The 143390-nt window shown below is 46.3% G+C and overlaps 2 protein-coding genes and 1 long non-coding RNA gene across 9 annotated transcripts; 2 read left to right on the forward strand and 1 right to left on the reverse strand.

Moving 5' to 3' along the window:
* Positions 1-4348: 4348 nt before the first annotated feature.
* On the forward strand, positions 4349-43349 carry CD3H18orf63 (chromosome D3 C18orf63 homolog). Of its 7 annotated transcripts, XR_006210043.1 has the most exons (15): positions 4464-4554; positions 6298-6466; positions 8495-8573; positions 10647-10703; positions 12805-12916; positions 13495-13536; positions 15101-15177; positions 20370-20479; positions 21302-21398; positions 21511-21596; positions 22772-22955; positions 32054-33079; positions 33268-33357; positions 41368-41541; positions 42789-43349. XR_006210043.1 is itself a non-coding variant. In XM_042962603.1 (14 exons), exons 2-13 carry the CDS (start codon positions 6333-6335, stop codon positions 33322-33324), a joined length of 2061 nt encoding a protein of 686 aa, XP_042818537.1. In that variant the 5' UTR covers positions 4349-4429; positions 6298-6332; the 3' UTR covers positions 33325-33357; positions 34680-35090. The 7 variants fall into 7 exon arrangements, 6 of the variants coding, with proteins under 6 accessions (XP_042818537.1, XP_042818534.1, XP_042818536.1 ...); XM_042962603.1 differs by lacking the exons at positions 4464-4554; positions 41368-41541; positions 42789-43349 and adding exons at positions 4349-4429; positions 34680-35090; XM_042962600.1 differs by lacking the exon at positions 42789-43349 and having other exon boundaries at positions 41368-42036.
* A 7317-nt stretch (positions 43350-50666) lies between these two features.
* On the forward strand, positions 50667-53514 carry LOC122232682. Its single transcript, XR_006210071.1, has 4 exons — positions 50667-50767; positions 52058-52298; positions 52987-53308; positions 53427-53514. It is a non-coding gene; the product is annotated as an uncharacterized LOC122232682 (long non-coding RNA).
* A 48179-nt stretch (positions 53515-101693) lies between these two features.
* Positions 101694-119540, reverse strand: DIPK1C (divergent protein kinase domain 1C). Its single transcript, XM_042961578.1, has 4 exons — positions 119358-119540; positions 109732-110415; positions 105295-105459; positions 101694-102526 (listed from the first exon to the last, which is right to left on the reverse strand). Exons 1-4 carry the CDS (start codon positions 119538-119540, stop codon positions 102308-102310), a joined length of 1251 nt encoding a protein of 416 aa, XP_042817512.1. The 3' UTR covers positions 101694-102307.
* Positions 119541-143390: the final 23850 nt, after the last annotated feature.

Raw genomic sequence — 143390 nt, forward strand, 5'->3', positions numbered from 1 at the left:
TCTGGGGTGCCTGGGTGGCTGAGTTGGTTGGGCGTCTAACTTTGGCTCAGGTCATGATCTCACAGTTTGTGAGTTTGAGCCCTGCATTGGGCTCTGTGCTGACAGTTCAGAGCCTGGTGCCTTCTTTGGATTCTGTGTCTCCCTCTCTCTCTGCTCCTCCTCTGCTCACATACTCTCTCTCTCAAAAATAAACATTAAAAAATTGTTTTTTAAAAAATAAATGGCTTTGTTTTCATGTGGTACTAGCTTACCCAAAAAAATGGCCTAATTTTTGTATGTCCAGACAATTTAAACATGATTTAATACAATGCAACAACCTTAATCGTCATAAAAGAGATACATGCAGTCAAGCTGGAGGTGGAATCTTTAAGAGGATTCTTTCCCATCTGGAATGCCTGTGAGTGATAAACAGAAACATAAGTAACTCGTATACCTGGTAAATTAGCCTGTCCACAAGCTTGTCATCAAAATGTATTCTGTCAGCAAAGTTTTTCCCAGGATAAAAATTCTGGTTGGTCCTATGACATTATGTGCCTTATTAATTAAAAATTATGATTTAATGTTTAGTATAAGTGGAGGTACATATATGTTTTGAAATTTAATAATATAAATGAGCACCAGTGAACCCTTCACTTGACTTGGGGACTACAGTTCCTCCCATATCCCATCCTTCTGCCATCCAAAAATCATTATTATCCTGAATTGTGTTTAACATTTCCTTGCTTGTAGAAAAAATAGTTATGCACATATACCAATAATTCATTGTTCAGCTTTAAGTTTATTTTGAGAGAGACAGAGATAGCATGAGTGGGGGAGGGGCAGAGAAAGAAGGAGAAAGAGAATCCCAACCTGGCTCCTCTGTGCTGCCAACACAGAGCCCAACATGGGGTTTGAACTCATGAAACCATGAGATCATGACCTAAGCCAAAACCTGGAGTCAGACACTTAACCGACTGAGTCATCCAGGAGCCCCCATTGTTTAGCTTTGCTTGGAGAACTACTGAGCTTTACAAAAATGGGATTACAATGTATGTAGCCTTCTAGGACTTTTTTCTTTTTTTCTTTTTTTTTAATGTTTTATTTTGGGGAGAGAGAGAGAGACAGGCAGAACGTGAGCAGGGGAGGGGCAGAGAGAGAGGGAGACACAGAATCCAAAGCAGGCTCCAGGTTCTGAGCTGTCAGCACACAGCCTGACGTGGGGCTCGAACCCACAGACCATGAGATCATGACCTGAGCCGAAGTCAGACGCCTGACTGGGCCACCCAGGCGCCCCAGACTTTTTTTCTTAATAAGAATTCTCTTCACAACATTCTTCATAATAATCCCAAACTGGCAGCAATCTAATTGCCCATTTAACCTCAGAAAGGATAAAATGAAGCATATATACACACAATGGAACACTATCCATTATGTAATGGAAATGAAATGTAAGTAATGAAAATAAGACACTGCTACTCTCAACAATATGGATCTCATGGACATGTTTATGAGCGAAGCTAGACATAAAAGAATTCATGTTGTATGCTTCCATTAATAGAAATGTTCAAAGTTAACAAGATTAACTTAACGATTTTCGCAGTTGGGACAGTGATTACTTCTGGAGGAAGTGGGTAAATGCCTGGGAGAAGGTATGAAGGGGAATGTTGGAGATGCATGAAGGTAATGTTCTATTTTTAGATATGACTGGTGGGTAAACAAGGATGGGCATTTTCAAAAAAAACATAAAACTGTCTACTTATGACTTATTCACATTTTGAAAGATTTGTCCATGTTTTCACAAAAAGCAGTATTTCATCTTCATGGAACAGAACTGGATATTTAGTACTTGGGTGTTACGTGATTTCAAATATTTTTAATTCTGCCGTGTTAAAATTGTTGAAGTCAGAGGCCGTAAGTTCAATAGCAGAGATATTAAGAACAGGAAGGGTTGACAGGTGTGCTTTTCAGAATGAGGAACACTAGGTTTATCTTTATTTACATATATAAGACAGACCAGGGAGAAATATGCATTTATTGTTAGATGTAAGCTGAATCTATATTTATTTTTGACATTGTCTTCATGCAGTTGTTTTTTTCCCTATGTGTATATCCCAGGTAGGATAAAGAGCTTTTCTGTAATCTTCAGCGGTTTAATAATTCCAATGATTGCTGACATAAAACCAGAGTATAAAAGTTTAGGACAAAAAGTTTATTTGTTGGAATGTTTGTTTCAGAAGATTTTATTTTGTTCACTTAATCTTGCAAACTACATTTGTCATAGGGCGCTGATTTTGCTCATCAATCTCGTGATAATTAATTACTTACTATGATCTCCCAGCTGGTTATAAGTAACCAAACAATTAAGTATTGAGCACTTTCTGAGTTAGGAATATACCTAAAAGGACTCCTCTTTGCCAAAGTTTATTTTACAAATACAAAATAAGTAATGATTCCAATAGATCAAACATCAATCACGAAACGAAATCTCATCCTTTCACGATAGAACTTCCGGAAGCTGGTAAGATGTGAGGTTGAAAAATGGCTCTTTGCTTAATACAAAATATCCTGGCATTCCACACAGGAGGTTCCTCCTCTTCTCCAGGAACTTATATTGGAGTCTGCCAGGATTCAGTGTAAGGGCTTCTTTTCTTCCTACACTCTCTCGGTGATCTGGTCTTGTGGCTCTATTTTCTTTTATTCTTTTAAGATTAGCTTTTTTTTAATGCTGATTTTTGAGAAAGAGACAGAGCGTGAGCAGGGGAGGGGCAGAGAGAGACACAGACACAGAATCGGAAGCAGGCTCCAGGCTCTGAGCTGTCAGCACAGAGCCCGACGCGGGGCTTGAACTCAGGGAGCTGTGAGATCATGACCTGAGCCGAATCTGGAGGCTTAACCGACCGAGCCTCCCAGGCGGCCCTCGGGGTTTTAAATACCATCTATTACACACACATCTTTCCCCAGACCTCCTCCTCTTCACTTCTCAAGGTCAACATGTCTAGAACGGAACTCCTCTTGATCTTCATCCCCAAACTTGCTCCTCCCACGGTCATCCCCCTCTCAGATGATGGCAACCCTATCCTCCCAAGTCATTAGTACGAAAACCTTGGAGTTAAGCTTGACTCCTCTCTCTCAGACCCCACATCATACCATGTCCAAAATGTATTAAACTTCAAGTATCTTGGGGCGCCTGGATGGCTCAGTCGGTTACGTGTTGGACCCTTGATTCCCACCCAGGTCATGATCTCAGCGTTCGTTGGGCTCAAGCCCCGCATCAGGCCCTGCGCACTGACAGTTTGGATCCTGCCAGGATTCTTTCCCTCTCTGTCCCTGCCCCTCCCCCCGCCGATTCTGTCTCTGTCTCTCCAGATCAACCTAAAAAACCCCCAAAAAGAATTAGGTACAACCTCAAGTAGCTTCACAGCCCAATCCAACCTCGTCGGCCCTCTCCTGAACCTAGCACATCGCCTCTCTCTCCCGGATTCCTGCCATTGCCTCCTGACCACTCTCCTCCCTGTCCCTGTGTCCCCAGCAGCCCCCCTCTGAGCACAGCAGCCCGGTGCGCCTATTGCAACATGCACAGCTTGGGCCTGATGCCCTCTGTCCGGCTTCGGCTTCAACCTCTCCGGACCCACTGCGCCCCTGGTCACCTCCTGCCTCAGGCCCTTGCCCTCGCTCTCCTCTCCCCCGCACCCTTGTCCCCTAACATCCGAGTGGCCACCCACTCCGACCGCCTTCATGTCTTACTCCCGTGCCGCTTGCTCCACGAGGCCTGCTGGCCTCTGTCACCGCCTCTCCCCACACTCCGTCTTCCCGGCCCGCGTTATGTTCCTCCCATGCGCCTGGCACCATCTCCCATGTTGCTCCTTTATCCCATTTCCTGTCCCTCGAGGAACCGGAACTTGTGAGACGCAAGCAACGTGTGAGGTCCACGACGCCACAGAACGCTGTTTGCTTAACGCCCCGTCGCTAACTCCTGGAAAAGCTCCGGGCACACGGCAGGCGCTTAATAAATACCTGTCAAACGGACGGGAGGCTCGCCTAAGGCGCCTGCGCCCTGCCGCCCCTCCGCGGCACGCGGCAGAACGTTCTGGCCGGGGCCGACGCGTCCACCGCGGGCCTTGCGGGCGACGCAAAAGGCTCGCTTGCCTCTGTGAGGGCCGGGAAAGCGGCCCGCGCGGCGTCGGCGCCTGCGGCTCCCCCGCGGCCGCACTCCGCCCACACGGCCGTGCGCTTCCTCCGGGGCCGCCGGGCCTCGCGCCTGAGCCCCACGGAGGTCAACCCCGGCCCTTCCCTCCCGGACCCGCCGGGACGCCGGGCGGGCGCCGGCGTCAGCAACGTAGGCGGGAAACGCTGGGCGCCCGGGGCACGCCGGGAGCACCCGATACGTGCGGCGGGCTGCGCACGTGACACGCCGCAGGCCGGGACGCTCGGGGCACGCCGGGAGCGTGTGGTGCGCGGGGCACGCTGGGAGGGCGGAGAGGGGAGCGCGGGAGAGGCGGCCGAGGAGCGCGGGCCCTGAGGCCGGGAGGCGAACGGCCCTCGAAGGCGAACCCGGGCCGACCGGGAGACATCGGGGTGAGGGAGCCGGGCAGGGAGCGGGGAGGCCGCTGCAGGCCCTGCCGTCTCCCCTCCCGCGAGAAGGGAGAAGGCTCGTGCTTCTCCCTCGGGAGGCCGTGGCTTCCACGGGTTTTACAAACGTGCTCCCGGACGTGGTTCCCCGCCAGGAAGCGATCCGCGGCGGCGGGGGGGGGGAGGGGGGACCCCGTGCCAGCGCCCGGAGCAGCGCGAGCCGACCTTGTGGGCCAGTGGTGATGGCGGAGGTGGCGGGGGGAGGACGGGCCCCAGGTTCCAATCTTCAGGGCACCTGTTTTGACGCGTTAGTCACAGGGTCGGCGCTTACACCCTGGATTTCAGCCGAATGAAGGCCTTGGCCATGTTTCCACCGCGGTCCTCTAGCCTCCGGGCCGCAGTTTGGCCCGCGGGCCCCACAGGCCGAGGGCTGCTCGGACCCCGGCCCCGGCGCCAGGCTTGCTTGCCAGTGGGCTCTGCGAGCCGTCGAGGGCGGGCCCCTGCGGGCCCCTGCTGCTGGGTGATCGCCCCGAGCAGCAGGAGGGCAGTGTGGTACCGCGGTTCCCGTACAACACGTGAGCGCCGGCGGCAGGGTATCCGGGGGGGGGGGGGGGGGGGGGGAAAGAGAAGACGCTCTCTATCTGCGACTTGTCCTGGTCGCGAACTCGAAAACCAGATTTCTGCGCGCTCCTGAACAGAGCAGTGCGGTCTGCGTGCTTTTTTCTGGCTAGTCTTGGAAGACAGGCGGAAGAGGAGGGGGACTGCTCGAGGGGCGGAGAGATGGGGACAGAGGATCTGAAGCCCACGGGCTGACAGCAAAGAGCCCCGTGCGAGGCTGGAACTCAGAAACCCGGAGATCGTGACCTGAGTGGAACCCAAGAGTCAGAGGCTTAACTGACTGAGCCACCCAGGCGCCCCATCTGCCAGAAGATGTTTAAAGGAAGAACGACAAAGTCATTTTCGTGGGAAATGTGTTTTAGAATTAAAAGTAGCGAATCACAAACTTTCGCCTGTGTCTTTGACTGGACTTCTTTAAAATATGCACAACACAGGGGCGCCTGGGTGGCTCAGTCGGTTCAGCATCTGACTTCGGCTCAGGTCATGGTCTCACGGCTCGTGAGTTCGAGCCCCGCATCAGGCTCTGTGCTGACAGCTCGGAGCCTGGAGCCTGCCTTGGATTCTGTGCCTCCCTCTCTCCCTGCCCCTCACCTGTCATATTCTCTCTCTCTCTCTCTCTCTCTCTCTCTCTCTCTCTCTCTCTCAAATAAATGTTAAAAAAAATAGGAACATTAGAGAAGTTTATTAAATAAAGACAATGTGATAGAAATACATCTAGTACCTAGATTAGAGGAGGCATTTAAATAGCTGGTTTTCGTATTATTATATTCAAATTGTTTAGGATATAAAACTTCGGGCTTAAAATTCTAGACTATCTTTTTGAAATGATGAAAATTTTCTAATGTGTACTGTGATGGTTGCATAACGGCAAACATAGTAAAAACCATTGAATTGTATAATATAAATAGGTGTGTTGGAGGTTATTTGCACTATATCTTAATAAAACTTGTACCAAAAAGTTCTAGCAGGTAAAAAATTCTTAAGATGTTAGTAATATATAAATGCTGAAGTCTGTTCATTTGTTTTTGCTGACTTACTCCGACACAATATCAAATATTCTGTGGTGGGTTGGTATTAAATCTGTATTGGTAAGAGAATTTATAACCGCTTTATTGTTGTTTATCTTTAAAGGCCTGGTAGCTGAGACATTCAGTCAACAGGAAAATATGAATGATTCGAGGCAGCAGTCATTGTTCTTCATCACATCTCCAGATTTACACAAACTCTGTGCTGTCAGGATAATACTGAGTAATGGGGTGGCGGATACTGAGATTAGGAGTACGCAAATGAAGATGTGCAGGTAAAAAGTACACTTTATGACTGAGGCTTTCTAAATTTTTTGAGATGTATACGCAGTGTTTTAGAAGTATCTCCTTTAAAGCAAACTACTCTTCTGCTCAATCTGTGTATATAGTTTTAAATAAAGGAATTCAGTTTTCTTCTGACCAGGTATATCGGATTACATTTGGGGAAGGACTTAAAATACTTGAGATGGAATATCACACTATTGAGTTTTTGTATTTGTGACTTCTTGTGTGATGTTTTTAATTTAAATTTTTTACGGACATTGATGAATTAGATCAGACTCCCCAAAACTTAGAGATAGAAATTAATAAATATTTATTGAGTACCTACTGTTTATGGACACTTTAGGAGATACTGTAAACAGTTCAGATGACAGTGTCTCTTTTTTTTTTTTTAATTTTTTTTTCAACGTTTTTAATTTATTTTTGGGACAGAGAGAGACAGAGCATGAACAGGGGAGGGGCAGAGAGAGAGGGAGACACAGAATCGGAAACAGGCTCCAGGCTCCGAGCCATCAGCCCAGAGCCCGACGCGGGGCTCGAACTCACGGACCGCGAGATCGTGACCTGGCTGAAGTCGGACGCTTAACCGACTGCGCCACCCAGGCGCCCCAGATGACAGTTTCTCTTAATTTTCGGGTCAGCATAAGATCACTTCTGAAGACTGTTTCTCCAAGAACTATCTTGAAATATCTGACCCAAGGTAGTCTGAAAAACAGCTTGGTTGAAGCCTAAAGTATAACTCCATGATTGTTGAGGACCCAGCGTGTATTAGTCCCCTAACTCGTTTGAGGCACTCAAAGAAGGACTCTTAGAAAGCATGACAAGATTACATCTGTAGCTGCCTTTCTTGGGGAGGAGCAAACAGAATATTGCTAGGAGCCAGAAATAAAGACACTCACGAGTTGTCCTCCCATTTTGTTCTTAATTACAAAACTTTCCTTCTTCCCTTTGTATATTCTCCCACTCAAGTGCATCCAGGAGCCTGTACCCTTCCTGCTAAGGTGTAGTTTGAAACCTATTGAACATTTACCTGTGACTCCTTTTGGAAACAAATAGTGGGAAACCTGAGATTTTCTGCTGTTTACTCTCAAACCATGCCCACAGAGTGGGATGTCTTGACTCAGTCCCAGTAGCTGACAAAGAGGCTGGAACAGATTGAGAGGAGACTTCACCATGTCAGACAAAGGCAGGCACTGCAAATTCAAGTGCTTGGCGCACTTGGTTCTGCACCCGCGTTCTGAGGACAAACAGGTTGGCCCATCTTACTTTTTGAGGAAACCCCTCCCCACTCCCCCCACACACACTCATGTCTTTTAAAGTTTGTTTTCCTGATGATGAATTTTGAAATTTTTCATTCTTCCGTTTCTAGTCCCTTTTGTGTTTTCTCCACCTTTTCCTTGATCTTTGAAACAAAATTGATGGTAATTTGAATTGTGATGATTTTTGTTATGAGTTCATTTGGCTGTTGAATGCTAAACTGAAACAACCACCCTCTTCATTTTGGCTTGGAAAACGTTTTCTTTTTAAAGGAAAAGCATCCAGTCGATAGTTGTAATGGTGAAGTATTTGGTAACTTCACTGATAGATGAATCCTTATAGTCTTGTCTCTAATGCCTCCTGATCACCACTTAAAAAAAGGAAAACAGAAGAAACAGAAGTTAAAAGAGCTGGATTCTTAACAATGTTTAGACATCTTCAAATCTATACTTGGACAGAAACGGAGTTTTAAATGAGGAATCTAAGTTCACAGATGAAAGAGATTGGGAAACTCAGATGCAGGGACATGTTTTCATATTAATATCGATATTTGGAACCTAACATTCTTAAATCTTGGATGAATACCTAAATATTCAAGTTACCATGTTAAGTGTGAGGAGAGATGCAGAAGTCTATAGCACAGTCCTTCCCTAGAAGAAATGTAAACTTTTGAATAGAACTAAGCAATTTTCTAAATGTTCTGATAAAGTGAAACCAGACAGTGGGCAAATCCACTTTACAATTAATACATTTCATCTCCACAGGCAATTGCTGTTTTTGCACCAAGATATTCTTGCATCACCTGTGCCTGGAATATTAAACCAAATTTGGGTAGTGATGGCGGTTAGTATTTTAAAATTTTATGAAGTGTTATTACTAATTATTGGGAGCAATATTGATAAGAGAATTAATTATAGCTCAAATTGAATGTGGTTTATGAAGCCAAATTACCTGTATTATAGTTTGAGTGAATCAATTATAGACTTTAACTTTGATATACCTGATATTTAAAATTCATTTTCATGGTTCTAATTTAATATTTTTTTTTCTGTCATAAATACTAAGATAAAGACTATTAATGAGTAAAATAATATAGCATAATTTTTTGAAAATAGCATGGGCTTAATATTTTTCTTATATTTTTTTCCTTAGAATTCCATTAAAGTAAAGGAAGAAGTTTCCCATTCCAACATATGTCCAATTGTTTTTAAAGGACTTAGATCGACAGTGTTTTTTTTTTTAATTTTTTTTTTTTTTCAACGTTTTTTATTTATTTTTGGGACAGAGAGAGACAGAGCATGAACGGGGGAGGGGCAGAGAGAGAGGGAGACAGAGAATCGGAAATAGGCTCCAGGCTCCGAGCCATCAGCCCAGAGCCTGACGCGGGGCTCGAACTCACGGACCGCGAGATCGTGACCTGGCTGAAGTCGGCCGCTTAACCGACTGCGCCACCCAGGCGCCCCGATCGACAGTGTTTTTAATTTGGAAACTGTATTTAAAATTTTTTTTTACACTTAATAAAATTAGAATGAATTTTCCCAGTGCTGTATGTTACTGGGAATGATAATGAAATGCCAAAAATCTTTATAAAAATTATGTTATTCTGTGATTTTTGTCAAAAATCTTTGAGAAAAGATCCTCTTACTCTCAGATTTCAATTCCTCAGAATCCAGTGAAATGAACATTTATTAATATTAATAAGCTATCAATAAAGTAACATAGAAGAAACTTACTTAAGCTAAAGTAAGTTCTTAAGAGAATAATAATTTCCTTTATTTTTTCTTCTATGTTATATGGTTATATATTCATCTTATCTTTTCATTCTTGATATCATTTTTAAGAAGGATAAGCTGTTTGTAGACAAGTAAACACTAATAACTCTTATTTGTGTTCTTTTCTACCTGAAAATCTTTATGGAACAAGGAGGACATTGTTTCAGAGTTCTCATAAATTCAAATATCCTAATCTTGGCAAGAATACTAAGAGGAAAGCAGGCATATAAAAATATGTTTTGCTTTCTTACAAAGATATTACATAATTTTTTTTATACTTAAAGTAGAAAATGGAATTATTACACATACTATTTTAAACTTGCCATCCATTTCCCCTTGAACAGCCTCTCCTGGATGTTATTCTGGTTCATGGTTGAGGCTGTGAAATATTTTATTGTATTGGTGTATAATAATTTAGTTAATATTTTCTAATGCACATCTGAATTTCTAGTTGTACTACTATAGCGCTTCAGAAAGCATCATTGAAATTATATCATTTTTATTGGTCTGGAAGTTTCTATGGGTCAAATTCCTAGAAGAGGGATTGCAGTGCATTTTATACTATATACATTTATACATTTTATACTATAATCTAGATAATGCTAAATTACTCTCTGAAAAGCTTGTGCTGGATGGCATTTTCATAAAGAGTATATTGAGAGAACCTATATTTCCATATCCTCATAAACACTAGATATTAGCAGCCTTTACATATCTGCCAATCTGTTAGGTTAAAAATAGTATCTTCTTTGAATTTCTGTCTCTTTCATGGTTAGTAAAGCACTTTGGCCTTTTGAACTTTCTCTTGCTCTTACAGTTGTGTCCATTTTCTTTATTCATGCCTAGAAATTTACTGTGTATTAAGAGAGATGTTAAATATTATAGAAATGTATTAGCCTTTTCCTTTTCTAGGTTTGTATCACTCCCAAAAAGGCTTTCTTAACTTTGAGAATGTACCTACAGATTCTGTTTTAGGGAGAGAATGATTATCACTTGCTTCTCCAACACATAGGAACTGTTAGGATGATGGCCTGATGATGTGTCCTCTGCTGTATAATGTTTAAATTCTTTTTGTATTTCTTTAATTAATAGTATATTTAAGTAATTTTTATAAATGTGGATTTTTGTTGTTTTGTTGTTGTAGATAACATTTTATAAAGCTGGAAAACTTAATGCCTATATTGAAAAACACGGAGCTAAAGTAAGTTCTTAAGAGAATAATAATTCCAAATACTATTTATAATGATTTTGTATTCAACTTCTTTTTGTCATCAAACAAAACTTAAAGTATCTTTCTCATAAGTTATTGCCATGCATGTGAAAGAACCTGCCTTTTTGGTTTTTGAAGTTTGTGTCGAATTTTTATTCTTTCTTCCATACATTCTTGATAAAATTCATCAATCAAATTATCAGGGTCAGGCATTTTCCTTGTGGGAAGGTTTTTAACTATAATTTCAATATCATTAATAGATAATAGAACTATTCAAGTTATCTAATTCAAGGAATGTGTTCATTTCATCTAACTTGTCACTTGTACTGACATAAAGTTGCTTCTAATACTCCCTTAATTTCCTTTGCTGTAGAATCTGTAGTGATGTTAGCTCTCTCATCCTGATACTGGTAACGTGTGTCTTTTTCCCCCCTCCCTAATCAGTCTTCCTAGAGGCTTAGCAAGCCTGTTGATTACAAAAAACAAGCTTTTGGTTTTGTAGATTTTCTCAGCTGTTTTATTGTTTTGTATGTCATTGATAATTCATTTTGGTCTTCATTGTTTGTTTTCTTATGCTTATTTTGGATTTAGTTTACTCTTCATGTTTTAGTTGCTTCAGGTGGAAGCTGAGGTCATTGATTTGAGAACATTCTTTTCTAATATAGAGACATTTAGTGCTACAGATTTTCTGTAAAATATATGTTTTGTTTTTATTTTTTCTCTAATTCTCCTTTGATTTCTTCTTTGAACTATGGGTTAGAAATGTGTTATGTAGTTTCCATATATTTGGGGATTTTCCAAGGATACTTCTATTATTGTTTTCTAATTTAATTGTAGTTAGAGAACATGTTTTGTATAACTTGAACCTTTTTTTAATTTATTGAGGCTTATTTTATGGCCCCAAATATGGTCTTTCTCTGAGTTCATGTTTGAGTTTAATGTTGCAAGTTGGCCTCATCCTGCTGCTTGAAGTCCTATTGATAGTATCCTTAATTAAAATATCTGTGAAACAAATTGAACAGATTTGGTCTTCTTCCTTGCCAGCAAATTAGTTACTTATATCTTGGGAAAATTCACCAGACCAAAAGGTCACAAAAATGAGGGGTGAATAATCTTTGGGAGACAATTCTCTTTGGCATGTCTTGCTAAGAGAGGCAGTGGCAGCATCTTCTTCTAGGCTATATTTGCAAGGATATTTGTATAGAAAACAACCTTGGTTCTTTCCTCAGCCCTGGGTATTTTCCTTACATGCACGTGCTAATCCGTACTTAGCTGATGAGTCAAGACGGACTCTGCTGATCTCAGAGTTTGCTCTCTGTTCAGTTCTCTCCCTCTAATGCTTTGCCCTCAACACCAGCTCACTTGGCTTCTTGGACTCTCAGCTGGCTCCTCAATGGAAGGAACCCATGGCTCTTCCAGGGTTCTCCTTCCCTGCACCACAGCCTAGAAACCCTCCTTAATCAATACACAGCGGGTAATTGTAGGTTTCCCATCTCTTAAGGATTGCTCGTCTTTATTGCTAGATGCCCAGTGTCTTGTGAACCATTGTTTTATATAACTTGCCCAGTTTTTTAGTTATTCTAGGGGGAGGATAAATCTGAGCCTATTACTTCTTACTACTCAGAAGTAAAAGTCGTGATTTTTCAAAATTCTCTACAAGTAGAGACAGGGTGCTGGTTTCATGTGTGCCTATGTAAGTATTTAATTGTTTTCTGATGTTGAATTAAAGTGAACAACAAGGAAAATTATTATAGTATAGTTCTGGGCTGGTTTCCTCTGTGCAAAGCAAAATACAAAGTAAAGTGTAAGGTCCTACCTAGCACAGGAGTTCAAAACTTTAGGTTTATTGGGCCAGGATAAGGAGGGAGAATTTGGGCATTGTAGCATGATAGTCTTCCTGGTTTCAAAGCAAATATGTTTTAACACTTCTTTAGCTTTAGAACAAGATAGGATTACCTATAGTGATGACTATAACTCATATCCAAAATAACCCAGTTTGTTTGGTGGTGATCTAAACAAACATTTTCTTTGAGTTTACAGGGGCATGCCAATTGCTGTGAATTTGCCCATGTTTTTTCTTTAATATGTTTAGGTGGAGGCTCCACAGAGAGTAATCCCTGTAATTCTTCAAAACTGCCTTTCATACTCACTCATGGCTAGGCTTGCTCCAGCCTGGAATAAAACTGGCCATCTCTTGGTGCAAGGTAACTTTATCTCTTTCAGTCATCAGGGGTTTCTGAACTAGATTATTTCTATTATGGGCATCTGTTTTAAATTTCAAGATATATCATTTTTAGGGAATAGTTTTTAAAGTTTCACCCCAACTAAGCCTTCTTAGGCAAGTCCACAACAATATAAATGTCCTCTCCTTGCCTAGGATGGTATCCAGAGGCCACTGATGTTTTTTCAAATAATTTTTAAAAATTATATAATACTTGATGTTTGGAAAGGAATAACTATAAGTTATGGAGAATTATGATAAAATGAACACAAATTATCAACATTGTTGGAATCAAAAGGCTCTTCTGGATTTTGTGTTGAGGTCTGTCCATTTTCTAAGTATTTTATGCCCGGAAATAAATATTAAAAAGAAGAATTTCTGAACTTGGATACTTTTTGAGTGATTGTATTTTTTTCCGAACTGTCTTCAGATATTCCTTTGTGTAAAACTGCATTTTAAAATATTTTGCTTAGCTTTGATAATTACACAGAAAAAGATTTTATTTATCAAGCATGATTTATAAGTTATAATAATAAAGCATGTCCTATGAATTTTTTTAAGGACGAGAATTTCTTTCTCAGATGGGAAAGCAAAGTGCTGTTGGTAAGTAAAAATGTATAAGCCAATAGATAAAACATTAATATGGTCAACAGTTGTTAAATAAAACAATGTTACAGATCGTTGGGTTGTTACAATCAATGATTAGGTTATGTCATAATTGAATCGGTTGTTAATATAATCACAATTTACCCAGGACATCACCTCTGGGTCAAAATATATGTTCTTACCTATAAGAGAAAAAGTTAACTTCTCTTAATTGGAATAAAATCTACATTTTTAATTTCTCTACTTAGTTAAAATTATGACCCTGAAGGAATTTAATTCTACAGGCATTTGTAATGTATAGTTTCCAGAATCATATAATTAAAAATTGTTAGTATCGTTGTAAGGAAAAGATTTATTTCTTATGAGAACGCAATTCTTCTCCTTAAAAGAGTAAAGAAAGATTGTCTAAAGAGACAAAGATGATCTAAAATACACAGTTTACAGTACAGTCTAATTTGTTATTGATAAGCATGGCTGTTGGGCAGGTAGACCTGTTCCTAAACAGTAGTCTAGAGAGAGCAGAGAGGTGGAAATCCTAAATCCAAGGAGACATTGATCAATCATGGTAGCTTTCACCACAATTTGTTCATCGCCTTAAATCCTGAGCTAGCACCTCTAATCCAGAACTATTTGCTTTGAGTTAACTTTCAGGCTGAAGCCTATTTGCCTTCCTTACACTGGTTTCATTTTTAAGTTGCACAGTGGCAGTCACTGTGCTCTAGCTCTGGACAAATGGGTTCATTACAGAAATTCAGTTTCATCCCCACTGTCAAGAGACTATAGCTGCCAGAGATTAAAGATAAAAGTTTAGGAGAGCAAAATCCCTCACTCTTGTATTACAGTTTTTCTTTTAGTTTTACCAAATGTAATATTCTACAGCAAAACTGACAAATTGTTAATTGTATATAGCTCATTGGATTTTCACAGACTACACATATCCTCATAACCAGTTCTCAGATCAAGAAACAGAACATAACCAGTTCCCTGGAAATCCCCTCATGCTTTCATCCAGGTACTACCCCTTCCCAAGATAACCACTCTCTGACTTACATAAGTAATTTTGATTATGAGAAAGCAAGGTAGAAGCTTTGGGTCTCTATGAAATCTGTATTTTATCTGCTGGTATATTGATAAGCATTTGTTAGGAAAAGACTATGAAGTCAGGAGCTCTGCGTGGTACCTCTCCTGATTTAAGAAGACAGTGTCCATTTTTCACATATAATATATAATAATAGACACGAGGCTTGTAAAAGGTATTTATTGAATTTTTCACTCAATTGTAGGATGACTCGCTGTTTTATTGTAACCCTGCCCTATGACCCCTCAACACATACATGGCCATATATCAGTGTTGTTTCAGGCCTCTGTCTCATCTGCAGACTCTCAATTATATGGTGATTTTTAAAAATTTTACCACGTGAGGAAAAAATACATATTCTTAACTGGGTTTCTAACGTGGATAAATTAAGTTAAAGTCCTTTCTTTCATTACTAAAATAGTTAACTTGATAAGATGGGGGTAATAGTTCTATAAAATTCACAGTTAAATATTTTATTTTCAGTATTAGACATCAATGTAACTGAAACTCAAGTTTGTCTAAGTATAGAAGCTTACACAATCAGACTGCCACCACCTGAGGTACCACATATTTTGATTTCTATAATTTACTAGATTTATTATATACTTAATGTACTATTATTATTACCAACATGCTAGTAGATTTTGGTTTTTAATAAGAAGAGTGATAAGAGCTTTTTATTATCAATATCCATAGTATTAAATGCTTAATATGTTGATATTGTTCTAAATCTTTTACTCAAAGAAAACAACATACTGTCAGCTTAACACAGATTTAATCATATTTTCTTGTTCAAAAAATCTCTTTAGATGACTTTCAAGACTCTCCACAACCCTCCCTTGCCTCAGCATTCACTACTTGCCTCTGTTTTCACCTCCAAATATTAAAAGCACTGTTTTGGTTCATACTAAATATCATATCCCCTCATTAGCATTCTAGTAGCATTTTTTTTGCATCTATTTTCTTATAATGGTTTTTGCCTTCCTAGTAGAAGGATATGTCTTTTCTTTTACTAATTCTCATAACACCCAGCATAGACACAGATTAATAGTAACTCAATAAATATTATTTTCTTTCTTCTGTTTCAGTGGTTCTCAGTAGAGGGGGGGTGGAGAAGGAAATGAATGATTTTGCTCCCCAGGAGATATTTGGTAATGTCTGGAGAAAAATTTGATTATGACAAAGGGGGAGGGTTGTGTTGCTACTGGCGTTTAGTGGTTTGAGGTCAGGGATGCTGCTAAAAAATCCTATAGTGCGTGGGATATCACTATAACTCCACCCTAACAAAGAGTTATCCAGCCCAAAGTGTCAGTAGTGTCCAAGTTGAGACGGATGACTCCTCCTTTGCTTAGAGTGACCCTCTGATTAGTTATAGATCATACTCATATTTTAAGAGCCAGCTCCAATGCTACTCCATTCATATTTCTCTTTAATTTTTTGATTACCTGTTATATTGAGGCACTAGGCAAGTCAAAAGTAAATAAGATCTAGTTTCTGGCCCTTAAGAATTGTGTAAGCAAATAGGGAAACTGACCTGCATAAAAATAAATGGAATGGACAGCATGACATGAATATCTTGTACTGAGAGGAAACGTCCCAAAGCCTGGAGCCATGGTGACCTCCCAGCCTCTTTTAAACCTTCATGCTATTATGAAGCATACTCACATACTTATTTGTGTGTTTATTATAATTATACTCATTTTTCATATTGCCAATTTACTTTATAATAAGCTTCTTAAGGACTAATATCATGCTTTACTGCCCTTTGAATTTTCTATAGATTATACTTGTGTTTTATATACCCGAGTTTCGAATCAATTAGAGATTGACAAAGAAGAATAAGACATATAGAAATCAGAATACCACCTTTATTATTAGGATGAGAATATAATTTATGGTCCAAAATGGATACTTTTGAGAGTGAAAGGGGCACTAACCTAATAGAATACTGGCCCAACCTGTATGAACTGGAGTCTGTTAAAAGTAAAATCAGATCAGTTAAAGTTGTATTTATTGTATTTATTGCATTTATTGCACATAAAAGAATAATTTGTGAACCAGGAGTCTTCAAGCCAACAGTGGAATAAAGCTCAGAAGGGTGTTGTGACAGGACAGCTTATATAATGAAAATGTGGAAACTATTTTATCTTTATAATAATTGGTTATAGTAATGGAGTTTTCAAAATGACAGGTAACTGGTTAAAAGTTATTATCTTACTCTGTTTTGGAAAACAATTTAAGTTTTATGATTTTTAGAGTATTTACAAGAAATAATTGAAATTAAATTTCACTTGTTATACAATGAGCTAAATTAGGTTTTACTTGCATGGCTTAACTGGTTTTTTCAATTTTGGTCTCCATTTTATTTAATTCATATATGGTCACACTGTTTATTATTGAAAAAAAAACAGTTGTTAAAGAATGTAGCCTATCTGAACCCTAGAATTAAGTAGATTCCCCACCTATGTATGAGAGTAGTGGAAACCCAGAGCTCCCTTGGGAGATCAGGCACCAACCCCAATATGACAGAATGCAGTACACTACTCTTTGCCAGCAGGCCAGCTCCCAAGAGGAGGAAGAAGGAATTGTCCCAATTTTATCAACCAGGTAAGTCACCCCATCTGCCCTAGGGAGGAATGAATGAAAGGGTAGGGAGCTATCAGGAATATGTGTTAGAGCTTTCTCAACATGGAAGCAAACACCAGAAATGGAGAAGATGTACTTCTGTCTTCTACTCAACATTATGTATTCAACGCACACTTGTTCTATTGATTCCCTAAATTATAATTGATCATTAGCTCCTCTAAATCTCACTGTACCTAAATTTTTGATATGGCATTTTTCACATTCCTTTATAAAAATTGGTTTCATACATGTCTGTGTTCCTACTAAGTTGTAATCCCTTTGAGAGTGTTGGTTTTGCCTTATTTGTCTTTGTTCCCCATGTAGACTAAAAGATAATTACATTGAATTTTCCTTTTGTCAAAATCTAGTATTGGTTATAGGTCAGGTGAGGGGAATAAAAGTGAGGAGGAGGATGTTTATCATCTCACCCCTTTCTAGTTTATTTTCTATACTTTCATTCCCCTTACGGAAGCAAATTGGGACAGAGGTTAAGTAACTTGCTCTGGGTCATGAAGGGTAGTAAGAAAGAGATTCAGGATTTACAGTTTTTCCTTTGACTCTGTTCATTCTTCTACACTGCATCATACTTCCTTCACCTAGCCTTAGGTTTCTTGACTCAGATTTGTACGTCCAATAGAGCCTGACAGGAGTGGATACTTAAAATGTATTGAAAAAAAAAATACAACAATTAAACAACCATGTTTGACAATCTAGTATCAAACTAAGTGTCGTAGGAACTACATGACTTTAGAGTTCAGAGAAAAAGGAGATGTTTGAGGGAATTCATATTTGAAACCTTTGGAACTTAGACAGTGTTTTCTATCCTTTCCTTCTTGAAATCATCTGAAATTTGATTTCCCTGAAATTGCTTTATCCAGAATTTCGTACCATTCATTCGTGGTTCTTCTTTCTCTTATCACACTTTAAGTGTTACTATTCCCTAGGGTTCCATTTTCAGCATGCCTGTCTTTTCCTTAGCAGGTTCAACTAGTTCAGTGGTGAGCTGGTGCACTGGTACCTCCCTAATACTCTCATATAGTTGCAGCTTGCCCTCTCAGAAACTGTCACAGGAGTGTATTCATGATGTGCAGTCTTGGTTATGTGTAACACTGAATTATTTATTTGTCACCCTCCCTCACCTCAACTGTGTTCTTCCTTTGTACTTATTCTTGGTTACTGGCATCAACAGCCAATAAGTTACCCAGCTACAGACTTCAGAGTTATCCTTGGCTCTTGCTTCCTGTATCCAATCAGCCATTAAAGCCTCCCTTGATCTCTGAAATCTCTTCCTCTCTCTCCATTTCCATTGCTCTAATTTAGGCCCTCTTGTTTGCCCAAACTATTAAAATTGGTCTCCATATTGGCCTTTTTTCTAGCCTTTCCTCTTATTTACTCTCTAATTCTTCACAGTGTCAGCAGAGTTCTCTTCCTAAAACAGACAGCCCCAACCTAAATATCTCTAGTATCTCAACATTGCTTAGAGAAAATAAAGTCCAAATTCTTTAGATTGGTGTTATAAGGAAGAAGTGATATTTACCGAGTACTTTCTTGTTAGTGAAGGTCTGTTCACATAAGGACATGTTATAAATATTTGTTAAGTAAATACATATAAGAGGTTAAATGTCTTTGGGGGGGTGTGTATGGTGAACACTTGGGTAGTTTTCCAGTCTTCAGAAAAATCTGTGTTGAGAAAATCCAATATAGACCTTAAGTGCTGGTACCGTGGAGGTCTCTGCAGCAATTTTCTTGGGTCTCTGAATAGTGTTGAGATAGGCAGAAGAATATAAACTCAAGCTAATGTAAGTGGGTGTATATGAGAACCCATAAACTGTGAACATTTGGACATATCTATCCTCTCTGGATTCAGTTTTGGGTTCTGTTTTCTCTCAAATAATCTACTTATTCACCTGTAGTCAGTCTTTCCTGATGTTCATAGCCATCCCAGTACTGACCATCCTTTCTTCTGTCACAGATTAGACAACTCATCTCTTACGCACAGCATGTCACAGTGCAAGATTTATCTCCAGTGCACAGAACAATATTCATTCTTAGTGTCTTTGCTCTCTTACCTCACAACATAACCAGCACATCTTATCTTCCTGTTTCTACATTCATGTTTTCCTGCTCTGCCCTGTTCCCTCATTTCCAGTAGTCTTAATAAACGCTGTCAGAATTCAGAGAAGGATCAATCACTGAACATAGAGGAGATGGGTCTAGCTCTAGGCCTATAAGGCTTTTACTGGTAGAACTCAGATAAATCAGAGTAAGGGCAATGCTTTCAGTAAGTGTATTGTTATGACCTATCTAGGCAACAACACAAAAATTGGTCTGTTTAGTTGAAGTTTAGTGAAAAGCAGTAGAGAATGAAGTTAGGCCATTATTTCGCAAAAGCTGTATGATGATATGTTAAAAAGGGGATGAGGGATTATGAAATTATGAACCATTCTCTCTGACCCTAATACAGTGTCCTCTTAGGAGGACATTAATACTTTATTCTTCACTTCAACGAAGTCCCTCCTTATCTTTGACTCACTGTATTAAAATGTCCCAGAGGGTGAGGAAATGTAAATGAAGAATTCTTGGCAAACTATAAGCTTAAATACCCTGCAGATAGGGCACCTGAGGACCAGAGGAAAAGCATTCCAGGAGATAGAGAAAGGATACAGAAGGAGAGTTGAGTATTGGCTCTCCCTCCCAAAGACCAAATAGAGGAACAACTCTCTGACTCATTCTCCAGTTAAAAAAATTTTTAAAAGTAAAGAAAAAATTAGTAAAGATGCTATTCTGACAAAATGTAAATACCTTCCTTTAGAAAGAATTCAACTTCCTATAAACTAACATCACCAAAACATTGAAAACCATTTGAAATAAGTACAAGATAGGCATTGAGGTTGGAAAGTGAGAGAAAGCATAAAATACGTGATGTGTTGTATAGAGAGAAGCAGGGTGAACTGAAACACTGATTGCATTATGTGAGGTGTCATGCACCTCCAATGTAACCAAGCCTTTAACACGACTTTGTAATTGACTGTGTGCACATGTGTGTGAGATACGTGTTTTTTAATGTTCCTTTTGTTTCACAAAATCTTTTGAGGACTAATGCATTAAATCTTATTTCTATTAAAAGCTAAGAGAATTTGATATTTCTCAGAGTGTTATCAAGGATTTTGATACTAACAAGAATGCCATCATTGAAGGACATTCAATTTTAAGCAACTGGTGCTACGTTTTGCCAAGGTGAGATTTCAATTTGTAGCATCTGGGGTGGGTCCAAGGTGTAGTGGTTCTCTCTCATTTTGCTTCGACATCAATGTGTACGAAAGTATAAAGGAATTTTTGAAACTGACTTGTAACTTGAAAAGTGTTGTCATACTTACAGAAGTCATCAATTTCCTTTATCAAATTAGTAAAATAATTTTATTATACACTTAAATTTTTGTTAAATATAATTTTTACAAAAGTAAAATTTCTAGATAGCTCATTATGAAATTACAACTATTATAATATCAATAAAACCTTATAAACTTTACGTATAATTAATGATTCATTATCATTTGACATGAGCTGTTTTTTAAGATTGTACCATCTGTAGGGGAAAAATGGCTTATTATTTATATAAATAGGACTATTGGGATGAAATTTTAACCTGCTTAGGAAAAAAGAACTTTAATTAACTAAGAGAATATGCATGATAATTTAATCATCAAAGCAGGGAAGAGGTAGATAGGGAACACGGGTTTGACTCTGATTCATTCAACTCTTAATAGACTTTTCCCTAATGTCTAACAGTTATAGGCACGCTTCTGTGTGGCAACATTTTATTAGTCATTATTTTGTGTTTATAACTGGCATGTTGTTTTTATCAATTCAATTTCACTTTTTCCTAACAATTCTGGTTGTTGAGATTTACTACAGTGTGTGTTAGGAACTAGGAGCAAATGATTAGTTTTTACTTATGTAAAGAGAGTTGCTAAATCTTTTTGAATACTTCCTAAATTAAGTTACATAGTTAAATAAAATGATATCCAAGAATATTTTATCAACTCTTATTTTTCATAGTATGAAAAGGGGACAAATAATAAGTATTCTTCACACCATACCCCCTGACTGTCCTTTTCATTCATATGAAGATTTCCAGATGCACTGGGATGACCTGGTAAGGAATAGAAACGTGTATTATGTTAGAAGCTATTTGATTTTGCTTCTTATGATTTAACCCAAGTTTAGCTTTCTCTTGAGAGAATTTCAGCTTGGTTCTTAATTTTCAGTATGGCTATAAACTTCCAGAAGATTGTGGAAATATTAAAATATACTGCAGCATCTACTTCAAAATGATAGGAGAAAGGATCTTCACATATCCTTTACACATCATGTATAACAGAAGCCCCCTGCCAGCCTCATGATCCAGTCTTGCTTCTGGCCCTGATGTGCATCATCCTTTTCAATCTTCTCTGCATCTAAATGAAACTGCTTTCCCCTCTAACTTCTTTTTCTTCTGCTTGAGTGTTTCTTGTTTTCCTTAGTTTTTTTAAATTAAGGATGAGCTTAATAATGATGTTTTTTCTCTTAAACGCCATTGCAACATTTTAGGCAACAAAAGGAACTTCGGAGTACCTAGAAAAATGTTTACATGATTGCTAGTAGACAGTAAATAATCCTAGAAAATAACCCTAGAATTCTCCTTAGTCAGGGGCTCCCTCCAGTGGCATTTTGGATATTACTGAAAGGGTGGAATTAAAAGAATTTGTCTTTTAACAGAGATTTTTCTTTTTGGAAGATTATTTCATCTCACAGGCAAAATTTAGAGGATCTCACTTGCACTTAATGCACCTGAATGATTTAAGAAAATGTCTTTCTTAACATTATTTTAAATTTAATAATGATTACATGTGTTCAGGTGAAACTCTTCAATTGTAATTGATACTGATTTCACATTCCTGTCTCTGTATTCCGACCTGCTAGAGTTTCAGACTGGAAGAAGGAAGAGCCATTATGTTCTCTTTCTGCATTCTACACTTCCTAACCCAAATCTTGATGTAAAATTGAGGCTGACAGAGATCAACTGCTCCCTTTCATTAGATGCAAAGACATTGTTCCAAGTCCTCAGAATATTTTTCATTAGAAAAGTAACCACTTTTCTCAAAGCTCTGCTTTTGGAGCTTGAATACAATCTGTATGTGTTGTTTCTCTGTACCGAATTTTTACGGCATATTGTTTATTATAAATACTTATTTTTGTAATCTATAAAGGTCATAGTGTCTTTGTTATAAATCATTTTTGGAATATCTTAGTCTGCCAGCTCTGTGATAAGGACACAATAAGCAGTCTGGAGTGTTAAAATAGAAGGAATCAAGATCCCTGTGATAAAACATACTTTTAGCTTTGGAAAATATGAAATAAGAAATGTATAAAATAGGATTTAGTTATGTGTGCCTTTTAACAGTTACTATTGTAATTACTTTTTAATTCCATAGAATTTGCTCTCTCTTAAGTACAAAAACTGTTCTATTATTCGTTAACATTATTCAGATACCCTCTCAGCTGCATCAGAAGTCAGCCTATACAGTTCTTTCCAAGAGTAGATTTGGAAGGTGTGTTGCAAAGTTTCCTTTCAGATTTAAAATCTAAACTGCCTCATATATGTGGCTTTCCCATAAAGATGACAACGAAACCATGCTACTACACACAAGAACTAATGAAGCCTCATGTACAGGTAAGAGATTTCATATCCTACTGAGTTTTCCAAGACTTAGTATGCACCTATCTTACTTGGATCTCTTGCTCTCTGTGAGGGACTACCTAGCCCATTGTGCTAGAATTCTTTTCTCTCAGGTCAGTGTTTCCCTAATGCTATTTGATGTGATTGTACTTGATCATTTGTCACTGACATTTATTGTTATTACTGTATTTAACATAGTAATATAGTAATAGTTGCTTACTGGTCTATTCTAATTTAGCATGAACTCCTGGAGGACAAATATCATATTCATTTTCTTATACCAAGTACCTGGTACAAAATAGATGTTCATTAAAAGTTTTTTTTTTTTCAATAAATAAATGATCTTATAGTATAGTTTGGAAACATTCGCCTCATACAAATCCAAGTGTACTTTGAATTGCCACTTCATTTGAGTCTGGTTGATGAAAAAAGCCTTTGTATAATTCTGTTTACAGAAATCGAATTAAATCAATAACGTTTTCATTGTAAGAGGATACGGGAAGTGAAATCTTGTGAAGAAGTACCAGCAATTAAGTAATACTGGTGAAGAAAGTATTCTGGGCTATCTTTACACTCACCAGAATATGATTTCTTTGTCAACAGATAACAAAATTGAAAGGGAAGTTTTTGAGAAACAAATATAAGGAAACTTCATTAAAAAATTTCAACAATGATCTTTCTTATAAATGATAATTGTGTTTTCATAAAAGGGAAAGAAGAAAGTTTGAACAATTTGAGTAGTCTGAATTGTAATATGAATTATATGAATATTTGTATTGTCTGCTTAATCTCTTTTCTTGGTTCGCTGTGTCCTATGTTTATTGTAGTTTCCACTGCTCCAATGATTTCAGGTTTCCCGTGGCATTGACTTGCTGTGGCTCGTGGCATTCTTTCAGTTTTTGTTTCTATTGTCATTCTCTTACAATCCTCAACTACATTTGCCAGCGCTAGTATCTGATAGTCCCCATTTATCTTTTCAGACCAGGCTGCACTTTCTGTCCCTGGTGAGCATGGGGCTTTGGTACCCTTGAGTCAGGGACACCTCAGGGACACCCCATGTAAATGGTGTGAAAACATGGCAGCCCATTTAGGTGTCAGGGCCAATAGCCAAGGCCATTTTCGAAGAAAAGTGAACCAATTCCAACTGACATCCTTATGATAACGAATCTTAAGTTTTGCCCAGACGTAACATTTTTAGAAGTTTAGTTGCTGGCCAAGTCCATATCTGTGGAATTAAGAAGAAAATACGTCAATACATAATGCGTTTTTATTGGGTATATTTATTGAATACTTAATTATTTCCATCCCATGTCTGTTTTAGAAATAGTGAATCTGGACAGTATACTTGTTCAGATTTGCTTTTTCAATGTAAAACAACACTTAATTGGAAACCCTGGTCTTTATATTCCTCTTGACAGTAAGAATTTATCATTCTCAGTTTTATTGAATGCCTTCTGTGTGCCAGCTGCTTTTATGTGTATTATTTCATGTTAATCATAAAAACACAGTCTTGGAATAAAGAATTGTTTTCCAAGTTTTGCAGAAGAAACTGAAGCTCAGAGCATCCAAGTAATTTAACCAAAGCCACACAGTTAAATACATTGCAGAATTAGAACTGAAACCCCAGAGGCAGATTCTTAGTCACAAAACGGGGGAAAGTTTACATCTGTGGTTAAGAGCTCTGGCTCTAGAACCCTTACTATGTGCATAAGCTTAGGCAAGTTATTTGATCTCCTTGTGCCTCAGTTGCCTTGTAAAACAAGGCATGGTAGTGGCGGTGATAATAACATTTGTTGCAAATTGGGCTCTCTAGGAAGCGGACTGGAGTCTAGTGCATGCGATGTTTACTGGGGCTGAACCTGGCACACTTGCAGAACGTGAGGATGGAAGAACATGGGGTCAAGGGAGAAGGTCAAAGGCAAAGCAGGTAGCAGGTAGCCTTGGCCAACCTTCTGAGGAACTCGAAGGCTAAAACAGCTCATCATGGTGGTTTTTTATCATCCAAATAACCAGGCCTTTGTGCCCCCTCCTCCATCTGCCATTGGATTTGCACCACTCGGGGACAGGCATGTCCTATGATGAGGTAGGTTGGCCCATGCAGGGGCCAGCTCCCAGGAGTGGGGGCAGCAGCCCTTCTGTGAAGGGGATCTGAGCAACCTGTCACCGTGTCCTTCACGGTACTTTGCGGTATTTTGTTTTTTGCTTTAGGATCAGATAATACCTAGAACTGTTCCTTGTACTCAGTGAGCTCTCAGTAAATGTTAGTTCCTGTTATTGCTACACCACATGTTAGCTCTAAGATTCAGGTAGTCTAAAATGCGGAAGTTTAAAAAATAGAAAATAGCGGTACCTAGGTGGCTCAGTCCCCATGTCGGTTAAGTGTCCGACTTTGGCTTAGGTCATGATCTCACAGTTTATAGGTTTAGGCCCTGCCTTGGACTCTGTGCTGACAGCTCAGAGCCTGGAGCCTGCTTTTGATTCTGTGTCTCCCTCTCTCCCAGCCCCTCCCCACGTCTGCAACTTTGTGTCTCTGTCTCTCAAAAATGAATAAACATTAAAAAAAATTTTTTTTAATTTTTTTTAATGTTTATTTTTGAGAGAGAGAGAGAGAGAGAGAGAGAGAGTGAGCACGAGCGGGGGAGGGGCAGAGAGACAGGGAGACACAGAATCGGAAGCAGGCTCCAGGCTCCGAGCTGTCAGCACAGAGCCTGACGTGGGGCTCGAACCCACGAACTGTGAGATCATGACCTGAGCTGAAGTCGGACACTCAACCGACTGAGCCACCCAGGCGCCCCTAAAAAAAATTTTTTTAAGTAAAAAATAAATTGATCAGACTATTTGATAAAACTCAGCTGACTTTTTAAAACATTAAATTAACAGGAGTGCTTTACCAGACTAGATTTTTTTAATAAACTGATTGAAATTCTCAAAGATAGGTAAAAGAAATTACTATAACAAACTCTCATATGTCTAGCATCTAGCCCTTCTTTGACATATTTTTGGGTGGGGAGTAAACTGGAGTATTATTTTAAAAGAAACCCAAGATGTGGGACTTCTGGATGACTCAGTTAAGCATCCGACTTCAGCTCAGGTCATGATCTCACAGTTTGTGGGTTCAAGCTCTGCATCAGGCTCCATGCTGACGGGGTGGAGACTGCTTGGGACTCTCTCCCCCTCCCCAACTCACACTTTCTCTCTCCCTCTCTCCCTCTCTCCCTCTCTCCCTCTCTTTCTATCTCTCAAAATAAATAAATAAATAAACTTAAAAAAAAAAAACAAACCCAACATGTGATGTTGTTTCATCTGTAAAGACTTTAGTATGCATTTCTATCTGACAGGAGCTTTTAAAAAATTATCCAATAATTCTTTAGTATCATGTAGTATCAGCCCATATTCCAATTCCCTGTTAATCTCAAAGATTAATTTTAGAGGTTTTGTTTAAATCATAATCCAATCAAGGTCCACGTAATTTCATTTGGTTGTTATCTCTTAAGTCTCTTTTATTCTATAATATTCCAACCCCCTTCCCCACTTTCCTTTTATTTATGTCAGTTATTTGCTGGAAGAACTGGACCATTTGCCCTGGAGAATGTACCATATTCTGGAACTGACTGTTGCTTTCTTAGGTCATGTCATTTGAAGTTAACATATTCTGCTAAACCTCGTATTTCCTACAAGCCTGTGGTTAGATCTAAGCTTAACTGAATTCTGGTTCAACTTTTTTTTTAATTTTTTTTAACTTACATCCAAATTAGTTAACCTATATTACAACAATGATTTCAGGAATAGATTCCTTAATGCCCCTTCCCATTTAAGCCCACCCCCACTCCCACAACCCCTCTGTTTGTTCTCCATATTTAAGAGTCTCTTATGTTTTGTCCCCCTCCCTGTTTTTATATTATTTTTGTTTCCCTTCCCTTATGTTCATCTGTTTTGTCTCTTAAAGCAAAATTAGTCAGTCAGAGAAAGACAAATATCATATGACTTCACTCATATGGTTCAACTTTAATCAAGAAACACTCAGGTGGCGTAGTACACAGAACCAGATTTTAGTAAAACACATTTGATCAGTCATTTCGGTCAGTCCTCAAGTTTCATTTAATCATGACCTTAATTCTAGGACTCCATTAAATGACATCTATTCATATCTAAATATAGGTTAAGGCTTTTGGTTTTCCTCTACACTTTATGTTAATGCATCAAGTTATGTAAATTGTATGTAGAGTTCTAGAAGTTAAAAGTCAACTTAGCCACATTTGCCAGTGATACCTGGCAGAATAATGATAATAATGTAGTAAAGCATATGATTTTTGTTCAGCTATGACTTCATAAAGCTTTGGTTTTTGACCATTTAAGTATTTTAAGTTCTATGAATTATTTATGATCTCATCTGCTCTTTACATAGTACTTTTTTGTAGTCTTTTTATAAATTTTGAATATAAACCTAGAGGTTTCACCCTTTGCGCTATTTATTTTAGGAGTTGAAAGAATGAGGAAATAATACATTGACAAGCTAGGGGGCAAAACAAGTCCTTGGAAGTTATTTTCATCAGATGTATGTTCCTAACAGGTGAAAACAAAACAGGGTGTGAATATAAGCATATTTCAGACACATATTCTATGTAAGTTTTATGTCAGAATACAAGTAATCTATTCTCATATGAATCTGCTTAGAACAAGTTTTTCTTTTGGAATCTCAAGTAGTAGGTATGTTGTTTAAAAGTTACTATAGTTTATGAAACCCAAGGGTCAAAAAATGGCTTAGTTCTTCAACCCTTTTTTCATCAAATGGAGATCTATACATATTGAAACATTTTAAGATGACCCAGTCACTTCTGATAAAAGCTCTCTTTGAGGCAGAATTTCATTGAAATTTAAGAATTCTTATTTTCCTCATGGTAGTATCTATACAAGAAAAGGCTGTGTAGGCTGAGGACATTTGGTGTATTTGCTTAATATGGTCCATGAGAATGAATGCCCTAAGCTCTGTTTCTGGACACCTACAAAAATGATGCGTGGATACTTAACTTCTGCTAACTCTGCAACTAAAATAGCGAAGGCATTCATAATTGAACTTTCCAGCAGAAACTGCAGAAGTGTGGTTTTATCTCACTTCTTCCTTCCAAATAATGTATGATTGTGTCTGATTAGTTGATCCTAAATTGTATTCTGAACCCTAGCTGCAAAGGAGAAAATGTCCATTTTAGATTTCCAGGCACCGGTTTAGGAAGGAACACTAGACAGAGGATAGGATGGATGATGAACTTCAGTCCACCATACCCATCACACAGTCACAGCTGGGTAATGCAGGGGTGAGGGAGGCATTCACTTCTTGACCTAGATTGGTCTGATGTTTGTGGTCTCTGCTCATGAAGTATCTTGATGAAGATAGTGTGCAGGGTTTTCTCCTAGCTCCCTTGTACAGAGGGCCTTCAGAAGGACACATCACACCCTGTTATGGGTTGAATTGTGTCCTCCTTGCCCCATATTCATGTGTTGAAGTCCTAACCCCAGTATCTCAGGATTTTATCTTGTTCAAAATAGGATCACTGCAGATATAATTAGTTAAGATCAGGTCATATTGGAATAGAATGGGCCTCTAATCCAATATGACTGGTAATGTTATATAAAATAGAAATTTGGAGACAGGCACATGTACAGGGAGACCTCCATGTGAACATGAAGATGACCATCTACAAGTCAAGAGGAGAGGCTTGGAACAGATACTTTCTTCATGGCCCCAATCCTAACAACACCTTGATTTCAGACTTCTAGCCTCCTTAACTTTGAGTCAATACATTTCTGTTGCTTAAGCCACTCAGTCATGGTAGTGGCATCCCCATCCATAGGGACAGCATCGCTATCAAACTAATACAAATCCCTTTGTGACGCATGCTTTTTCATTCAAGGTAGCAATCTGCAGGGGTTATAAGCCAGCTCTTATTCCTTGGTCAGCCTCTGTATCCCTTCACTCAGGGTCATGAAACCTGTCTGGGTCTTTGGTGCCCTCTGAAAATTATGGGGAAGTAAAGTGTATTCTTGCCCTACTGACATGGATAAGCCTCCAACTTGAGAAATATACAAACAAGAAGTGAGCCCTCCTCATCTGTTTTTAGCATCAACTCAAACCTCACCCCAAATTTTTCTTAGAGTCTTCCCACTTCTCCCAAGAATAACCAGGGTAGGAGAATGAATATTGTTCTCCATGTAGACTTTGTGTTATGTCAACTTAAGTATGCTAGAAGTCTATTTTTCTGAATTCCTGTCTCTACGTAGTTCTGGCTTAGGGTAACGTGATGAGAAAGGTGGAAGTGAAGCAAGAACCATATTTACACTTGGAATTTCCATCTCTGTGAGGCCTGTATGGCAACTCAGCCCCTTGGGGGATATCCTATGGCACCTTGTTGGTGTGGAGACATAATTGGGCCATGGTTCCTTCATCTCCCACCATATCTCCTCTTTAAGCCTCTCTAAAGCCTGCATCAGATTTTTGTGCAACTTCATTGCAAAGTGCACCAGTCCTTTGGCACTGTGACATTGGAGGCTTGAAGTCAGTAAGGGATGACATAGGTTCTGGCCAGAGACAGAATGCTTTTTGACATGGCCGTGAGATTGTCCATTCACGTGCCCTTATGACCAATGACAACACTCAGGCTATTGCAGGGTGGAGTCTATGTTCCCTCCTCCTGGGTCTGGGCAGGACTGTGGCAGAGGTGATGCTGTGTGGCTTCCAAGGCTAGGTCAGGTAGAAACTGTCTCTCTCAGGACACTTGCTCTGGGATCTCAGGCAAAATGAGGGGCTGCTTGAAGTTAATCCAGTTTACAGCCAGGATCCACCATCACACGCAAGTGAAGAAGTGACGCCCCAGGGTCATCTCACTGTAGCTCCGTGAGAGACTCCAAACTAAGCCAAGTCAGCTCCCAGAATCATGAGAGAGAAGACAAGTATTGTTTTGAGCCACTAAGTTTTAGTGTGATTTATTCTGCCTAATCAATAAATGGATTGCTGTCTTACGTTTTCTTTGCCTATTTCCAATGCTTGTTTCCAGTAGTGGAGAGAGGTAAGTCAGTTGCACTGGGTTTGCACATTATTTCTATAAGTTTTTAAAATTTTTAAGTTGTGACTTTATGGGTTTTTGATGCCAGAGAGTGAGAAAAGAACTCCCATTCCATGTTTCAGATTATTGTCACACGTCACTTTTTTACAGACACTAGGACTCGATAGATACATATTTTAAAAGACTATAGGGGCACCTGGGTGGCTCAGTTGGTTGAGCTTCCAACTTTGGCTCAGGTCATTATCTCACATTCATGGGTTCGAGCCCTATGCCAGGCTCTGTGCTGACAGCTCAGAGCCTGGAGCCTACTTTGGATTCTGTGTTTCCCTCTCTCTCTGCCCCTCCCCTGCTTGTGCTCTCTGTTTCTCAAAAAATAAAGTAAAATGTTTAAAAAAATAAAAGACTGAACACTTCCCATTAACAGGTGGCTAGATAAACAAAATGTGGGATTTCCATGCAGTGGAATATCATTCAGCCATAGAAAGAAAGGAAATTCTGACACCTGCTACAACACGGATGAACCTTGAAAACATGCAGAGTGAAATAAGCCAGACATAAAAAAGTCATCAAATATTGTATGATTCCACTTATACAGGATACCTGGAGTGGGCAAATTCATAGACCTAGAGAGAGAATAGAGGTTCCTAGGAGCTGCAAGGAGAGAGAACAGGAATGGCTGCCGAAGACCACACAGTTTCTGTTTGGAATGAAGAAAAAGTTGTGGAAACAGATAGTGGTGATGGTTACACACCTTAAGTTCAATGAAGAATGCACTCAGGGCCACTGAATTGTATACTTAAAAATGGTTAAAATGGTAAACTTTATGTTTTATCTATATTACCATAATTTCTTTAAAAAATTTTTTAATGTTTATTTTTGAGACAGAGAGAGACAGAGCATGAACGGGGGAGGGTCAGAGAGAGAGAGACACAGAATCTGAAGCAGGCTCCAGGCTCTGAACTGTCCGCACAGAGCCCGACGCGGGGCTTGAACTCACGGACCGTGAGATCATGACCTGAGCCGAAGTCGGACGTTTAACTGACTGAGCCGCCCAGGCGCCCCCATAATTTCTTTTAAAAGACTATAAATACTTGGCTCTCTTTGGGGTATCTGACAAGTCAGTCTGACAGATCCTTGTTGAGTTGCTACCAGGTACCAGCACTTTTTAGACAATGAAAATACAAATGATAGCCACTGCCCTACAGTCAAAATCCTACTAAAGGCCTGGTATAGATGCAGCCACCTCTTCCATTCATTTAATTTCTTGGAATAAGTATTTTGTAGTAACTGTGTGAAGGGTTTAAGAATGTGAAGTATAGGGGCACCTGCATGGCTCAGTCGGTTAAGCTCCAACTTCACTCAGGTCATGATCTCACAGCTCGTGAGTTCGAGCCCCGAGTCGGGCTCCGTGCTCACAGCTCAGAGCCTGGAGCCTGCTTTGGATTCTGCGTCTCCCTCTCTCACTCTGCACCTCCCCCGCTCATGCTCTGTCTCTGTCTCTTATTCATTAAAAAAACATTTTTTTTATAAAAGAATGTAAAGTATGTAAGAATAAATAAGTAATGGTTCCTACCCTCAAAGGGTGATGGAACATGCACGCTGAAAGTTACGAGCACCACCTTCTACTGTTTTTTGTGTGTGTGTGTGTGTGTGCGCGCGCCTAATACTGATAGTAGAAACAAGGGAAGTTGAAAAGGAAAAAAGTGTACACAAGAAAGAAAGACATTCTGCGTGAGAACAGCGTGGACATACTTGGAGGGCAATGGGCAGCTAATTGTAGTTTTCATAGTCAATTTGTATAGAATGTAGAGCCTATCTTCATCTTAAAATATCTTGAAAGGTTGGCATGTAAAAAAGGATGCAGACCATAAGAAGTGTACATGTTTCCTCAAGAAGGCTCATTTGTTTTTTTGTTTTTCTTTTTTATATATTGTAGTGTTATTTGGTATTCTTACTTTGATGATATTTTATATATTATTTCTTTTCCATTAACATTTTTACATTTTAAATTTTTCCTAATCTCTATCCTTTTAGGAAAACAAAGTCAAGGCGCCTAATCTGACCACTAAACAAGTGTTTAGGTCCTCTCTGACTCGGGCCCCTTGCACCAGACCTGTCCTGGCTCAGTGTCTTGTACCAGGTTCAGGAGCCATGAACCACAGGATGGAGCTTCCCGGCAGCCAGCTGAAGAAAACCTGGGTGTCCTCAGCACTGCATCTCCAGCAGCAGTCTGTTCAGAGCGGAAAAATATCCCCGTCTGACAAGGCACCACAAGTACATTTGGAAGCACCAAAGCCCAACACAGGAAACCTTCAAGTTCAAGGCACAGACTTAAGCTCCCAGAATAATACTGCCCCTACATTCATACCAGTTTTCAAAAATCGATCCTTGCAGATGAATAAAAAGATCTTAGAACCTGGCAACCTGAAAAGGGAACAGCATGTTGTTAGAGAATCTAAATTCTTTTCACTTAAAACTAGTGTGATCCAAAATGACAAGCTGAATTTAGATCCAGCTATTAAAAAAAGATCTAATCATAACATTCAGATGAATGCTAGAAATTTAAATCAGAAGATTTCCAGACTTCTGCAAGGAAAAAATACTGAGTCCTGTGAAAATATGACAAAATATCCCTCTTCTAATGGAGAATCACCAACTGTGAGTTTAAATGAAAGTAAACACCTCTCTAATAGTTCAGTATCTCATATATCAAATAACAGTTTAGGTGTAATAAAAAGTGCGGTTGACTTCCAAGTGAATAGAAAAGAAAATTTAACAAGGAAATATATAACACAAATTTTGGGGAAAGGCCGCGAATCACTAAAAATGAAAAAACAACCATACATTTTTGAATCAGACACAGAAACAGAAGATCCCCAACTACTGCAGCCACAATCAATAAATCAGACTATAAAAGCTGATGTAAGTGACCACAAATTGATGATAAGCAAAACATCCCAGAGGTCTAAAAGAAGATTGTGTCAAGAATCTTCAAAAGCTTCAAAGAGACCTCATTCCAATACTATCCATTATGGACAGTCCAGTTTTCCTAGGAGCAAGGTAAAAAAAATTTTTTTTAATCTGGGGTATTTACCATATGGTGGGCCCCTAAAATCCCTAAATAAAGATTTAAGTGATTTGCCCAAGATCATCTAGAAACATAATGAGAAATAGAATATCTGCTCTAACACAACTGCAAGTATATACAGTTCATTTTCACCAAGTGTGATTCTTCAATCTGATTACAGATACATGATGGGGACAAATCAAAAGTTCAGAAATCTCTCATCATTCCTAAAACTTAGAACATGGATGTGAAGGAAGGACATGACTACCAGGTAACTTAGGTGACCTATTTTCCTTTATTTTTCATTACATTATCTGAACTGGAATTGCCACATTTAGGGATCTCCAACCTCTTGGTAAGAAGGAGCTACTTTTAAATTCTTTGAAGCTTTATAATCAACAAGGGAATAGGAAATGTTGGGAACAGTGCAGTCCGTTAATAAGGGCCATACACAGGGTCTGCTGCAAATCGTAAATGACCCCACAGAGGGATGAGGTGGATAGAGGTCCCACTGTGGCTGCCTCCCACTCTGCTCCATGGTCTTTGCAGACTAAGAGGTCATAGCAGTAGCAGATGGCCCAAAGATCCAAGATTCCACAACCACTGGAACATGTACCTTTGGGACTTTTACCCAAGATAATGTTAGTCATTAAAATGTACGCCACAAAATTGCAGCGCTGGCTAAAGACAAACTTGAGATTTAACTGATAGTGCTGAGTCCAAGTCACCGAATTCAGAAAACCATGCATCTGGAAATTACATTTTATTCCATTCTGCCATCTGTTTTATTCTAAGAACAAACGTATTACTAAAATATCCACAAATACTTTTTTTGCACAGAACTGTTGGAATATTTTCAATTCAAATTCCTTATGAACAAAATAGAAAACATTTTCTTCTTCTATATATGCTATTTCTTTCTGTAATTAATAGAATTTCAGCCTGATTTCAATTAACTGAAAGGTACATAATTATATTCTTTTTTTAAAAAATCATGTAGTTCATGTAGTTTTTGACATCTTACATTTTAATACACTCAGTAGGTGGTTGAGGAAAAAAAGTGTGTTTGTTAAAATGCCTTAAATGTTTTCATTTTAAAAATAAATCTATTCCAGATTTCATAATTTTTTACAAGTATAGAACTTCCCCACTTTGAATTACTTAAGAACTAACATAATTTTTAAAACTTTTTTCAATGTTTACTTATTTTTGAAAGAGAGAGAGAGCATGAGCGGGCAAGGAGCAGAGAGAGAGGGAGACACAGAATCCAAAGCAGGCTCCAGGCTCTGAGCTGTCAGCACAGAGCCCGACGCGGGGCTCGAACTCACAAACCGTGAGATCATGACCTGAGCCAAAGTTGGATGCCTAACCGACTGAGCTACCCAGGCGCCCCAAGACCTAAGATAATTTTTAAGTTAAAAAAAATCATTCCATCACCTAGAAATAATAGCATAATGAGAAAAACTACAGGATATCATTATAGAAAATAATTTCTGCCCAATATAAAGTTAATGTATACCTTGTAAAAAATTGAATAATACAAAACAGTTTCAAGAGAAAAGTTAAAAAATAATCTGTAATTCCTCTTTGCAGACATAACCCTCTGAATGTGGATGGACATTCACACACTCCTATGAACATGAAATCAGGTTCTGTGCACTGCTGTGGAACCTCCTTTATCACCTGACACTCATTATTCTCATGGGCACATAGGATTCATTCTGTAGCATGGGGGTGTTACTACATTAACTGTCCCTACTGATTGACATTTAAGTTGTTTCCAACGTTTCACTGTGGTTACAATATTGTATAAACCATTTTGTAAAAGATAGACAAGTATAGAAATGTTTTTGTTAGTTGAAAATGTCTTTATTTTGCCCTTAACCATTTTTGTTGAAATTTCTTTGAATTTATTATTTTTATCATTGAAGATTTCAAGCTATACAAAGTATAGGTAATAGTGTAAAGAGCCTCTGGGGCACCTGGGTGACTGGGTCAGTTGAGTGTCCGACTCTTGATTTTGGCTCAGGTCATGATCCTAGGGTCGTGGGATCAAAACCCTGCGTTGGGCTTTGCACTGAGTGAGGAACCTGCTTAAGATTGTCTCTCGCTCGCTCTGTCCTTCTCTCCCACTCACGTGCTCTCTAAATAAATAAACAAATAAATAAGTTTTAAAAAATAGTGTAAAAAGTAGTTATCACCCAGCTTCAATAATTATTATTTTGCCACTATATTTCACCTATTTCTCGCAGATTCACTTTTCTTACTGAATTATTTTTTATGTTTATTTATTTATTTTCAGAGAGAGAGAGCAAGGGAGGGACAGGGAGAGAGAGGGAAAGAGTGAATCCTAAGCAGGCTCCGCACTGTCAGCGCAGAACCCAACACGGGAATCAGTCTCACAAACCATGAGATCTTGACCTGAGCTGAAATCAAGAGTCGGATGCCTACCTGAGTGAGCCACCCAGGTGTCTCTTTACTGTACTATTTTAAAACAGATTCAGTACGGCATAAAGTTCACCCATAAACACCTTGATACAGCTCTCTACCCAACGAGGGATAGCATAAAGAAAAAAATATGTGTACGTACTGTGAACCGTCTACAGTGTCTTCACTGACTCACTAAATTTTACTTTAGTCTAACATGCAAACTGACAGAAGTCCTCAGTAAACATACGATCTATTTCACAGAAGAACTAGAGCCTTCAGTCAAACAACCAAAATACTGGCGTGAAGATTTATTTGTTCAGCTGTATGTGTGTGATCTGTGCCAGGCAGTGGGCTGAGCACCGTGTCCCTGAAATCACGGAACTGCCATTGGCTGTGTAGTCTAGTCCCCAACCCACCCACTCTGGGCTCCTGGCAAAGATGTAGGAGCCTGAGAGTAAGGAAGCAAATGCAACAGTGACGTTTTGGTCCATGTTACAAAAATTACTGAGCGTATAAAAAATGAACAGAAATAGAGCTTCTCACCTAATTAGTATTTTTCTGGCTTTCAAACATTTGAGATGTTTAATTTACAAAATGGGATACAATAGCTGTGGTAAGATATTTAAAAGAAATGAAAACCCTCACTAATATTGCACTGAAATAATTCTTCATTAAATTTAAAAAAATAAGCAGAGAACCAAGTATAACTTGAACTTTGATTTTTTAAAATGAGATTCACTATTTTTGCTCCTTCGCTAAACATTACAATTAAAGGCAAAAGCGAATACGAACTCTACTTGAAGACTGTAAATATGGTTCTTGCTCTTGGAATTGTGCCTGGCTAATTCATTTACTGTGTGTCTTTTACCATAAGCATGTCTTTTTTCCAGAGTCTATTTTATAATATTATTTTACCATTTTCATAGGGAAACACAACCTGGTTTAAAGCCCATTTTGAGTGTGCCTTGCTCATTCTAGAACTGGTATGGTAGATAACGAGTAGACTGCAGTAAGAAGTGGTATATCATTGTGTTTGTGAGGCTGTGCTGAAAATACCTGTTAATGAAAATACTATGAGTAAGGATATGTATTCGGTCACTCAGTCATCCACAGGATGTACTTTCTTGAAACCAGTCTTTCCCTCTGCTCCACGCATTCCCCGCTGCCTTCCTGCCGCTCTCCTGCTGCTGTCCAGTCTTCATGCCTGAGGTAATAAAGACTTGTTTGATTCTAAGACTAAGTGGAAGAATTAAAAAGATAAATCCACTGCTTAGTGTGTGGTATCTCCCAGTTCTTTATATAAATAATCTTGCTAGCTCCTCCTGCACTCCATTAGTGTCTAAAACTAATTTATAGGATACTATTTCATTTAGATAAATTTAACCTACATGACAAAGCCTGCTTGTGTTAGGATCAGCCTATTTTCTGGTGTAAAGTAGGTTTATTTTTGCTCTTACAATATTTATCCTAATGAAAACTTACCACAAAAATATATATGATATATATGTATATAACATATATATGTACAGATGATTTACTATAGAGATACTTGAACAGATTGATTGATTATTTACTATTCCATGTTCAGAGAAGAGGTCCCAGGGAGAATTACTGGCTCAGACTCCCTGAAGAAATTAATGAAGATTTTGTTTCATTTTAAAGATTATAATTTTGAAAGCCAGGATAATTCCAAACCTAATTAGGGAAAACTAAATTGTACTTCCTTGTTTAAATTTTGGTTTATACGCATCATGGCCACCACCCCCACCCTGCCCTCAAATCATTCTTCATATTCCAGCTGTGAGTTTTAGAACCATTACAATTTTAAATAATTTTGTGTTTGCCTATATACAGAAACTTAAAAGATTAGCCATTTCATTTAAAAACCTGTGGCAATATGCCAAACTAATGCTAAAGAATCATCTTCATAGAAATGTAAATATCCTTTCTTGAACGATTTATAGTTTAAATTTCACAGTATTTTTTGCTTACTATATTTGAATTTTTTCTGTTTATATTTTTTATTATATATTTCTGAAATTATACATTATTATATATCATTTTATTTGCATTTGCTTACCATAGCAAATAGGTAAAAAATACGGGTTTGTCAATGATTATTAACCAGTTCATGAACCAGTTTCGCTCTCTTTTTCAAATTGCACATCATCAGGTGTTATGACGGAACTGACAATATATTGATAGTTATTGATACTTAGCAATGGTTAGTATTTATAAATGTTTAAAGATGTCACGGTCATTTATTGGTGCTTAAAATGTCCATTGTTGTTGTATCCTACGTAGTGTCTTAGTTAAAATAAGAAAATAAAGGTATTCAAATAGGCGTATTTTCCATGCGTTGGAGTGACTGCATATAGGAATGGAAAGACTTGGATAAATTCCAAACTATTTTACATTTATGGTTTCCTTTCTTCACATGTATTTGCTGCCACATCCATGTAAACTAGTTAGGTCATCACCACTTCACAGAAGTTTCATTCTCAAAAGTTCTTCATCATTTCATTCAATAGATATTTATTTAGTATCTGCTATGTGCCAAGCACTATTGTAGATGCTTGGGATATATCCATGAACACTGACCTTGGGATATATCAGTGACCACTGAGAGAGATAGATGATAAACATGACAAATAAATAAAGTAATGTATTAGAAAGTGACAAGTGTATGAAAAATAGAGAACAGTAAAGGATATGGTTAAGGTAGGCTTCCTTGAGCAAAGATGTGAAGGAGGTGAACTCTGCAGGCTGTTATGTTCAAGAGACGTCAGGGAGCCCGGAGTGGCTAGAGTAAAAAGAGCCAGATGGGGGAGACCAGAAGATAAGATCTGATGGTGTTGGCAAGGATAGTTACTTTCACACTAACGGAGATAGGGTTGGGACCAGAGGGGGCCAAGGCCTGACCTGGGTTTTAGCAGGCTCATTCTGCTGCATTTAGAAGCGACTGAGGCCAGAGGGGAGCGCAAGAGAAGAAATAGGGGGACCAGCCCAGACGCTGTTGACGTCATCCAGGCAAAGATGGAAGAGGTGTGCCACATGGCAGCCGGGGGGGAGATGAGGAGTGGCTAATTCTGGGTGTGTTGTGCAAGCTGCCATCCACTGGATTAGGGTTTGAGAGAAAGGGGGGTGCTGAGGATGCCTCACGTGTTTGCCTTGGTCGCATCTAACTTGAGATGAAAAGGAGCAGGCTTTGGAGCAGGAGGAAGACTGGGGATTGACCATCACATTTCACAATGTGGAGGCCCTTGATGATGAGCAACTCCATGGAGTGTCAGAGGCAAAAGCCTGACAGGGTTTAAGGGAGAAGAGAGGAGGGAGAATTGGAAATCATGAGTGTAGACGGCTCTTTCAAGTGTCATCAGTGGACTTCTCAGAATCCTTATTTTCTTTTACCTTTAACAATACTGTCCTTTGATTATCCCCTTCTTGAAAGAGTATTCTCCCACAGCCTCTATAATCTTACATCTCTGAACACGAACTTTCTGTTTCTCTTAATGACGGGCATTGAGTACCCAAGGACCCGGAAGGATGAACAGTGGTTATGCCAGACACATTTGGGACACAGAAGGAATGGAAAGAAGGGCATTCCAAAGAGAAACCAAATGAGAAAAGGCACAAAGAGGTACATGTGTTTAGGAACAGTGAATACTGGTTCTGGTGTGGTTAGCATGTGCTTTATACAGGGACCAGAATGAGTGCAGACCAGGCTAGGGAGATAAAGGAGAGTTTTAGGGCAGGCAGTGAAATCATCTGGAGGCTGTTCCAGAAGCCTAATCCGGGCAGCAGAGAACAGAAAATAAGACACTACTGACAGACCTAGAAGTGGCCACCAGGGAAACTGGCTGTCGATGACAAATGCTGGAGGTAGGGTCAGAGGTGAAGCTGGATTTTCAATCCTGAACCACTACAAGAAGAATGTCACCTTTTAAAAATACGGAAAGTGGAAGAGTGGTGGGGAAAATGTAACAGGGAGATGGTGGGTTCAGTCCATCGTGAACTGAGCTGGCGGCGTTAGTAGAAGCTCCAGGTAAAGACAGCCACAGCCAACAGACGACTATGTTAAAGCTCAAAGAAATGTAGTTGGGGTATCATCCACACAGAACTATCAGCTGAAGGTTTGTGTGAGAGTGTAGGAAGTGAAGAGAAGAGCATGTGTAAGGAATGGGGGAAGGGAGAAGGTCAGAAAGAGGGGAGGGGCCCCAGAGCCAAGGAAAGGGGAGTGTGGGCATGACAAGGTCAGCAGCCCTGCCTGTCCAGGAGGAGACCTGAGACACAGCGGGCTCTGGTCTCCCAGGTCCCCAGTGTCTGCTACAGTTCCAAGGTGACCCAGAGGGCATGGTCAGGTGCAGAGGAAACAAGTGCTGGGGTCCTCTGCAGAAAGGACACCTGCACCATGTGTCTGATGGCTTGAAGGGATGGCAAGAAGAAAGGGACATTTGTGCACTGAAACAAAAGGATAAAACTCTTCGATACAAGCAGGAACAAATAGCTGGTGAGATTATATCAAAGTGATAGGATTTTTCCATCTTAAGCTTTTCCTCTATAATTTTTTTGAAATCCTGGAACCTACAGCCCCTAAATATTAACAGAAAAAATCATAAATAGTTGATCATCTTCGCTTATTAGCTTTTGTTTTTAAGAGGAATGTTCATTAATGATTTTCTTAATATTGCATGTACCTTTCATTCTGTTTCCTGCCAGAGAAAATGTTCCTAGTTCCCACAAAAAAATACAATGCATCAATATTTTATTGTATTCTGCAAAGATCATCTTGGCTGCTGCCATATAGTCATTATATTCTTAAATTTCTGAATTTAAATATTCAAAGAATGTTTTGCGATTGACATTCAGCCGTGAAAGAAATTACATATAATATGTGCATAATATTTTTTAACTTTGTTCCACCAGCTTTTTTCCAGAGTACCAATGGGAATTATTTCTAGTTGCTAGCTTATATTCCTACATAAAAATAGAAATCTGCAGTTGTAATCAAGGAGAAACTTGGGAAAACATAATTGGTTCTATGGTTTATTATATATCTACTTATCTCACCACTAAAATCATTTAGGAATAAAACATTTAAATATCTGAAAAACATGAGTTAAGTTGCCTTAAAATAAAATCTTGGGTCTACACTTAGAAGGAACATATGTCAGGGTGCCTGGGTGGCTCAGTCAGTAAAGCGTCTGACCTCGGCTCAGGTCATGATTTCACGGTTCTTGAGTTCGAGGCCCTTATCGGGCTCTGTACTAACAGCCTGGAGCCTGATTCCGATTCTGTGTCTCCCTTTTTCTCTCTGCCCCTGTCCCTGTCGCACTCTGTGTCTGTTTGTCTCTCTCAAAAATAAATAAACATTAAAAATTTTTAAAAAGAAGGAACATACATCAACATAATCATTAAAGTGAATAGTATAATGGAATTTTATAAACATGCTGTTAAAACTATTAAAAGTTTTATTTAAAGTGTGTTTTTTTTTTCAAATCTATTTCGAATTTTGCTCCATACCAATGCTGCCATAGTGAGATAAATAAAGATGGCACTTTTATGAAGCAGAGAGCCTCCCCTACCCTCTTTCTCCTTCAGTTCTGGACTCAGTGAACTTGTCCTGGTCTAAGTCAGAATTTGACAACTAGCTTCCTTGTTGGAATTCCTGTTTTCAAACATGGTTACTTAAACCAAACCTGTCACAGAAACCAACCAATAATGCTGGATAAATTTTTTTGAGTCCATAGAAACATTCAAGAACCAAAATGACATGAAGAATTACCAGGATAAATACTAGGAGAAGACGAGAAAGGTAAACAGAGAATTCAAAATCACTTTTGTTCTTAAGATATTTGATAACCCAGATGGAAATGGAGCTGTGTTTTGATGATGTGGAGGAGTAAGGGGAACAGAAATGTAAAACACGAGTGCCTGCCAAAGCCCGGGAGCCTAACGGAGATGCCCACCTCACTCGGCAGTGGATGTGTTTCCTGGGACCCTGAAGACAGTGCCCAAGGTTAAGGTGAGCCAATCAGCCACCACCCCCAGGAGACTGTGGGGGTGCACAGCTGTAGTGTGAGAAGAGTAGGGGGAACTCATGCCCCATTGTCTCTGCCCAAATTCACCAAGATGATCCAAGAGAACCCAAACCACGAATTTAATTTAAAATAATATCAGAAATATAAAAGTGCCAAAAATACCAAAAACTTTAGGGAGAAAACTAAATGGCATTTGAATGGCATTAAAGAATATCAAAGTAAATGGAGCCCTGTGCATATGTTCAGAGATTGGAAACTCGATAATGGAAAGATTCAGTTGTGATTTTGAGCCAAACTTCAACATGTTTATTTCTAGAACTTGATTGGCTTATTCTAAAATTGTTATGGGCATGCAGAAGTCAAGAATAAACAAAGACTCTTCTAGAAAAACAAGAAGAGAGAGAACTTGCTCTCCAGATAGCAAGATTTCTACAAAGCTAGAATAACTAAAACAATATGGTATTGGTATTCAGGTTGACAAAACCACTGAAGCAAAAGAGCCCAAAAATAGACTGTAAATAAATAAGATTTCATACAATTACTCTTCATAATGGCCCACACGCCACAAATGGCCTTTATGAATCTTACTAACATGGTAAGAAGTGAGATGGGAATGAGCTTCCATTCATATGAAGTTCAAAAACAGGAAAAATCCAACCATATTGTTTAAGGATTCTTTTTTGCTATAATTAATATTTTATTCTTCCTTTCAATGCTTTTTAAAGGCTGAGATATATTAGACAAAGAAATCTTTGATAATATAAGTGCTAATTCTCTGCAGACAACCATATAATCCTTTAAGAAATCACATAAACAAGATAAAGGTTTCTGCAGCCTACAAATGCCTCTTTTGGGAAAAAAGAAAAAGGGGTTTATCGACAACAATTTAATTATAGCTTTAAAAAATGGTTTTCCTACCAAACTTTAATGTGTAGTAAATGAACCCATCATCTGTTAGAGCAGTGAACCCAAGTCAGATCAAGCACAAGAAAAGTAGAACAGTTATGAAGAAAAGCAAGGGAATTATTACTTAAATATTCAGCATAATGGTGCATTGTGAGAGAGAGTAGTGGGGGCAGGTGGATGGTAGGGCCGTCCTTCTGAAATACTGATAACATCTGTTTTATTTCTTGTCCCGGGTGGTAGTTACACAGGCATTGACTTCATTGTTGCTCCTTAAACAGTACCTATATGTTTATGTACTTTTCAATGTGTGTGTTACATTATACAGGGTTTTGTTCTTTAAAGAGAAAAATAAAATGAAAACAATAAAAACAACCTTCACCCAGTGCAGGGGACTGAAGGGGCTTTCGTCTGGGACCGTAAGACAGCAATACGGAGCTGTGGGTCATAAGGATCGCTTTCTGACAGTTCTCAGAAGGATGGTGGACGTCCAAGACTCTCAATGTAACTGTGGCTTGATGGCAGAGTGAGCTGCTTTACAGAGGTGTGTGGGATGAGGTAAGGGCAGAGGGCACCCGAAATGCAGCAGGATAGCATGGAACCAAGTGGTGGAATCAGGTCAGACACTTGGCAAAGTTCCAATTAGGCACGGCTAGTGAAATGAACCGTGAATCGAGCTTCAGTCTACAATGGTCATATTGCATGGTTTTTCCCTTGTGGACCTCAGTTTTAAAGTCAATTCATGTGAGTTCCGAAATTAGAAACTCGTTTAGAATCTCTGCTTCCGACTTAGTTTTATTCAACACACATCCACGTAATGAGGATGCTGAGAGGTGGTCCCGAGGAAAAAAGCAAGGAGGGAAGTTCCGTGACAGCTGTGCGTGACCAATATGAGCCTAAGGCATTCTTTTTTTTTTTTTTAATTTTTTTTTTTTTAACGTTTATTTATTTTTGAGACAGAGAGAGAGAGCATGAACGGGGGAGGGTCAGAGAGAGAGGGAGACACAGAATCCGAAACAGGCTCCAGGCTCTGAGCGGTCAGCACAGAGCCTGACGCGGGGCTCGAACTCACGGACCGCGAGGTCATGACCTGAGCCGAAGTCGGCCGCTTAACCGACTGAGCCACCCAGGCGCCCCAGAGCCTAAGGCATTCTTATTTTTATTTCGTGGATTTGTTTCAGGGTTAAGTATAAAGAACAACAGTGCATGAGAAAGCGATTCCTTTATTAACGTGGAAAGCAAGTATAAGTAACAATACTGTGCGGTAGGAAGCGTCATTAAGAAATAGCCATGTCCTAGCATATCACGTAAACTTCAAAGGGAGAGGAAATGCCCCCACCTCTGCCCTTCCCCCCAAAGAAGACCCAGAGAAACAGGAAATACGTAGTTACCACAAAGCTACGTTGTTTGAGAATGGGGTATGGGGGAACAGAATTCACAGTTACTGTCAGTAGTACAAGTTGGAGGGAGGGGGAGAGTCCGTGGGAAATGGACTTCATTCAGCATTTCAGGAGCATTATTAGGAACCTCGCTCCCAGGGAGTCTCTCCTTCTGCTGCTCGTGGCCCCTGGAATCTCTTCCCACAGCCAAGCCAGTCTGGAAGCCCAGACACCCACGCATCACGAGAGAGAGAGATTCACGGTGGTTTTAAGCCACTGGGTTTCAGGGTTAGCGTGTCACACAGCAAGAGGTGACCCATAGAGCAGGCCAGTTTGGAAGTGAGGACAAAGAACAGGGCTCACAAGCAAAACTGCCAGGCAAGCACCGAGAACATGAACATGACAGATGCAAGCAAACTTCCATGCAGAGCCACTGGGCTCTCATTGCAGTGCTCCCCCTGTGTGCAAGAGGAGGGCATTTCAGTGACGCAGAGCTGTGAGGCCTGGAGTCAGATGGCCCAGCACATTGGGACACGTGTTTTTCTCACGCTCTGCTGCACGGTGGGAAACACCGATCTAACTGTAATGGGGGCGGGGGAGGGGGGGCGGTCAGCGGTGGCAGACCGCCAGGTCCTTGTCCTTGGTGATCGCCTGCCAGTATTTCCAACACCTGTCCCTCCGGGGAAGCCTGTGGACCCCCTAAACCAGGGTGGGCAACCCTCCCAGGCACCCCGGGACTTTTCAGTGTCGTGATGGCCCTTTGACTCCCCTCCCTGGCCGTCTGCAGGGGAGGGGGGGTACTGACATTCCCTGCCTGTACCTTGGAGCCACGTGGGGGGCAGGTGACGCAAAGGGACCAGATCCACTGGCCTGGACGATCAGAGCACCCGGGGCAGCGATCTCTCTGCTGAACCTCGTTGCTTCACAACGTGCAAGATTTTCTTAACATGCGATATAAAAGAAGGATTTAGAAGACATGCTGATGTGATCCTTTCCATGAGTATCCGTGATCTGCAAACACATGCAGTGTTTCAAAACCTTTCTGCAATTAGTAGTTCTCACTCTGTCCTCTGCCTCACCGCCCCCGTGTAAACTCGCTCCCTTTAGAACACGTGTGACCCCCACAGTGAGTCTCCAGATGGAGGGAGGGTTTGGCGGTGGCGCCTGGAGCTTTGACATTTGAAAAGGCCCCTCAAGAGCCGAGGGGTGTAGGAGAGGAATGCTCCCCCTCCCCTCTGTTTCCCTTGAGAATCACTCTTAGTCGGGTGAGGCCGGCACCCCCAAATCCTCCCAGCTTACAGCGCTGAGAGCTATTTGAGAGACCAGTGTAGGCTTCTCTCAGAAGCAGAAAGGCCTGTGTCCTCAGAGATCATGAGTCCATCTGGTGATCCCACATTTCCGTGCTAACCTCACCCAGGCCGTGCGAACGCCTGTGGATGATGAAGATGTCCCAGGCCTGGCAGAGTGACTGCGGCCCGCACCATCTACCAGCTCCAGAGGTCCCTGCGAACTTGAGCGAGCTTGCTTTGGGCCCCGGTATAAATGGCAGGTAATGATTATGACCCAGACTTTCATGGCATGTCTGTAAAACAAAGAGCTCCTATGTTATAAAATTGAGGAAGCTCCGTGGTTTCCCACAGCAATAAATTCAGCTTGCCTTTTTCCTCCTCAGAACCGGCGTTAGGACTTTGTAAAATAAAGTAAGCCACGCTATATATGGGGCTGCTAAGATGAAACAAAGGAAAAGTATTTTTAGCCCTATTTCTCTTTAACCACATTTACCACATTTCATTACTTTGCTGCCTACTATTGCTCTGTGGTCCCTAAGGAAATAACCAGATGAAATTGAGAATAAAAACAACATAAAGTAGGATATTCAATACGCCAGGTTGCATGTACCCAGTCGGGTCACACAATGATTAAATTTAGCTCTAGTTAACCTGATTTCAAGTGCAGTTCAATCCTGGGGGCTATGAGAAACAGAATGCTTCTTCCACATTATCAGAAAATAGTTATATTGAAACACATGAATCTGTGTGTCCCTTCCATATAAGAACATTGATGTGCATCAGACAGGTTCTCCTCTGAGAGACTGCTGAACGTTGTATTTGCAGCAGCAACTTGACAGAGATTTTATTTGGCCAAAGAAAGCATTAGCCCCGTGTCCCTCTCCACACACGCATACTACCTGCCACATCTCTGTGCTGTTGTGCTCTAGGAATGGGTATAGGGTTCCATCTGGGTGTTGGGAACCATGACATTGCTGATAGGCAGCTCCATTTAGACTTAGCATCCCCAGACTTTTCAACTTTGAATGTATTGTATCATTGTTTGAAAAGAGGCCCCAGAGTGTAAACCATCTGTATAGGTCAGAAGGAAGAATTTTCAGATATTTAAAGTTAATTATATAACAAGGCTGTGTAATTTCTTCCTGGAGAGAGGGAGAGTGGGATTTCCAAATCAAACTGGTTCACTTTTGCCTGGACTGGTTTTAATTAACTGGCAATTTTCTGGAAAGTATGGAGACAGACCAGATGTCCTCTCAAGGTCCCTTCAAATCAGCCTGCTCTTTGCTGAATGATAGAATGTAAGAACAGAAGGAGGTCCAGTCCATTCCCTTCACTCAACAGTGAGGGAACCAAGATACACAGAGTGAGTGTAGTTCACATTATTATTATAATTATAAGGAAAAAATAATGCTGTTGCTTTACAGTCCCATCTTGCTCTTTTTTTTTTTTTTTTAAAGAAAGAGCATGCATGCAGGACAGAGAGAGAATCCTAAGCAGGCTCCATGCTCATTGTGGAGTCCCACGTGGCATTCAGTCTCACAACCATGAGATCATGACCTGAGCTGAAATCAAGAGTTGGACGCCCAACCAACTGAGCCACTCAGGCGCCTCCCCATCTTAAAAAAACTTAAACTTAAAAAACTTAAACTTAAAAAAACTTTTTTTCATAAAGAAATACCCTGAACTCAAAAGCATTTATAAAGTATACACATGCAACTTAAAGATTAAAAATAAAGCAAAGACCTTATCCTACCGTCCAAGTTCAGAGACACAGCCTCACTTGTACTCCAGGAAGGGAAGTAACCACCCCCCTGAATACTTTGTTAATCTTTTATTTATAGTTTTTCTTTATAGTTTTACCACATATGTGGCTATATCCCCATACAATATATTTGTAGGTTGTGTGGGTTGATTCAACACCAAGTGCATCCTCTGTGACTTCTTTCTCACATTCATCATTATGGTTTGAGGTCCAACCAGGCTGATGCCCTGTTCTTGTCTATTCCTTTTCCTTTTGCTGTACTATCCCATTGCATGAATATACCACAATCTATCCATTCCACCATTGATGGACTTTGGATTCTTTCCAGTTGGCATTTTTCTTTGTTTTTTTTTGTTTGTTTGTTTGTTTGTTTGTTTTGTGTGTGTGTGTATGATTTGCCTATGTGCAAGTTTCTCAGGCTCTGGAGTTGACACATGAAAGGAGAGCCAACTTTAAATTGGAAAATGACATTTGAGTTGAGTCTCGGGTGGTGGGACGGAGGCGGTCATGTGAAGCTTGGGAGCAGAATGTCCTGAGGGGGAGAAACAACAAACACAAAGGCTCTAGGGTGAGAGATCGTGGAGTGGTAGAGGAAGGGCAAGACGGCCCAGGTGGCGGGAGTATGAGAGCCATGGGTGAGCGGTAGGAGATGAGATGTAAGACAGAGCAGAAGCCACATGGTTTAGACACCATGGCAAGGTAGATGTGTGGGAGGCTGGCAAACAGGCCACTCAGGGTGATGTGTGGAGAATGGGTCATACATGGACAAGACATCAGGTCATTCTGATGTCATCTAGGTCACCCAAGTGAGACCTGGCGAAGGCTTAGATAAGAAAAGGAGTGGAGATGGAGAGACAGACTGAACTCAGAAATATTTTGGACATAGACACATGAACTTCATAGTAGGTTGGATGTGAAGGTGAGAAACAGAGAAGTCAGCTTGAGTCCTACATGTTTTCCTTAAAAAAGCAGCAACTCATAGGATTTACTGAGATGCAGAAGGCCAGAGGAAGGACAGACATATTTTCAAGACATGGAGAAAATAAGTGTTTTTGTTTTAGCAGCATTAGGCTAGAGATGCCTAAAAGACGTCTGGGGGAAAGTATCAGGCAGGCAGTTCATCTGCAAATCTGGAGAAAGGTCTGGCCTAGGGAGGTATGTCTGCAGTCACCAGCATTATCGCTGGCAGTTAAAATCCTGGGAGAAAATAAGATTACCCACACAAGGTGTTGAAGGGAAGAGGTCCGAGTTCTGGCCCTAGGGTACCCCCAACATTCTTGCACAAACTGAAGGAGAAGAGCCACCAAAGAATGTGGAAGTAAGGGAACCAAAAAGGTTGGTATTGTGGGAGCCAGGAGATGGGACTGTTTCTCGAAGGAAGGTATGCTCACTGAATGGTGCCAAAAGGTGAAGTACAATTGAGGACAGAGAAATGCACAGACATGTGGTCACCTTCAAAAATCCCTTTTCCCTGAGGGGTGGGGCCACACCCTCCCAGAGCAGATGCAAGTAAAAACGAGATAAGGAAGTGGAGGCCAAATCTAGGACCAGATAAAGGGGAATCGGTCAGCAATGGGTACAGAGAGGGCAGCTGGGGAGGGTATGGGGTGAGAAGGGCTTTTCTTTGTGCAAGATGGAGGGTACTAAAGAGTGTCTGCACCTTGATGGCATGGGTTCTCCGGTGGGGACCTCTGAGGTAGCAGGAGTGTCCTTGAGAAAGTGAGAGGGGCTCCAAACACAAGAGGAGAAGCTGACCTGTGATTTGAGCAGAGGGGATCGTGAAGATTAATATTCAGGGTGCTCACGACCAAATAACTTATAACAGTAAATACTTAGAAACCAACATGTCCAGCAGTAGGAGAAGAGTTTCCTAGAAGTTATAGCAGATCTGCAAAATGGAAGATTACTCAAATCGCTCTTGGGGCTCCTGTGTGCACACAAGTGATCTACAGAAACATACATTCGAATTTTGAAAGGGAAAATACACATCGGTATTACATGTGTGAAAACTTCTGAAAGGAAAATGCATTGGAACATTACCAGTGGCTACTTTGCGTACTGTTTTGGGTGATCTTTCTCTTTCATATACCTTTTTAAAATGTCCCCAGTGTTTATAATGAACATGAATTACTGGTATTTTTAGGAAAAAGACAAATCATGTTAGTATTTTGATGTAGCAACTCACAGCATTTTCTCTTTTGGCCAGACAGCCATTTCCTTTTGCTTGAAATGTGCAAAAATATCACAGGACTGATACTGTTTAAATTTAGGTTAATTCTACGTTGGTTTTCCTTTTTTACTCTTATCTGTTGCATCTCCTCATGGTGTTAGGCATGTTTCACTCTGACATGTGCCAAGTTGTTGTCTATGCTCTTTCTAGAGCACTGGGCAATCGCCCAGATACTTCTAAATAGTCCTGCCAGGAAACATAACAGGAATATTGCCAGTGAAGTCACCCAGCACGTTAGTGATATGAAGATGGAGAAATAGGAGGGCCCCAGAGCCTTTTAGGAAACCCCAATAACTAATTTAATTGAGAAATTGCAGCTTCCAGCAGTTGAAACCACAAGAGCAGATCAGTTTTCTCAATGGAGAATATTTCAGTAACTGCTGGAGCCAGGCTAAGTATATGCTTCCCAGGAACCACGCAGATTCCCAAACAGAATTTAGAGCTGTCGTCAAGCTGGAAGCGCCAAGTGGATACCAGGAAACAACTGATGTTGACCACAAGCCGTAATCCAAAAATCCTGACCTCATCAACATGGAACCACAAATGTAGTGGTATATTTCCACTAAAATAGGAGTTCATTCATTTGCCACATATTTATTCAGCACCTACCATGTGCAGGAGCTACGCTAGGGGCCTGATACGCAATACCTCATGTAAAAGCCACAGTTGCTGTGTCCAGTGGAGAAGAGACACAAATTCGACACGCTGTGAGAATGCATCAAATGCTACCACAAAGGAAGCACAATGAACTTTCATGGAAGCAATAGCAGGGGCGTGGCTTCCAGAAAGAAGGGAAGTTTAAGCTAGGATATTTCTATGGGTGAGAATTAGTGGTGTGAACTGGAGGTGTGTGGGCAGAGGAACTGTGTTAGTGTGTGTGTGTGTGTGTGTGTGTGTGTGTGTGTGAAGACCCAGAGGAAGGCAGGAGAACCCCAAGGAGCCAGAAGGTTGGCAGGCCTGGAATTCAAGGCAGGAGGAGCAGTGAGAGCAGCTGGGCAGGAGGGACTGGAGATTTAGGTGGGAGGAACACAAGACTGGAGGCGGGGGATCATGTAGGGACTCAGTGGCATGATGCAGAGAAATACACTGGTTAAGAAACATCCAGGAAGTACAGCTGCCAGGACTTAGTGGTTAACTGATACAATGGAAGCTTAGATCACGGGCATCCAATCTTTCTCTTTTCTGATATAAGCATTCAGTGCTATTCCTGTCCCTCTAAGCACTGCTTTAGCTGCATCCCACAATTTTCACATGTTGTGTTTTTATCTTCATTCAGCTTAAAATACTTTCAAATTCTATTTAGAAGCTTGCTCCCTAATTTTCAAATATTTGTGGCTTTGGCAGGTCTCTTTCTGTCATTGTTTTCTAATTCAATGCTACTGTCGTCATTCATTTTAAATGTATTTACCAAGACTTGTTTTGTAGCCCAGTATATGGTCTGTGTACTGGGCCCCAAACCCAGTTGATTCCCTTCCCTTTTTTATCTGACTTTACCTTGCCTTCAATGACTTCTTCTTTGCCTTTTTCTTTTTCAATCCTTCAGTGCATAGGAGTGAAGAGAAGGTCAAGCCTGCATGCATTTCCTGCCGTCTGCGGATTTTTTTTCTCGACACTGCCTGTGAGGAATTATGCACCAACTCCACAAAAGTAAGCAATAAAATATTGGCACGTTGTAGTGCAAATCTATATTTGGGAAAGAAAATTACTCTAAAGAATCACAGTCTGCAGAAATAAGACGTTGGCCACAATAATTACAGCCTTTACATTATTATGCAGAGGAAGTTTAGCCTCCCTGGAGCCAGAGCCACATGGTTTCAAACATCTCCTTCCTGGAAGAGGGTCTCTCCCCACTGGGGTGGCTTCCCAGAAGAAAAAAACATTCAGCTTCAAAGACCAATTCAACCTCCCATCTCTTAAGACATTGCAGGAGCTTGAGGATTACAATTGCCATTCTCTCTTCTTTAAGGATAAGCACATATAACTCGGTATCTACCGGGTCTCACCCAGGGCATCACCCTTTATTGTTCAGTGAGGAAGAGAATCACGTATCGAGCTGGGAACATGAGCTGGGAGTTGTGGGTTCTGCCTTGTCTGCCGTGAGTAGCTAGAACATAAGCACAGCCTCTGAATCCACGATGGTTCTTCTTGATATCTAAAGCCATCTCCTAACCCCTCTACCTTTTGCCCTTCTCTAACCAGAATAGCATCTGGAAAGTGGGTTGTTCAACTTCTTTGTCACAGCACTGTAGTCCTGCTAAGTTTCGAGACTCTGGTCATTTCTCTCATTACAGAGATGGAATCCTCTTTAATGGGATCAAAGCCATCCTCAGGAAGCCCTGTACAAAGAAGCAACTGATAAAATAAGTGAGGAAATTCTGGAGTTGGTAGTTTGAATTCCTCAAATTCCTTAAAGTCACGAATTCTAGGGAATTTAGTAGTATGTAAAGGGAAGAAAGCAAGGAGGATTTTCTTCTGTCATTCAGAGCATTGCACTTTGAAAGAGGGCGTGGAATAGAACAGGGTCTAAACAGAGGGTTAAGAAGTTGTGTGGTAGCCTGAAGCAACTTTAATTGAGACCAGCTTGAGGGCACTTTTTATTCTCTGTGGAGGGTTATTTCTTCTTGGGGGACTTAAAAACCATGATGTCCACCCACACTCCTTAACTGGAAACTTCTAGCCACATCTGTCCCACATCTGAGAAGATCACGTGTGCCTCTGTGGGCATCTTGAGTGCTGTGCTAACCCTCACGTTTCATTTTAGTTCCCCCATCAGGCTCCGGTTTTGAATTCCACAAGCCCTGCCTTAACCACAGCCTAATGAGAGAAGATGTCATACATTCTCGAGTGGCAATGTGGGAACCCCCACATCCCATGAGGCTCCCAAGCCAGGGCAACAGGTCAGCTTCTCTGCAAGTGACTATCTGTCTCTGTCCTCAGGCCACCGGCCCTGCTTCTGTCACATCACCACCCAGGAGCCACCAGCTACCAACGGCTGCCAGGGCCCCAGCCATCATCACGGAGGACTTCGGCAGTAAGATTGTTCTCTAAATGTCACTGTCTACCCCCTCACCGTGCAAGTTCTTTAGTCTGTGCTGGTGCCTTAAAAGCTTCTGCTGGCTTTGTGTTGAGCAAGCCTCGTCTCTACTCCAGGTGGATCTGGTAGTTTGATCGGCGCAAGGTAAGACGCGGGAGCCTGGACCGTTTATTCTGGAAGAAATCCAGAAAAGACAATGTGTTTTTCGGAAAGAGTGGTGGAAATTACTGCAGAGGCAGTGGCATCCACAGGGCCCGCCCTGGCGGCCGCTTCCTCAGCCCTTGAGAGCAGAGTCGTCGCCCCAAATGTGGACAGTGTGGAGGCTGGGAGACCCCGAGCCAGCCAAGCTACGGGGGACTTCCTGACCATGGGCTCCGGGCGGTGACGGCGCTGCAAGACCTGTGCTTTCTGTAACCCAGAGTCACAAGAGCCCGGGGCCTCTTTCACAGGGTGTGTCCACACGGGGAAAAGGCTTGAACTCTCAGCACACCCAGTGAAGCCTAGTGAGTGGCCCAGCCAGCAGTGCCGGACGGGTGCAGGCGTTCCCCCTGGGGTGGTTGAGGCACCCGAGGGAAGCCTCCGGAAACGGACAGGATGCCGGAAGGTTACAGGTGTATCCGGTCGCTGACCCGAGTGGGGGTGGTGAGGTGACGCTGCAGGGCAGAGGGTGTAAAGGCGGGCTGGGGTCCAAATAGGGGGGCCCTGAAGGGGCTCCGGACTTTATGGGTACCTGGTAACTTTGTAAAGTCAAGGGCAAAGGGAAGAAGGAAGACGTGGGTCTCAACTTCCCCTCCACCCCAGTCATGTGGCCCCTACGGCTTCTATTTCACAGGCTGCTGCTTTCCCTGTAGACACCGAAAAGTAGACTTTCTCACTCTCCCGGCAAGAGACCGCAGTGCAGGAAAATAAAGATGTTTTCCACAGTGGGAGCTGCCAGCGGGGGACTGCTGTCCCCAGAACCCCGCATTCCATCCTCCAACAAATACTGACTGGGGGTCTACCGTGTTCCAGGGGCTTCCAACGCTAGTTCCTTAGGGAATCAAATCTCTGGTGCCAGGTGAATACGAACCTGACCTGCAATCCGGGACCTCGAGAAACCTGACAACAAAGACACCTGTGGCTTGGGGGAGCTCCCGGAGCCGCCACAAGAGTAGGTGAGTCTGGCATCCCTGCCTGTGGCTGGAGAACACAGGCGAGCCGTGGGCCCGTGGGGGCCGAGCTTGGGAGCCAAGCCCCGGCCCCAGGGGGTTGTTACTGGGACATTGTCGCTAGGCCGCGCCACCGGCTCCTTGCGAGCTTGCAGACCACAGACGCAGCACGGGCTGGAGCTGTTGGCGCATCAGACCCTGGATGCGAGTAACCCCGAACCCCGAGTCCAGCCCCACGTCGCGCGCCCACTGGTCAGTGCAGGCGGCCGTGCCGCAGGAAAATCAGAGCCGAGCGGAGCGCGCTCCCGACGGAGGCGCAAAGCACGCACAGGGCCACGGCCATGGCGCCCACGCAAGGACCGGCTGCTCGTGTGAGGTCACCGTACAAACCGAGGAGCGGCGCCTTCCTTATATGGGGGGGGGGACCAAACCCAGGGAACAAGGAGGAGGGAAGAAACGTCGCCCCAGGACTCATGCAGCTAACTGCAGGTGCAGCCGCGGCCCGGGCTTCAGGGGACTCGGTAAGAGGAGGTGCAAACGCCGCCACACATCGTCCGCTGAGGCTGGGGGTGGGGTGAGGCGGGTCCCGCTGGTCGGGGGGGGGGGGGGCGCGGGCGGGAGGGGGGAGGTGGTCCCCCCTTCCCCCCCCCCCCCCGCAGCCGTGCCACCTGGGAGCGCTGGTGATGGGACACACCAGCTTCTCCCTCCACTTCTGGAGCCATGTTCGAATTGTTGCTTTCTTCACAAATGCGCCTCAAATCTGCCGCCCACGGTGCGGTCAGCTCCGCTGGGCGCCGCTCGGAAGGCTCCTTCCTGCCGCCTAGTCCACTGCCCGGCTTTCAGGCCTGCACTCGTGCGGGCAAGTTTCTTTCGGGTCCTTTAAGATGCAGCCCTGACCGTTTGGAGACGTCAGTCTCACGGTTGACCCACGGCCCTACTCGTCCACAGTGCAGGCCAGATTGGTGGCCCCAGCGGGGTTGCGGGATGCGTGTGTGTGCACGGGCCCGTGTACGTGTGCACGTGTGCATGCGTGAGTGTGGCGAGCGTGTGCTCGTCCGCATGCGTGTGCGCGTGAGTGCGGATGCATGTATGTGTGTGATTGCGTGTGCGTGCGGATGCATGTGTGCACGTGTGCATGGCTGTGTGTGTGCTTGAGTGTGTGTGCGTGCGTGCAGATAGATGCATGTGTATACACGTGCGGATGCATGTATGTGTGTGCTTGCACATGCGTGCGTGTGCATGTTTGTGTGTGTGTGCGTGTGTGCAGATGCGTGTGTGTAGGTGTGCACATGCATGTGTGTATGTGTGCATGCTTTGTGTGGTGGGCAAGGGTGAGGAGGAAAGTGGGGGCAGCTTCTGCTCTTCCCCCCATTGCTCCTTCGTGGCTTACTCTCTGAGACAGGGTCAGAGACAAAGAGGGAACCGGACAAAGCCACAAAGCCGGGTCCTCATGCGGGGCTGGCAGGCTAGCACCCCACCCACCTTGGCGGATCTGCCTGCAGGTGCAGCCTCTCGGGAGAGCTGATGCGCCAGCTACTGGCCAGCCACCCTGCGTGTCTAGCAAAGCCTGGTGAAACCCTGCAGCCTTACACCGTCAGCCCCTCTGATGTCTGGTGCAGCAGGGTCAGGGAAGCCTGGAGCTTTCTCTAGCCCCATTGTCCCTGCCTTTAGGAACTAGGACCTCAGGGCAGGTATTACATATGTGATCATATCTGATGTATATTGTATATAGTATAATACACATATAGTTATGTAACTAGATGTCATATATACCTGCCTCTTCACTCCTGTACCTTTGAGAATCTATCTCTTTGGTCAGAAGTGTGTGTCTCTACGTGGCACCACTAAAACCCAGCCCCTACACCCCCCTCTTTCCCTCCCACATGTCCGCTCACTTCCCTGGAACAGGATACACTGTCCCTCCCAGGCCGTCAGCTCCTGGAGGGCTGGCCCTGCTCTTAATAGATTGTTTTTGCCCCCAGCACCTGAGGACATATTAAAAGAGCTTCAGAAATCTTGTAACCATTATGTTTAGATATATCATGCACTGTTTGTGTTAATTCCACTGGCGGTATGACCCGCCAGACGGTCTCCTTGTACCGTTAGCTATGCAGCCAGCACAGGTGCGTTCACAGAATGGAGGAACATTTACTGATTTACTGATCTACTACTACTACTACTACTACTAGTACTACTACTACTACTACTACTCCAGTAGTAATGTGATTTTAAAAATCTGGAAAGCATCTGGGCAGGTGACATATGACTTTGCATGCCTAGGATGGAGTGGGAGCAAAGTGAGGCAATAAAAAAGAGGTTTGTCTACCAGCAAACCCACTTCCTTTCCGATTCTGCCTTCCAGAGGTCCTGACTCTCCACTCCCCTGTGAGTCTGACCTCCTGTGCTCTGCAGGGTACAAACAGGCTGTCCTGCGGGGCACCACGCACAGCTGAGAGCCGATTCTTCTTCATATCGAAGAGAAGATTAAAGGCCAAGACAATAGACTGGCAACTCAATAAATATTTATTGAATTAATTATTATTTATTGATGAATTAATTATAACTTTATCAGATAAGAAGACTGATGGTTATGGGTCAGCGTGGCTAAGCCACAGTCCCCGGTTATTTAATCAAACACTAAGTGTTGCTGTGAACATGCTGTGTAGATGTGGTTATAACACCTACAAGCAGTTGACGTTCAGTAAAGCAGATTAGAATGTGGATGGGCCTCACCCAATCAGCTGGAGGCCTTAAGAGCAAAACTGAGGTTTCTAGGAAAAAAAGAAATCCTGCTTCAAGCTGCCTGAGTGTGCAGCCTGCCAGCCTGCCCTGTGGACTTCAGACCTGTAGACTGCCAGCCCCACAACCACAGAAGCCAATTCCTTAGAATAAATCTCTGAACATGTATAGGTTAATCCTACTGGTTACTGCTTCCCTGGAGAACCCTGATGGGCACAGAGATCCTCAGCTCTTCTCCTCCACCTTGTTCGTAAGGTCGTAAGTTCCTGGGAAAGAGATTGAAAATCACATTTCTGGGGAAGCCGACCAGCTCAAGAGGAAGTTTCTAAACACGAATACTGGCGTCACTGACCCCCCAGTTACAGAGCTTAGCAGGTCTCCCCACGGCGAACCCTACACCCACAAAAGCCACCCAGATACTCAGAGCTCACCACCAGCTTCTCAGCCCCAACCCTTAAATCTGAAGATACCAGACATCTGCCCTCTGACAGGAAAGAGAGACCAACACAGGAGACAACCAAGGAAGAAGAAAACTTCGGAAATACTATCTTTGGTATTCTCAGGGAGACAAGGGAAAATACTTTAACTGTGAACAAGATACCATTTTGCAAAAAAAGGAAAACTGAGAGAACAACAACAAAAAAAGAACCCTTGATATTAAAATGCCCTAGCAAGATGGAAAACTCAGTAGAAGTATTAGGAAGTAAAATTCAGGAAATCGAGCAAAAAGAGAAATACGGGAAAAAGGAGAGAAAAGGTAAGAAAAGAGAGAATAAGTTCAGAAGACTAATATCTGAAAAGAAAATGCAAACAATGTGTTTAAGAGAGAAAATCATCAAAGAAATAATTCAAGAAAATTTCCTGGAAATACAAGATATGAGTTTCCTGATGAGAAGGATCCACTGATGGACCCAACTGAGAAGGACCCAACATGATGACTGACATTTCACAATATTGGAGGCAAAAAAAAAAAGGGGGGGGGGGGAAATCCTACAAATGTCCAGAGAGAAAAAATAGGTAACATTCACACAAGCAGGAATCAGAAAAGCTTCATAACTCAACAGCAGAAGCTAAAAGGCAACGAAGTCAATTCTCCAGTGTTCTGAAGGAAAATTAAATTTCCAATTTAGACGTCTGTGTGCAGCCAAACTGTCAACCAGGCTTCAGAGAGATCAAGACATTTCAGACATGCAAGGGGGACATAGACTAACTCCCGTGCTCCCTTTCTTGGAAAGCTACCGGAAAATGTGTCCTCCCCCCCCTCCCCAGATGAGAAAGCAGAAGATGTGGGCTACAGGAAGTAAGACACCCCGGACAGAAAGGAGATGACAGTCTGCCGTGCGCCAGCAAAGGGCGGTCCCCGGTTCGAGCCCGGAGGTGACCACAAGGCCCGGGCTGAGTAGAGGGATCTCAGACAGGCTCAGAAAAATGAAATCAGTGCTCCCACGTGTCTTGAGAGGAGATTTGGACAAATGGAGAACAGTTTGAGGGTGAATTCATAATGAAAACGTGAAAACCAAACAAATGAAAAAAGATAATTACAAAGTTCAGGGAAAACAAAACTTTGTACAGCAAATTGCTCATGGCTCATCTATGAATATTCTTTAGTCATAGTAACATAAATATTAAACCCTGACCTAAAGACATCACAGTAGGCCAGAATTGGGTGCTCGGGTGCAGTTAAATCCCAGGGCACTACACACTCACCTCTAGACCAACCTGGGGCTCCAAACCCCCTGGGAAAGAATGAGGGAGAGATCCCAACACCATGAGAAAATGAAGGAAAGAAAAATACTTCAAACTTCTAATGCAAACCATATTCTCTTGTTAGACTTGGAGAACATTTGCCCAGCTCCAGATCTCTGGGCATATTCTCAAGAAACATCACTACTTACATCTATTAGAAGAGCTCCCAGGAAGAGCATGGCTGAATACTTAGGATTCCAATTTATATATTATGGTCTCGTGTTTCCCAGCTCAAAACACCACGGTTAATGTATCAACGTGGAAAATGCAGCACTCAAGGTATTTGCTAATGTTTAATTTAATCTTGCATTTCTCTGGCACCTGGAGAAATTAAGAGCCTGGGGAAAACAATGATTAGCAAGCATTTGTGAGTTCGAGTGCCCTGCACTTGCAAAAACCAATTTTAAGTGCTTTTAAGATATTTGTGCTTCAGCACCTCTCAGTGAGAAGTTGGTCCTGCCCCAGACAAGTTAAGCTATGTGATTCCCACAAACCCCATGGACTATGTGAGGGAGATCGGAACTTGCGCGGTCTTCTGGTTTGTCTGTGTGTGTGAAACTTGGGGAGCACTTCCTCAGCACAAAACTGTGTATAACCCAGTATCAGGTGGTGACTGCAGCCATCCACCCGATTAGCAACAAAAGAGGAAACCTTTCACCCCGGTGGACTTTCCAGACAGAACGTGCAAATTACTTGTATTATTTTCCTCTGACATGTAAATCCTGTCTTCTTCATACTTCTACATCTCATTCGTAACATTAAATAGTATTGTGTAGAAACCCATTCCTTTTATTTATTTTTTAAACTTTTTTTTTTTTTTTTGAGAGAGAGAGAGGGACAGAGAGAATCCTGATGTGGGGCTCGAACTCACAAAACAGAGATCATGACCTGAGCCAAAATCAAAATTCGGACACTTAACCAACTGAGCCCCCAGGCACCTGGAAAGCGCCTGTGACCCTTTCTCTTCAAAGTAGCTGCTGGTGTGAGGGATGCCCTGGCAGGTCCCCAAAAGACCACAGCATATGTGACAGTGTTTCTCAATCTCTTCTATTTTGAAAAGAGGAGGTAATGCTTAATCTAAAAGGAACGCATTGCTGATTGTGGAACTTCATGTGTCCACGTGGTTGGGGAAAGGCAAGAAGAAGGATCCTGCTGTTGAATCTCCCAACTGAGGCGTGGAAGGTGGCCCTGAAGGCGACACTGGCTTCTGCAGACCAGATTCCCTGAGTGTCAGTTGGGGTCCCAACCGGCATCTCTCTCCAGGTCCCAGGTGACACCGCAGGGTGGGTGCAGGGACCAGGGCGCTCAGAGCCTCGGGGCAGACAGCACCTTTCCCACGTAACCTCAAGCAGGTGTAGAAGCATCTAAGCCTGACTTCCGTCCTTAACCGCTGTTGTCAAGTGCGGGGTTTCATCCACGGTGTGTGTGGCAATTCCCACCCCCACCCCCATATTTCAGTTCGCTGTATTTAAAGTGTCTAAGCAGAATCATTTGGGAGAAAGAAAAGCTTTGAAGGTAAAAAAAAACAAAACAAAACAAAACAGAGAGAGCCTATGAACTGCTTTGGATTTTGTTTTTAAATTGTTTTTTTTAAAGTTTATTTTTGAGACAGAGAGAGACAGAGCATGAACGGGGGAGGGTCACAGAGAGGGAGACACAGAATCCGAAACAGGCTCCAGGCTCCGAGCTGTCAGCACAGAGCCCGACGCGGGGCTTGAACCCACAGACCGCGAGATCATGACCTGAGCCGAAGTCGGATGCCTAACCGACTGAGTCACCCAGGCGCCCCGGATTTTGTTTTTAAAGAAAATTCCTAGGCTTTGAAACTGTCACCTTTAAGACAGAATAGTGCCCATATATTCCTATTGAGAATCTCCAGCTACCCAAGCAACATGTTCTTTTTTTTTTTTTTTTTGCATCCTAATCTTAAAATTCACATTTCTTAAACAACCAGTGGGCTTATTTTGTCTTTCCAGCCACAGAGTTATGTGAAGGCTATTATTTTTCAAGAGAAGAGCACAGGACAATTAAAGAAGCCAGGCTAAAAGAGGAAGAAGCCAGCAGAGGTAGCAATAATTTGAAGTTCTAGCGCATTTCTGTGCTTAAAATAATCCACTTCCAGACTGCCCCACTTGCCACAGAACTGCGTCCTCACTGCCTGCCCACAGCTGCAGTTGGGGAACAGAACCAGAAGAAACCGTGCTCCTCGGCAAGTAGCCCTTCCCGTCTGTTTCCTCTGCCAACACTGCAGGTTTCTCACGCAACCAAAAAAAACATAAAAATGAGGTGGAAGGTTGATAATAGAGAAACCAAGATAAAAACCAAAGAAGGCGGGGGGAAGGATGTGGGCTTTCTGCAGATAGCGCAGCCATCATTCCAGAAGCGGAAAATCAACGGCCAAGAGAAGTTTTTTATTGGACTTAGGCAACCAACACCTGACCAGTCCTGTGGCCACTGGATGTAGTTCCTGTGTGGGGTTGGGATGTGAAATTAGAGGAAGCAGCATGGGACTCGCCTCCAGGATCTCACGGTGCACAAGGGGGGTGGGAGACACAACGCTGGCCCACCCGCCCTACTTTCCAGAATCTGTGACATGTTGCCTTATGTGGCATAAAGCACTTTGCAGATGTGATTAAGTTAAGGGTCTTAGGTGCGGACACCATCTTGGAATATTCAGGTGGGTCCAATGTAATCACAAGGGTCCTTCTAAGGGAAAGAGGGAGGAAGGAGTGCGAGAGAAGATGTGATGATCAGGCAGAGGGGAGAGAAAGAGAGACTTGGAGATGGTACATTTCTGGCTCAAGAAAGAGGAAGGAGCCATGAGCCAAGGAACTGAAGGGCCTCTAGATGCTGGAAAAAGCAAGGAAGTGAATTCCCCCCTAGAGCTCTTGGCTGGAACACGATCCTGTCGACATCTTGATTTTAGCCCACTGGGCCCATATCAGACTTCTCCACAACTGTAGGACAATTAATCTAGGTTGTCTTAAGCCACTACAGTGTGGTTATTTGCTACAGCAGCAGTAGGAAATTATACAGAAGGAGAAGAAATTAGAGAGAGTATGTGCCCCAGCCTGAGTCCCCCCCACCCAGCCCCCCGACCAGGGCACCAGCCTGAGTGCCCCCATAGTCACAACCTGATCAGGGCCTGGAAATAATAGTCTCTTCTTACCTGTCGCAGGGTGGTCACTGACCTCTGTTCCCACTTGCGGTGGGAGCGCCCTGCCCAAGGGTTTTCTTCACTCCAAAAACATGTGGTTGGCCCCTTTACCTCCATTATTGACCACAAATCTTAAGAGACTCAAAAGGCCTTATGCTAGTCTGGAGAGATTGAATATTGTGGAAATCCTACTAGAGTATTTTTCAGTACCTTCCCCTTCTGTGGAAATAGGCGTGAGAATCAGCTCCTCCGGTGGAGAACCCACTTAGAATTCTCTGTCGGGCTAGGCACGTAGTGTTTATGCTGCACCCACATGGCAGCAACTGATTAGAGACAGAAAGATTTACTCACAAGAGACACTTTCCAATAATACTATGAAAAATACATGTGGACAAGCCCTATATTAAGCATTTGGAACAGAAAAAGTTGATTTAAAGCCATTCACTGAAGGAGCCAAAAATAATTGCCCAAGAGGCTTGGGATAAAGCCAAAGAAAGCACAGAGCAAAGCCCACAAGAAACACACAAAGCCTAGATGTACATTAACTTCAAAATGTGTAGCTTACACACCAATTGAAGTTGGTCTTCCTGTCCTGCACCCTATTTAGAAAGAAACCAGAAAGGAGGTGATATACAGCCCCCCAAGTGCAAGTCAAGAGGTGTGAAGAACCCCCAGTGGCTCAGGGTGTAATCTGTACAGCAGGTTCTTTATGTGGCAAAGACAGAGCAGACTTCATTTACTCTGCAGGCTTTGATGGCAGGTGTGGCCACAAGAAAGGTGGCCAGGTGGTACCGGACGGAGCTCTGCCCATCATTTGTGCCCCAGGGTGCCAAGTGCCGTGCTGAGCAGTGGGGACCCGCAGGTGCACGCGGCCGTCCTGCACACCGCAGACCCCCACCAAGTGAGTAGGGGGTCGCAAGTGGAGCAGCTGCAGAGATGTAAGTAATTAATTACAATCTCGAATGTGGAACAATGACTTGAGACCCCACGGGACACACTTGGTGCACAATTGGTGGTCTTGTCGTACTCAGCAGATGGCTAAGCTACAGTGTTTAGGTTGACGAAACTTTGAGGGTGGGGCTGGGGAAGAGAGGGGCTGATTAAGCTTAAAGGATTTGGAGGGAGTGAGAGAATAAATAGGGATGAAACAGCAGCTGTGGGGAAAAGAATCTTGAAGAAGGAACAGAAATGTTTTAAAGGGGATTTTAGGAATTCATGTGATTTGCGATACAACATTCTTCTCCAGCATTCAGTAAAATGAACATCATTCATCCATCCTTCTGGAATTTGTGGGAGAATTTTGAGTTGCAAAGATGTGCAGGTGAACCACCTAACACTCATTTGGGCAGCGCAGAATGGAAATACCCAAGATAATAGTGGCTTAAATGAAATACACAAGTATTCTTCTCTCATGTAAAGGAAGTCCGTAAGCTGTCCAAGGCTGGTCCATGATGGTCCATGATGATAAGATCCAAGGACCTTGCAATCTTCTGCTCCATTTTTCAAGTGGTGGCTTCCATACTCAAGAACACTTTGTTATCCAAAATAGCTGCTGGAACTCCGTTCATCACATCAGGCTTCCAGGCAGCTGGAACCTGGAAGGTGCGAAGGGCCAAAAAAGTGTACCAGTTCTTTTCAATAAAATTAGGATTCTATTATTAAGGAAGAAGAGAGTGGCCATTGCACACCAGCGGAGCGTTCTCTCCCACACTTACTCTGGCCTGAGAGCGGGAGTGGAGTGAAAAGCAAGAATCTCTGTGAGTTACTAATGTGACAAAGCTGCCGTGAGGAGATACAGAAAGGTCCATGAGCCATAGAGGTAAGTGGGCTGGATTCTGGCTGGACAAGCGCCGAGGGGTTCCCCCAGGGGCTCCCATTGGAATTGAGTCTTGAGGCATGAACAAGAGTGTGCGGGCAAGAGGGGGGTGGCACTGCGGCAGGGAAAACGGGACGCCCCCACTGTTCAGACTGGCATCCCTCCGGCTCTGACTCCACCTCTGTCCTCTTCCTCCCGGCACATTTCCGGGAGGGGAGACTCGTGCACCACCGGCCCCTGCACCAGCGCCCTCCGAAGCGACCACAGCTTTCTCCGTCCAGCTCTGCAGGGGCCAGGGCGCGTGCTGCCCTCCCATCCTCTCCCCACCTCCATCACTGCTGCCTCTCCTTCTGAAGAGGGGCCAACTCCCATTTTTCACTCCCAGACACTTCTGGAAATTCCGCCCCAAGTGATCAAGGATTCGAACCAACCTGCTCAGTGGAACCCACGGACCCTTGGCTACCCAAGAGCTCTCACTTGGAAAATTAGGCTCTACGTGTATGAAATAAAGCTTTGGTTTCTGTTTTGGGGTGGTGGGGGTTGTATTTTTTGTTTGGTTTTGTTTGGCATGAGGCACAGCAGCAGGGTCTCTGCGCTCTGGTCCAGAAGTTGTAGCCGGATTCTCGCACAGGGAGTCATGACATGAGGCTTTTCTTTCCGGGAAGCGACTTTATTCCTGCCGGTAATGCCCAGATGGGTTCGTACCCAAAGAGCTGAGCCCCGAATGCCACCTGGCGTAGTTTTTCAATATATTTTTTACTTCTTTGTCTCCCATATCTGGTAACACGCAAACATGGAGTCTGATTAAGTGGTCTCATGTTACAAGGTCATGAGGGATGTTGTCACGTGGGCGTATAGCCAGGTTGCTTTGAGGTTTGTTTTTTTTTTCTCTCCTTAAGGAGGGGATCCTACCACATTCCCCCCTTTGATGCTCGGACCCCTCTATTTAGGGTCCAAGAGCATGATCTTGGTTTAGAGGTTTATATTTTTATAACATCATTACACGAGTGGCCCTCTTTTTTTTAAATTATGGCCTCAGTGAGACTGGAGGCAGACCGTACTACCAGCGGACCAAAGGAGGGTGAGATTAAGCACCCTCCTAAATGAGGAGGAGCATTGACTTCCATGAGGGTTTTGGATCCCCGGAGAGTTGAAAACCATCCTCCAGATAACAAGCCAGGGTTCCAACTGGTCCAGGTCCGGACGGGGACATGAGCAACCTTTTTTCTTTGATCTGTGATCTCCTCTAGGACTCTCCCGTCATCATCTCTCTGTGGGCAACAATTGCTCAGGTTAAGTTTTCCACAAACACCTCTCTCAGAAGCAATCAGGTAATCTAAGGCCAAGCAATTTTGATAGATGGCGTTGAACATTTGGGTTTGCTGCTTGGCTGGTAAGTTAAGGGTTCTGGCAGTTTCATTGGTTATAATTTCTATTAACTGCTTGCAGTCTGATTATGCAGTTTAGCACGTAAATGGGGGTGCGGCCATCCTCTGCCGAGGTGGCAGGCCCATAATACTGGATTATATGCTCGGGAGGCCATTTATTATCTTTTTAATTGTTAATTTTTAAGGCACGCTGCTTTCTTTGAGTCTCCCTTGTGCCCATACATTTGGACTCCCAAATGTTTCCCTCTGGCAAGTGGGAGCAGGAAGAAAGATGGACGAAGAGTTCCCAGCACATATGACCCTGACCAGACTGAGGGAAGTACCACATAGGCTGTCCTTTCATATATCTAGGACAGTCCACCTGGACCCGCCATTTGATGGCTGCATTGACATTGTCTCAGGCCTCTCGGAGATGATAGAAGTCAGACAAGGAGTGGGGATCTGATTCAAGGTGATCTGGGGGTCCCCCACCATTGGGTTTTCTGGGCAGTCGAGTTATAAAATCTTTGGCCTAGGCATGTTAAGTTTTTAACAAAGACGACGATGAACTTTTTCCCCACAAGGCAAGGCGGTTTTTCCCAATAATTGAGTTTTTGAGAAGCCAAATCCCGGTAGTAGAACTGGGGTATTTTGCTTTAGCATAAGGTTTGTGGGAATCTAATTTTCTAGTCTCTTATCGCCACTGTTTCCCCGTGTTGGTACCAACGAAGCATCCTGTCCACAAAAGGAGGGTGAGTGTTAACAGCCAAGGCGGCCTCGGCCAATCCTATGACAAAGAGTACAGCAAGAATCGCAATAATAGTGGGCAACAAGGCGTGACAGTGCCTCACAGCAAGGAAACCTATAAAAATACGGACCGTCTTTTGTTTCATTGGACCGTCGGTTCCTCAAGCTTTTGCCGTGCGTAGATCAGTCAGCTTCCAGAGTGACTGAAGCAGGACTGTGGTCTCCTGGAGCCTCTGGAGTTGCAGAACCTTCCGTGTGGTCAGCTTGCACGGCGTGGATGGATCAGGAAGGCACTCCCAGTTTCGAGATGCTGGCTTCACTCTGCCGTAGTGAACCCAGGGACCCGCTTCAGCTACTTTCCTGCGTAAGGGTGGACAAAATGACAGTGAACGGTCCTCTCCAGAGGGGTTTTAGGGGTTGGACACTCTGCTCCTTCACCCATACAGCATCTCCTGGTTTAAAGGGGTGAGCGAGCGTCTGTGGTCAGACTCACAGGTAATCGCTCCCTGACCCAGCGGTATAAGGTGGTTAGGGTAGAGGCAAGGGCTCACATCTGTTGTCTTAGGGTTAGACTGCCTGTCTCATTTAGATCCCCCCCTTATGCCCTTGATAATGGGGGGAGGGTGCCCATAAAGGATCTCATAAAGGGAGAACCCCGTCTGCTTCTTCAGCTTCCCACCTGCAGCTGTAGTCTGCCTCCCTGAAGGCCCCTTCTCTCTCCCTGCCTAATGTTCACCCTTTCCCTATTTATTTCTCCCCTGGAACAGGGCCTGTGTCTGCTGTTAGGGAACAGGGATGATGACTGTTCTGGCTTCTTCAAGCTGATAAGGGACAGTGTACGGGTACAGCAGTTAGAGTCTACCCAAGGGTCGGTCGAGTGGTCCCCCATGTGGTTTTACAGGAAGGCTGGCGGGCATGAGGCGGCATAAACATCAGCAGACACAAAGGGAAAAACACAAAGTGAAGATTCTACTGACCAACAAGATGGCATCTTAAGATAATGTCTACAGTTTGCAAACCTGTCAACCTAGGAGAGACCCTGACTTCGCAAACAACATACGTCAAGGAATCTCTCGTTAACCCAGGTGATGGAGAAGCAGGCGAGCAGTAAGTAACCAATGGTGGCCCTATTTCTGAGAGTTTGGCCCTAACTTAATTAAAAAAATTTTTTTAATTTGATGTTTCTGAGGTGTTATAGTTTTGTCTAGTATAAGCAGTCTGCTTTATTTTGATGTGTAAAACTTTTAGGTAAATTTTTAGCAAGCCAAACCTGGGTATTATTTTATAAAGCAGAATTTGTGTTACTTTTTGTGCCTTCTCTGTCTTGTAGAAGAAGGCCTTTACCCAATTAGTAAAAGTATTAACCCATACAGATGTTGGAATGTTTAGTTTTGTTTTGTGTTTTTACCTTGGCATCTGAGTGAGACCTAATTGTTAGTCTTTCCTGGATAGTCTCCAGTTCTTTGATTGTCTGGGAGAGCAAGTTTGTGGTTGGAAGGATTATTTCTAAGACATACTTCACAGCCTGATTACTACGTGCAGAACTGTCCTTGATGAATTTTTTTAGTAAACATCCTTTGGGCCATTTGATAAATTTTGTCCCTCCCTCAATGAAAGGCCTGATGCTGTGTTTTACCAATCTTTTAGCTCTGTGAGCTTGGTAATGGTAATTGCCCTGCTCTGTTTGTAACCATTCCAAGGGCTGGAGACAGTGTCTAGAAGTCAGACCCCAGTTTATCTGGGGGGAGAGAGTAGGTGGGATTGAGTGTCCTTTAATAATTGATATAGCAGCAACTATTTTCCTGAGCCCAGGTACCTATAGCCTACAATGTCCAGTAATTTTCAAAAACTCACATAATTGTTTATCTGTCCTGGAGTTAGTAGCACCATAGTCCTCATTTCGTTATACTGTTGCTTTCTAGCAAGGGCGTAAGGCTCTCTGGCATTATCAGGAAAGAACGAGAAAAAATTAGGTTTCCCCATATACATCCCAAGGGCTGAGAGAAAAATTTAGTTAGAAGTTTTTCGAAGATGTCTCTAATAATCATGCGACATTTGGATAGTTGGCCTGGAGTGGAAAGGGTGACAGAAAAGGTAGCTCTGGTGTTAAGAAGGAAATCAACCAGTCTTCCTTCTATATTTAGAGTTACCCGAGGCTCTGGGTTTGATATACAGTTGGTTTAGGGGTGGTTTAACCATGAAGAGCCCCAGGTCCCGGTTAGTCCCTTCTAGGGACATTGGTTACCTGAGCCGTGGCAGATAGAGGTCCCCGAGGGCATTCAGATCTCCAGCGATTGTCTCCACAAAAGGGGCAGGGTTTACGCGGTTTTCATTTTGGTTGTCCCCTCTGAGGAAGTTCTCGTTTTAGTGCTCTGAATGGCCATATAAATGGCACTTGGTGCCAGGACCTCGGGAAGTCCCATCTGACATGGTATATAAGGCCACAACTGAGGCCTCAGGTTTTTTTTTTAAGCTTCCTTTTCTGTTTTGTTTGTAATACACCCAACTGGCAGCTCGAAAGCGCTCCTCCAGGGTCCCTTCAAGGCCAACAGCCAAGTTTTGCATTTTCTCTTAGTGTCTAGGGCTGATTGACAAATTTGTCCTTTAAAATCATCTCAGCCATAGGGGTGCCAGGGTAGTAGCCATATATTTAACGAGAACCTCCCTCAACCTCTCCAGCAAGGCCACTGGGCTTTCGTTTCGTGTTTCTAAAATAGTGGCTAATTTGGCATAATTTAAGGGCTGAATCTTAGATTTCCTTAATTTTTTTTTTTTTTTTAATATATAGATTGAGGACCCGGGGAGGAGGAGGTTGAGGTGGGAGACTTCCTCTCCTCCTTTTCTAGGTCTGTTTTGGGCACAGGTATGGGGCCCTTAATTTCATCCCCTCCTGATTCCTGGACTTTACAAAGGGGTCCACCTTACATTGCTTACATACACCTCGCTTTTTTGTCTTAAGGCCCCAAAACAACGAACATAGGGGAGTTCTCCCCCATTTCCCTTCACATTTGCAAAACACGTCCAGTTGTAGGATAGTATCGTCGTTGATAATTTCCTGCGGCAGTCAGGTTCCCTCTTCCAATTTGTATTGGGGCCAAGCCCTTGGGCAAAAGCAAATGAATCATAATGCATTCCAAAGGAGTAATGGCCTTGGCTGGGGAATTACCCATCTATAGGAAAAAGGAAGAAAATTGTCCCTTATCTCAGTTTCCTATAGCTGGCCAGGAGAAACCTCATCTCCTAGCCCTTCATCTTGGCTGGCTATGTGACTGGCGGCCAGAAGCCCTGTCAGTCTCATGAGGTGCTGGGAGTAGTCATTCTTACCCAGGCTTCACCTACCTCTGAGAGCTGGCCTGGTCTTTCCTGGTTTTTCTTCTTACCCCTTCATTTCTGGCCTGTAGGACCTTGGGGGTATGGACTGTGACCAAGCAAGACTTTCCTGGTTGTCGTAGAATGCACTAATTTTATTTTGGTCCAACAGAAACTTACATATTGATCATTGGCCGTTGAGGGAGGGGGCTAAAGAGCCAGAGTCAAGGTCTATTCTCTTCCCCTGCCTTTCTCAACAATGCCCACATAAATGTGTTTCATCTATGTGGGTATCCATTTTTGGCATACAGTGGGCTAAGTTTAGTAAAATGGCTCCCGTGTATCTTAGTAAAAGCTCTTTATATATTATCTATCCCTCCTACGGCAGAGGCATCCAGTCCTCTGCTGAACAGGAACAACACAAAAGTAAAGGATTTGGAGGCCAGCACCAAGGGTATTGCCATCATTTTCCCAGCCTTTGGACCAAAGGGTGAGGAATTTTAATCTTAACCCCGCGTACTTTTAAAATCCATTTATTTTAACCTTAGTCCGCCCTGACCACACATAAAATTTCTCTTTAAAGATTTTCCTTCACGAACCTTCCACAACTTTTCTTTGCATTTACATTTGGTCCCAAGCCATTTCTCTCCAAGTAACTAGTCTCACTTAGGACAAAATTACTTTCTTTTACCTTCAACAAAAATACATTTCCAGTTCTTATACCATTCATATATCCTACTTTTTTACATACAGAGTTATTTTTCTTATTTTTATCAGTTTTAACTATAGTTAACAGAATTTTAACTCTTAGAAGCCTTAGTCTTCTGTGAAAACTAAGTAGCAACCAATTGTAAACTCTATGTTACTTTAGAATTTTTTAAATGGCAAACTTATGAATCCATTAAGCCCAAAGCATGTTTTTCAACAGTTCCAAATATCCTTAGTTTTTTGCAACAAATCAACAGCACAGACCCACATCTAGTAATTAGTGCTTTAGCCTCTTATCTCATTAGATATCCAATGAATTTAATCCCAATTTATCATGCAGGCAAAACTTTAACCTTTTAGGTTACCAAGGACTTTGAAAGCTATCTGAACAATTACCCATGACTTTGAGACAGACACAATTAGCCATCACTTTAAGTCATCCTTTCGTTAACAAATTGAAACGAGGTAACTTGAGCTCATTTGACCTTCAGCAAATCTAGGTAGAATAAAAGGGTTTTTTTTCCAATGTTGATAAACATTGTGTATCTCAAATCAGCAAACTTAAATTAGCTTAAATACATTTTACTTGAGTCCACCTAAGACAGTTTGTTCCCCATGATTAATTTTTACCTGGAACATTGGTGGGGAAATCTGACTTTGGGGGACTTCACTCCTCAACATCTAGGGGGGAAGGAGAAGCCGGTTCTGCAGGCCACCCCCCAGGTGGTGCAGAAACAGGAGGGAGGGAAGGAAAGGCAGAAGAGACGAGGTACCAGCAGAAGGCAGAGAAAGAGAATTCCCAGTTTTAAATCTTGTCAGCTCAGACAAAGGAGCAGACTCCAGGTTTCCTTTGTTTTGTTCTCCACCGGTGCAATTAGGCAGTGCATGTCAGTCTGGAGAAGACAGGGAATTTCCCCAAAACAAAAGGAGTTTTGGCACCTGCTTGGGAATGCTCCTTATAGTCCCCGTTCTGAAATAGAGTAACCAGAGACAGTTGGCTCTAATTATTGTAGTCATTGACCCAGGAAACGAAGGAGAGACAAGTCCCCACACAGTCACATGGTGACTCCAACCTGCCACCCAGTGCCCAACGCTTTAGAGATGCAGCTTCATTCCTCATCCCTTGTGGAATTACTACAGCAACTCTGGGAGGTGATCAGGCTCCCCTTCTGCCTCTCATGGGCAGGTCTGCCAAAATGAACCGGGTTCTTACCAGTCTGATGGCAGCTCCCTGAGCTGATTCCTGGGCCACACAGGTCCTCGCCCCCACGTGCCTGAAGGGTTAATCTCTTGCGGATCAAGCGGTCCACCTCTCCCAGGGCCCTGCAGTTCGAATCCCTGGTGGCAAAGGAGGTGTAAATGCACTGTCTCTGAATCCCGGACGAGCCCCCAAGTAATGTAGCAGGATTCTCACACACAGAGTCGTGACCCTGAGACTTTTCTTTCTAGGAAGCAACTTTATTCATGCTGGCATTGCTCAGTTGGTTTTGTACCCAAAGAACTGAGCCCCGAATGCCACGTGGCGTAGTGTTTTATATGTTTTTAACTTCTGTGTCTCCCATATAGGGTAACACACAAACATGTAGCCTGATTAAGTGATCTTGTGTTACAAGGTCGTGAGGGATGTTGTCTCATACACATATAGCCAGGTTACCTTGAAGTTTCTTTTTTTCTTTCCTTAGGAAGGGGACCCTACCACAAAGTAGTCCAGTGTCCCATGCCCAGCCAGAGGGCAACCGTCTCCGGGGGACGCCTGTCCAGGGAACTTTGTCTACCCTGAGTTGCCTAATGGAAAAATACTGCATCTCTGCTTTCTGATCTGCAATTATTTTATTGTAGCAAAATACACACTACATAAAATGTACCCTCTGAACCACTTAAAGTGTATAATTCGGTGGCATTCAGGGCATTCACTACCTAGTTCCAGAACGTCTTCATCACCCCACAACAAAACCCCTACCCATTCAGCAGTCACTCCCCTTCTCCCTGTCGCACCCCCCTCCACCCCCAACTGCAGCTACTGGTGTGTTCTCTGTCTCCCTGGATCTGCTGGCTCTGGACATATCCCAAAGGAGGAATCATTACAGCATATGGCCATTGGGATCTGGTGGGATCTGGCTTCTTTCACGTAGCAGAGTGGCTTTGAGGTTCATCCACATGGTAGCGTATGTCAGTGTCTCATTCCCTTTTCGTGGCTGAGTGATATTCTGCTTGTGGAGAGACCACACTGGGTTTACCTACCCACCCGCTGATGGACATTTTGGTTGTTTCTGCCTCCAGGAGATTGTTCATAGAGCTGCTAAGAACATCTGTGTGCAAGTGTTTGTTTGAACACCTGTTTCCAATTCTTTTCAGTACATACCTAGGGGTGGAATGGCTGGAGCATATGTTAACTCTTGTTTCATTTTGTGACGAGCTGCCAAACCATTTTACACAGAAGCTGCCCATTTGCAGTCCCCCCAGCAGTGTTATGAGGGGCCAGGTTTTCCACATCCTTGCCAGCATTTGTTATTTTCCATTGTGTTTGTGTAAAGTGTATCTCACTGTGCGTGTAAAGTGGTACCTCGCTGTGGTGGTTTGTTTTTTTCTTAAGTAGGCTCCACACATAACGTGGGGCTTGAGACCCTGAGCTTCAGAGTCGTGTGCTCCACTGACTAAGCCAGGTGGCTGCCCCTCACTGTGGTTTTGACTTGCGTTTCCTCACGGCCAGAAGATGTTCCACATCTTCTCCTGTGCTTCTCAGCAATTTTCAAAAGCTGCTGTTTCATCACATTTAAAGGTCATCTGAGAGAAAATTAATTTAATTTGTGCCACTGTTTCTTTTCACTATTTTTTTCTAAAAGACAAGACGTTAAGTCCTTTCATGTTGAGGACTTTTTCTCAAAGCAGATACATATTTATTGTAACCATGAAGGAAAGGTAAGAGAATGCCTTCCACTGAGCAACAGCCAATTTTGTAAAAACCCTGGACATTTTATTACCCGAACAGTTGACTACACATTTTCTCAATTTCCAGGAAAGGAGCAGAAAGGCTTTCTTTTATCGTGTGTTTTCCAGCCTTGTCCTGTGTAGTACCTTCCCCTGCAAGAGAGCAATCAGCAGATCTATAAACTTGTAGTCTATAAACCTGTAATTAGCATGCACGGAAGTCATCTCTGCCATTCTAGAAATGCCACTGGCATTTTCTCTCCGGTGGCTTCATACCGTGCCTGTTCTCTGTTTTCCAAGGCAGGAAATAAATACGCAATTTTACCTTAAATAATAATTGAACAAATCAAGAAGATAAACAGGCTACCTAGGTTTACAATACACACACATCCACTCATGCTCATCTCTCCAACAATGGAAAGATTGCAGGTGGTACCTGAGCGCGGGTGACCAACCCCCTCGTCGCAGTGCACACATGTGTGTTACTAATAGGACATTGGCTTTTGCTACCTAGGACCGCTTCGTTTTTCTTTGAACACTGTGGAAGGGATATCAGTAAGAAGAACGTTCTTGCACCAGGAAGACCAAGAACTTTCTACCTTGGGATGAAATGCCACCTGCAGGCTCCTGCTCAGAACACAGTGCAGCTAGGAGAAGGCCAAACCCCGACAAGACCACGTGCAGGTGACCAGGGCCACACTGAGACCAGGACCAGACCCTGAGCGATGGGACCAGCTAGGAACTGGGTCCTCCCGCCTCACAGAAGGTGGGCTTTCCAGGTGGTAACGCCCAGGATCTGTGAGTGGGGGAGGAGGCAATGGCTGCTTTTTATGCCATCAAGTTCAAGGAGTTTCTAACACACCAGTACCAACTATGAGGGGAAATTGACATATTTATAATGTCTTTGAATACACAGTCTTTGTAGGTCTTTACACCAAAGTCTTCTTCATGCCCCTAAAATGGTATTTTCTTCATAAAGGATATACACGTCTCTTACTAAATTTATTGCTAAGTATTTTGTTGCTAGTTTGCTATTATAAACACCATTTCTATCAATTACATTTTCTAATCATTTGTTGCTTCTTGCAAAATGGCTAAATTTTATATTAATTATAATCAATTCTCGGTTCTTTTTTATTCTTTAATCCTCTTGGTTTTCTAAATCCTAAATTCTTTCCAACTTTCTACATATGTGATCATATTGCTAAAAAATAATGACTGTTTTATTACTTGCTTCCCATTTTTACCATTTTTTATTTGTCCCTCTTACATGGTGGCATTGTCTCTGACCTCCGTGCAGTTCGGCGGGGACTCCTTCCGGCCTGGCATCCTATTCCCCGTTAGCCTGCTGTTTTATTTGGTTTCCTTTTCCTGCATTTCTATTTTCCATTGGATTTATCAAATTCTCTTCAGTTCCCTTGTCTTTTCTCTCCTGGTTGGGAAGTTACAGTTAGTATTTCTATTCCATTTTAATATGCATTCTTAAAAAACAGGCTCTTATAAAAGCTCCGAGTGTGAATTCCCGATTTATCTGCCCCCCTGGGCAGGCCCAGCGCCCCACAATACTCTGCTTGGACGGCTCTGGATCAAGCCATTCTGAACTGCAGCTCATCATGGGTAGCTTCAGCCTCTTCCAATCCAGGGAATTCTGGTTTCAGGGAGCTTTCCACACAGTGACGCCACAGACAGCAAATGAGACAGTGGGGAGTCACAGTACCCTGCCTGGGGATCTAAGTCTTGCCAGGCGGTTCTGGAAGCTGCCCCTCCTTCTCTCAGTGGTCCCATCTTCCCCAGGAGAGTGAAGGGATTGGCCTCTGGTTAGCCACTGCAAAACTCCACCAAAAAGTCTGTGACACATTCCATTCCCCCCCCCCCAACCCCCGGCTTCCACGAAAATCCTGGCGAGTGTGAACACTGATGCTGAAGCCTTCCTAGCTGAGCTAAACCAACACAACCCACATTTCCCTCCAGTTGCCTCCAGGTGGCCGACATCCACTTGAATGTTATTGCCCAAACAGAAGACTGGAATTCTAATTTTCATAACAGGGTGAAGCTTGGCTTTTCTCCCCAGAAAGTCTGGTTGACTTGAACTTCCTGATTTAAGTCCTATAAATTTCAGTAGCTAAAGTAAATACCACTCTCTCCCCCTCCCTCCTCCCCCTCCCCCCTCCCCCTCCCTCCTTTCTCCCAAACCTCCCCCTTACTCCCCTCCCTTCTAGCCCTCCTCCCTCCATCCTCCTCACCACCTCCTTCTCTCTCTCTCTCTCTCTCTCTCTCCCCCTCTCTCCCTCTCTCCTAACAAATAGGGTTTTCCATGAAATCTCCCTGCAATTCCTTCTTCACATTCAAAATTAAATTTAGTTCAAATTCCTATTCTTTTATGGAACAAAATCACTCCCTCCGAGTGTCTTCATTCCCCATTCCTTCTCATTTTCCACATTATTTTTAATTTATTTCTTTTAATCCCACCTTGTTTCTAAGTTTCCCCAAATTTGTCCTTTTAACAAATGGTCCCATCGTCCTTCAGGGGGTCCATTCCCTTCTCATCGGACACACACTTTAGTACTTTTTTCAGAAAGGGCTTGGCCTGGCAAATGCCATAGGGAGAGGTGTTTTTTCATGGTTGTTCTTGACAGAGAAGGTCAGCTGAGGCTGACAATTACTTTCTTTCAACATGGTTGATTGGCATTTATTATTACCGATGAAAGATCTGGGTTTTTTTAGTTTTTTTAAATGTTCATTTATTTTTGAGAAAGAGAGAGAGAGAGACAGAGCACGAGCGGGGGAGGGGCAGAGAGAGAGGGAGACACAGAATCCCAAGCAGGCCCCAGGCTCCGAGCTGTCCGCACAGAGCCCGACGCGGGGCTCCAACTCCTGAACCGTGAGGTCATAACCTGAGCCGAAGTCGGACGCTTAACCGACTGAGCCACTCAGGCGCCCCTGAGAAATCTGTTTTTAGTCAAATTGTCATCCCTTTGTAAGGGGATGTTACCTCTCTCTAAAGTTTGTCTTTATCTTTGATGAATCTGAAAGTAGAGTTGTATTTATTTTTCCTATTTGGGACACTGTGTGCTTCATCAACCTCAAGGTTTATCTTCCTTAAATTCTAAAAATGCTCAGGCTTCATTTCTTCAAATAATTCACCTTCCCCATACTCTGCACGCCTTCCTTCCGAAGGAAGGGATCCTCACTTGTGGGCCAGCTGACATGCCCCGTAGGCGTGCGTTGAAAGTCTTCGTTTTGCCTTGTGGGACGCTCCATTTCCCTCACATTTCCCCTCTCTTTGGCTCTCTGTGCCGGCAGGGGACTTCCCCAGCTCACTCTTCCATTCACCAATGCTCTCTTCCGTGGCATCTAGCTCATTGTGCTGCCATCCGGTGACTCTTCGTTAGAATAACCATCCGTCCCATTCCTAGAGTTTCTTCTCATTCCTTGCTAGGTCTTCCTGTGCTTGTTTCAGCGCCTCCTGTGTTGTGAGACGTTGAGCACACGTACACTGACGTCTCTTCTGGATTTTTCTGTCGCTGGTGCTCCTGGCTTTCTGTCGCTGGTCTACACCGCCGCATCTGTTTGCTCTCACGCGGCACCTTGTTTCTTTGCGTGCTGCATACTACTTGGCTATGAGGTCAGTTTAGTGTGAGCTGTCTCCACATGCAGTCCTGCACCTGCCCCAGGATGTGGGGGTACTCTTTGGGGCTCCCCAGGTTTCAGTATTTCCGGACCAGGCTCACATGTTGATCTCTGCCCCTCACGGGTGGTATGATTCGAACCCTACCTGCAAGTGGCCCAGAACTCTGCTCTTTTCCCACCTGTGACCCAGAGTGAGAGGCATGCTTCTGAGCCACATCCCCAGGCAGATGGGCAGAATTTTCTTAACTCCTGCTCACAGATGGGACAGCCTTCCCTGGCTCCCCAGGAATGTCAAATTCCAACTCGGCGCTGTACTTGGCGGATGGGGCAGCGGAGAGAGGGCACCTGCGGTCTCATCTCCTTCCTTCCTGCGGGTGAGGCAGATTCAGAGAGCCCGTCAGGCCTCTAAGTTGCCATCCTGCTTCCCAGCTGTATCTTTGAGTTCCCCTGTCTTTGGCCCTGGAGAATTTTCCACTTGGATCTGCACTTCCAGCTGTGTTGTTATGTTATCAAGCATTTTTCTGTGTTTGGAGAGGGGCCACCATGTGGGGGGAGAGGGGGTCTCTCATATCAGCTCCACCCACATGTCATGTCGACCAGAAGTCTGAGATCAGGGGGCAGAGTTGGAATCTTCAATTAATAAAACAACCAAGTCCAGCTCGAAAAACAAAAACCCAAAGATGCTGTCTGAGTGCCAGCAGCCTACTCGTCAAGCCTGGAGCCAGCTGTGCCCCCCTGGCTGGGAAGGAAATCAGCCTCTGTGCCTCCTTTGAACCCCAGGATCCAACACCGCACCAGGCCCCCCGGGGGCTCAACCGATGGGCAGCTGCTTCCTGCAGGTGCCTCACAGACGCCTCCCACGATTCTCAGAGCTTCTGCAAGGAGGCATGTCTTTAAACCCCACTTAGAAATGCAGCCTAAAAAAAGTCACTTGCCCAGGTCATTCACTAGAAAATGGCAAAGCTGGGAATTCTGTCTGAGGTCCATCCGGGTCCAAAGTCCACGTTCTTGGCCACTATGGAAGGCACTCTGGGGCCTTCCGAATGTTTGCGGGGCAAACGAGTATGGAAGCAGGAGAATTAGTCTGCATGGCTTCAGGGGTAAAATAAGATTCACGGGCAGAAGCCAATGGCAAACTGATTTTGACTCGTGAGAAATTTTTATATCACTGAGAACACCCTTACGGGCCTGCTTGGACGGTATTGAGTTCCGGGCACTAGGAAAGCTCAGGTGGATGGGGCAACCTGGGAGGGGTCCTGTGGACAGAATTCCAACAAGTAGCTGATCTGAGCGATTAGACAGATGGCTTTAGGTCCTTCCGACCCTGGATTCTGGAACGCTGGGACTCTAGCAAAAGCTATTTTCACATCTATTCAGAGCCTGCCATTCACCGGACTATAATGCCTCCTTTGATCTAATTGATGACCCAAATAGCTTGAAGCGGCTCTCGGCGGGTGGCCTATCATGGTGCAGGGTATCCAGTTCCCAGAGCCTCGTACACTGGGTGTGTTTTCTCTCCACCGTGGGCACCGCGATCAGGATAAAGGCGATCTCTCCGGGTGGGCCCCCAGCCGGTCCCCACGTGACAGTCTCACGGCCTCGCTAGGGAGGAAAGGGGAGCAGAACTGAGAAGGGGAGGAGGAAAGAGAAGAAAGGACAGAGGGGTGGGGTAGAGGGTGCGGGGGGCCCAGGAAGGAGGGAGAGACAGAGCTTTTTGAGCTGTTTCCCAGCAATTGATTTTGATTACCTTCTGCCTCCACCACTGCAGAGGGGAGCTCCATATACCTGTGCTGACTCAGGGGCTCAGGTGACAGGATTGATGCCCACTCGGTCCCCAATCCAAGGAGACTGATTAGCTCCCTGCTCTGGGGTCCACGAGGCAGGACGTGAGTCACCAGGGTGAGTGAGGGCAAAGCCGCGAGTGTGAATGTCCACGGGGATCATCAGTGAGTAGGGTCGCTACATCAGCTCCGGCAGCCCCTTTCAGCCTTCCAGAGATTTCTGCTCCCGTGTCCACATCGTACGCGAGCCTGTGGCTGAGCCCACCGGCCAGGGCCCTGGTGGGAACCAGTGCCCCACCAGGCCCGTTGTCCTGTGCTGGCTGTTGCCTTCACCTCCACAGCTCTGCCTTCCCAAGGGCCCTGGGCTCTGTCCATCCCCCACCCACCAAGGGGCCTCAACTCTGGGAAAGCACTTCTGCCCTCTCAGAACCCCCAAGACATGGGCACCCTGACCCGCCCCCAGAGGGCTGTGGGTGAAGAACAAGAAAAAAGTAACAGCCACCACCAACAGGTGACAGCACCAAAAGGGCCTCTTGTGCTGGTTATCCATGAAGGAAGAGGACAGATCAGGAATTATTACTAAATCCCTCCTGGGGCTGTTGTTTTCACTATCATGCCCCACCCCCCATGCACAGTTCACCCTAGAAGCCAACCAGGAAGCCTGCACTTGAGAGGACTGGTGGTGACCCCAGGAGCAGTCCTGCTACACACCCAGCCTCCCAGGGCAGATGGGTGTTCATACAGGACGGTGCACCTGCTGCGGAGGGGGGAAGGCTGTAAATGGTGCCGCTGCTTCTGTCTTAGGGAGGGGCCTGCACAGGATGGAAGCTTTGAGCATTAGCGTTTTAGAGAGGATATCACTACGGTCTGAATGTTCACATTAGCATTTTGTTTTTATTTTATTTTATTTTATTTTATTTTATTTTATTTTATTTTATGGGGGGAGGGGCAGAGGGAAAGGGAGAGAGATAATCCCAAGCAGGCTCCACACTCAGCATGGTGCCTGATGTAGGCCTCCATCCCACAATCCCAAGATTATGACCTGAGCTGAAATCAGGTTGGACACTTAACCGACTGAGCCACCCAGGTGCCCAGTCTCCATTGAGGATCAGCATGTTAACAATTTCTTTTTTTTTTTTAATGTTTATTTATTCTTTAGAGAGAGACAGAGAGACAGACAGACAGAGCACGAGCAGGGGAGGGGTAGAGAGAGAGGGAGACACAGAATCCGAAGCAGGCCCCAGGCTCTGAGCTGTCAGCACAGAGCCCGACGCGGCGCTCGAACTCACGAATGATGAGATCACGACCTGAGCCGAAGTCGGACACCCAGCCAACTGAGCCACCCATGGGCTGTCCCCTCAGAATTCATAACTTGAAGCCTAACCCCCAAGCTGATGGCATTAGCAGCCGGTGCCTTGGGAAGGGATGAGGCTGTGAGGGTGGAGCCCCATGAATGGATCAGTGCCTTTGCAGGAGGCCCCACAGCACCGCCTCGCCCCTCCCACCATGCGAGGACGCGGCGAGAAGACGGCCAGACGGCCACCATGAACCAGGAAGTGGGTCCTCCCCAGACGGAATCTGCCAGATCATGGGCTGCCAGCCTCCAGAACTGTGGGAAATGAGCGTCGTTTGCAGACCCCCAGCGTGAGGCGTTCTGTGCTGCAGCCCAAGTGGACGCAGACAGGTGTAGAGCCCTGGCCGAATTTCTTGGGTGCTCCCCAAGAAATCTGCGGTATCCCGAGGCCGTCCACAAACACTTAAATATTCCCTGCTGCTCACTGAGCCCAAGGTCCCTGCACAACACCCAGCTCCTCTGTGTCATCCGATCTGAGCACCGGCCCAGACTAAACAGGAGGAAGCAGGGGACACACGGTTCCAACATGGAGCACGCCCGCCCCCCTTCTACCCTGTACCTGGGCCAACATCATCTCGGCAGAAATCACGTCTGGGCTGCAGGGTTTCCTAGAGAAAAAGGCGCAGGTCGCCCTAGGCCCGCCGGGAGGCCCCCAAGGTCAGGGTCAAGGTCCTCTTGGCCTTTGCCGCCCCAGGGCTGGCACGGTGGGTGCCCAGGGGCCCCCACGTGTTGTCCGGCCAATCTCTGTGTTAGAAGAGCTGGCCCGGGTTTGAAATTTGTAGGATGTAAACCCTGTGAGCCCTGCCAGGCCGCTGGGGGCCCCAAGGGTGCGGGTTTCCTGTGTTGATGTGCCCGCTGAGCTCCTGGCAGATGGTGTCGGGCTCTCGCTCACGCTCAGGGGCGGGGGGCCGGGTGGAACCCCTAGCATGTTACACACCTGTTCCCTTGCCAAGTACACACCTACGTCCCCCAGGCACGGTATTGTGAACTGCTCGCCACACGCACTGAGCAAAGCCTTGCATTTTCGTGGGTGAAGCCCGTTTGTAACCCAAGGCAGGGCCTCCCCCAAAGCTCTCCAGGCCACCTGGCAGCTCGGATTGAGGAAGACGCCTCAGTAATAACACAGACGGGATCATCTGTTCTCACGTGTTTTCTCAGTCAGATTCTGCTGGCCCCGCAGACTTGCTTCTCTTTGACCCCACAGCCTGGCCTGTACTTTCCCCTGATTTCTGCCGTTTGACTTGGATGAGGACCAGACCCCAGAGCGTCTCTCCACTGTTGTCATTGGTGTCCAGCCACAGGGCCACTCTCTAGATAAAACCTCCGGAGCACGGAGCCAGGACGTGGAAGGTTCCAGATGGAGTCATTTCACACGGACACAAGAATCTGGGTGACGTCAGCTGTGGGGCCACAGCAGCTTTTCCTCTGGCCAGGGCCCCCTTGCAGGAGCTCTGCAGACAGGAGCCGCCAACTAGAGGAAGGGGCCCCCGGCCCACTTCCCCAGTTTCAGAGCTGGGATCGGCTGGGAGCGTGTCCTACACGATGGCCAGATTGAAATGATGGCCTTCACGTTGCCATGTTGGATAAAGACAATAACCATCAATGCAGGCAGGAAACAAGTTGGAGAGGCCATTCCCAAATGGCAAGGTCAAGTCCTGGGATGCTAGGAGCTACCCGAACTGCAGGCCTCACATCAACACTGTCTCTCTGTTCACGGGGGCTCCAGTCTGGAAAACGCTGTTCTCCAAAGCCACTCAGCATTCATTCGCGTCCCACCTCCATCCGTGCCAGGCTCTGTGTCGTCCTGAGGTGTAGACGGCCGCAAGCCCTGGGGGCCCTGGCTGCGTGACGGGCTCTGTGCTGAGTGCCTCTCGTGGGGACAGCATCTGTAGCCAGACGGAGAGACTGGGGCTCGCATGCATGAGTGGTGACGCCATCTGAATCCACCTGTGTATTTCAGCACGTGCTTTGTTGCCTTCAGGCCCCAGTGAGGTCTGGGAGCACTAGATCCCATCTCTGTTTGGTTCAAGGGAAACCACCTAGGCAACAGTGGTCTGGGTGTCCCGATCTGCTCCGTGGGCCTTTCATGTGGACACCAGTGCGTGGTCCGGACCCCAAGCCAGCAGGCTCCTTAAGTACTCCGTGCAACGTAGGGCGAATCGTCTCCAGCTGAGAGCAGCCGGAGGAACTAGGATCGTGCTAGAGAGGACTAGGGGCTGCTCCAGGGGCCCAGGGACACACGTCATCATTCCTGCATTTTCCGTTCCGACACAAACACAGACGGCTCCTTGAGACTCTGCGCCGTCTCCAGAGGCCCCTGATGGTGATAACCTCCCTAGGGGTCTCCTCTTGGCTTCATGCCGGTCCCACAGCTTTGCAAAGCTCGCGGAGAAGGAACGCGTTCCCACACACTCAGAGTAGGGGCTACAGACACCCATTTTTAAGCCGGTTCCAAGCATTAGCTGCTCAGAGGAACTTTCCAGCTCAAGTGACTTTATTTGGTCTCGGAGACAAAAACATTATTCACTTCTTGCTTTAAGGGAAAAAAAAGGCTTCTCTTTTTTTAGTTATTTAAGGTCAATGACTTGCTGTTCATAATCTTGAGGTACTTTTAAAAGATACCGCCTTTCTTTCAACCTCACCAACGAGACCTTGCGGAAAGGCTCTGGCTGTGATTTGCCATCTGCTAGTCTCGCTTCGGATCCCTCCCTGCCCGTTCACCTTCGTGAAATCTGGCTTCGCAGAAGAATGCAGTTTCTCGGGGCAGTGGGGCTTTAGGTGAAAAGGACAACATCGACCAAGTGAAAATCGAGGATTCCCTTTTGGGAACTCGCGAGCTCAGCAGAGAACCGACTTCTGTGGACAGGTTGAAGCAATGATGATAGCTGGCGTGGGGCTGCACGTCCCTGTGCCCCCAGCGCTCGCCACCGTCCGTGCCCGTCAGCCTCGCAGTCACTCACAGAGGGGGGCAGGCATGCATGGCGCACGCGCCTCTCCCTCAGACACATCCCTGCAGAAGCAGGTGACGCTCCTCCCTGGAGCTTTCCTGCCCTTGTCCCCCACCCCCATGCCCTCCCTGGGCTTTGCTTTCTCACACCGGTGGCCCTCGCTTGCATACCCAGTCCTATCCTCCGCTCCAAAGTTCACTTGCTCGTCAAACAGAATGGTCACCACTCTGTGCAGCTGATTTTAGTCACATTTAGGAGGTTAGTGAATTTGTTAAATGCCTGCATTTAGACTGGCGTTATGCTGGGCTGGCTGGTGACCCCTTCGGATGTCCGAGTCCTAACTCCCAGAAGCTGTGAACGCTTCCTTATATGACGGGAGGGGCTTTGCAGGTGTGACCAGACCTTGAGATGGGGAGGTGACCCTGGAGGTTCGGTGGCCTGTAGAGCATCACAGGTGTCCTTGTTTATAGGGGAGGCAGGTCAGCCTGTGGAAGAGAAGGAGGTGACCAGGGGGACAGAGGCAGGTGTGGAGAGGCCACAAGCCAAGGGACGCAGCAGCCACCGGAAGCTGGAAGGGGTGAGGAAGGGGCTCCCCCCGGGAACCTCAGGAGGAACCAGCCAACACCTTGACTCCAGCCCAGTGAGGCTGGTTTGGCACCTGTTACAGCGGCCACAGGAGACTAAAGCAGGGTGGCATGATGTGTGAGCTCCCTGAAACGAGTGTTTCCTTCTCTGGAGGCCAGTCCTTGGGACTGGGAATTAATCTGCACGTTGCGGGGTGCGGTAGAATGCAAGGCAGATCGTAAGGGGCCCCTCACCCATGGCCAGTGGACCCCGCGTCGGCTGACTTACACAAACGTCACTTCACACTGATTAGCATTAGTCCGTTTTTAAGACGTCCTACTTGATGATCTTCCTGTACCAGCATCTGGCAAACCAACCAGCTGATCGTCAGAATCATGTGGGGAAGTTTTTGTGGTTTTTTTAGCAGATTCCGGAGTCACCCCTAGGGATCTGATTTGGAAGGTTCGGGGCCTGTGCACTTGCTCTCCGGGGAAGTCTCACGCTGAGCCAGCCTGGGGAAACTCAGCTGCACACGCTTCCGTGGTTACTCACTTCTGACCACCCTGCTCCCTCTGTGTTTAAAGCTAACTGTGTATCTGCTGCTTTCCTAGATTGAATAATACAAGAAACCATTTGTTTACTTCCAAACACCCTGCATTTATAGCCCTGATGAAATCTGTGTTGAATTGGGCCCAGCTCCAGAGACTTGATTCCCTCCAGAGGTAGCATTTCGTGATCAGTTCCAGAGGCTGGTAACAATCCTGGCTGAGAAAGCCTTCATCACCCTCAACTTAAAGTCCCTGTTCTTTAGGTTAAGTCTGGCTCGTCATCTGACATGTTTATTGAGCACCTACTGTGTGCCAGGCACTGGAATATGAAAGAGAACTAAACAGATAAAAAGCCCTGGCCTTTGAATCTACATTTGGCCATCCCATCCTGTCACCCACCAATCCGAAAGGCTCCCGAAAGGTGCCGACCACTGTGTATCAGATTTGTCCTCTCAGGGTTGGGGAAATAGAACCCACCCTATCCTCTTCAGTCATTTCTAGCCCGCCTCTGACCCTGACCTGCTCATCAGCCTTTGGCCCTTCTCCGCCTTCCCTGCGAGCTGCCCTCTTCCTACTGGACCAGGCGGCACACGGACGATTTCTCGGGCAGCGAAACTACTACATGGGAGCATGTCATTATATATCTGTCCAGACCCGCAGAGTGGACCCTAATACAGCAGCTGGTGGGGGTGTTGATAGCAGTGGGGGCTGTGCATGTGTGGGGCAGGGAGTCTTGGAAACTCTGGACTTTCAGTTTTGCTGTAAACCTAAAACTACTCCTAAAAAATAGTCTTTTCTTAAATATTTTTATTTTATTTTATTTTTTTATTTTTAGAGACAGAGAGAGAGTCAGAGGGAGAGAGAGAGAGAGAAAGAGAATCCCAAGCAGGCTCCACACTCAGCTTGGAGCCCAACCTGCGGCTTCATCCCACGACCCTGGGATCATGACCTGAGTTGAAATCAAGAGTCTGATGCTCAACTGACTGAGCCCCTGACGTGCCCCCCAAAATAGTCTTTCTTTTATTTTTTAATAACATGGCTTGGTGCAGAGCTAAGATGATTCAATTCAACACAGACTAACTCTAAAATCTCACACAAACTTGTATAGACAATGGGGATTTGATTTTATTTTTTATTTTAGAGAGAGACAGAGAGAGAGAGAGAGTGAATGGAGGAAAGGCAGAGAGAGAGGGAGAGAGAGAGAGGATCCCAAGCAGGCTCTGCGCTGTCAGTGCAAAGCCCAACACAGGGCTTGATCTCACGAACCATGAGATCGTGACCTGAGCCAAAATCAAGTCTGACGCTCAACAGACTGAGCCCCACAGGCTCCTGACAAAGGAGATTTTAAAGTAGAAAGCTGGTGAGATCTTTGGTGGGTGTTGGGAAGACGGCTGTGGGGGGGTTCATTGAGCCAGCATGGAATCGTGGGACCCGTGAGGACCGTGTGGAGACAGCAGCCCCTCCGGCCTCACTGCTCCCAAATCATCTACCTTCAGAAAGTGCGGGACCAGCAAATTCCTTCACAGACCTGTGGAAAGCATCAGCCCACCTCCTCTTACCACTGAGTTTTGCCGAGACAAGTTCCAGGCACCGCCCTTCTGGGCTTGGAGGGGGGAGCAGCTCAGCAGTCCGCCGGTGACCCCCCCCCCCACCCCGCCAGGAGGCAGGGAACTCTACCCAGAGGCCTTCTGGGCAGACTGTGCAGAACACAGCCTCTCCGGGGGCAGATAGTTTGCCTTCCCTTATGAATGACCAGTAGGCTCCAGCCGCTGCGTTAGGCACCCAGTCTCGTATGCTGTGTGTCTCTCTCCTTGACTCTTGTCCACTCACACATCCATAGGAACCATTTTCATCTGCTGTTTTCACTGTCCTTTCCCGGCCAGTTTCTTTGTTTAGGCCCCGATGAGCCTTCTTTTACTGACTGCCATGTATTTCTTGCGAGGAATCAGAAGGCTCACCGTCAATTTCAATTTCCAAAGCTGGTAGCAATTGAGGTAAGTGCTCTCTTCAGATCAATACTTCCTCCTGTCTTGACATCGAGCTATTAATAATTACTTGGTGTATGATTTCACTGGGAAAAAAAATAGAAGCCAGTGGGACTACAGCACGTGGCTATAAAACTAGCTGGCTTTCTCTGAGACGGGTTTTATGGAGACGCCACAAACGCTCACAAGAAGCAGAGACATGCTCCAGTTTACTGCATCCCCATTAGCCACTGGGCTTATTATCACATCGCCCGAAATCAGGTCCCTTTTGCGAGAATCCCTTGAGTGACTCTTCCTGCCACGTATGGAAAACGGAACGCCCATTTTTCTCTCCACGGTTTCAAATGGTTGGTTTTTCTGGCCTTCAGCAACTTATCCAGCATTATATGTTATTTACGATCGCTAATTGACTGTTGGGGTCCCTTCCTACTTGACTGAAAGGTTTTCTTCATGTGAATGAAGAATGAATTCCACTCTTCAGTTATTCCTCCAGGGGCTGCCCCGGTGCCCCTGCAGCCACTCCTCTGTTGGGCCCCCCACATCAGGATTGCCCCCCCAAAACCCCAGTCCCAGCGGTGGGGACACCAGGCACCCCTCTCCCAGGCCTGCCCCAGCCCTCCATTCTCCACACGGCCACCTCATGAAAGAGCCTCCCGAGGTTTTAGAACAACAACGAAGGGGAATTACCAGGTAGTGAGGGACATTTGTCAACGGGGCAAGGTGGCGCCACTGCGAAGGTCGAAGGGGAAGAGGGCGCCAGAAGATGCTGAGATCCTCGCAAAGCTACCTGCCCAGCAGCAGGCTGGCTTATGAGCCCAGTGGCCGGGACGTGTCCCCCCTGCTGGAGCTGGCCTTCAGAATCCATCCTGAGGGTGTTGGCAGACCAGGTGAGGCCGGTGTGGGCTCCCCTCAGTGGCCCCCTCAGTGCCTCCCCAACCTTTTCTTCCAAACATGGAGCTGCCAGAAACTGGTGCGATTCACGCACGCACACGCGCACACACGCTCCCATCTCAGCCCCAACGAGGAGCGGCCGTCAAACCCGAACGAAAGATGCCAACTTTTCCCCAAGGACGATTTACGAGGTCATGATGTGTAGGGAGCTGGGAGTGCGTCCCCACACCATGGGCAGAGCAGTGCAAAACATTTCCGGATTCTGCTTCCTCGCACCTGCCGAGGATAAGAAACGGACCCATTTCTAAGGCATCTCCCTCTGAAGGGTGGCTGTCTTGACCTCACAAAACCCAGGCAAAGCTTTAAAACGGTGCTTACATGCTCTCAGCTCATGGGTGGAGGTGGGGGGTGCTGGGGGAATGTGATTTGCCCCTTTCACTCCCACACAAAAGGTCTGCAGTTTAAAAGGAAACTCCCCTGATGGGGAGAGGGTTGGGGAGGACCCCACGTCTGCTCGTAACCCCCCCCCCGACTCCTGACTGTCACTCCCAGCACTGAATGTTCTGCAAATTTTGGCTGATGGGCTCTGCTGGTGTGGCTGTGACGATGTGGCACCCCACTGGGAATGGTCCCCAATTCCCACGCGAACCTGTGTCATTTATACGTGCAGCACCTCCATGAACATCATTTTCCAGAAACAGTGCTGTGAACTTGAAACTGTCTTCTCAACCTCTTTGCAAGCTATTTCTTTTTTGAGGAAATAGTATCTAGATAGATAGGTAGACAGATAGATGATAGATAGATAGACAGACAGACAGGGATAGATGATAGATGGATCCATGGATGGATAAATGAATAGCTAAGATAACAGATCCTTCCCCAAACCAAACACATTCCAGCTATTTGCTTACAGCAGACACCTAAAGCTTCTGTTTTGTTAGTTTATTAGTTAAAACCGAGCCTCCTGTTTTAATCTTCAGACTCCGCTGCTCAGTCGAGTTGTGCTGACAACTTCATCAGAGATCCCAGGCCTAGATGTTCCAAGGAAAACCCACATCAGAATTTATTATGAGCCCACATGGACCCTGGGAAGCAGCAGCAAGAACAGCTGTCTTCTGACGTCCTTGCCGACGGACCTGAAAATTAGTTGCACCTTTGACCTTGAGTCACCCACCCTGCCGTGAACTTTCCAAGTCACCATATGGTGCTTCCTGTCCTCCCGTGAGCCCCTCCCATTGTGGTCCCCCCGTGGGGAGGTTACAGTCCCAGGGAGCTCTTAAGAATAGCTTCTCGAAGGTGGATCCAAGAACAGAGGTATGGCCGAGACACAGATGTGCTTATGAACATTTCCAGCCGACTCTCACACACCAGCTAATGTTGGGCCCAAACACATGGGCTTAGTCATACCTCTCCTCCGTCCAGAAAGGATTTCAGATACATCACCATAACCTTTGCTTGTGGTTCTAGAGTTAATATATTTTCTCAAGTATCCACAAGCAGAAAAACCAAAAACCAAACCGAAGCAAAATAAAACAGCAAAGACGCCAAATTGGCCAATTACTGTCATAAGTTTTACCAACCTTTCTTTGCCTGCTTTGATCTGTTTTGTTTTTCTTTTTTAGCTGTATCTTGAAAGCCTTAAGAAAACGATTCACAACTGCAATGTCCTTGGTCCGTTACGCTCTCATGACAGCCAGAAACTTGCCCCATCTTTGTGGAGAGAGAAAAAGATTTTAAAGACACATAATTTGTCTCTATTTAGGTATATAGCTTACTTACAAAAAATAAAATAGGAGATTAATTACTTCAGAAAACTACAAAACAAAAACAGAAGCCATATCAAGAGTAAAGTCAAATTTCATCTAGTACACGTCTTGGAGTTCAGTGCTTTAAATCTTGAAGCATTTCAAGAATGAAAGGTAGGTTCAAATACAGTTGACTCTTGAACAACGCAGGGCTTAGGGACTCCAACGTCCTGTGCAGTTGAAAATCCATGTTTAACTTTTGACTCCCCTGAAACATAACCTACTGTTGACCAGAAGCCTTCCCAATGACAGCTAACACATCTTCTGTACATCGTATATGTCATATACTGTATCCTTACAATAAGCTAGAGGAGAGAAAGTGTTATTAAAAATATCATGAGGAAGGGGGCGCCTGGGTGGCTCAGTCGATTAAATTTCCAGCTCTTGATCTCAGCTCAGGTATTAATCTCAGGGTGGAGAGTTCAAGCCCCACAATGGGCTCCGCCCTGGGGGTGAAGCCTATTAAATATATGTGTATGTATATCATGAGGAAGAGAAAATACATTTACAGTACTGTCTGTATTTATAGAAAAACATCCACGTATAAGTAGACCCATGCGGTTCGAGCCCGTGTTGTTCAAGGGTCCACGGTACTACAGTTTTCTCCCCAAAGGAGCACAGTCCACCACAGAAGGGCCCTATTCACAAGCATAATTGTCAGTTTCGGGAAACATGACATCAAACCTCTCGCATGAAAACAAATAGCGATGCCCCACTGGTGCCTTATGAAGGCAGGTAGCACGCACTCTGAGCGTGAGAGCCGAACTGCTTTGCTTCCCAACTCATGGAACTGCACTAAGGATTCGGGCAAAAATAACCTTGATTTTTATAGACGTATTTTTTTCCAAGGCCTTGGCCCATAATCTTATTAAATTCAACAGTTCAAAATAAGTTTCCCTGGGAAACTGAAAACCGAGTCTTGGAAAACTTTGAAAACCTCTACTTTTAAAATACGTTGTCACCCGTTTTCAATGGCCAAAATGACTATTATGGAACATCAGAAACAGGCAACGTAGCAGAATATAATTTATGAAGTAAATACCCATCCTTCCCCACCCTCTCTGAGATAATCAGAATCAGTAGTTTTGTGTATATACTGTCAGAGTTTTAAATATATGTATTTGTGTATGCACACACACAGACACACAGACAGATAAGGGTTTTGTCCCCTTTAATAAAAATTGAATTGTATGCTAAAAGACTAGGTCTTAATTGTTCCCACCGCAAAAAAGAAACGATAATTATGTAACACAACAGGGGTGTTAGCCAAGGCTGTGATGGTAGCCATGTGGCAAAATATGCAACATAGAAATGTAATGTATCAACATGCCGTGTACCTTAAACCCACACAATGTTACATGCCAATCACACTTCAATTTTTAGAAACGGAAAAAGAATTGAGTTGTAATAGACCATTTTGTTCTGCAGCTTGCTGTTTTCTTTGAAGGATTTATCAAGGACATGTCTCCAAGGTGATGGAGTCTAAGACACTGATGTCATCCAGGGCAGGGTGAGCTCCTAGGGCTCTGACCCTGGCGGAAACAGAGCGGTGGGGCTGGGGAGATGAGAGTCACTGCTGCAGACGCAGGCCTGAGGATGTCCTTAACAGAGATGCTTCTGGAAGTGGTCATGCCTTGAATGAGGCAGAAAGCCTCCCCCAGGTGGGAGGCCAGGCAAGCAGGTCTGCTCCTGGATACCAGTGGAAGTAACCCCCTCAAGGTGCACACTCTTGCCCTTAGCAAACCGGATTGTAAATACTCCAAAATGGCCAGATGACTTGTAAAGTTGTGTCTTGTTATGCTATTAAAGATAATTGGCCATTTTCCATCCAAGAGGCTGCATAAATTATTGTGGACAGCAAAGCGGTGTAATCGTTTTGTTTTTTTTACAGGCTACGAAGTGTTCTCGTGAAGAGGCTGCATTCGTAAGGTTCTCCCGTCTTCTGGGGTGTCGGCAGCTCTTACAACACAGGTAAACCATGCCTCAGGTTTTCATACAGGGCTTTGCCCCTTTGCCCTTTCCCGGGTCTCTGGTCGCTGAAGCCTCGCGCTCTAAATGACTGTGATGCCCTCGCTACTGGGTCGGAGGGTATCGACGTTTCCTTGCACAGAAGGTATCTCCTCCAGAATTAGAGCTTCACCCCCGCTGGGAGCTCCCCCCTCCGTGTCTCTCAGACTCTTCCAAACAGAGCCCGGGGAGTGGCGGGCCCACCGTGGGGGGCAAGGGGCCTCCTGTGCGGACCCCTGCGTTCCCCCCACACCACTCCCTCCTGGCCAAGCTCTCCTGTTCCCATCACTGGTCTAGGAACACCTTTGAAACCGGCTTGGAGGGTCCCAGGACAAACTGGCACCCCGACCAATACCACCTCCCTCTTTTTGTGCTCTCAATGAGCCCAGGGCAGGTCTGAGCTTCACCCTGGAACCTTCTGCCGCAGCTCCTGGCTACGTGCTTTATCATACACTGCGAGCTCTGAGGCCACAGCTGTGTCATACTGGCCTGATGCCCAGATCCCCGTGCGATGCTGTGTCCTGTCCCCAGTGCTCCCATCCCAACCAGAGCAACGGGGCGAGGGCAGCTGGAGCCTGGGGGGTTGGGGTGGGGGGCGGTGAGAGGGGCTGCGGTGGGGGGGGGGGTGAGAGGAACCACAGTTGGGGGAGGTGAGAGGGCCACGGTGGGGGGTTGAGGAGGGCAGCAGGGGCGGGGAAGGGGGTCCATGGGGGAGGGGGACAGTGAGAGGGGCCGAGGGGGGCGGGCACGGTGGGCAGCCGCAGCAGGAGGCCTCACAGCCTCCAGAGAGTGTGGGGGGACACCCAGGACCCAGCTTCTGTGGGAGGGGACTCAGAAGGGAAGTGACTTGTCGCAGTCTCTACAGTTAACCACACTGCCTCCTTTCCTCCTGTCAGTGGGGGGGCAAGTGCTGCCCAGGTAGTGCTCCCGGGCCCTGGTGCAGACCATGCAATGAGTCACGTTTGGAGCCTGTCCTTGGTTTCCTTGGGGGGTGGGGGGGGGGGGTGCTGAGCTCACGCCCTCAGGAGCAGCCGGTGGCTACAGCTGCTCAGACTGAAGGCTGCGAAGCCGGCCGGGCCCCCACCACCCTGTGCGACTTGGGTGAGTTCAGGCTCGTGGGGGGCCCTCGGTGCCCCGGACTGCAGCCTTGGGTCACCTGCACAGGGCGAGCCCTCCTTGGCGGAATCGGGAGGATTCAATGGCACAAGACACAGCATGTTTGCTGAGTGCCTGACCCCCCCACTCGGTGCTCAGTCAGTACCGCTGGCCCTGTGTCCCCAGCTGAGAACCGTGAGCTGGGCAAACGGGACGAAACGGGAGCAAGTCCCTCGTGCTCCTAGCAAGCACGCCAAGGCACCGCGGGAGCACCAGCATCCTGCGGACACGTCTCAAGGGAGCACCTACATCCTGCGGACACGTCTCGGGGGAGCACCGGCATCCTGCCGACACGCATCGGCCATCAGGTCACCTGGATCATCCCCCTCTCCCTCCCAGTGCAGCCTGGACCCCCTAGGATTTGGGACTCGTCAGCAGTGCCCCTACCCCCCTGTTAGTGCCCACAGCATCCTGGAGCCTGCGGAGGGAGCCTGCTGTGGAGACGCTTGTGGGCAGGCAGCACAGAGGCGCCTGGAGCCCTCTGAGCGCTGGAACCGTGGCCACCGCGGACCCCACACATGACGTGTAGGTGGATTTTGGTGAAGCATTTTTCATCTCGGGCCAGTGCAGGCGCAGGTCAAAGCAGGCTGGGGAGCCAGGCTCTGACGCACGATTGTACCTGACACGTCGTTTTCTCATCTCTAATATGGGCTAGTTCCCGCCCCAGGGGTGCGATGCGAATTAAAGAAGCCACACCTATGCTGCACACTCCTGTGTGACGGTAAGCGTCAGGACACCGTGACTGCGGTCACCCTCGTGGGCGGGGCACCCCCTGCCAGCCCAGAGCAGCAGCCCCTCGGTCTGCGGGCGGGGAAAGAGGGCCCCCCCGCCGTGTAACTCATGCGTGTGTCACTGGAGGCAAAAGTGACAGAGAGACATGTGGGGACGGCCCTTCCCCTCATCGCCACACTGCCACGCCACCAGGGTCCCCACCCCTGGTTCAGTGGTACCGTCACTCGTCTCTCAAACAAAAGCAACTTGAAGCCTGGAAAGACTCAGGTGTTCGTTTTCTGTTCCCTCTTTTACGGAGTCACTCATCATATGTGTTTGAAATAGAATAAATACGTGGCACAAATTAAGTAGTGTGTTATGTGACTCAACCTATGTGGCCTTTGAAGGCCACCCCGGTCTTGTCCTAGTTGTGGCTGCGACTAGCTTGAGACTTGGGACGAGCTCCTTCACCTCGTGGGCCCCTCACCTAGGAAGCAGAGAGAATAAAATACTTGCCTCCCTACCTTCTTAATTTCGTGATGCTTCCGTGGCCTCAACATCCAGTCTCTTTCACTGCAGACAAAAAAGGCAAATTCCTTCGTTCCTCTTTCTGTTCTCAGGGAGCCATCCCGACACCCTACACGTGTGTGTGTGTGGCCACGCGTACAGATGGGGTCTTTCTTTTTTTTTTTTTAATGTTTATTTATTTTCGAGAGAGACAGTGACAGAATGAGAGTGGGTTAGGGGCAGAGAGAGAGGGAGACACAGAATCTGAAGCAGGTTCCAGGCTCTGAGCCGTCAGCACAGAGCCCGACGCGGGGCTCGAACTCACGCACTGTGAGATCATGACCTGAGCTGAAGTCGGAGGCTTAACCAACTGAGCCACCCAGGCACCCCTGTGCCCTCTGCTTTTGACAGGCACGCGTGGCTGGGATGTCAAAAGCCCTTCCGGTACTTTCTGCGATTACTGCCAGATGCCCAGTTGCTCACGATGGTGCTGAGCTCTCACTCAGTAGAAGCTTCTCTCCTGAAAGAGAAGCGCCTTACCAACCTCGGGGAATATTTTCTGTCCCCTCCCCTCCCCCAGCTTGCCCGTCTAAGGGGCAGGAAGCTCATGCTGTATTTCCTTTACCTTCTGCGCTCTGTGTGGATTCACTCTGCCCGGGCACACTCAGCCCATCAAGCTCAGAAGATCCAACCCGAAGTCTTCCGGCCCCTCCAGGACCACCACACCGGCCGCTCGTCTCCTGCCCCCTCATCATGAACCCCAGGACCCTCACCCAGTTGTGTGTGGGGCCCCCAAACACTGAGCCCAGCCCTCACCAAACAGGCCACCAAATCCCACCCATCCTCCACTCCGCGTGGCTCAAGAACAGCCTCCTTCCTGCGCCCGCAAGGCCGCCTCCCGGACTCTCAGGGGCCTCCTTCCTGACTCGGCCCGGAGGGTGTCCGCACAGTCAGACCCTGCATGGTCCCCAAAGACTTCAGCCCCCGGCCCCCGCCTCACTGCCGGGCCCCTGGGCCCAGGGTCGGTTCCTTTTCCATCCTCGTTGTCATAGAGGAAGCACCTGTATCTGTGTGAAGCGGGAATTATAGCTTAAAAAGAGCTTTCCCGCGTGTCGCCCCGATCCTCCTCAGGGCCGAGGAAAGTGGGGGGGAGCACCGGAGGCCCACCTCAGAGGTCTCGCGGGCCAGGCTCCCGGGCCACGGCAATAAAGCTAGGATCACAATAAAGCAGGTCAAGGGAACGCCGTGGTCTTGCAGAGCATCCAAGAGTTATGTTCACACTGTTCTGTGACCTAGTAAGTGTGAGGTAGTGTTTGTCTAAAAATACAATGTACATACCCTAACTAAAAAAATACTTGATTGCTGGGGCGCCTGGGTGGCTCAGTCGGTTGAGCGTCTGACTTTGGCTCCAGTCATGATCTCGAGGTTTGTGGGTTTGGGCCCCTCGTCAGGCTCTCCCTCTCTCTCTCTCAAATAAAGTTAAAAACATTTTTTAAATACTTTATTGCTAAAAAACCCTAACCATCGTCTGAGCTTTCAGCGGGTGGTAATCACTGGTCAGAAGTCATTGTAACGAATGTAAAATGATACTTAAAATGTTTGAAATATTGGGAGAATGACCAAAATGTGACAGAGAGACAGGGAGTGAACAAATGCTGTTGGGCAAATGGCACCGACAGATGTGCTCGATGCAGGCCCGTCACAAACCTTCAGTTGGTAAAAAAGTAAAAAATGCACCATCTGCCAAGGGCAATAATTAAGGCCCCCCTGCACTGGGCTTGGGGTTCTGGAAGGGACTGGGGAGAACCCTGTGTGATTTGTTGTTCTCCCACATGCTAACAGGCCATGCGGCCCAACGCCGACCTGGGATTATTTTCCCCGGTGGGTAGGGAGGTTGGGGGACCTGCGTAGCTCACACGCACTAGGCCCACGGTGGAGTCCGACTTCGGCATGGACCTTTGACCCCGAGCCCACTGAAGTGAATTCCAACCAGACTGGAAACAAAAATCTGCAGGATAGCGGTGCGTCCACACAAGGGAGAACTATTCTGCCGTAAAAAGTAAGAGAATCCCGATACGTTACGACCTGGATGAGCCTCCGGGACTTTATGCTGAGTGAAGTAAGCCAGACAGAAAAAGACAACACCTCTTTGAGGTCTCGAGCGTAGGCTGGTCCACAGAGACAGAGAGTAGTGGTTGCCAGAGGCTGGGGGAGGGGAAAGGGGGATGTCGTGTTTGGCGGGTCCAGAGATTGAGTTTGGGATAACACAAAAGGTCTGGGAGTGGGTAGTGGTGATGGTTGTACAACACGGTGAGTGTGCATAATGCTGCTGAATTGCACACTTAAAATAGTAAATGTGATGTTGTGCATACTGAACCACAAGGGGAGAAAAGCATGAATCGCATTGACTTTACTCTTCAAGTACAAGCTACGCGTCTTCTGCTCTTTGCCTCTTTTTCCTCAAGCCTTGCTGTAGAAATTGGCCCCTTTGTAGAAAACCGTGTGGGTGTGAGGCATGGTCCCAGCTGCACAGAGTTCTGCAAAACGAGTGCTTAAGAAGCACAATACATCGGGATTGCTTTTAAAGGACACGTATAGTTTGCCTTCCTAGAACGAAAGTCTACGCGTTAACACATTCGGACTAAGACACTCCCTGGAAAGGGGAGACTCTGGGGGCCCATCCAAACCCTCAGCTGCAGGCGGTGCAGGCCTGGGAGAAACGCTCTGGGCTTGAGGGTCTCACCGTCCACCCGAGGAAGGAGGCTGCCCGCCCCTTGCACACTGGGGGCACACCACACACACACACACACGCACACACACACACACACACACACGGGGCCGGTTTGCCCTCGAGCCCCGTGCCTGGGAGAGGCCACAGCCTGAGCGAGGCCGGGATCCACACGGGGCTTGGAGAATTGCTGAACGTGCAGGTGTTTCAGCCAAATATTTTCAGAGAAAACAGCAAAGTTAAAAACGTGGCCAGAGAAGAAGTTAAGCGAGGGGTTGTATAGGGAGCAGAAGCCTTGGCCCAAAGCACTGATTCGGGGAATTTTGCAGCTTCCTCAGAATGATGCCACCCTTATTCATCGCACTCGCCGCCTTCAGAGGCATGTGGGGGAGCTGGGGAGGAGAAAAGGAAAAGTGGTTAAGGAGACGCAAAACGGTAGCGGAGAAGGGAGGGTGGCCGTGCTGAGGGAGTCTGAAGAATGGAGGGTTTGGGATTAATACTCTGCCTTCCAGCCGGTGAGCTGGCGTATCTGAGACACCGCTGGGGTCTCAGAGCCTGTCTGTGCTTCCAAGGTCACCGAAGATCGGGCTGCCTTGAAGATCTGGTTTCAGGGAAGGCGAGGCGGTGGCCGGATCTCCGCCAGGCCAGCCAGGACGTCTCCAGACAGGAGACACTTCCCAGCGCCCACGGGGTGCCCTGCTCAGAAGCACAGACAAGGGTGTCTGTCTCATGGCCATCACTGAGAAACCGGATCCAAACACCAACAGTCTTCAGAAAGGTGAGGGATGAGACGCGGTCATGCTAGTAAGAAGAGGGGCAGAAGCCTGCACGGGACAACCCGTCTCTAGCTCCTGAAAATGGTCACACGGTTTCCTTGTGTTCTTAAATGTGACCGCCGGTAGTAAGGGCCCTGGAATTCCGCTTGTCCAGACCAGAGAGTTCTCTCAGGGTACCTCCAGCTCGGACACCGAAGGTGGAGTCGGAGAGAGAAAATGACTTATTCCCCAAATCACACACCTAGGGGGGACTGCACGTTTCTGTCCTTGTCGTGAGCTTACAGCATTCTCGTTGGACTCTGCGACCGAGGGAGAAAGGAGCTGTCAGAGGGGGGACGTCCCAACTAAATGGGGACAAGATGGCATTTTCTCTGCTAAGACGGGCAGCTGAAGGCTCCGGGCAGAGATGCCTGGGACTGCCAGTGGGGAATTTGGTAACCTGGGGCTGGTGACAGTTGGTATTAATAGCAGGGATAGAGGGGTAAGAACAGAAACGGCACCTCCATGTCTACTATGCAAAAGTGACTGGGCAGCAAGCCATTATCTTACTTAAACATGACCTTTCATGCAAAAACTAAATAAATGCCCTCAGGCCAGGGGAGCATGCTTGAGGAGTGGCTATAGCTGGAAGCCCAGCCCGAGTTCCCGGGCCACCTGATGACAGCCTCCACGGTTATAGTCACAGGATGAAGGATGTGGACAGATGTGGGGAGCAGCTATACTCCAGCTTTTGGGGTGCACCAGAAACCTTGGGGACGGGGGCAGCCTCGGCCCCAGAGGCCCTGATTCCAGACTTTGGAATGTGCATTCTGAAGAAGCTTCTTGAGGATTCTGAGGCAGGCGTCTCAGACAATTCGGGGAAAACACCGTTCCACGGTTTTCCGTACCGAGCAATCTTGTTCAGACAGAGACCATGATGCCAAGGTTACAACGTCTGACCCTCCAGCTCCAGCAGTTGTTATCAGGACCCTGCTTTGTGCGGACTGGAGCATCCTTCCCTTAGGACTGGGTCTAGGGTCAATTCCCAGCCATAGTGACAGCCTAAGCTGCTCGTGTAGAAGTATAATCATAACCATAATCTTGAATCGTGAACAGCTAAACTGTTCGCTGTGTGTTCTGTGGCCGGACGTTGTTCTTCACACAAGAGACAGGGTTCCTTCAGTTGTACATTGAGAAGACGAGAGAAAACTGACTCTGGGGAGTTAAAAATAACACTGATCAGAGATGCCTTCTACACCCGTCGTGGAACGCCTCCCTCGGCTCTGTCCTAGCCTGCCCCCCAACGGGCCCCGCCAGCCCCCCTTTCCGCTCTGTCCTTCGTCTTCAGGAGCCCCCTTCCGAGCTGCATGCACCAAGATGGGGCGGCTTTCAATGGCTAGTGTGGATTAAAATCATGCATTTCAGAGGGAAACTTCTGATCTGTGCATTAACCCTTGCCAAGTTCCAGACTCTTTAAGCCTATTTAGCTCATTCAATTCCCTGGAGAACATTTATCTCCCATCTTGCAAGAGAGAAAATGGAGGCAATTGCCTCCTGCAGTGATCCAGCTAGTTAACATGAGAAGCAGAACCTTAGCCCCAGCCTCTGGCTCGGGGTTCAGAAACCTTCCATGAGCACAGCTGACTTCAGTTCACACGCCAGGTCAATCTGCACGTCCTGACACACAGCAATGAAAGGAAGCTGGGACTAGGGAGAGAAAATAATTGAAGGCGGCTATGAGAAAGCTCACCCCTCTTGTGAAAACCTACCCACGTGACAAGCTGCTTTGGAACAACATAAAGGTGAAGACTGGGGTGTTTCTCACGGCGCTTTTCTCCAGAAAGTTCTCTAAATGTGTTTTGTTTCATTGTTAGCCAGAACTATGCTGACCAAACACCTTGCACTTGCCAAGGCGGCTGTAATTTCCAGTAAGTATGTTTCTTTCCATAAAAGGACTCTGCAAATGCTATAATTGCATACTTTTCATGTTAATTGATGTTAAGAATCAGAACGGCTCATTTGTCCTGGGTCTTGCTTGATGGCTACGGAGGCATCTTGCCCCTCTCCTGTTTCCCTTACAGGAAAATGACAGAGCGTCCAGGGTGGGGCTGCGAGCCCAAGTACCCCCGTGGGTTTGTCCACCACGGCTGAGCGCCACCCTGGCCCCTGCACACAGCCCGAGGCACGAACAAGCTCAGGGCACTGAGGGCGGATGGACCCTCCAGGAGAAGGAGCGTATACATGGCGGCCTCTGCAGGGTGAGAGCCCGGGTGCTAGCTGGGTGTCGTGTGCTGCCTTTGAGAGGGGCCAGGGGGTGGGGGTGGGGGGCCGTCCCTGCAGGCAGACCCCTCCCCCACCATGCTCAGATTTCCGGGGGCAGCTGGCTCTTTCCCTCGTGGCCGATGACGTTGACGGCAAGTTGCTGCCCCCCGCCCCCACTCAGGAGGCACCTTGGGTGCCCAGGGCCAAGTGGGGGCAGGGGCTCTGCTGGGAACACGGCGCTGGGGCAGCACCGAGAGCTGGGGAGCCCCCCTGGTCAGCCTGGGCTGCTGTAGCGACATGCCACGGACGACACACATCTACTTCTCACGGTTCTGGGGCTAAACGTCCCAAAACAAGGGGCCGGCCAGTTCTGTTCCTGGCAGGAGCTTTCTTCCTGGTTTGGAGATGGCTGCCTTCTCACTGTGTCCTCACAGGGCAGAGAGAGGGAGGGACAGAGAGGGACAGGAAGGAGGGGGGAGAGGAGGAGAGGGGAGGGTGGAAAGAAGGGGAGGGCAGGGCAGGGAGCCCTAGCCCTCAGCAGCCTCTTCTTATAAGGCCACTAATCCCCTGACTTGAGCCCCACCCTCATCACCTGTCTCCCAAAGGCCCTGCCTCCTAACAGCGGCACCCCAGCGGAATTGGGTTTCAGCACAAGAATTCTGGTGCGGGGGGCGGGGGGGGGGCAGGGAGGCCCAAACAGTGGCGCACAGAAGCTCTCTACCAGCCTGCAGGCATGTGATGTGTGTGTGTCAGCACCTGCTGTGGACTTCATGAAAGGACCCACACCTGGGCCCCGCCCCCCCCTCCCGAGCTCGGGTTCCCCTAGACGTGAGGCGAGGCCGAGAAGCCCCGGGTTAGGATTAACCCGTGACTGGGTCTCAGGAGGCGCCCGGCTGGGGACTATCCTCCCAGTTCGATGTTAGATCGCTAGACAAAGGGGGGGGGAGCCTCTGCAGGGAAGGAGACAGGGAGGAGGTGGGCAGGAGAAGCACGAGACGTCATATCCCTCCCCAAGCCAGCTTCGCGGCTTCAAATGGCCAAAAATAACCACAGTGCTCTCCAGGAGTGCCCACACACCCCTGCACAGCACGGTTCTCACAGCAGCCCTGAGCCAAGGGATTGTAACCATTAATGCACTCACAGATGGGGAAAGTGAGGCAGAGAGGTGAAATACCTTGCCCCATGTCATGACACTGATAAATGGTGTTATTGAGATGAAACTTCGGATGGTCTGATCTCAGAGTTCCCGCCTGGGACCGCTAGAGCAGGGGAGCACAAGAGGAGAGAGGTACAGGCAGGCCCGGGAGCCCCTGGAGAAGAAGCGGAGGGAAGGCTGGGCATGTTTGGAAGCTGAAGCCGTCTCCTAAAGCCAAGAAGCAAAGCTCCCAGAGCTCCTGCTCGGGTCGGTTGCCCCTCCAAGACACTCAAAGAGGGCCCAGCAAATGCATCTGCTCCAGGGGTCACATCTGCCCACGGGAACCTCTCCTGAAGGTCAGTGCCAGCGCTCAGCAGCAGAACGCAGTAGGCTCCAGCGAAGACATGAGTTGGGGAGGGAAGGCCAACACCGGGTTCGAAGACTTCTACAGGTTTCAGAATCCGGAAGGTGGGGCAAGCTACTTGAGTTCCCATTGGGGTGGCTCTGGTTTTCCCGCAGCCAGATGCCCGTGCAGTGTAGGTGACGGCTCTTTCATGCAGCCAAACTGCCCCACCCCCCAGCTGCTCAAAGAACAGCTTCCAGATCAAAGTCTAAAAAAACTAGCGGCCCTCCCGATAACTGAACATGCTGGGCATCCATCCTGAGCACTCCTGGGTGGCTGGACAGGCCGGCGCTGAGCGTGGTGCTGAGGCAGGCCCAGGGGACTTCCCGGAGGCGGCACCTCTGGGAACTGCCAGCTCTTCCCTCCCTGTGAGGAGATGAGAACGGGTGGCTTTGGAAATGTTTGCAGCCGGGTGATGTCAGTGGCCCGTCCAACCCCTTCTTGACCACTGGGTATCACGAGGTCAGTAGCCCCCACAATTTCCGGGCAGTTAGGACACGGCAGCTGTAACCCACCATGGCTTCAAAGCTGGAGTCGTGTCATTATAACCATAATCTATCAAGATACATGGTGAAAACTGACCTCTGACGAGGGACCGGAGGTGAATGCAGTGCACCACTTGCATTAATTCGGGTAAAACTTAAAAAGGGGCAGCCTACACCCGGTGAATGTCCTCCTCCGTGAGGACACAGCTCAGAGAGTTTTCTCTCCCCCGAGTGTTATTCAAACACAGAAACCACATAGGGAGCCCCCTTCTCTGCAAGGGGGGTGGTTGCTCAACCAGATAAGCAACACAGTCTCACTTGGCACATTAAAAACATCAAATCCTGGGGACCCCTGGGTGGCTCCATCGGTTGAACAGCCAAGTCTAGATTTCGGCTCAAGTCGTGATCCCAGGGTTGCGAGATGAAGCCCTGCGTCGGGCTCTGCACGAGCCTGGAGCCTGCTCGAGATTCTCCCCCCCCACCCCCGGCTCCCTCTGCCCCTCCCCCGCTCACATGGGCTCTCTCTACAATATAAAAATATGTATTAAATATAGTGTTTGTTCATTGTGTTCTATAAAAGTGTTATTTTGCAAGGGTTTGAGGTTTTTTTAAAAAACCAAAACAAAACCCACCACAGATAGTTTAAGTCATGCTGGCATTTTATGGAATTCTCCAGGCAGGATGGGAAAGGGGCATTTGTGTGTGTGTGTGTGTGTGTGTGTGTGTGAGAGAGAGAGAGAGAGAGAGAGGAAGGGAGAGACACCGAGTGGTCAGACACAGGGGAAAGGGGTGAAACTGCTCCTTTTCAGCAATAACAACCCTATTGTGTTGGGAAATTACACGTTGCGTAGTCTCCATGATAAACAAAAACATGTGCTTCCATTTTGGTCTAAATGAAAATGAACATTTTCCCTTTCCCGAGCCAGCTTTGCTGCCCAGCCAGGTGGCTCGGAGCCAACGCTAATGAAGGGCTGTGATGCCAGGGTCAACCCACGGGAGACCCCTCTGCTGTCACAGTGTGAGAGCAACTGTTTTAGGAGCACGGCCTGCAAGCCCCCTGCCCCTCCCTCGCCCTTTATCTCACACCCAGTTTCATGGAAGCCTCGCTCAGAGACAGACCCTGAGCCTCCGGTTGGCACGGTTCAGTGAGACCCTCACGGCTGCAGGAAGCCACTGCACAGAGCACAGCCCTGGAGAGACAGGAGCCTCTGTTCCGTAGACAAACTCTCCTTTCCTTTAGAAACTGCTAGCTCAAGGCCTGCGCATCAAACTTTAGTTTTAATGTATTTCTGCCACGGAAGTGACAGCCATGGGGTTTTCCTTCCTGCCAAAGGCTACAAAGGCAGAGTGAGTCGTTCACATACACGATTAGAGGGCCCTTGAGGAAACTGAGTCACGTGAGAAAATGCCAGGGGTGACGGATGGGGGGCAGGACTGCAGGTGACCTTGGCGACCAGACAGAAGTGCTCAGAGGTGGGAACCCAGACCCGGTGGGGCCTTCGCTGTCTCTTCCCCGCCCCTCACACCGTTCCATGAGCCCGGGGTGCAGCCTGGAGAAATGCATCCAAATGAACACAAGCAGGAAACTCCCCTTGGTCTGGACCAGGAAGGCACCGGGCAAGGAAAAGAGAAAGAGCTTGAAATTTGTCCAGTTTGTCATTTTTTTTTTTAAATTTCAGATTAATCTGTCCTCTTTGATTTGTAAGCCATCAATAGAATTTCCTTTTCCTCTCTCAGCATCTTTCTTGATTTACCTTTAGGGACACCAGCTGGTCACTTGCGGAGCACCTGCTGTGTCCCAGGTGTCCGGTAGAAAGGAGTTCCCTCCCGGTGGCTGCCCGGCTGGCCCCCCACGGGTTCACCCGCCTGCCCAGCGAGGGACCACGGTGTGGTTCCCTCGTGTCTCTCGTCTCTCAGGAAGGCCTCCCCGGGACTCTGCTGGAGGCACCTGCCAGCGCGCGGCATGGTGCCCGGGCCTCGGCGTTCGTGCCCTTGGGAGCAAAGCGCCCGCCTCTGACCCTGCCCGACGCCGACCGCGGCACTCGCTGTCCCCCACGTTCTCGGGGACAACACGACGCAGTGCCAACCAGCCTGCATCTCCCGCGCCAAAGGCAGATGCACCGCGGCGGGCGGTAACGTGCTCCCTAACACAGGCTCCATAAAATCGACGGGCCCCTCAGGAGGAAAACGGCTATACGCTGTCCCGACACGTCCTCTCCCGACGGATTACGTTTGCGTTACAGATGCAACTTCTGTTTTGATTGTATTTTATTCCAAAACAAAGGCAGCCCTCTTGTCCCAGAGGGGACACCCCTTCCCCTGCCCCGGAGCCTCCCGCGCTCCCTGCTCACGCTCGTTCAGGCAGGCACGTCCTCACGCACGCGTGCGCACACTCACGCGAGCACTCCCGTGTGAACACGCACACGGGCTCGTGTGCACGCACGTGCACTTTTTTAAATGCGGGCACGTGTGCAGGCAGGACAGCTGGAAGCCCTGGCTCTCAGGTGAGCACAAGCACGATCCTCAGAGTGGGATTTGTGCTGCTTCCCGACAAAGAGGCCCCCAGGAGGAAACCGCTGTACCTGCCTCCCTCGTGTCACTTTTAAAGGGTGGCAGGTCAGAGGCCAGCGCGGTGGCCTCCATCAGGAGCGAATCAAGCCAGGATGGGACAGAAGGACGCACATGAGGGTGGCTGGCATGCGGTGGGAAGGGCATCGGCGATTTCACATTTCAGAAGGACCACAGCGACACCTGCGTGTGCACTCATTTGCATAGAGGAAACGTCCCGTCCTTGAACCAACATAGAGGGAAGGGACCCAAGGCCACGGGAGTGGCTACTTCTCTGCCTCCTGCAGTTCCCTCTGTGTGGCTTGAAGGAGGCGCTGAAGCTTCCAGAACACGTCAGGGGCGGCTCCCGGGGCGCTGCCGGAGGTGCCCCGAGGGTCTGCGCATTCCTGGACCGCGTCCCGCAATTGTAGCTGAAGCGGGACGGAGACGGCAGAGGTCCTGAGACTGGAGGAGAACCAGTGGCGGAATATCTTGTCACAGACGACCTGAGGGGCAGGCGACAGAGTGGTTAGTGCAGGCTGCGAACCAACCACGGAGGCTCCGCAGGCCCAAACAGACCGTGGCTCCTCCCATACAACCCCACCTGCCGAGGGAGGCGCCTTCCCACACAGATGGTCTGATTCTAAAAGTGCCTTCCCTTCTGGAACTTGAACCACTGGGCACCGGGAACAAGGTCCCACTCCCAGCCTCAACGCAGACGGGGAAGGGTCCCTGTCATCGAGTACACTTCCGAAGACAAAGGGGAGCAGAAAGTCCTGGGCGGCCAGTGCTGCATAAGGAGCATCCCCTCGGCTGTGTGGCCGCATCGCTGAGGTTGGGCTTTCCCGTGCATATTTGGTCACCATAACAAGCGACGACCCTCGGGTTGTCCCGAGGGTCCAGTGACATGTGGGGAGAAGTAGTCAGCAAATGTGATAGACTCACGGAGAAAAGGCTGTACTAGAAGGGACTTTGAATCATTTTACTTCGGAAGCAGAAATGAAAATCAAGCCACCATCCCGTAGGGTATGAAATTCACTGATGCCGGAGATCTCCTCCAACCTTCCACTTACACATGCTCCTGTTTCTAGAGCTTTCACAGGCTCCTCCTGCTGGGAGGGCTCCACCGAGAGGGGCGGGATTAATGTGCTTTATCTTTCTATATCACACTGTTTGGGACTCATTGAGCAGAGGCTTTTTACAGAAGACACAGAACTTTAACTTCTGAGGAACCTTTTTTTTTTAATTTTTCTTTTTTTTTTATTGTTTCTTTATTTTATTTATCTTGTGAGAGCATGCAGGGAAGGGGCAGAGAGAGAGGGAGAGAGAGAATCCCAAGTAGGCTCTGTGCTGTCAGCACAGAGCCCCACATGGGGCTCGAACCCATAAACCATGAGATCATGACCTGAGTCTAAGTTGGACGCTTAACCAACTGAGCCACCCAGGTGCCCCAGGAATATTTTTAAAAGCAAATCACCTTATTTCTGTTTTAAATTGAGAATACGTGTGCAAAAATGTTAAATGTTCCCAAGGACAGACCGGTGTGCCTCCTGCTGATTGTCCAATGTTCTGTTCCCGGCTCCGCGAGGGGACCCCTTCCTTCTAGAGAGAGTATGCACTCACAAGCTGATACATGTTTTTCCTTTCTGTTCTACTTTGCACGAATGGCAATATATTACACACCCTCTTCCACACCTTCCACTCCCATCTAACAGAATACCAGGCAGAGCCTTCTAAGGATTTCCTGTTCACTTTAATGGCTGCACCTCAAATGTGTAGATAGATCATAAATTATTTAACTAGTTTCCTACTGATGGAAATGAGATTGTTTACTAATTTTTGCTATTAGAACAAAGTTGCAGTAAATATCTTGCCTGTATGTCATTTTCATTTTGCACCTATGACTGAATTTCTAGAAATGGAATTTCTGGGCCAAAAGATATGTGTGTTTTTTGTTTTGGTAGATGTTGCCAAATTGACCCTGTGGAAAGTTGTGCTGAGATACACTCTCATGGCAATGTGTGATGAGAACGCTGGGCTCCCCCTCCCCAACACGTGTGCTGTCTTTCATTTTTGCCAACTGGTGGGTGAAAATGGTGTAATTTGCGTTGTTCCTAGCAGTCAGGGTGATGATGTGACATTGTACTTCCTTTCCAGTGAATGGCCTAGTTGATAACCTTTGTTCACACTTCCATCACATTGTTGACCTTTTCCATATTAATTTGCAGACACTCTTTATACACTGAAGTGAGGATATTATCCCCTTGCTTTGGTTGGCTTCCTAGAGAGCAGACTGTGAGACGGAGATCTGCAGGCAGGGATTTACTGAGACGCGGTCCATGGACCTGCGGGAGGAGGAAAACTGTTCCTTACTGAGGCCGGGACTGGGCTTTGCATACGGCCCCTCTCCCACTGACCGATCCCTGGATGCTACCCCCGGCATGTGGAGGGGCCATGGCAAAGACTCTGCTGGGCAAGCGCATTCCCGGGGGATGCTCCCTGAGCCTCGGCAGCAGCCGGCGGATGAGGAACCCTCTGTCCTCTATGCTCCTGGTCTGTACGAGCAATTGCAAATATTTGCCTGTATTTTGGGGGATTTTGTTTTATTTCGTTTTTGCTATACGGATTTTTTAAAGATAGTTAAATTTCTCCTTCCTGTGGCCTTCTGAGCTCAGAAAGACCTTCTTTACTCTCAGATAATATTTTAAATTCTCCCAGTTTTACTCTGGCACACTTAGGATTGTATTTTGTATGAGTAAGTACATGAGCCTCTGGAATGGAGTTTGGTGAGGAGTGAAGTAGGAGTTAATGTGGTCCTTTGTTACGCCCCATCACCCAGCTAACCGACACCATTCGCTGCGTAACCCAGCTTTCCTTCCACCGGCGACCTTTGCCACTTATGAAACACCCATGTGTCATTACGTCTATCTCTGAAATTTTAAAAAATTCTATTCTTTTGCTCTGTGCATCAGGGCAGGGATAATTTTTTGAGTAAAACTTCAAGTTAGAAAAGTAATACGTTAGGAGGAAATGGGGAGCTGAATAATGGGCTCTGCTGGCCGCCCTGTCCATCAGACCCCCAAGGGTCATTCGGCCAACAGCCCCATGGGACAGACAAGACAAATAACCACCCCAACTCCTGATGTCCCTGTCCCCACTGAGCACATCAAGCCCAGGTGGCGTGGAAGAGGGGACCTGGGCCATATGAATGGGGTGCCACGGCGACAGCCAGAGAGGACAATGTCCCCCAGCCCACGCGGTGGCGGCTGCTTACCTGCAGGTTGCTGTTGACTCTTTCTGCTCCACACTTATGGGCTCGCAGATCACACTTTGAAAAACAGTCAAAGAAATTGCAGTCCTCATCCCCCGTGCAATTCTGCTCAAGAATTTCCCTCATTTTGGGTTCAAAAAAGGCCATGTCCACGTCGATGGCCACCACCTGTAACCAAGCAGCACATGGCCATCACAAAGACTCCCGGGGCCCAGCACATGGTTGTCACAAGGACTCTTGGGGCCCAGAGCATGGCTATTATAAGGACTCTTGGGGCCCAGCACATGGTTGTCACAAGGACTCTTGGGGCCCAGAGCATGGCCATCAAAAGGACTCCTGGGGCTGTCACGAGGATGCCAGGGGCCCAGCACATGGCCATCACAAGTACTCTTGGGGCCCAGCTCATGGCCATGATGAGGACCCCCCGGGGGGGCCAATGCAGAGGGAGCCAGTGTGCCTCTGCTCTCTGAGGTGCAGGCTCCTACAGATTGCAGGATCGCAGAACGCTGCCTGCCAGAAAGAGGGGCCCCGGCCAGGCTGGGGGCCGCATGCTTCACTCACACAAGGGCCCGGCATAGACCACATCGCAAGGCTTTCCCTGCCAAAAGGACATTTGCCATCACTCGTGAAAGCCTAGGATCCGGAACTCTGACTACAAGTATCGCTTTTCAACTTGAAACATTTTTTCGGCTGTAAAAGTAGAATCTTTGCAATTTCTTACAAATAAATGAATTCCCCCTCCATTGCTTTATCACTTTGGTCTCTGACCTTCAAGGCTCAGAATTATGAAAGCCATGAATACAGATAATTTATCCTCATGAATAGAAGCTACAGAAGAAAACTGCCTTCAAGGGGCAGGTCCGTGGGGGTGCCGGTGAATGTGGAGGGCAGGACGTAGGTTGTCTATTTATGGCATATGTGTGACCTACGCCAACTGGTTTCCTCCTGACTGGCTGGATAGAAACGTGGCTGGGAAAGGCAGTGTGAAAGCTCCTGAATTAGGTTTGATGCCCGTGGACCCTCGTCCAACAGCATCAAATACAAAACGCCACTGTCAGCCCGAGAACAGGGTGGGGCTCCTGGAATTTCAGATTTATCTTCCTGGCTTCAAACCAAATAGGCTTCAAAACCAGAAAAAGAAATAACATCTACATGATGCGGATTTTCCTCCACAACCTGAATGTATTAACAAAAAAAAAAAAAAAAAAAAAGCTGATCTCAAACTTGATAAAACCTGGAGTCTGCCCAAATCATGCAGTTCATAGCTTCAAGGTGTTAACAAAGAGCTTTTGGAAGATTTGATGAGTTCGATGGAGTCTGCGACATTTCACAAGCCTTCACAGGTCACCCTCCAAATACCAGCCCTTCCTCCGGCCTTTGGTAGCATCTCAAAAGACGCATTGGTTGGGGTTCGTGTCCTCCTCAACTTGGTGGTGTTGGGAGCTATGCTCCCCAGTTTGGGTTTTTGTTTTTCCCTCTGGAGTGATGCCAAGAGGCCGTAAACTTTCTTGGGGATGATTCAGTAAAACAGAAGAGGAAAAATACGCTCTTTCAAAATATATGGAGAATAATGAAAATAAAAAATACAGAACTGTTCCCTACTCAAGAGTTTGCCTAATTACTAATTCAGGCACAGCAAGCAGAAATTATAATTTTACTCAATTTTTCCTGTCTCGTTATTTCACTGTGTACCCTAGTTAATACACGAAAATATATATTAGGCGGTGCTCACATACCCATCGTCTCGGTAATTTATTATAGGGACTACATGGTCTCTCTTCTTTCCATACTTTCCGACATTCTCCCCGGCTTCCCCTGGGCCCCTACCTGCGATTTCAGCTCTTTACAACTCTCTCCCATCTCTGATTGCTCGCTTCTGACCTCCCAGGGAGAGCCAGATTTGGTTTTCAGTGCATAATGGAGAATGGATTATAGCTATTGTGAGCATAACTGTACACACCTACAATAAGAACAGCAACCAAGCCAACAGAGAAACCTGAGTAAGTTTTCTTAACCAGAATCGAGAGAATCATAACATTCTTCCCGCACAGAATTACTTCACTTGCGTCTCATCAAACTTTCTCCGGGCATCAGGCTAGAAAGGGTTGGGGGTTATTTCATTCTCCACTGAAAAGTGTGGCTCTGGGGCAGGAAACGTATCTGTTCGAAAGGAGCATTTGCGGGCAGTGGTTCGGGGGGCACAGAGCGATGGTGTTTCCCAGCTGTTCCTTGGCAACCACTGGATAAATTCTCAGGATCTGTAAGTGGGGGGCCCAGAGAAAGTGAGTGACTGTATGTGCTGGTCGCCACATCCCACCCCCAGGGGGTCAGACCCAGCAGGTCTTGGCGGGGGGAGGCAGAGAATTCGCATTTCTAACAAGTTCCCTGGTGATGCTGATACTGCTGGGTTTCATTAAAGTTGTAAAATCACAGGTAAAGTTAACTTCTTGAGACTCAGCATGTAAGGAGGTGAATAATGCCAGGGTTAGCCAAACGGGACCCTCTGTCCTTCTTTCCCCTTCTCCCCTGAGCAAGAACTCAGGCAGAGGTAAGGGCCTGTGCACCCCAGCACAGTCCACAGGGCACAGCCTGGGCTTGAAAGTGTCACCGTTATCTCATCGAACAAATATCTCCCGCCTGTTGTGCACAAGATACTGGAAGGCACAACCCTGATGCAGTGCGCAAGCCAGCAACATGCCATGCTTCCCTTTCCCCCGGGGAAGACCCGTCAGCCCTGCCTCCTTCCTACGGCCTTTTCTGGGAACCTAGCCCAGACAGCCTCTCAGTTCCCTCGACTGTTACTGCCCCTGTTGAGTTCCACTCACCGACACTCCATGACACTCACTGGATGAATAAACGGGTGTCAGATAACTGCCAAAGCCAGGGGTTGTGAGTGGACACCCCACACCTCCTTTCCCAGGGCCTTGGGGTGTCTGCGTTCCCAGGATTTCTCTGAGAAAGAGAACGGTGGTCCTACAAGTCTAGCACATAAACCTTCTGCTCACGAACTGGGGAAGCCTCGGCTGGGATTTCAACTCCAAAAATACCCTGGCGGAGTCCTGGGCTGTCCCTCCCCCTCACAACCACGTCTAGAGGTCTCATGGAGCCCAGGGTATTGCAGACGGACCCTCCAGGAACCTCCCAGAGCCTCCTGGAACCTCTCAGCTCCTTCCCTTCCACACTTTGAGCCACTCCCAGCTCATCAGTCCCTCTGGGGCAGTCAGGGACAGGGCATTAGGACAAAGCGTTTGGGCAAGTTCCCACAACGCTGTTCGCAGTGACAAAGGCTTGGTTGGGAAAGGGGTTTACACAGGTGGCAAATTTAGTTTTGTAGGTTTCAGGCTGTCGTAGGAAGGCACTCTCATGTCACCTGCCACGGAAGCCCTTGGCCGGCAGTAAGAGTACCCTCTTTGTGTCCCTTTCTGTTTTTCACCAGGATGCAGAGCACTGTTCCGCCATGAGCCGGCACGCTCAGCGGCCAGCTCTCTGGTGTGGCTCCAGCAAAGTCGCCCTGGCCGTTCGCTCACCAGCACTGGCAGCGGACAAGCTAACTGACCGCAGCTTGTGGAGGAGGGGGCCCGGGACACGGCCCCCTCCCCAGCGCCCATCCCACACCACACCTACTTCTTCGGAAGTGGTCCCAGCGCTTGCCCGGGCACGGGGCAAGGACGCATCAATCCGACACGTGGGTGTAGCCTAGTTAGGGGGAAGCGGGAGGGGATTATCTTCTCGTGAAACACCAAGTCCCTCCTGCCATTGCTTCTCCAGCACCTTTAATTCCATGAATGCCTGCATTGCCCAGAGCGGGAAACGGACTTCACCTGCTGCTACAGAGCAGCACAGAGCCAGATGCTTCCCCCCGGCAGGATTTTCCCTCGTAGGAGCTGCCAAAACTCCACTTGTCCCTCTAGAAGCCCTGCCCATGGAAGGGAGACTAGCTAGGACCTCTCCAGGAAGAAAGGACCAGAAAACGTCTCCCGTTATCTCAGAGCATGGACAGGCAGAAAGCAGCAGCCCCAACTGGCTGTTGTACCAAAGCTCCCAAAAGCCACCTTTCCTTGTCATCCTCGGTGGCTCCTGCTCTCCTGAAGACTGTTTTCTGACTCAACGAGAGCTCGCTTTCAAATTAGTCTACAATGTGGCGAAGCTGCTTTGGAGAAGCCAGAACAGCCATTAGGAAGGACGCACCTTCCCCTGCCGGGCCCTCCGCCCCCTACCAGGCGCCTTTCCTTCTAGTTCCCGTTCCTGGAGGACGGGGGTGCAAGGTGCACGCGTTGTTAAAATTCTCTCATTAACACCCCAAAAGGAGGTGGCGTGGCAGGTCCGGGTTGTCCAGGCTAGAAGGTTCCAGAAGCTTCCAGGGGTCCCCCGTGACTTCCGAAACCTCTCCTAGATTCTCGGTCCTCCACATGGCACACACACCCTCCCCGAGCCACTCACCGTGAAGTCACTCCTGATGGCAAAGTTTTCGGGCTTGATGTCGCAGAGGTGGAGGCGGTGGGAGAAGTCGTCGTCGAAATGGCTCACCATGTCCAGGAAGCTGAGCGCCATGTCGCTGATGGCCTTGGCCTGGCCCCGGCCGCCCCGGGGGGCGCCTGCGGCCCCGTCCAGGGGGAAGAGGGCCCTGTGGCGGGGGCTGCCCGCGGCCAGGTACTCCACCGCGTAGAAGTGGCCGCAGGAGCCCAGCACGGGCGGGGCGTGCCGGCTCAGGTCCTGCAGCAGGCTGAACAGGACGAACTCCTCCTGCTGGACCAGGGACCACAGGGTGGCCAGCTGGCCCAGCCAGCGACGGCCGCGCCTCCGGGGCCACAGCGGCCCCAGGCTGCCGTTGGGCAGCTCCAGGCCCAGGGCGTTCCTGACCTCACCGGCCACCACCAGCAGCAGCTCGGCCTCCGGGAAGTCCTGGCCGCCGTCCTCCGCCGCGTCGTCCGGCAGGCTGAGCGGCTGGAAGCTGGAGAAGGCCTCCTCCTTGGACTTGAGGATGACGGGCCGGCCGCGCCAGTCGGCCTGCAGCACCTTCTTGCCTCTCTCGTAGTACAGACAGCGCTGGTAGCTCAGTGTCCCCGCCACGCACAGGTCCTCGCAGAGGTCCCCCACCAGCACGCCGCCCCGGTACTCCTGGCACTGGAAGGAAGGGGACAGTCGGTCACGGGGCGGGCAGGGGGAGCAACGAGGCCCGGCCCTGCGCTCGGGGCGCTTCCAGTCAGCTGTTGAGAGAAACCTGTCAGGTGTGAGCCACGCGGGCTATTTGGGTCCCTGAGTTAAGGAAGCGAGAGAGTTAAAGGAGCCTCTCGTATTTGTCACGTGATTCGAGCAGGCCCAGGCCTCGTTAGTCAGCACAGCGGAGGCGAGAAGCAGGCCTCCCCCATCCAGCCCTGCGATGCTCGGAAAAGCCTTTCGCCTGCTGGCTCTCGCTTCCCTGAACTGTGCCGGACTCTGGCCACAGATCTGGGCTGCCCCGGGGAACTCTGACCTCCTCTGCCATCAGAGAATGGCAGAGTCAGAGCCCAGAAGGTGGGTCCCCAGCGAGCCTCACCTGGTACCCAGGGCCGGCCACAGGAAGGACCTCTCCTGCAGGCATGTTCCCTCAGCCTGCTGTTTGTGACACCAAGGAGGGTGGCCTACAGGGCCAGCAGCTCTGGAAGGATTACAGGGGTGCGGAGGAGAACCCACCACAGGAAGCGGGAATTAGAAGGGGCCTCGTGGACGATGGTGTCAGCACAACTGGAGAGGACAGGCACCGGGGACACAGGAGCTGCTTGGGATACATTCTAGAAGTGTCAGGTGTGTTTGGTTCCCGGCGGTGGTGAGAAAGGTCCAGGAGCCCTCAGATGGGCGTTTCTCCTAAACTCGAGCAGCTCTTAGGATGGGTTCCACACGAGGGGACCCGGCGACCCCACCACCACATTACAAACATCCCTCAGAAGACGGTCCCGTGGGCCCTGGCCGGTGGTCCCGCTGGGACGAGGTAGAAGGGGGAGGACAGAGCTGGTGCGGAACAGAGTAAAATGAAGGACCGTTTCTTGGCTCCCTTCTTTGTTTTATCTTTCAGGAAACCTACAGCCCTAGACACTTTATTAGGAGCTGAGCCTATGTTCTAACTCCACCTGCTCTCCCCCACCCCCTCCAGATGCATCCTCCCTCCACGTGGGCACACGCGGGCCTCACCTTCTGCTGCACCTTAAGCAAGGGGGCCACCCAGTCCTCATCAGGTGATGAGACAAGGGCAGGACCACCACGTCGTCGTCTTCACTCTGTCTCGTGCACGACCAGGTGCCCAGAGTGACAAGCTGGAGCTCAGCACGGTGCGGCTCAGCCACGCCCGGCTGTGCCACGGCATCCCTGGCGGCTGCCCCACCGCCCTGAGCCTCGTCTCCCCTCCCTGCAGCTCACCGGTCTGCCTCCCTTGCTCGGTTTTCGGGCAGGCTGTGAGAAAAGTGTGTGGAAACCATTCATTCATTCAAGTGCAAGACATCACGAGATGCCCTTGAACGGTGGCCGGGTACCTAACTCCAGGCCCTTCAGAGGCTGTGGTCGTCCACGCTCTCGGCTTTGTACTGTAAGTGGCTCAAAGTCAATGTACTTCCCATGCCTGGATGTGTGAACAATTCCAAAATGCAAAAAACCCTGAAAAGACAACCTTTTCGTGACTCTCTGAGCCTCACGTGGAATCAAAACCCAACTGAATAGTGTGTGAGGCTGTTAGTCTGCAGGTCTTTGACTTGGTGAGAATTTGCATAGATTGTGCTGCAGAATTATTTTGTTTGATTACTGGTTCTGCTTCATATCCAAAATATAAGGTATATGCCCCACATTATCTTTTCAATGCCCCCAAAAGTGTGCATTTGAAAACATATGCCTGGCCCCAAAGTGTGAGAAAAAGGATTGGGGACCTTCATAAATACTCTAGTTTAATTGTTCAAAGCATGCATTACCAAAATGCTTATTAAAAAGAAATATTCCAGGGTGCCTGGGTGGCTCAAGTCGACTAAATGTCCAACTTTGGCTCAGGTCATGATCTCATGGTTTGTGAGTTCGAGCCACATGTTGGGCTCTATGCTGACAGCTCAGAGCCTGGAGCCTGCTTCGGATTCTGTGTCTTCCTCTCTCTGTGCCCCTCCCCTGCTTGCTCTCTCTCTCTCTCTCTCTCTCTCTTACTCTCAAAAATAAATAAAACATTTTTAAAAATTTAAAAAAAAAAAAAGAAACATTCTGAGATGCTTAGTGGCTCAGTTGGTTAAGCGTCTGACTTCGCCCCAGGTCATGATCTCGTGGCCCGTGAGTTTGAGCCCCGCATTGGGCTCTGCGCTGACAGCTCACAGCCTGGAACCTGCTTCAGATTCTGTATCTCCCTTTCTCTCTGCCCCTCCTCCACTCACACTCTGCCTCTCTCACTCTCTCAAAAATAAATAAACATTAAAAAAATTAAAAGAAAAAAAAGAAATATTCACAGTTCTTAAAAGAAGTAAGTGGATTTTCGGGACCGTTTCAGGAAGTACCAGGACAAGAGCTTGGAAGACCCAGGCCACGCCATGTGACTTGACCCTGGGAGTCTCCTGGGAGCCCTTTCTGCCTTTGTGGCCTTTCCATCTCCGTGTATCATGCTGGGCGGTAGATGTGTCACACTTGCCAAATGCTAGGATTCAAGCAACGGAGTCCTGTGCCGGTCGTGAATCTGACCCCGGAGCCTGGGGATGCCCTCCTGTTGCTGGGGCAGCCTTTTTGTCTTTGGAAAACAGACACCTGTAATGAAGCTGCGTTAACAAACACCCGCACCACCGTTTCAAGCACACTCCACGCTGCAGTCACTTTTAACGTGTTTAACGTGAACACAATGTTGGCAAAATGCCATCCTTCTAATTCCAAGGCTTGGGGTCAAGAACTGAGTGTTGAAAGCATCAGGACCCTCTGAGTCACTCACTGTCTGCTTAGAATTGCTTCCATATCACCCCTGGTAAGAAAGCTGACTCAGGCTCCCCTGGGACCTTTCAGGCTCCTCGTGGAGGAGAGGTGGGGATGAAAGGGTTAAGTGGTCTAGCCGACCAGGAGCAGAAAGGTTATGAAGGATGGAAATACCGTGGGGCATTCATCTGACTTGTAGTTTTTCTCCTACTCTCTCTGGAATTTACAGAGTTTCACATTTCTTCAGTAATCCTGATCAGAAAATAAAAACTTTTTTTTTGATTTCCTTATAAAGCCCTCAAATTCCTCTTTAAGTATGATTTCCAAAGTTATTTGATTAAATTCCAGAACGCTTTTAGAGTGTTGTCACATTTGTAACTTGATCAAAAGTGCTTTTGTATGAAGTACAGAACAGACAAAGAGCAGGTGACGGCACCTGTCTGGTGGGAGGAGGGGAGTCCTGGGCTGATAGAAGGGAGGAGATGGACAGAGTCCACCGGACGGTGAGTGGGGAGTGCAGAGGGCGTCAGCTACGATGGCTCGGGGCTTTACTTTCATCCAGAACTGCTCCTGGCCAGGAGAGACACCTGTGGGCCAAGAAGACCCCTCCAATCCTCTGAGGCTGTCAACGGCCACGGGCAAGGGCTTGCTGCTTCAGCCACCCCCAGCCAGCTCCAAATGAACCATGCCACTCTCTCTCCCAACTTAACCCAGCCGACCGTGAGCTGAGCCACTATCCACTACAGGCACCAGGCTCAGGAGTTCCCAGAACAGCGGTGGCTGCCTTCCAAACTCATAAAGGACAGCAGAGTATGACCTGTGCAGGATAGGTGTACAGCCAGGCTTGGCTCCGGGCGGACTGGGTTTGTCTCCCAGCTCGGCACCCCCAGCAGCTGTGGCTAGTTTCCAGGTCTGTAGCATGGGGTGCTAATACGGTGTCACAGGAGACCTGTGAAGGTCAGCCAAGGTCACAGGTGCAGAGGACCTGGTCATCTCAGTGATGACCCCCCTCTCCAGCCCTGGTCATTAGACGGCCGGAGGTGGGGGAGGCTTCTTCTTGGAGAGAGGCTCCTGAGTTCAGTGTTGAAAGCCAAACGGCAGGTGTGCCTAGCAGACGAGGAGACAGAGGGCAGCTCCTTTTCCGGGAACAGCCTGTGCAAAGAGCCGGAGTTGCAAAGTGGCCTGGTATGTTCAGAGAACCAGATCCGGGTCAGCAGTGTGGGAGGCAAAGTTAGTGCCAGCAGCTGTGTGTGATCGAGGGGGCTGGCCTATGAAAAAATGCCGTGTCTCTGCCAGACAAAACTGCTTCTGGCCCCCAAGTGCCAGATCAACCTTCCCAGGGAGACAGCCCCCCTGCCCCTGGGGGTCCTCACCTCTGTCCTCTGCCCCCAGCTCTCCATCCACCACACTCGCCTGCGATATCCTCTCCCCCACCGGCTCCCCACCACACAGTGTCGTCTACAAAACTACCCTGCACAGATGAAATCGAGTTCAACTCAAATGAAAGTCTCTACAGCGTTGCCCCTACAAATCCGGACGGCGATTCCAAACAGGAGTCGCAAGACATTTTGAACAACGGAATAATCATCGAATTGGGGGTAGAGCCCATCCGTTTTGGAGGGGAACATTACTATGGGCTGTTTTCTGAAGCTTAACACGTTGGGGCATCAGTGTGCCTCCTGCGCGGCTGGCAGCTTGCAGGGAGGCAGTGTCGGCCATCGCAAAGGCCGGGAAGTGGAACGGGGTGCCCCGAATCCCAGGGGGGCCTGCCAGCTGCCGTAGGTGAGGCCTCAGATCTGTGCCCTAACTTCTGGTGCCCCCGTCACCCAGCTCGTCCTAGGAGAGAATTTGCTTTACAACAGGGTACACACAGTGTGGTTAGTCAGAGCCACTCTTTGTCAGCACCCTGTCTGAGGACGTACGTTTGCCACTTCCGTTCCCACTCCCTTATACACAGTGTGAAATTCATCCACTGTGGCTGTGCTGGTTCCAGTGATGGACTGGTTTGCAGCATCTTTTTGCATGTCTGAGCCTCCTAAACACAGAGAAAGAACTAATCTCCTATTTGAAAAACAACGAATTTAGCGGGGCGCCTGGGGGGCTCAGTCGGTTGAGCTTCCAACTCTTGGCTTACGCTCAGGTCGTGAAATCAGGGTTCAGGGGTTTGAACCCCATGTCGGGCTCTTGGCTGACAGTGTGGAGCCTGCTTGGGATTCTCCTTCTCCTCTCTGTCTCTCTCTCTGCCCCTCCCCTGCTCTCTCTCTCTCTTTCTCTCAAAAATAAAGCAGCACTTAAAAAAAATAAACAAAAAATAAAAAACAGTGAACTTAAGTACAAACTACAAGTTTACAAGCTAATTAAAAATTGTCATCATGTTAGAGACAATAGTGAAATTACTTTATGTGCCGCATGTCTTACTGAAGTAGCTATTTTTGAGCTCAAAAAAGCAGTTTATTCACTTCAACTCAATTTTTAAAATCACTTTTCTCTGCATATGAAGGGGTGTTGCCAGCATGGAGACAGGTACAACCCTGTGCCCAAATGAGTGCACGTATAAAATCCACAGGTATCATATTGAAAAAAAAATTAATAAACTCTCCTTGTAGTTGACTGGCATTTTGTGATTATCTGAGCTCACAGTGGGTTGGCATTTCTAGCCTACATGCGTGCATACAAACACACACTGCCAGAATTCTCAGGTCTGGTAGGAAGCGTCTCAGAGGCTGTCGGTTAGGATCTCTCCAGCGTGTATCATGGTTCTCAGGCAAAAACAAAACCTGTCCACTCTAGTCTGGGAAACTGCTGATGGGGTCCCGGAGGTCATGCCTGAGGGCTGGGTTTTCTTTTGTGTATCTGTTCTTGTTTTCGAGGAGCATTAAGTCTCTATGTGGTTAGCAACATATCCCACTATAGAATTCCTCACCTGAGCAGTTATCTGTGCATTGCAAAATCTCAGAACACTGAGCCAGTTCACCATCCAGCCCTTCTTGGCCCCTGGAAATGCCTTGGAAGATACATATCACAAACATGGCCAAAGCACTCAGAAAAATAGAGTCCTTCCCTCCTGTAAAATCTTTCCGGATGCTGTAGTCCCACTGGGGTCATGGGGTTTCTACCACAGCAAAGAAAGGTAAGCCTGCCCTATGAAGAAGCAATCTGTACTGGAGGCAACTAAATTCATCACTGGGGAAGCCACCTCTTGTGCTGGAGTTTCCACTACCAAAGTGCACAGGGTTACACACGGGCTCTATGACGCAGTGCGCCATCAGGATACTCTACCTCTGTGGGGCGCCGTTTCCCATCTCTGAAATGAGGACAGTAAAAGCCCATACCCCCCAGGGGTTGTGGAGGGGGACAGAATGAAATAATACAGGGAAAACTACTTTGCACAGGGCCTTCCCGGAGTCAGCCCAGCGGGCACCTGCAACATCTCTCTGCGGCCGTGTGAAGCGCTCTGCAAGCAGAACCGGGGAGCCGGGGTTGTAAATAATCAGACACAGCATAAGGCTCGCCAGCCTGGGGTGGCCCCTGTCACAGCTCGCCGGAAAAGAAGGGCTCTAGAAACCTCACGGAGAAGTGGAAGGGGGCTTACGGATGTCTTGATTATGAGATGTGCTGGAAAGCCACGGCGCAAAGGAGCGCAGCAGTCTGACTCAAAAAATGCAAAGCTAGGAGACGGAGGGCTCGACTCCTTGGAGAAATGCCAGCTGGCTCTTCCAGCCCTCCCCTCGTCCAGGGCCATGGAGCGCACTGGGCTCCCTCGGCAGGCGGGGTACCTCTCGGGGGTGCCAGCAGGCCCGACTCCCAGCCACTGGAGCTCTGCACCTTTGTCTACAGACTCCCCCGCAGGCCGGCAATGGCACCTGTCATGCCGGAGGCCTGGGACACCAGCAGGCACTCACCATCTCTGCCAGGGCGGGAGGGGGCTCCCTGTGGCTCCCCCTGAGCTTGGTATTCAGAGGGAAAGCTAATGAGGGCCTGGAGAGCAGTCAGAAAAATAACAGCCCGTTTTCTTATGAAGGACAAAAGCCAGGCAGGATGCATTGAAAGTGCCTGGGAGCCGGGAGACAGAGGGCCGATTCAGCTGGAGTCCTGGGAGGCCACAGTGGCGGCCTCTGCCCGGCAGCCAGGGCCCAGCAGAGTCTGCGGTGCGGACCCCGCCGTGCTGTTCCAACCCTGCTCTAGTTCAGAGTGTCCTGGGGAGCTGGGAACCAGCGTGCTGAGGGGGGCTGACATGAGCACATCCAGAATGGAGAAGGTAGAAGGCGAGGAGGCAGGGGGAGAGGCAGAGAAGGCCAAGCCCCGAACGCGTGTAAGAAATAATGGCCTTGAGTAGGGCGGCCAGGTGACGCGCCCCAAAAACTCAGTTCATTGAGACAGGATCAGACGAACTTCAGGGAGACAGACAGAGGCAGCGTTTCGATTCGTTCCTTTGGCCACAGGCGGGATTGAGAGGCTTCGGGAGCAGAATCCATCATTCCAGCTTCGTGTTGACTCAAAGTGAGCCCAGATGGCTGCCATTGGAGATACAGCGGTAGAGCCTCTAACCAGAATCGGTTTTCATTTATGGGCTGGAATGCTGGGAAAGTTATGATTAGCTCAATTATATTAGGCCATATAATTTCCATTAGTCCTTTTCCCACTTAACCAAAGACAACTACATGAAAATAGCATTTTTATTTTAATGTAAAAGATTACTGTATTATTTTTGTAAACAGCTATTCCATCCTGGCTACACTATTTTTGCTCATTAAAAGTAGCCAGGCGCCCTAAAAACAGCGGCGGGGCGGGGGGGGGGGGGGGCGGGAAGCCTTTATAAGTGAAAAGAGTTTTTATATAGGTCACTGAGAAACTCAATGAGTTGTTACCAAGTTACAGAAAACTTGATAGAACTTCAGTGTCAGGGTCCATACATGCCTGGTAATGGATGGATGACTGATAGACAGGATGCAGAGAATCCGTGGTGAGGGTCTTACTTGCATTATTATGAGTTCATGATGACACATGTCAGACTCCATCAGGGAATACGATTTCTGTTCATTTGTATGTTTCACTCACTTCTTTAATGTTTCCCATCTCACTTAAGAATTTTTTAAACCTTTAGGCTCTGAAGTTTTGAAAACCTACACTCTCAAAACAGCCACTCATATGTCAGCAATCGGTCTGTAAACTTCCCATGCGTGTTTTTTTTTCTTCCCCTTCGGGATTTCTTAGAAAATAATTTTTCACAGCAAATGCTTCTACGGTCACTGTTTTAGGAAGCGGACAACCGCTTAAAAAACCAACGGAACAGTAGTTGCCAGTGTCTTGGCCTTTTTGGCTTTCCTTGCAGGGATTCCTACCTTTCCTCAAGTCGCCCAATGCGCATAATCTTCCCGACCAGACCGAGACTGAGCAGCACCCAACGTTCGGACTCAGCGAAAAGAGCATCTGGGACCCAGTGCGCCGGGCAGCCTGCAAGCCGACGCTGTGTCTCTGACCGCCCGGCCCGCCTAGGACCCCTCAGGCCCACCCCTCTTAGAGGAGACTGCGGTCTCGACCCCCGGGACCCCGGTCTGCCGGGGTCCCCTGGCCTGAGCGCGCTCCGCCGGGGGTCCCACAAGCCGCGCAGGGGAGAGCCGCGGCTTTGGGGCGCAGGGAGACAGGGGCCCTACCAGCCGCCTGCACTGCGCTCGGAAGGGACCCCCAGGTTGGAATCCCAGAACAGCCGCTGGGCGAGGCAAGCAGACCCGAGAGGCAGAGGCGTGGTCCCCGCCGCCGAGCCCCGCCGCCGGCCCGCGCTCTCGCCAGCGCCCCGAGCCCGGCCGCACCACAGCGGACGCGGGCGGCGAGGCGCGGCCGGAGACTCAGAGCCGACCTGCAAACTTTCCGAGCGCGGGCTCGGGGGCGGCAGGGCAGCAGCTGGGCAGGAAGACTCTTGGGACAAAGGACCAATTTTGGCGACAAGGGAGAGACACCTCCGCGCGCCCGCAGAGGACTGCGGAGCGGAGAGACCGGGTTGTCCGCACGCATCGGGCACTCCCTCCACCCCCCCCCCCCGCCACACACACACACACACGCCGTGGGTGCCGCGGCCGCGCCCGGCTCCCGGGGCCCCCCGGACGGCGTCCCGCCCCGTGCCCCCGGGGAGCGCGGCGCGGGCTCGGTGCGGCGGCGGGACCTACCAGCGCGGCCAGGATGCGCCGGCTCTTCTCGTCGGTGCAGCGCTCGGAGAGGGCGCCCGGGCGCGCGCGGAGCAGCAGCGCGGCCGCCAGCACCCAGCCCGCGGTCCACGCAGCGCAGGCCAGCAGCGCGCCCCGCCCGCACCGCCCGCGCCGCCCGCGCCGCCCCGGCCCGCTCCGCGCCATGACCCGCCGCCCGCGCCCCGCGCTCTCCCCGCGGCTCCGCCGCTCGGCCCGGCTCGGCGGGGGAGGGGGCGCGGCGGAGAGGCAGCGCGAGGGGAGGGGGAGGCCCGGCGGCCCGGCCCGGCCCGGCCCGGGGGTGGCGGCGGGGGGTGGAGTGTCCGCCGGCCCCCGCCTGCGCGCCACCCGCTCGCGGGGCGAAGGGGGCGTCCGCTCGCCGCTCCCGGGGTCTGCGCGCTGCGCGCCCTGCTCCGCCCGCCACACCCTGCCACCTTGTCCACTTTTTTTTTTTTTTGCACCTTTTCCCCAAGAAGACCAGTTCCCCTGTGAAACAGAATCCGCAGAACCCGCGTGGATTCAAACTCACCACCGCCCCCCACCCCCCCACACCGGGTCAGGCTCCTAGTTCCTCCGTTAACACACCTTTAATTCAGACAAGATCTCCCCTCTTCTTCTCGGGGTGGCTGCCCAGTGCCCCGCACCTTATCTTTCTACAGACACCCCCCCCCCCCGCCATGGTCCCTGGTTGCTCTTGGCTGCAGCTCTGTCCCCCCACCCCAACCCCGCATTTACCACTCGGCTACATTCCTCTCTCCCCTGAATCTGCCCCAACTTGGGTTTCCTACGTTGCCTCCCGGGGTGAGCGCCCGTCCGGGGGCCTGGGACCTTCGGGACGTCTTGGCGACCCCCGCCCGCGCGCCTTTCCCAAGGAGCCAACTGTATCCCACCGCTGTGGCCCAGGATGCCGAAACACGCCCGAGTGTGCTTTCCAGGGATAAAGAGCGCCACACTCTTTAAACGCTTACCCCTTGGCTAGGAGACAGTGTTCCCTAAATGCGTCTAAATCCGTATTTATGTATGTTTGTAACATCATCTGGGGAGCACGCTTCCACATTCAAACCCCAGTCGTTATATCAAATAGGGGGCGCCCTGGCCAACAGAGCTGCCTCGGGTTCTTGCCAGCCCTCTCCACCCCTCCCTGCGCTGCCGCTCCTCCTTCCCTAAAAGCCTTGCTCCCCCAAGAAGAAAGGCCCAGGTGGGTGTCCCAGGAGGTGACCTGTCACAGCTGACGGCCTCCGAAGGCTGCCGGCCCCAGAAATGCCTGGCTCTTGCATTCAACTTTAAAAAGTTTGTTCCCCGGTGTCCTGGGCCAGCCCAGCACAGATCACTCTCCTGCCTGCTCTGTGCCTCAATGTCCATTCCTGAGTGTAGGAAAAACAGGAACTACTCCAGCCCTGGTAAAGCCCGCTCTGATTATCCCTGGGGAACTGGCTTCTTAACCTTGCCTATTCTGCCACTCACCCATTTAACCTTCATGGCTCCGAGGTAGGAGTCTCTAGAAATTGTGAAACATCAAATTAACAAATACCACCAAAGGAGCCCTTTGGGTACAGGGCAAATATTCCTTAATGCAGCAGACGCTGGGATCTGGGAATCCATTGCTCCCCAGCAGTGCTGGGGTTCCTTCTGTATGGCCAGTACCCCCATTTCTGTCCTACTCCCCAGGGCACACCCAAACAGAAGAAATGCTGTGAATGTTCTGCTAAACTGGCCATATCAGAATTTGGTTGTCTCATTTCGAAATAGTTGTGGAGCCCAGAAGACATCCCAGAATATTGCTTCAAAATCCTGACTTGATGGTGTAAAGCTGATTCCTTTTCCCAAGAATTTGAGAGCCGGGGCTGGAATAGGAAGAAGAAATGAGGTAAAGACACGTGAACACTTACCCTTTACAACGTATGAATAAAAATCACAGACAGGAAGCAGAACTTGCAAATAGGATCTGCAAGGCAGCTTCTACTTCTCTGTAAGTTTTTAAAAATGTCAGTCACACTTCTTTTGGCATTTTATAAAGAAAAAAAAAAACACAGGAACAAAATTATAACCCCACAATAAAGAGATCCTTCACGTATTCAGCATTGTTTTAACACGAAAATTACAGTACTCTCTAGACCAAAATAAAATCCTCAGAATGCAGGACCTATGCGGGCTGCTATCCTGCTGGGCAGTTTGCACACTGCACAAAGCCAAGGGAGAGGTGGATGGGACTGAAGTCCACCAGAGCTCAGCTCACCAAACCCTTTCCCTAGGGGGCCCCATGGAGGGGGCTTTTTTGAATCACCTGTCCAAAGGGGGCTTTTTTGGGTAGTCACATGAAGGTCACTTACAGGCCAGCTGTGCCCTTGAGACTGAAGGTATTCCCCCTAGAGCTGCAAACAAACTAACAAACAAACAAACAAACAAACAGGTAATGGCAGTAACAACAGAATGTGAAGCTTTGGCTTTATGAACAAAGAAAAACAAGTTGGGTCTCATCTCCCGGGAGCCCTGCCTGCTACACATTGGTGCTCTGCAATCATGCTTTGTGATTCAGGATGACCGACAGCCTTCGGGGGTGGGGGAGGGGGTGGCCGGGGGTCTGCAGGTCAGGAGTAGGGCAACAGGCAGAGCTGGGGAGTGGCTTGGCCCAGTGCCTGCTTCCCATCAGGTTGATTTGAATAGGCTTTGACTCCTTAGGAAAATGGTGTGAAACCCAAGAACTCCTTCCCCCTGCTCCCTTAGCCAAACTATGAAAACGAGTCCTCATATTAGAAACGGCCAGGCACAGAGACTCCCCCAATACTGCTGCAGTCATGCAGAGATCCTCAAGGCAGTTTTCCTCTGTCTTGAAGGAGGTGGATATTTTGCTCTGCATACCACCCAGGCGAAAGTCCGCAAGCAGATGGAAGGCCCCCGTGTTCCCGAGTCCAGGACCCGTGTCCTGTGCCCAGACCTCCAGGACCCTCCACAACAGAGTGGAGGAAACACACTATGTGATCAGGGTTTGCTTGCTTTATCAAGCACTTAGACTGGCCTGTATTTATTCATTTATGTCTTCCATCAGACTAGAGGCTACTTGAGGCTAAGCACTGTCTTATTTTATCTTGTAATCCCAGCACCTGATTATTGTTATTATTATTATTGCACCTGCAATCTGGTACCTGATGTAAAGAGGCATCTGCTGAGGAAATGAGTGGAATAGGCAATTCTAGCATTTCCCCTGAAAGGGTAGAAAACGTTGAGCACCCTGTGGAATTTTTCTTGAGAAAGTGCTTTTCACACATAAATATTTCTTTCTGATTTCCTGAGGCTAAATTGAGCAATCCAGACACATCACAGGGTTAGGAATATGTTTGAACATATCCTTTGGGTTCTGAACTCCTCTATTGACAGTTGAACTTGTCACTGAGAAGAGCATGCACGTTTTGCTTTTAGGTCATTGCTAGAAAAAAAGGTAAAGTTCTGTAGTGTTCTGACTCTGATTATACTAGATAAATAGGTTTATGAGTGCATGATTCTGCTTCTTTCCACATACATTGAGCTTATGAAAATATCTGTCTTCCTAAAAGGGCTTGGGTAACAACAGCTATGCCTGTTTTTGTATAGTTCTTGATACATTCACAGGCATTAGCTCGTGTGATTCTCTGAGCGACTCGGCAGGGTGGACTGAGTGAATGCCACTATTTAAGATCTCACAGAAGAGGGCATGACCTGTTTTAAAGGATCTGTTAGTGGCAGTGGCTGTGCTAGAGGCCCACACACCTGCTTCTGGGTGTGACCTTCTAATTCCTGTTTCGATGCTGGCACAGCACACTCCAGAAGTGAGAGTGCAAAAGGGTCTATACCTGTCACGATCATTTGTTGAAGTATCTGCCACAGGCCAAGAACATTTCGAACGTTTGTTGTCTTCACCAGTCATTTGCAGAAGTTATTGTCGGAACAGGATTTTAACTTATGCTTTCCTCCGATCTGTCTCTGTTTCCCATCCCAGCAGTGGCGGCCATATTGGCCTGACAGTGAAATACACAGAAGAGGAGGCCACCTTTCAGAAGGGGCTGTGTTTCTGGTCACTTGTTATGGGGTTATGGGGTGAGGGAGGGTAGGCCTGAAGAAACTAAGAGATAGTCCAGCTTCCCACCCCGCTCAAAAAACATCTCTCCTCAAACACATTCCACACTTCAGAAAGTAAACTATACCATCGTTTGGATTTTACTATGTCCAAGTACTTACCTTGCTTTTGTCTGAAGTGAGATCAGCCCTACTTCTTTTTTTTTTTAAGTTTATTTATTTATTTTGAGAGAGTGAGGGGGGAGGGGCAGAGAAAGAGAGAGAGAGAGAGAGAGAGAGAGAGAGAGAGAGAATCCCAAGCAGGCTCCACACTGTCAGTGCAGAGCCAGATGTGGGGCGCGAACTCACAAACCGTGAGATGATGACCTGAGCCGAAATCAAGAGTCTGATGCTTAACCGACTGAGCCACTGAGATCAGCCATACTTCTAAAATACGAGTTTTGTTTGGAGAGGAAGGAGATGTGATTCTGGGTCTGGGCCAGCCTGGGTGGGAGACCGGGGGTAGGTCTCTCTGGGAATCCTTTACAACCAGAGGCCAGAGTTCTGGGATGTGAACAGACGGAGGTTAGGGCGGTAAAAGAAAGTATGGCTTCTTTTGCAGTCTTGCCAAGAGTCCTCGGATCGTCTAGTTTATAAACTCAATAACCGTTTTACCCTGACTTAGGAGAGTTAAGCGTCCTTGAAGGATCTGGGCAAAGCTGAAGCATCAGGATGTCCCTTACAATACACTTTAGAACAATAAGTTGGAAAGGATCGTGGGGATTGGTTAGTAAACCTCCATTATGCATACATGGAAAAGGTATCATGTCAGCAGAAACTGGGACGGGGAGTCTATGTTGACACAAGAGGTATCACAGGAGAAGGTGTCATTTTTCCCCTCCCTTGTCATCACACACCCCACGTTTCCTTGGGGAATCATGCCTTCTCCCACTCAGTCTCTGGAGTTGGTCTCCACCAATGGGGATGGGCTTGAGACAAAGCCTGCTAAGGAAAGCAGCACCTTCCCCAACAAGAGGGGTGAAGTCCCAAGGGGCCACTGAGAGCCAAGGGGACCCTGTTATTGTTGGATCGGTGCGGAAGAGAGAGCTTCTTTCCCCTGAGGTGGCCAGGGTCTGCAGATGCAGGCACCAGGGACCACCACAGGGAGAATCTGCTGGAGAATAAGGCAGCCTCCGGGAAGGATTCCTGAGGACTTCATCTGAGCCCCTGACTTTTCAGTTACCCAGTGCATAAATTCCCTTTGTGACTCAACCAGCTTGGGTTGCGTTTCTGTCATTTACAATGGAAAGAGTCTTGACCAGTACAGACACTCATGATATGTTACTGAGTGAAGAAGCAGATTTTAAAACATTTTGTCCCATGTGAAGCTGTTTTTCTAAACGCATACCATATATTTTTGCATGTACATAAAAATGTATGGAAAGAGACATCGAATTGTTTACACCATTACCTCCAGATGGAGGAAGGACAGGTGATTTTTAAAAAATTTTTATTGTCAAGTTTTTAACTTGATTTAAGATAACCAGGTATTATTTGTGTAGTAAAAAAAAAAATTACTGTTTAAAGAGATGAATTACTTGAGGAGAAGCAAACATCAGAGCTCTGGAATCCATACCTTCTGGTCTCATCGGCTGCTGTAATGCTGGGTGTCTGAGAGATACAGCCCTGGGCCACCCTGAATCACTTTCTAAGTGCTATTTCTTCATCTTCTGTGGTTGCCCAACCTTGCTCATTTTTCTATAATACTGCTTAACATAGTAGGAGTTTCATCCACCCATCCATCCATCCATCCATCCATCCTCCATCCATCCATCCATCCATCCACCCACCCATCCATCCATCCACCCATCCGTCCATCCATCCACCCACCCATCCATCCACCCATCCATCCATCCACCCATCCATCCACCCATCCATCCATCCATCCATCTATCTACCCATCCTATAAGCACCACTACTTTGGTGTCAAAGATGTCGAGCTGAAAGGAACAGAGTCTTAGCCCTCCTTTGGCGGGAACAGATGCTCTACAACATGGGATTCTCTGCAGAAGGATATGCTGCATCTCTGCTCCTTTTTGTGCCCTCCTGCTGCCCAGGATCCCCGAGGGACCCTGCCAGAAGACAGGTCTTCAGCTTTAGTCGCCAAACCTATGCCGATCCCAGGATCACCTGCTAGGTCTTGCACTCCAAGCTTCCTCAAGGACCCTGAAAGGACTTGATTGTGAGCCATGGTGATGGAGGGGCTGCTGGCTAAGCCATGGGATTATATCATTTTTTCTTTCTTTCATCTTTATCATCTTCCAGGGGTCAGAGAAAATCTCTCATCATCTGCCCAGAAACAAGACAGTGGCTCTTGCCCCTCTCGATTCTTGCCCATCTAAACAGAGAATATAATTTCCTCCTTTCTAATGGCAGGCAGCCTCCTAGAGCAGGCATCCTGCACCCCATATATTCTCAGATTGCTGGGTTATAGTCAGCATCCTTATTTTTTAACAGATTTATTGCAGCATAATCTACATACCATAAAATTTCCTCAGTTTCAGGTATATAATTCAATGACTTTTGGTAAATTTACAGTTGTGCAACGATCACTGCATCCAGTTTGGAACATTTCTGTCACCCCAGAAAGATCTCTCTTGCCTGTCTACATTCACTGCCTGTTCCCATCCCCAGCCCCAGGTGATCACTAATCTGCCTCCACAGATTTTTTTTTTCTAAATATTTCATATAAATAGGATCATAGGTGTCTTTCCCACCGAGCTTCTTTCACTTAATTCAGTGTTTCTTAAGTTCATTTATGTTGTAAATATATTAGTCCTTTACTCCCTTTGTGTTACTGGATAGCACCCCGTTCTCTGGATGTGCCACATACTGTTTATTCATTCATCGGCTGACGGACATCTGGGTTGTTTCCACCTTTGGGCTCTTGTGAATAGTGCTGTTTTGAACATTTATGTACATGTCCTTATGTGGCCATATGTTTTCATTTTACTGGAATGCCTAAGAATGGAATTGGTGGGTCTTATGGTAAATTTATGTTTACCTTAGGAAACTGCCAAATGGTTTTTGAAAGTGGTGGTGTCATTTTACCTTCCTATCAGCAATACACGAGCATTCCAGTTTGTCCGTGTCCTCGCCGACACTTGTTACGTTGGTGAGGGGCCATGGCAGTAGATGTAAAGTGGCATTTATTGTGATTTTAAAGTTGATCAGGCATGCACCTAATCAAGAATCTTCATTTTTATTTTCAATGACCAGAAGTGGCCTACGATGTACGTAGCCTTCACTCTCCTGTAAGTAGGACCTTTTATGATAGACTCACATTTTAGAACCTAGAGCCCAGGCTCTCTCTTCTTCATGGCACTGCCTGGTTTGAGGTCATGGAAAGAGTCTGCATGTGCGAGGAAACCATGGCTTGTCATGGATTTGTCAGCGGAGCTGAAGCACGAGAAGGTGGAGCACTGTGCCCTCTGTAGGTGCTACAGGGACTCAGCACCACAGAACATACACATGGTGTCCGTTGATCTTGGAACACCAGCGATATTGGTTAAGGTCGGCGAATTGAGAAGCTACAGGCACTCAGCATTATTTTCTATACCATTTTGAATGTAATACATCCAGAGCCACTCACTGCAGTCTCCGCTGTGCGATTTTGCTGATGTCTTTGTTGTTCGTTAAGGTTGGCCAGAAATCTTTGCACAGAATGAATCACTGTGTTCCTTACAGGGCTCGCCTTGGTTTATAAGTCTCTGGGGTTTCCTAACCACCTACAGTTGCGCCACATTGTTTAGGACAAACTTTAGGAAATTTCTAACCTTTTTTTGGCCTCTCTTCTCATATTTTCATTTCAACTCAAGACACAGCTGCTGGTTGGGATCTCCCTCCGGTGCAGGAGGAGGGATGGGAACGGCCCCACGGATGCTGGTCCTTCTTGGTCCCGCCCTGCACCCTTTTCCAGCTGACACTTTGCACACAGTGCTGTCTTCGTGCGAGCACATGTGAAAGATCCATATCGAGCCCATTCTAGTCATGTGGAAGCACCTCCCAGGCTAACATATGTATCATGCTCTTTGGCAGTGAGGCTCTTACACCAGGGTCCTTAGGAAAGGGGGACATTCCGGAATCTACTTCCCTTTTGGCAAATGACGTGCAACTCTTCGCCGAGAGCAAGCCTGAAATAGTCTGCAGCTCTGTTCGCCTAATTAAGTGGGTCTTTGTCACCACAGATGAAAGGAGAGAGCTCTCAACTCTCTGCTGGGGCTGAGGTTGTTAACATCAGAGAAGCCGATTGGCTGCGGCTACGTTACCAAATCAACACCCTGAAAACACTGGTAATCCTGGAATTAGATTCTGTTACCAAAGGTCACTAAGTGTCACCACAGGAGAAGCCTTGGTGTCAAAGCACCCCAATTTCCCCTCGCCCTCATTCATCTTGGCTCTCCACGTGCTGGTGAAAGATAGCAGTGGCTTTTGCATTATTACACAGAAAGGGTTCTGCCATCTGAGCCCTGCTCCCCAGAAAGCGCCTTGCAGCGCTAGTCTAGGATATGATGCTCCTCTGGGAGCCTTAAATTCACCAAATGACATCACAATCCACCGGGCGTCCAGAAACCCAGGGCGATTCTTGGTCCTACCCCTCTCTCACACCCAACACTGGATTTTTTTTTTTTAACTAGACTACTTTTTAGAACAGTTTTGGGTTCACAGCAGAAATGAGAGAAAGGTACAGAGATAACCCAGGCATGCACAGCCTCGTTCCTGATCAATATCCCTCCTCCCCCTCTGAGAGGTACATTTGTTTCCTGATCAATATCCCCCCCCCCACCCATCTGAGAGGTACATTTGTTACAATGGATGGATCTACACTGACACATCAAAATCACCCAAAGCAGGTGGTTTACATGAGGGTTCACTCTTGGCGTTGCACATTCTGTGGGTTTGGACAAATGTCTAATGACATGTATCCACCGTTATAATTGTAAACAGGGTATTTACCCTGCTCCAAAAATCTTCTGTGCTCCTTTTATTCGTCCCTCCCTCTCCCCAGCCCCTGGAAGCCATTGATCTTTTTATCATCTCCATCGTTTCACCTTTTTCGGAATGTCATGTAGCTGGAATCGAACCGTGTGTAGCCTTCCTTATTGACTTCTTTCCCTTACTGCTCTGCATTGAAGTTCCGGAAGCCATGTCTTTTCATGGCTCAATAGCTCATTTTTTTAAATGAGCTACACGACAATAATATTCCATTGTCTGGATGTACCACAGTTTATTTATCCATTCACCTACTGATTCCCCTCCCGTCTCCCTACCCTGCCACTGTCTAAACACCTTCCTGCAGCACCTATCTGCTTGTGTGTGTGTTTTACAAATCTGGTTCTCCCACTCAACCAAGGACTTCTTGAGGGGAAAGCAGTGACGTTTATCTTGAATTCCTCAGCTTTCAGGCCATTACTCTGAGTAGGTCCTCAGATGTCAGCAGGAAGAGGCCCACAAGCTCCTCTCATTAACCTCAACCTTGAGATTCAGAATGGGCAGAAAGTCCTTTGGAAGAATACTTTGTAGAGAGTAAGCTTGTGGGAGGCAGCACCCCAAAAGATGCTAAAGAGAAATTAAACAGTTTCAAAAGTTAGCTAAAGAATTACAACATTGTTTCTATACCATTCCCAAGGATACTTTTGCACAAACTAACACAGAAACAAGATTTCTCATTGCTTATGCCTCTTCCTCATATCCTACCACTAGCTACGATTTTCACAAAACTAAATAGAACTTTAAAAAGGGCCGTGAAGCCACAAAGTGACTTTCTAAATCAGTATGCACTTTAATAAGTTTTGTAGATAATTCCAGCACTGAATCAATGAGCAAAGAGAAAAATGATTAAGGATAAGCTATGAAAATGGCTCATAGATTGATGGTAGTATATATTTTTCTTTGGTGATATTAATTTTTAATAATAAAACAAGTGCCTGGAAGATACATAACTCCCCATTAGAAAACATGATTTTTTTTATTGTGGTTAAATATATAACATAAAATTTATCATCGGAACCATTTTTAAGCATACAGTTCCGTGGCATTAAAGTACATTCACTCTGCTGTGCTACATCACTACCATCTGTCTCCAGATTGTTTTGTCTTCCTAAATGGAAACTCTGTCCCCATTAAACATGAACCCCCCTGCCCCCTCCCCACGCCCTGGCAACCACTATTCCACATTCCGTCTCTAGAAGTTTGGCCAGTCGAGGTACCCCAGGAGTAGAATCATACAAATTTGTCCTTTTATGTCTGTCTTATTTCACTTAGTGTGTCCTCAAGTTTCGTGCATCTTGTAGCTTGTGTCGGAATTTCCTTCCTTTTTAAGGCTGAATAACATCCTATTGTACGGATAGACCACCTTTGTTCATTGATTCATCTGTCTGTGGACACCTGTGTTGATCCCACCTTTTGGTTCTTATGAATGATGCTGCTATGAACACGGGTGTACAGAGATCTGCTTGAGTCTCTGCTAGAATACAGGATTGTCCGTAAATAAAAATATTAAGCAATAATGGAAGAGAGCCTTCTGATAAAGCATGGTTGCCTCTGTGAAATCAGAAAACGGACTCTCTATAAAGCATGGATTGCGTCTGTTCTCACTGCAACCAACAGAGACGAGCAATATATTTTTTTAATGTTGCAAAAGCTGTATTTTACACGTTTGCCAAGGTATAGCATTACTCAGGATGAAAATCTCATAGACAAGTGCCAGTCAATGCAAGCAATCAAGTAATTCTAGGCAAAAAAAAAAAAAAAAGTTGCCTTTCATCCATGCAGGCCAATTAGCTCAACACGGTCCTCACCTAACTCCCTCCCAGCCAGCCTTCCTCCCACACCCACGTCTCCCTTTCCAATCTCGCTGCCAGGCTCTTCTCATTCCATCACGTAAGTTTTTCCCTTATTCACTCACTTCTCCTGCCAAACGCACTTATCCTTCTGTTGCATCCACACGACTCCTGAAACAGAATGCTACGGGCACCAGTGACAGTCACAACAAAGTTTATTACAATGAGAGGCAAGGCCGACCGATCGGGACCAACACTCTTGATAAGAGTGCGGCCCCGAACAGCCGGGGGACAGAGTTTTTATAACCAATCACATCGTTTTATCATCACCTGGGAACAAAACAAAGAAACAGGTTTCAGATGAGTTAACAGTTGCCTAATGAGGTGTTTACTTTAGACTTTCTGCCTCTAAGTTGCAACCAGTGGATCTCCTTGACCCTGCCTCTGATGCTCTTTTCTTTGAACTTTTGTTTCCTTAATTGGTGAAGCCTAATTTACAAGGGTATGAGGCGTAGTTTACCAGAGCAAAGCAAGGCTGTTATCTCTTAACCTTCAGTGTCAACACAAAGCTGTTATTTTTCAAGCTAAGCATTAGCCCTACACTACAATTTAACCCTTACATTTCCCCCTTTTCTTGTCAGTGAATCAATCCCTTGATTCATCATTAGGAACTAAGGGGATATAATTGGACCTGAACATCATAATTTTTATTTCACTAACTCGCTTTTTGACATATTGTACTAACCAATTGGTAAGGCACGGGCCAATAGTTAACCCGAGAAGTAACAACAGCAGTGGCCCAGCTACAGCTGTAAGCAGTGATGTGAGCCAGGGGGACCAAGAGAATAAACTTTGATACCAATTATTGCTGGCCTCCCTGGCACGTTCCCTGGTCCTAAGATTATCCCTGACCAAACTGAGAGTGTCTCGGATTACTCTGGAATTGTTTGCATAAAAACAGCATGTTTCTCCGAGGGCCACGCAGAGGCCCCCTTCCTTCATGAAGAGTAAATCAAGCCCTCTTCTGTTTTGTAATACAACCTCGGCTAAAGAGTCTACTTGGTGTTCTAGCCGAGAAATTGAAGTTTCCAAGTAGCCTAGGTCTCGGTCTACTTGTTTACAGTTTTGAAGTTTTGGTCCCCCACAATGAGTCCAGCAGTTCCAATAGTTGTGGATCCCGCAATTTCCAGTCCCACTAGGAGTGGAATGAGGACTGGTGTTGCCCTTTTTACCCTGGTATGTTAGCCAATTTTTGTTCTTGATCCCTGTGTCCACATCCATAGGTAACCATATAGGGGTTTTTAGGGACCGGAGGAGCAAAGCCCGTTGGCTGTTTATAATTAGTAACTAAAGTCCCCCATGAGTCCCCCACCAAGTCGCATAAATCAAACAAACAAACAACAACAACAACAACAAAAAAAACAAGGCACAGTGGAAGAGGTATTAGATGCTATCACCTTCCTCATGACAGTGTCCCTGAGTTCCCATTTGTATGGCCAAAAACATAGGGGATGCAATTCCATACAGTCCCCCACACTTAACACCATACAAACCCAAAAAATTATGCTCGCATCAGTCTTAGCTTTAAAGGATCTTCTGGGTGCCTTTGAAACTCCCGTTGCTGTTTGTTATCTGGTTCTGTATCGGTCTGGGTTGCTCCCGCCTTCACGCAGTTTTTCTTAACCTGAGAGTGATGAATCCAGGTTCGGACACCATCTACCTTGATGGCCGTGTGCGTAGTCAGAATCACGGTGTGTGGTCCTTTCCAGCGCGACTCCAGGGTTTTAGGCTCATGCCTTTTGACCCAGACTAAGTCTCCTTTAGGATCTTGAAACCACTTTTGTCCCGGCATCTTGCTTCCCCCTTTTCTGGAAATCCACTCCAAATCTTTAGGAGTGTAACTGGGCTCCAGTGGAAGCAGGGGGTCTGTCAAGATCGGTAGCTCCAAGGCACTTTTACTTTTAGTTGGGGCAGCTTTCTTGGGCTGCTGCATCAGCCAGGCGGTTTCCGATTGCCTGTAGGGAGTCGCCTTTTTGATGTCCCAGGCAGTGAATGATTGCCAGCCTCGCAGGTTCCCAGATGGCTGCTAGAAGATCTAAAATTTTAGCTTTATTTTTGATGGCCTTGCCTTCTGCTGTGAGGAGACCGCACTCTTGATAAATGGATCCGTGTACATGCGTGGTTGCAAAAGCATAGCGGCTGTCTGTATAAATGTTAACTGACTTGTTTCTTCTGAGTTTTAGGGCTTTTGTTAGTGCGATGAGCTCTGCGCATTGGGCTGAAGTTCCTGGGGGAAGGGTCTGTTGCCATAAAACTTCACGGTCTGTCGTCACCGCAGCACCGGCATACCTTTGCCCTTGAAACACAAAACTACTGCCGTCTGAAAACATGCTGATATCAGGGTCATGTAAAGGAATGTCCGTAAGATCAGAGCCAAGGTTTCTGGGCAAGGGTGTACAGGGGGATTCTGGCCTTCTGGCAGCAAAGTGGCTGGGTTTAAGGTTGTGGGAGCACAAAAACGTATTCGGTGCTGGTCGAGTAGCAATGCTTGATTTTGGGTAATCTAAGCATTTGACAGCCATCACTCTGGGGAAGCCCGCAGTAAAGTTTCTACTTCATGGGGCCCCGTGATAGACAATGCTTGCCCTAAGGTTAGTTTGTCTGCATCTTTAACTAGAAGCACGGTGGCGGCAATTTGTCAAATGTATGGGGGCCATCCGGAAGCAACTGGACCCAGCCGTTTGGATAAATAAGCCACCGGTCAGTGCCAAGGTCTTAGGCGCTGAGTCAGAACTCCCTTGGCTACCCCTCCTTTTTCGGCTACAAACAAATGGAATGGCTTGGTGGGATCTGACAAAGCCAAAGCTGGTGGGGTTATGAGAGCATCTTGTAAGGCTTTAGTTTGAGTCTCCCCCCACGTGAAGGACTCTGGAGATCCTTTGAGAGTGGCTTATAAAGGGGCCTCCAGTTCAGCAAAACCAGGTATCTACAGTCTGCAGTAGCTTGTTGCCCCAAGGAACTCGCGGACTTGTTTGCGAGTTCTAGATTGAGGAATATCGAGTATAGGCCGAATTCTTTGTTCACCAAGATAGTGCTTACCTTTTTTAAGGTTGTAACCTAAATAGGCCACTGCAGTACGACAGATCTGTGCTTTTCTGGCTGACACTCGGTACCCCAGTTTTTGTAGAAGACTCAAGAGTTCTTTGGTGGCACTCAGGCATTTTAGATGAGAAGGGGCTGCCAACAAGATATCATTAACATATTGCAGTAGAGTTACCTGTGGGTTGAAGATCCGAAATGGCTCTAAATCTTGGTGCAGGGCTTCATTAAAAAGAGTACGAGAATTTTTAAATCCTTGGGGGAGTCGTGTCCAGGTGAGCTGTCCGGCTTTTCCCTCTTTAGGATCAGTCCATTCAAACGCAAATAGTGGCTGGCTTTGTGGGGCCAGCGGGATGGCAAAGAAGGCATCTTTTAAGTCCAGAACTGTATAATACACCTGAGAAGGGGGAAGCAGACTAAGGAGAGTATAAGGGTTGGGTACAGTGGGATGAATGTCCATTACCCTGGCGTTTACTGCTCTTAGGTCTTGAACTGGCCAGAAATCGGATGAGTTAGGCTTCTGGACAGGAAGAAGCAGAGTATTCCATGGCGACTTGCATGGGATCAAAATGCCAGAGTCGCGCAAACGCTTGATGTGAATAGCGATTCCCCGCCTAGCCTCCCGGGACATGGGATATTGTTTTACTCTTACCAGAAGCGCGGATGCCTTAAGTTCCACTATTATGGGAGCTTGATAAATTGCCAGCCCAGGTGGATTGGTTTCAGCCCACACATGGGGGAAATCCGCTTGGAGGCTTTTAAGGAGGGGATTGACAGCATGGACATTTTTATTAGGCACTGGAGTGAGCAGGCCCTCTTCCCCAAGTGGCACAGTCACCATTATTGTTGTTGGGCCATCCTGGCCGACTTTAATATGCATACCCCCTTCAGTGAATTTTAAAGAAGCTGTTAGTTTATGCAGTAGGTCTCTAGTAATCCACGGTAGGGGCATTCAGGCATGATTAGGAAAGAATGTGTAACAGTTTTACGGCCTAAATCTACTTGTCGGTCAGTGGTCCATTTACAAGTCTGGGACCAGTTCCTCCTTGCACCAGGGTTGCCCCTGGCCTGGTGGGGCCCGGATCTTGTTTTAGAACTGAAAATGTTGGCCCAGTGTCCACCAAGAAGGTCTTAGGTTGTCCCCCTATATTAACAGTAACCAACGGCTCAGAAGGGGCCACCGAGCTGCGGCCCCGTCAGTCGAAATCGACTTTCATCACAGATACCTGGGGTGGCCAAGTTTTGCGTTGGGCTAAGTTGGGGCAATCCTTTTTTCAGTGTCCCTCTTGTTTGCAATATGCACACTGATTTTTTTCTTAGTGACATTTTAACCCTTTGTTTATCTTTTTTCTTTTGTCCAGACCAGAATTCTTTGGGCGTTCTGGGTCCTCTTCCCTCACGGGCATCCAGGACGGCTGCCACCACCCTGCTTATTTTTTTTTTTTTTTTGTCTGTCTTTTTTCCTGAGAATCCCTATTGTTGAAAACTTTTTGGGCTATTTTAACTAACTCAGATAAATTTTTTTTCCTTCAAACCCATCTAATTTTTGTAATTTTTTCCGAATGTCTGGGGCTGCCTGTGAGACAAAAGCCAGATTTAATGCCCTACTATTTTTAGGTGCCTCAGGGTCAATAGGGATAAAGGTGCGGTACGCCTCCATGAGCCTTTCTAAGAAGGCTGAGGGGCTTTCCTCAGCTCCCTGAATTACTTCTGTTACCTTAGACATGTTTGTGGGCCGGCGGGCGGCCGCTCGGAGACCTCCCAGTAGAGTCTGGCGAAATAGGGTTAATGATCGCCTACCGTGAGGAGTGTTTGGGTCCCAATTCTCAGGATGCGAGGAAGGAAAAACTTCCTCCAGCACAGCAGGATCCTCGGTGGGTTGCCCATTTGGCCCCATCACTAATTTCTGGGCCTCACGACGGATCTTATCTCGCTCCTCAGTGGTGAAGAGAACCTGCAAGAGCTGCTGGCAGTCATCCCAGGTTGGCTGATGGGTCACAAATATAGTTTCAAGAAGAGAAATTAATATTTGGGGTTTCTCTGAGAACGAGGGGTTTTGAAGCTTCCAATTATAAAGGCCACTAGTGGAGAAGGGTACATAAGTCATAAAGGGTTGGATATCACCCTGCAGGGGTGACCCCGGACAAAGGGGTAGGGCAGCGGGAGGGGGGTGGAAGGGAGTCCTTGACTGGGTGTGAGACAAGCTCAGGGGAATGTCCCGACTCGGGCTTGCCTCCTGATCTGAAGCATCTTGACCCGTATTTTTTTGGGCGAGAACTATAGGGTGGCGGGTGGTAAGTTTCTTCTTCTTCCTCCGGTGCAGGTGATAGAGGGGGCAGCCGCTTAGTCCCGTTAAGATTCTTATTTTGAGCTCCAGATGGGCTGCCTTTGAGTGGTAAAGCCTGTACTTTAGGGAGGCAAGGGGGAAGGGGAAGGAGAAGTTTTAACCAATCAGGAGGGTTTTCGATGAGGGTCCTCCATGCCCCAATATATGGGATTTGGTCTTCGTGCCTAGAAAAGACAATATCATGAAACTTATATACCAATGTAAGGTCAAAGGTCCCCTGTGGAGGCCATTCCACCTGAAAGCTGGTCCATTCCACCTCGCAGAGAATTCGAAGGACTGGCTTCTTAACGTGGAGGCCGAAAACTGAGGTAGCTCTCTTATAGTCCTGGAAATGGGTTAGTATGAGACTCAGAGGGGTGGGGGTACTCTGATTTTGACCCATGACAAAGATAGGCAGAACTGACAAGGACGCACAGACAGTCAACAGGAAGAAGACAATTAAGACATGAAGAAAACACAAGTTTGAGATCTCTAGGCCAGTAGGCCGTGGCAGCCACCTGAAAACAGGATCCTCATTGACAAAAACCAAACCAAATGGGGTCCACCAGCGTCCTGGTAGGATCCCTGACTCTGGGTCTATAGCCGCGTCCAGCAGACCCTCCTGAGTCATCCAAATGGCGCGCCCCAAGAATTCCTTACCTCTCCCAATCCCGAGCTTCTTCCCAGGGGTCGGCAGAGCAATCCGCAGAAAGGGCCCTGTTTCAGACCTTTAACTTTCTGGCGGAACAATCCGAGGAAAGGGCCCTGTTTCAGACCTTTAACTTTCCCGGCCAATGCACCAAATGTTGCATCCACACGACTCCTGAAACAGAATGCTACGGGCACCAGTGACAGTCACAACAAAGTTTATTACAATGAGAGGCAAGGCCGACCGATCGGGACCAACACTCTTGATAAGAGTGCGGCCCCGAACAGCCGGGGGACAGAGTTTTTATAACCAATCACATCGTTTTATCATCACCTGGGAACAAAACAAAGAAACAGGTTTCAGATGAGTTAACAGTTGCCTAATGAGGTGTTTACTTTAGACTTTCTGCCTCTAAGTTGCAACCAGTGGATCTCCTTGACCCTGCCTCTGATGCTCTTTTCTTTGAACTTTTGTTTCCTTAATTGGTGAAGCCTAATTTACAAGGGTATGAGGCGTAGTTTACCAGAGCAAAGCAAGGCTGTTATCTCTTAACCTTCAGTGTCAACACAAAGCTGTTATTTTTCAAGCTAAGCATTAGCCCTACACTACAATTTAACCCTTACACTTCTCCCTTTGCAGATTGCGGTTGTAACGGGAAAGGTTTGCTGAGTTGTCTATAAGCCTTAGGTGCCCTTTCACATCGCTGCCGCTGTAGATTGTAAATTTCAAGAAGGCACTGGTTTTGTCTCCGCGGAGCTGGGCTGTTGCCCGTGTTTCCTGCTCCTCTGACATGAGTGGAGGGTGTGCATGTGAGGAAGGGAATTATCAGGGCAGGGAAGTCTCAGAGCGGGTCCAGGCCCCCCACGGCTCTGCTTCTATCCTATCGGAGGGACCCTCTCTGATCAACATTAACATTATGCTTGTCCCCTTACCGTGCAGATGACAGATTTCCAGGTGTCTTCTTTCTGTTTTTTCACGGCATGTAGCGTTCTCAGTACTCCTGACATTTTCGGCCATTCTCAGGGCTTAGTCACTTTCAGTGCTAAACAATAGCCTCCTTTCTAGGAGGTAAAGAGTCTAGTTCTGTTGAACATTAGAACTCCAGGGTTCCTTCACAAACTCCCTCCCTTCTTGGCTCAAGGCAGCCTCTGACCAGAACATCTGCACTGAGGAGGGGGGTGTGATCTCTTTTCTCTGTAGTTTTTTAGTCTCCCTCCTCTCCCACTTGCAAATCAGGGTGGTTTGATTACCTCCTTTGCAATCCTTTCCAATCTTTTGCAATCCTTGCAAATCTTTTCGTGTTTTTTTTTTTTCTAAACCTCCAGTCATTCTTGTTTAGAAGTGGTAGTAATGGGTTACCCGCATCTTGTTCCCACTTATTTATTTCCTGTAACTAAATCAAATGTTTTATTTGTGTAACTGAAGAAACTGTACAACTGTTACTGGGAGCTATAAGATTTCCGGCTACAAGGAGGGCCTTGCTGGTAGTTACTTTGTAAACAGCACAGGGAACATAGTCAATAACATTGTAACAATGCTGTGTGGTGACAGATGGTAACTAGACTTACTGTGGCTTCCATTTTTGTAATGTATATAAATATGGAATAATTATCTTATATACCTGAAGCTAATACAATATTTACATCGGTTACTCTTCAATTAAAAATAAATAAATCTAGAAAGCGCATGATAAAAATCAACTGTACAAGTCCTAACTGATACTAGCTTCTACTATGTTATTTTACAGTAGAATTGACTCTTGTGTGAGCATGTATACCATTCTATGAATTTCAGCACGTGTATAGATTCGTATAGCCATATGTAGAGAGTAGTCCTATCATCCAAATCCTCCCCCTTCCGCACTCACCTCTCCCTTCCCCCCATCCCCTGGTAATCACGAAATTTTGTTCTTTTGAGAATCACTGAATCTAGCAGTATAGATTCATCACCAGAATTTTGACTTTTTGAGAATGTCGTAGAAATGGAATCATACATTGTTGAGACTGGCTTCTTCCACCCAACGTAATGTTTTTGAGATTCATGGAAGTCTTTGCGTGTATCAATAATTTATTCCTTTTTAGTGTTACTCGGTCATATTCCATTGTATAAATATACCACAATTTGAATTGTTTCCAGTTTGGGGTGATTATTAACTGAGCTACTGTGAATAATCGTGTCCAAGATTTTGTGTGAACATACATTTTTATTTCTCTAGGAATTTCATACCCAGCAATGGGATGACTTAACTTTATCATAAACTGCCAGAGTGCCTTCTAGAGTGGCTGTACCATTTTACGACCCCACCAGCAATGGTGAGAGTCCCAGTTGCTCTGTATCCTCAGTAGACACTGCTGTTGTAAGTATTCCTTTATTCTAGCCATTCTGACAGGGTAAATTCCTTGCCTTCTCGGGATTTACAGTGTAAGACAACACCGGGATGAAGGGACACGCGAGGCTTATAGGCAACGCATTGTGGTTTTGATTGGCATTTCTCTAGCATCTAATGATGTCGAACATCTTATTGTGTGTCACCCACGGATCCTCCTTAGTAAAGTGTCTGTTCATGTCTTTTGCCCATATTTTATTTGATTTTCTTACTGTTGAAGTTGGCAGTTCTTTACACATTCCGGGTACAAGTTCTTTACTGGATATGTGGTATATAAATATTATCTCTCAATAAAGAGCTTGCCTTTTTATTCTCCTAACACCTGGTCTCACTCTTTGAGTTAATTTTTTTTGAATAAATCCCGAGGATGAAGATCCCTTTTCTGCATACAGACATCCAATTGTTCTAATCCCATTTGCTGCAAGAGGCTATCCTGTCTCCATTGAACTGCTTTTCTACCATTGTCAAAAATTCACTTGGCCATGTTTATGTAGGTCTACTTTTAGACTCTATTCTGTTCCATTGATCTATGTGCTTACCCCTTTGTCAGGATACATTGTTGCGATAACTGTCCTACAGTGAGACATAAATTAGGGCACTGTGATTCCTCCAACATTATTCTTCTTTTTGAAATTTGCCTGGACTATTCTAATTCTTTTGTTTTCCATATAAATTTTAAAATTAGATTGTCTATATCTACAAAATAATCCTGCTGGGCTCTTGTTTGGAACTGCATTAAATCTGCAGATCATTTTGGGAAGAACTGACATCTTTACTGTTCTGAGATTTCGAATCCATGAACACAACCTCTTCACCATTTATTTGGGCATTCTTTGATGTCTTTCATCACATTTTTTAGTTTGCAGTATACAGATTCTATATTTTCAAAACACGGGTCCTATTTGCAGATTCTGTTGTTTCTACCCTTAAAAGGAATACTTCTTTTTGTTTCCTTTTTATTTATTTTATTTATTATTATTATTTTTTTTTTCATTCTCAAGTTAGTTAACATATAGTGTAATCTCGGCTTCAGGAGTAGAATCCAGTGATTGCTTTCTTATGTGTGACACCCAGTGCTCATCCTGAAAAGTGCCCTCCTTAATAGCCACCACCCATTTAACCATCCCCCACCCCCATCAACCCCCAGTTTGTTCTTTGTATTTAAGAGTCTCTTATGGTTTGCCTCCCTCTCTGTTTTGATCTTAGTTTTCCTTCCCTTCTCCTCTGTCCATCTCTTAAGTTTCTCGAGTTTCACATAGTTTCCTTTTTACAATGATGTATGTTGTTTTTCACAGATATCATTTATCAACTTGAGGTGCTTTTTAAAAATCATGAATTGATGTTGGTTTTATCAAAGGCTTTTCTCTGCACCTATTGATATGGTCACATAGCTTATCTCATTTGATCTCTTAATGCAGTAAATCAAATGTATAGATATGCAAATATCAAAGAATCTTTGAATTCCTCTGACTCCAGCTTGGTACATGATCATAGCCTTTTATCTTTTTTTATGCGCAGTTGAATTCAGTTTAATATTTTGTTAGAACTTTTCATCTATAGTCATGGGTAAAATAAGGTTCTCATTTCCCTCTTATAAGCTGTTTTTATCTGGTTGGTTATCAAAGTTATACTGGCCCCGTAGAATGACTTGGACAGCATTTCCTCTGGAAGAGTTTGTGTAAGATCGGAATGATCTGGTTCTTGAAAATTTAGAAGGCTTCTGTAAAATCTTCTGGACCTGGTGTCCTCTTGTGTGAAGATTTTTAATTACACCTACATTTGTGTAGTAGTTATAGGACTATTGGGGCTTTATTTCTTCCTGAGTCACATGTAGTAGTAAGAGTTTCTAACAGCCCCTCTATCTACTCATGTCTTTCTTCTTTATCATTTATGACATTATCTATTTATAACTGTTCTTTTTCTTTAAGCGATCTACCAGAAGTTTGAAAATACCAACTGTTGTGGCCCCTGGATGGCTTAGTCAGTTAAGCATCAAACTCTTGATTTCAGCTCAGGTCATGATCTTAAAGTTTCTGGGATCAAGTCCCGCTGTTGGGCTCTGCACTGACAGTGCAGAGCCTGCTTGGGATTCTCTCTCTCCCTCTCTCTCTGTGCCTGTTGCCCTGCTTGTGCACGCTCTCTCTTAAATAAATAAATAAATAAATAAATGACCAGCTTTTAACTTGGCGAGTCTTCCTATTGCTTTGTTTTCTATCTGGCAATAAGTGGTCTTTTGTTATTTCCTTTTTTAGACTTTAGGGAGCTCTCTGTTTTCTCCTAACTTCTGAAGTTGGAAACTTAGCTCACTGATTTTTTTTGCTTGCTTTTTAAAAAAGATACAAGTATTTAAGGCCATAAATATATATATTTATAAAAACATAATATAAATATAAAGGCTCTGAAGCATTCTGTTAACACTACCCACAACCTTGGTGGGATAAATCCCACAATATAATATAATATAATATAATATAATATAATACCTCAATTATAAATCCCATATAATTGGTTTTATATATTACTAGATTTCATTGGCTGTTCTTTTGAGCATTTTTGTGTTAATGTACCAGCAGGCATATTGGTCTATAGTTTTCTTGTGATCTGTGTCTGGTTTTGGTATCAGAATAATACTGACTTCATAGAACAATATTTGGAGTATCTCCCGTTCTTCTGTTTTTTGGAAGAGCCATGAAGGAAGGTGTTAGCTTTTCTTTTAATGTATGGTTGAGTTCGTCAGTGAAGCTAACTGGGCCTGGGATTTTCTTTGTGGAAAGTTTTCAGATTACTAATGAAATTTCTTTACTTGTTATTGGTATATTCAGATCCTTCTCAGTGGTCTCTATCTACTTAGGAATTTATCCATTTAATACAGTTTGTCTATTTTTTTGGCATATGCTTGTTCATAGTATTCCCTTATCATCTTGCTTATTTCTGTAGAGTTGTTAGTGGTGACCTCTCCTTTATTCTTGATTTTAATAATTTGTATCAACTCCCTTTTTATCTTGGTCAGTCTAGCTTAAGATCTGTTGATTTTTACTAATCTTTCCAAAGAAGCTACTTTTGGCTTTGTTAATTTTCTCTATTGTTATTCAATTATTTATTTAATGTTTTACTGTCTATTATTTCCTTTCTTCTGCTTGCTTTGGATTTCTCTTCTTATCTCTTAAGGTGGAGGATCAGGTTATGGATTTGAGGTCTTTCTTCTTTTTTAATATGGGAATTTATAGCTATTAATTTCTCTACAGTTACTGCTTTAGTTGCATCAAAAGTTTTTTTTTAAATTTTTTAATGTATATTTATTTTTGAGACAGAGAGAGACAGAGCATGAGCGAGGGAGGGATAGAGAGAGAGGGAGACACAGAATCCTAAGCAGCTCCAGGCTCTGAGCTGTCAGCACAGAGCCCGATGAGGGTCTCGAACTCACGGACCATGAGATCATGACCTGAGCTGAAGTCGGACGCTTAACCGACTGAGCCACCCAGGCGCCCCCGCATCTCATAAGTTTTGACATATTGTGTTTTTGTTTTAGTTCATCTCAGTGTATTTTCTTTATTTATTTTCTTAATGTTTATTTATTTTTGAGAGACAGAGTGTGAGCGGGGAGGGGCAGAGAGAGAGAGAAAGACACAGAATCTGAAGAGGCTCCAGGCTCTGAGCTGTCAACACAGAGCCCAACGCGGGGCTCGAACTCACAAGCCATGAGATCATGACCCGAGCCGAAGTCGGATGCTTAACCGACTAAGCCACCCAGGCGCCCCTCAGTGTATTTTCTAACTCATGATTTCTTCTTTGGCCAATTGATTACTAAAGAGTTTTTTGTTTAATGTCCACAGATTTGTGAGTTTCCCGAATTACTTATTGATTTCTTCTTATTTCATTCCGCTGTGGTCAGAGAACATACTTTGTATGATTTAGTACTTTTAAATGTACTGAGTCTTGTTTTATGTGTAACATGTTATATCCTTGGAGGGTTATATCCTGGAGAGAGTTCCACGTGTAATTGAGAAGGATACATTTTCTGCTGTCATTGGAGGGAGAGATCTATACATGTCTGTTCAGTGTAGTTGTTTTTCGGTGATATTCAAGTCTATATTTCTTTATTGATCATCTAGTTGTTCATCTATTATTGAAAGTGAAGTATTTATTTATTTTTTTTAATTTTTTTAATGTTTTTATTTATTTTTGAGACAGAGAGAGATGGAGCATGAGCAGGGGAGAGGCAGAGAAAGAGAGGGAGACACAGAATCTGAAGCAGGCTCCAGGCTCCGAGCTGTCAGCACAGAGCCTGACGCAGGGCTCGAACTCATGGAGTGTGAGATCATGACCTGAGCCGAAGTCGGACGCTCAACCGACTGAGCCACCCAGGCGCCCCAAAAGTGAAGTATTTAAGCCTTCAAAAATTACTATTGAATTGTCTGTTTTTCCCTTCAACTCTGTGAGTTTTTGCTTCATGTATTTGGGGGCTCTATTGTTAGGTACACATATTCTTATTATAGTAGCAACATCTTCCTGATCATTTACTTCTTTTTAAAAAAAAAAAAATTTTAGTCTGTGGGAGAGTACAAGCGAGAGAGGGGCAGAGAGAGGGGGACAGAGGATCTGAACCAGGCTCTGTGCTGGCAGGCTGATAGCCGCAAGCCTGATGTAGGGTTCGAACTCATGAACTGTGAGATCATGCCCTCAGTGG

The sequence above is a fragment of the Panthera tigris genome, chromosome D3 (assembly GCF_018350195.1).
Source record: "Panthera tigris isolate Pti1 chromosome D3, P.tigris_Pti1_mat1.1, whole genome shotgun sequence".
Lineage (NCBI taxonomy): Eukaryota > Metazoa > Chordata > Mammalia > Carnivora > Felidae > Panthera > Panthera tigris.

What these genes read in the sequence shown, in the direction of transcription:
- CD3H18orf63 (XM_042962603.1), top strand. Translation starts at nt 6,333, where the DNA reads ATGAATGATTCGAGGCAGCAGTCATTGTTCTTCATCACATCTCCAGAT. An exon ending in TCAGACTGCCACCACCTGAG is followed by an intron (nt 15,178 to 20,369) that starts GTACCACATATT and finishes TTCTATTAAAAG; the next exon opens with CTAAGAGAATTTGATATTTC. An exon ending in ATAGGAGAAAGGATCTTCAC is followed by an intron (nt 21,597 to 22,771) that starts ATATCCTTTACA and finishes AACATTATTCAG; the next exon opens with ATACCCTCTCAGCTGCATCA.
- DIPK1C (XM_042961578.1), bottom strand. Translation starts at nt 119,540, where the DNA reads ATGGCGCGGAGCGGGCCGGGGCGGCGCGGGCGGCGCGGGCGGTGCGGG. An exon ending in CCATCAGGAGTGACTTCACG is followed by an intron (nt 105,460 to 109,731) that starts GTGAGTGGCTCG and finishes GCTTGGTTACAG; the next exon opens with GTGGTGGCCATCGACGTGGA. An exon ending in GAGTCAACAGCAACCTGCAG is followed by an intron (nt 102,527 to 105,294) that starts GTAAGCAGCCGC and finishes CCTGCCCCTCAG; the next exon opens with GTCGTCTGTGACAAGATATT.